Below are 144,179 nucleotides of genomic sequence, written 5' to 3'. Positions count from 1 at the left end.
AGCCTGCTGGCCTCCACTCCCGCTGCTGCCCTGAGGCTGAGGAGCCCTCCAGCCGTTCTCCTAACATGAGGCTGAGCCTTAGGAGCTCTTTGGTCCTGCTGACTTGAGCCCCCCTGAGTCCTGCTCCTGGCCTCCTTTCCTCTTCTTCTGCCCTTTTTTGCCCTCCTTGCTCCTCCTGACCTGGGCTGCCTGCTCATAGTGGAACTGGAGCTGCCGCACACAGCACAAGCCAAGCAGGGAAGGAACTGGTTACGTCTCCTATGCTGTAGTGAGGTGGGCATTGCATCTATTTCATTTGTCTTCAATATCCTGTGCTACCATTATAATACTGATTAACATAACTGTGCGGTCTAAGAAAGTTACCAATAATTACATACATTTATTTCTGCAGTGTGTGTGTATATATATATATATATATATATATATATACTGTATATATATATACTATGCAGTAAACACACACATAAACATTGACAGTAGTTTATTAGCATATTGTGTAATGGGCATTACAGATAGTGGTATAATGTGTAATGGACATTATGGTGTGTGGTATAATGTGAAATGGACATTATGGTGTGGTATAATGTGTAATGGACATTATGGTGCGGTATAATGTGTAATGGACATTACGGTGTGGTATAGGGGGACATTTACCAAAATGGATTTGTAGAAAAAAGGTGTACGAATTTGTATTTTCGGGATTTACAATCCCGAAAATACAACAATTTGCATTCCTAAAGATGGAACATTCGTATTTGTATTTACAAATACGAATGTCTACACCATCGATAGGATACGACAGAAATCACCATTCAAAAGAATGGTGGTTCCTGATTTACTAAGCAGCCGTATTGATAATACGGCTGCTAAGTGGTGTAAAACACCCACGCAAATACGACAGGAAAATACACCCTGCTTTCCCTGTCGTATTTGCTTTAGTCAGTTTTTGATCAGTCAGATCCGTGCAGGCTTCAGTGTAAAAAAATAGAAAAAATAAATATAAAAAAAAAAAAACAGCGTGGGGTCCCCCCCACAGCTGTAACCAGCACCAGGCTGACGGGGCCGGGGCCGGTAATAAAAAATCAGGGAACCCGACAAATAGGGGTTCCCCGATTTTTAACAACCAGCCCCAGGCTCCAGGTCAGGGGCTGGTTCCCAAAATACGGGGGACAAAATGACTAGGGCTCCCCCGTATTTCAAGAACCAGCCCCAGGCCAAACCAGCCAGCAGGGTAATGCCACAGTCGGGGGGAGACTTTTTATACAAGTCCCCCCGGCCAAAGCATTCAGCTCTACCGACCAGTCAGCCTGGCCAGGGGCCCTGGGGGAGTGGGGACCCCCCCCCCAATAAAGGGGTCCCCCCCCTCCAGGACTTACCTGACCAGGCTGAAGCCTGGTGCTGTCCTCGATGCCCCTGGGCGGTGGGCATCGAGCTGATAGTGGTGTAAAAAAAAGATTAAACTATTGTCTAATACTGGGGCACTATGAGTCCCAGCAAGCCTCCCCCGCAAGCTGGGACATGGAGAACCACAAGTCCCAGCCTGCGGGGCATTAAAGGGCCCGCTGGGTCTTGTAGTGCCACAGTATTAAAAATAGTACAATAAAACACACTGACACACACTTAAAATAAAACTTTAATACATACAAAGCCCACACATACTAATACTTACCTATCTTCTTTCCGTAGGTAGCCCTGGTCCTGTGTCTTCTTCTGGTCCTGTGTCGTCTTCTGCCCTATGTACGGCGCTGCCCCTGGTAGTACACGGACACCTCCTCTGCTTCCCTACATCCCAGCTGTATTTTGTACTGAGCATTGTGCTGCTGTTACCTGTGCTGTTGTAGTGTCTCCATCACTGTAATGTTCTGTGTTACCTGTATTGTACTAATGTGTGCCCTATGTACAGCGCTGCCCCTGGTAGTACACAGACACCTCCTTTGCTTCCCTACATCCCAGCTGTATTGTGTACTGAGCACTGTGCTGCTGTTACCTGTGCTGTTGTAGTGTCTCAGTCACTGTAATGTTCTGTGTCCCCTGTACTGTACTAATGTGTGCCCTATTTACGGCGCTGCCCCTGGTAGTACAAGGACACCGCCTCTGCTTCCCTACATCCCAGCTGTATTGTGTACTGAGCATTGTGCTGCTGTTACCTGTGCTGTTGTAGTGTCTCAGTCACTGTAATGTTCTGTGTTCCCTGTATTGTACTAATGTGTGCCCTATGTATGGCGCTGCCCCTGGTAGTACACGGACACCTCCTCTGCTTCCCTACATCCCAGCTGTATTGTGTAATGAGCACTGTGCTGCTGTCACCTGTGCTGTTGTAGTGTCTCAGTCACTGTAATGTTCTGTGCCCCCTGTAATGTACTAATGTGTGCCCTATGTACGGCGCTGCCCCTGGTAGTACACGGACACCTCCTCTGCTTCCCTACATCCCAGCTGTATTGTGTACTGAGCATTGTGCTGCTGTTACCTGTGCTGCTGTAGTGTCTCAGTCACTGTAATGTTCTGTGTCCCCTGCATTGTACTAATGTGTGCCCTATGTACGGCGCTGCACCTGGTAGTACACGGACACCTCCTCTGCTTCCCTACATCCCAGCTGTATTTTGTACTGAGCATTGTGCTGCTGTTACCTGTGCTGTTGTAGTGTCTCAGTCACTGTAATGTTCTGTGTCCCCTGTATTGTACTAATGTGTGCCCTATGTATGGCGCTGCCCCTGGTAGTACACGGACACCTCCTCTGCTTCCCTACATCCCAGCTGTAATGTGTACTGAGCATTGTGCTGCTGCTACCTGTGCTGTTGTAGTGTCTCAGTCACTGTAATGTTCTGTGTCCCCTGTATTGTACTAATGTGTGCCCTATGTACGGCACTGACCCTGGTAGTACAGACACCACCTCTGCTTCCCTACATCCCAGCTGTACTGTGTACTGAGCATTGTGCTGCTGTTACCTGTGCTGTTGTAGTGTCTCAGTCACTGTAATGTTCTGTGTCCCCTGTATTGTACTAATGTGTGCCCTATGTACAGCGCAGCCCCTGGTAGTACAAGGACACCTCCTCTGCTTCCCTACATCCCAGCTGTGTTGTGTACTGAGCATTGTGCTGCTGTTACCTGTGCTGCTGTAGTGTCTCAGTCACTGTAATGTTCTGTGTCCCCTGTATTGTACTAATGTGTGCCCTATGTACGGTGCTGCCCCTGGTAGTACACGGACACCTCCTCTGCTTCCCTACATCCCAGCTGTATTGTGTACTAAGCACTGTGCTGCTGTTACCTGTGCTGTTGTAGTGTCTCAGTCACTGTAATGTTCTGTGTCCCCCAAAGGCGTAACTACCATAGGTGCAAGGGGTGCAGCTGCTATGGGGCCCCGAGCTGAAGGGGGCCCATCTTTGCTGTCTAAGTGTATGTTTTACATACATTTATCACCAACAGTTGCTAAATAGGAGGCCCTTACACACTTTTGCTATGGGGCCCACGATTATCTAGGTACGCCTCTGGTGTCCCCTGTATTGTTCTTTGTGCCCTATGTACGGCACGGCCCCTGGTAGTACAGACACCTCCTCTGCTTCCCTACATCCCAGCTGTATTGTGTACTGACCATTGTGCTGCTGTTACCTGTGCTGTTGTAGTGTCTCAGTCACTGCAATGTTCTGTGTCCCCTGTATTGTACTAATGTGTGCCCTATGTACAGCACTGCCCCTGGTAGTACACGGACACCTCCTCTGCTTCCCTACATCCCAGCTGTATTGTGTACTGAGCATTGTGCTGCTGTTACCTGTGCTGTTGTAGTGTCTCAGTCACTGTAATGTTCTGTGTCCCCTGTATTGTACTAATGTGTGCCCTATGTACAGCACTGCCCCTGGTAGTACACGGACACCTCCTCTGCTTCCCTACATCCCAGCTGTATTGTGTACTGAGCATTGTGCTGCTGTTACCTGTGCTGTTGTAGTGTCTCAGTCACTGTAATGTTCTGTGTCCCCTGTATTGTACTAATGTGTGCCCTATGTACAGCGCTGGCCCTGGTAGTACACAGACACCTCCTCTGCTTCCCTACATCCCAGCTGTATTGTGTACTGAGCATTGTGCTGCTGTTACCTGTGCTGTTGTAGTGTCTCAGTCACTGTAATGTTCTGTATCCTCTGTATTGTACTAATGTGTGCCCTATGTACAGCACGGCCGCTAGTAGTGCACGGACACCTCCTCTGCTTCCCTACATCCCAGCTGTATTGTGTACTGAGCATTGTGCTGCTGTTACCTGTGCTGTTGTAGTGTCTCAGTCACTGTAATGTTCTGTGTCCCCTGTATTGTACTAATGTGTGCCCTATGTACGGCGCTGCCCCCGATAGTACACAGACACCTCCTCTGCTTCCCTACATCCCAGCTGTATTGTGTACTGAGCCATGTGCTGCTGTAACCTGTGCTGTTGTAGTGTCTCAGTCACTGTAATGTTCTGTGTCCTGTGTATTGTACTAATATGTGCCCTATGTACGGCGCTGCCCCTGGTAGTACACGGACACCTCCTCTGCTTCCCTACATCCCAGCTGTATTGTGTACTGAGCATTGTGCTGCTGTTACCTGTGCTGTTGTAGTGTCTCAGTCACTGTAATGTTCTGTGTCCCCTGTATTGTACTAATGTGTGCCCTATGTACGGCGCTGCCCCCGATAGTACACAGACACCTCCTCTGCTTCCCTACATCCCAGCTGTATTGTGTACTGAGCATTGTGCTGCTGTTACCTGTGCTGTTGTAGTGTCTCAGTCGCTGTAATGTTCTGTGTCCCCTGTATTGTACTAATGTGTGCCCTATGTACAGCGCTGCCCCTGGTAGTACACAGACACCTCCTCTGCTTCCCTACATCCCAGCTGTACTGTGTACTGAGCATTGTGCTGCTGTTACCTGTGCTGTTGTAGTGTCTCAGTCACTGTAATGTTCTGTGTCCTGTGTATTGTACTAATATGTGCCCTATGTACGGCGCTGCCCCTGGTAGTACACAGACACCTCCTCTGCTCCCCTACATCCCAGCTGTATTGTACTAATGTGTGCCCTATGTACTGCGCTGCCCCTGGTTGTACACGGACACCTCCTCTGCTCCCCTACATCCCAGCTGTATTGTGTACTGAGCATTGTGCTGCTGTTACCTGTGCTGTTGTAGATTCTCAGTCACTGTAATGTTCTGTGTCCCCTGTATTGTACTAATGTGTGCCCTATGTATGGCGCTGTCCCTGGTAGTACACAGACACCTCCTCTGCTTCCCTACATCCCAGCTGTATTGTGTACTGAGCATTGTGCTGCTGTTACCTGTGCTGTTGTAGTGTCTCAGTCGCTGTAATGTTCTGTGTCCCCTGTATTGTACTAATGTGTGCCCTATGTACAGCGCTGCCCCTGGTAGTACACGGACACCTCCTCTGCTTCCCTACATCCCAGCTGTACTGTGTACTGAGCATTGTGCTGCTGTTACCTGTGCTGTTGTAGTGTCTCAGTCACTGTAATGTTCTGTGTCCTGTGTATTGTTCTAATATGTGCCCTATGTACGGCGCTGCCCCTGGTAGTACACAGACACCTCCTCTGCTCCCCTACATCCCAGCTGTATTGTACTAATGTGTGCCCTATGTACTGCGCTGCCCCTGGTTGTACACGGACACCTCCTCTGCTCCCCTACATCCCAGCTGTATTGTGTACTGAGCATTGTGCTGCTGTTACCTGTGCTGTTGTAGATTCTCAGTCACTGTAATGTTCTGTGTCCCCTGTATTGTACTAATGTGTGCCCTATGTATGGCGCTGTCCCTGGTAGTACACAGACACCTCCTCTGCTTCCCTACATCCCAGCTGTATTGTGTACTGAGCATTGTGCTGCTGTTACCTGTGCTGTTGTAGTGTCTCAGTCACTGTAATGTTTAGTTCTGTTTCCACTGTATTGTTCTGTGTGCCCTATGTACGGCACGGCCCCTGGTAGTACACGGACACCTCCTCTGCTTCCCTACATCCCCGATGTATTGTGTACTGAGCATTTTGCTGCTGTTACCTGTGCTGTTGTAGTGTCTCAGTCACTGTAATGTTCTGTGTCCCCTGTATTGTACTAATGTGTGCCCTATGTACAGCGCTGCCCCTGGTAGTACAAGAACACAGCCTCTGCTTCCCTACATCCCGGCTGTATTGTACTAATGTGTGCCCTATGTACTGCGCTGCCCCTGGTAGTACACGGACACCTCCTATGCTCCCCTACATCCCAGCTGTACTGTGTACTGAGCATTGTGCTGCTGTTACCTGTGCTGTTGTAGTGTCTCAGTCACTGTAATGTTCTGTGTCCCCTGTATTGTACTAATGTGTGCCCTATGTATGGCGCTGCCCCTGGTAGTACACGGACACCTCCTCTGTTTCCCTACATCCCAGCTGTATTGTGTACTGAGCATTGTGCTGCTGTTAGCTGTGCTGTTGTAGATTCTCAGTCACTGTAATGTTCTGCGTCCCCTTTATTGTACTAATGTGTGCCCTATGTACAGCACTGTCCCTGGTAGTACACAGACACCTCCTCTGCTTCCCTACATCCCAGCTGTATTGTGTACTGAGCATTGTGCTGCTGTTACCTGTGCTGTTGTAGTGTCTCAGTCACTGTAATGTTCTGTGTCCCCTGTATTGTACTAATGTGTGCCCTATGTACAGCACTGTCCCTGGTAGTACACAGACACCTCCTCTGCTTCCCTACATCCCAGCTGTATTGTGTACTGAGCATTGTGCTGCTGTTACCTGTGCTGTTGTAGTGTCTCAGTCACTGTAATGTTCTGTGTCCCCTGTATTGTACTAATGTGTGCCCTATGTACAGCACTGTCCCTGGTAGTACACAGACACCTCCTCTGCTTCCCTACATCCCAGATGTATTGTGTACTGAGCATTGTGCTGCTGTTACCTGTGCTGTTGTAGTGTCTCAGTCACTGTAATGTTCTGTGTCCCCTGTATTGTACTAATGTGTGCCCTATGTACGGTGCTGCCCCTGGTAGTACAGACACCTGCTCTGCTTCCCTACATCCCAGCTGTATTGTGTACTGAGCATTATGCTGCTGTTACCTGTGCTGTTGTAGTGTCTAAGTCACTGTAATGTTCTGTGTCCCCTGTATTGTACTAATGTGTGCCCTATGTACAGTGCTGCCCCTGGTAATACACGGACACCTCCTCTGCTTCCCTACATCCCAGCTGTATTGTGTACTGAGCATTATGCTGCTGTTACCTGTGCTGTTGTAGTGTCTCAGTCACTGTAATGTTCTGTGTCCCCTGTATTGTACTAATGTGTGCCCTATGTACAGCGCTGCCCCTGGTAGTACACGGTCACCTCCTCTGCTTCCCTACATCCCAGCTGTATTGTGTACTGAGCATTATGCTGCTGTTACCTGTGCTGTTGTAGTGTCTCAGTCGCTGTAATGTTCTGTGTCCCCTGTATTGTACTAATGTGTGCCCTATGTACAGCACTGTCCCTGGTAGTACACGGACACCTCCTCTGCTTCCCTACATCCCAGCTGTATTGTGTACTGAGCATTATGCTGCTGTTACCTGTGCTGTTGTAGTGTCTCAGTCACTGTAATGTTCTGTGTCCCCTGTATTGTACTAATGTGTGTCCTATGTATGGCGCTGCCCCTGGTAGTACACAGACACCTCCTCTGCTTCCCTACATCCCATCTGTATTGTGTACTGAGCATTGTGTTGCTGTTACCTGTGCTGTTGTAGTGTATCAGTCACTGTAATGTTCTGTGTCCCCTGTATTGTACTAATGTGTGCCCTATGTACAGCGCTGCCCCTGGTACTACACAGACACCTCCTCTGCTTCCCTACATCCCAGCTGTATTGTGTACTGAGCATTGTGCTGCTGTTACCTGTGCTGTTGTAGTGTCTCAGCCACTGTAATGTTCTTTGTCCCCTGTATTGTACTAATGTGCGCCCTATGTACAGCGCTGCCCCTGGTAGTACACAGACACCTCCTCTGCTTCCCTACATCCCAGCTGTATTGTGTACTGAGCATTGTGCTGCTGTTACCTGTGCTGTTGTAGTGTCTCAGTCACTGTAATGTTCTGTGTCCCCTGTATTGTACTAATGTGTGCCCTATGTACGGCGCTGCCCCTGGTAGTACACAGACACCTCCTCTGCTCTCCTACATCCCAGCTGTATTGTGTACTGAGCATTGTGCTGCTGTTACCTGTGCTGTTGTAGTGTCTCAGTCACTGTAATGTTCTGTGTCCCCTGTATTGTACTAATGTGCGCCCTATGTACAGTGCTGCCCCTGGTAGTACACGGACACCTCCTCTGCTTCCCTACATCCTAGCTGTATTGTGTACTGAGAATTGTGCTGCTGTTACCTGTGCTGTTGTAGATTCTCAGTCACTGTAATGTTCTGCGTCCCCTTTATTGTACTAATGTGTGCCCTATGTACAGCACTGTCCCTGGTAGTACACAGACACCTCCTCTGCTTCCCTACATCCCAGCTGTATTGTGTACTGAGCATTGTGCTGCTGTTACCTGTGCTGTTGTAGTGTCTCAGTCACTGTAATGTTCTGTGTCCCCTGTATTGTACTAATGTGTGCCCTATGTACAGCACTGTCCCTGGTAGTACACAGACACCTCCTCTGCTTCCCTACATCCCAGCTGTATTGTGTACTGAGCATTGTGCTGCTGTTACCTGTGCTGTTGTAGTGTCTCAGTCACTGTAATGTTCTGTGTCCCCTGTATTGTACTAATGTGTGCCCTATGTACATCACTGTCCCTGGTAGTACACGGACACCTCCTCTGCTTCCCTACATCCCAGCTGTATTGTGTACTGAGCATTGTGCTGCTGTTACCCGTGCTGTTGTAGTGTCTCAGTCACTGTAATGTTCTGTGTCCCCTGTATTGTACTAATGTGTGCCCTATGTACGGTGCTGCCCCTGGTAGTACACAGACACCTCCTCTGCTTCCCTACATCCCAGCTGTATTGTGTACTGAGCATTGTGCTGCTGTTACCTGTGCTGTTGTAGTGTCTCAGTCACTGTAATGTTCTGTGTCCCCTGTATTGTACTAATGTGTGCCCTATGTACGGTGCTGCCCCTGGTAGTACACAGACACCTCCTCTGCTTCCCTACATCCCAGCTGTATTGTGTACTGAGCATTGTGCTGCTGTTACCTGTGCTGTTGTAGTGTCTCAGCCACTGTAATGTTCTGTGTCCCCTGTATTGTACTAATGTGCGCCCTATGTACAGCGCTGCCCCTGGTAGTACACAGACACCTCCTCTGCTTCCCTACATCCCAGCTGTATTGTGTACTGAGCATTGTGCTGCTGTTACCTGTGCTGTTGTAGTGTCTCAGCCACTGTAATGTTCTGTGTCCCCTGTATTGTACTAATGTGCGCCCTATGTACAGCGCTGCCCCTGGTAGTACACAGACACCTCCTCTGCTCTCCTACATCCCAGCTGTATTGTGTACTGAGCATTGTGCTGCTGTTACCTGTGCTGTTGTAGTGTCTCAGTCACTGTAATGTTCTGTGTCCCCTGTATTGTACTAATGTGCGCCCTATGTACAGTGCTGCCCCTGGTAGTACACGGACACCTCCTCTGCTTCCCTACATCCCAGCTGTATTGTGTACTGAGCATTGTGCTGCTGTTACCTGTGCTGTTGTAGATTCTCAGTCACTGTAATGTTCTGCGTCCCCTTTATTGTACTAATGTGTGCCCTATGTACAGCACTGTCCCTGGTAGTACACAGACACCTCCTCTGCTTCCCTACATCCCAGCTGTATTGTGTACTGAGCATTGTGCTGCTGTTACCTGTGCTGTTGTAGTGTCTCAGTCACTGTAATGTTCTGTGTCCCCTGTATTGTACTAATGTGTGCCCTATGTACAGCACTGTCCCTGGTAGTACACAGACACCTCCTCTGCTTCCCTACATCCCAGCTGTATTGTGTACTGAGCATTGTGCTGCTGTTACCTGTGCTGTTGTAGTGTCTCAGTCACTGTAATGTTCTGTGTCCCCTGTATTGTACTAATGTGTGCCCTATGTACAGCACTGTCCCTGGTAGTACACGGACACCTCCTCTGCTTCCCTACATCCCAGCTGTATTGTGTACTGAGCATTATGCTGCTGTTACCTGTGCTGTTGTAGTGTCTCAGTCACTGTAATGTTCTGTGTCCCCTGTATTGTACTAATGTGTGCCCTATGTACAGCGCTGCCCCTGGTAGTACACGGTCACCTCCTCTGCTTCCCTACATCCCAGCTGTATTGTGTACTGAGCATTATGCTGCTGTTACCTGTGCTGTTGTAGTGTCTCAGTCGCTGTAATGTTCTGTGTCCCCTGTATTGTACTAATGTGTGCCCTATGTACAGCACTGTCCCTGGTAGTACACGGACACCTCCTCTGCTTCCCTACATCCCAGCTGTATTGTGTACTGAGCATTATGCTGCTGTTTCCTGTGCTGTTGTAGTGTCTCAGTCACTGTAATGTCATCCTTGAAAAAGACCGTAAGTACAGCGCTGCCCCTTGTAGTACACGGACACCTCCTCTGCTTCCCTACATCCCAGCTGTATTGTGTACTGAGCATTGTGCTGCTGTTACCTGTGCTGTTGTAGTGTCTCAGTCACTGTAATATTCTGTGTCCCCTGTATTGTACTAATGTGTGTCCTATGTATGGCGCTGCCCCTGGTAGTACACAGACACCTCCTCTGCTTCCCTACATCCCATCTGTATTGTGTACTGAGCATTGTGTTGCTGTTACCTGTGCTGTTGTCGTGTATCAGTCACTGTAATGTTCTGTGTCCCCTGTATTGTACTAATGTGTGCCCTATGTACAGCGCTGCCCCTGGTAGTACACAGACACCTCCTCTGCTTCCCTACATCCCAGCTGTATTGTGTACTGAGCATTGTGCTGCTGTTACCTGTGCTGTTGTAGTGTCTCAGCCACTGTAATGTTCTGTGTCCCCTGTATTGTACTAATGTGCGCCCTATGTACAGCGCTGCCCCTGGTAGTACACAGACACCTCCTCTGCTTCCCTACATCCCAGCTGTATTGTGTACTGAGCATTGTGCTGCTGTTACCTGTGCTGTTGTAGTGTCTCAGTCACTGTAATGTTCTGTGTCCCCTGTATTGTACTAATGTGTGCCCTATGTACGGCGCTGCCCCTGGTAGTACACAGACACCTCCTCTGCTCTCCTACATCCCAGCTGTATTGTGTACTGAGCATTGTGCTGCTGTTACCTGTGCTGTTGTAGTGTCTCAGTCACTGTAATATTCTGTGTCCCCTGTATTGTACTAATGTGTGTCCTATGTATGGCGCTGCCCCTGGTAGTACACAGACACCTCCTCTGCTTCCCTACATCCCATCTGTATTGTGTACTGAGCATTGTGTTGCTGTTACCTGTGCTGTTGTAGTGTATCAGTCACTGTAATGTTCTGTGTCCCCTGTATTGTACTAATGTGTGCCCTATGTACAGCGCTGCCCCTGGTAGTACACAGACACCTCCTCTGCTTCCCTACATCCCAGCTGTATTGTGTACTGAGCATTGTGCTGCTGTTACCTGTGCTGTTGTAGTGTCTCAGCCACTGTAATGTTCTTTGTCCCCTGTATTGTACTAATGTGCGCCCTATGTACAGCGCTGCCCCTGGTAGTACACAGACACCTCCTCTGCTTCCCTACATCCCAGCTGTATTGTGTACTGAGCATTGTGCTGCTGTTACCTGTGCTGTTGTAGTGTCTCAGTCACTGTAATGTTCTGTGTCCCCTGTATTGTACTAATGTGCGCCCTATGTACAGTGCTGCCCCTGGTAGTACACGGACACCTCCTCTGCTTCCCTACATCCCAGCTGTATTGTGTACTGAGCATTGTGCTGCTGTTACCTGTGCTGTTGTAGATTCTCAGTCACTGTAATGTTCTGCGTCCCCTTTATTGTACTAATGTGTGCCCTATGTACAGCACTGTCCCTGGTAGTACACAGACACCTCCTCTGCTTCCCTACATCCCAGCTGTATTGTGTACTGAGCATTGTGCTGCTGTTACCTGTGCTGTTGTAGTGTCTCAGTCACTGTAATGTTCTGTGTCCCCTGTATTGTACTAATGTGTGCCCTATGTACAGCACTGTCCCTGGTAGTACACAGACACCTCCTCTGCTTCCCTACATCCCAGCTGTATTGTGTACTGAGCATTGTGCTGCTGTTACCTGTGCTGTTGTAGTGTCTCAGTCACTGTAATGTTCTGTGTCCCCTGTATTGTACTAATGTGTGCCCTATGTACATCACTGTCCCTGGTAGTACACGGACACCTCCTCTGCTTCCCTACATCCCAGCTGTATTGTGTACTGAGCATTGTGCTGCTGTTACCCGTGCTGTTGTAGTGTCTCAGTCACTGTAATGTTCTGTGTCCCCTGTATTGTACTAATGTGTGCCCTATGTACGGTGCTGCCCCTGGTAGTACACAGACACCTCCTCTGCTTCCCTACATCCCAGCTGTATTGTGTACTGAGCATTGTGCTGCTGTTACCTGTGCTGTTGTAGTGTCTCAGTCACTGTAATGTTCTGTGTCCCCTGTATTGTACTAATGTGTGCCCTATGTACGGTGCTGCCCCTGGTAGTACACAGACACCTCCTCTGCTTCCCTACATCCCAGCTGTATTGTGTACTGAGCATTGTGCTGCTGTTACCTGTGCTGTTGTAGTGTCTCAGCCACTGTAATGTTCTGTGTCCCCTGTATTGTACTAATGTGCGCCCTATGTACAGCGCTGCCCCTGGTAGTACACAGACACCTCCTCTGCTTCCCTACATCCCAGCTGTATTGTGTACTGAGCATTGTGCTGCTGTTACCTGTGCTGTTGTAGTGTCTCAGCCACTGTAATGTTCTGTGTCCCCTGTATTGTACTAATGTGCGCCCTATGTACAGCGCTGCCCCTGGTAGTACACAGACACCTCCTCTGCTCTCCTACATCCCAGCTGTATTGTGTACTGAGCATTGTGCTGCTGTTACCTGTGCTGTTGTAGTGTCTCAGTCACTGTAATGTTCTGTGTCCCCTGTATTGTACTAATGTGCGCCCTATGTACAGTGCTGCCCCTGGTAGTACACGGACACCTCCTCTGCTTCCCTACATCCCAGCTGTATTGTGTACTGAGCATTGTGCTGCTGTTACCTGTGCTGTTGTAGATTCTCAGTCACTGTAATGTTCTGCGTCCCCTTTATTGTACTAATGTGTGCCCTATGTACAGCACTGTCCCTGGTAGTACACAGACACCTCCTCTGCTTCCCTACATCCCAGCTGTATTGTGTACTGAGCATTGTGCTGCTGTTACCTGTGCTGTTGTAGTGTCTCAGTCACTGTAATGTTCTGTGTCCCCTGTATTGTACTAATGTGTGCCCTATGTACAGCACTGTCCCTGGTAGTACACAGACACCTCCTCTGCTTCCCTACATCCCAGCTGTATTGTGTACTGAGCATTGTGCTGCTGTTACCTGTGCTGTTGTAGTGTCTCAGTCACTGTAATGTTCTGTGTCCCCTGTATTGTACTAATGTGTGCCCTATGTACAGCACTGTCCCTGGTAGTACACGGACACCTCCTCTGCTTCCCTACATCCCAGCTGTATTGTGTACTGAGCATTATGCTGCTGTTACCTGTGCTGTTGTAGTGTCTCAGTCACTGTAATGTTCTGTGTCCCCTGTATTGTACTAATGTGTGCCCTATGTACAGCGCTGCCCCTGGTAGTACACGGTCACCTCCTCTGCTTCCCTACATCCCAGCTGTATTGTGTACTGAGCATTGTGCTGCTGTTACCTGTGCTGTTGTAGTGTCTCAGCCACTGTAATGTTCTGTGTCCCCTGTATTGTACTAATGTGCGCCCTATGTACAGCGCTGCCCCTGGTAGTACACAGACACCTCCTCTGCTCTCCTACATCCCAGCTGTATTGTGTACTGAGCATTGTGCTGCTGTTACCTGTGCTGTTGTAGTGTCTCAGTCACTGTAATGTTCTGTGTCCCCTGTATTGTACTAATGTGCGCCCTATGTACAGTGCTGCCCCTGGTAGTACACGGACACCTCCTCTGCTTCCCTACATCCCAGCTGTATTGTGTACTGAGCATTGTGCTGCTGTTACCTGTGCTGTTGTAGATTCTCAGTCACTGTAATGTTCTGCGTCCCCTTTATTGTACTAATGTGTGCCCTATGTACAGCACTGTCCCTGGTAGTACACAGACACCTCCTCTGCTTCCCTACATCCCAGCTGTATTGTGTACTGAGCATTGTGCTGCTGTTACCTGTGCTGTTGTAGTGTCTCAGTCACTGTAATGTTCTGTGTCCCCTGTATTGTACTAATGTGTGCCCTATGTACAGCACTGTCCCTGGTAGTACACAGACACCTCCTCTGCTTCCCTACATCCCAGCTGTATTGTGTACTGAGCATTGTGCTGCTGTTACCTGTGCTGTTGTAGTGTCTCAGTCACTGTAATGTTCTGTGTCCCCTGTATTGTACTAATGTGTGCCCTATGTACAGCACTGTCCCTGGTAGTACACGGACACCTCCTCTGCTTCCCTACATCCCAGCTGTATTGTGTACTGAGCATTATGCTGCTGTTACCTGTGCTGTTGTAGTGTCTCAGTCACTGTAATGTTCTGTGTCCCCTGTATTGTACTAATGTGTGCCCTATGTACAGCGCTGCCCCTGGTAGTACACGGTCACCTCCTCTGCTTCCCTACATCCCAGCTGTATTGTGTACTGAGCATTATGCTGCTGTTACCTGTGCTGTTGTAGTGTCTCAGTCGCTGTAATGTTCTGTGTCCCCTGTATTGTACTAATGTGTGCCCTATGTACAGCACTGTCCCTGGTAGTACACGGACACCTCCTCTGCTTCCCTACATCCCAGCTGTATTGTGTACTGAGCATTATGCTGCTGTTTCCTGTGCTGTTGTAGTGTCTCAGTCACTGTAATGTCATCCTTGAAAAAGACCGTAAGTACAGCGCTGCCCCTTGTAGTACACGGACACCTCCTCTGCTTCCCTACATCCCAGCTGTATTGTGTACTGAGCATTGTGCTGCTGTTACCTGTGCTGTTGTAGTGTCTCAGTCACTGTAATATTCTGTGTCCCCTGTATTGTACTAATGTGTGTCCTATGTATGGCGCTGCCCCTGGTAGTACACAGACACCTCCTCTGCTTCCCTACATCCCATCTGTATTGTGTACTGAGCATTGTGTTGCTGTTACCTGTGCTGTTGTAGTGTATCAGTCACTGTAATGTTCTGTGTCCCCTGTATTGTACTAATGTGTGCCCTATGTACAGCGCTGCCCCTGGTAGTACACAGACACCTCCTCTGCTTCCCTACATCCCAGCTGTATTGTGTACTGAGCATTGTGCTGCTGTTACCTGTGCTGTTGTAGTGTCTCAGCCACTGTAATGTTCTGTGTCCCCTGTATTGTACTAATGTGCGCCCTATGTACAGCGCTGCCCCTGGTAGTACACAGACACCTCCTCTGCTTCCCTACATCCCAGCTGTATTGTGTACTGAGCATTGTGCTGCTGTTACCTGTGCTGTTGTAGTGTCTCAGTCACTGTAATGTTCTGTGTCCCCTGTATTGTACTAATGTGTGCCCTATGTACGGCGCTGCCCCTGGTAGTACACAGACACCTCCTCTGCTCTCCTACATCCCAGCTGTATTGTGTACTGAGCATTGTGCTGCTGTTACCTGTGCTGTTGTAGTGTCTCAGTCACTGTAATGTTCTGTGTCCCCTGTATTGTACTAATGTGCGCCCTATGTACAGTGCTGCCCCTGGTAGTACACGGACACCTCCTCTGCTTCCCTACATCCCAGCTGTATTGTGTACTGAGCATTGTGCTGCTGTTACCTGTGCTGTTGTAGATTCTCAGTCACTGTAATGTTCTGCGTCCCCTTTATTGTACTAATGTGTGCCCTATGTACAGCACTGTCCCTGGTAGTACACAGACACCTCCTCTGCTTCCCTACATCCCAGCTGTATTGTGTACTGAGCATTGTGCTGCTGTTACCTGTGCTGTTGTAGTGTCTCAGTCACTGTAATGTTCTGTGTCCCCTGTATTGTACTAATGTGTGCCCTATGTACAGCACTGTCCCTGGTAGTACACAGACACCTCCTCTGCTTCCCTACATCCCAGCTGTATTGTGTACTGAGCATTGTGCTGCTGTACCTGTGCTGTTGTAGTGTCTCAGTCACTGTAATGTTCTGTGTCCCCTGTACTGTACTAATGTGTGCCCTATGTACGGCGCTGCCCCTGGTAGTACATAGACACCTCCTCTGCTTCCCTACTTCCCAGCTGTATTGTGTACTGAGCATTGTGCTGCTGTTACCTGTGCTGTTGTAGTGTCTCAGTCACTGTAATGTTCTGTGTCCCCTGTATTGTACTAATGTGTGCCCTATGTACATCACTGTCCCTGGTAGTACACGGACACCTCCTCTGCTTCCCTACATCCCAGCTGTATTGTGTACTGAGCATTGTGCTGCTGTTACCTGTGCTGTTGTAGTGTCTCAGTCACTGTAATGTTCTGTGTCCCCTGTATTGTACTAATGTGTGCCCTATGTACATCACTGTCCCTGGTAGTACACGGACACCTCCTCTGCTTCCCTACATCCCAGCTGTATTGTGTACTGAGCATTGTGCTGCTGTTACCCGTGCTGTTGTAGTGTCTCAGTCACTGTAATGTTCTGTGTCCCCTGTATTGTACTAATGTGTGCCCTATGTACGGTGCTGCCCCTGGTAGTACACAGACACCTCCTCTGCTTCCCTACATCCCAGCTGTATTGTGTACTGAGCATTGTGCTGCTGTTACCTGTGCTGTTGTAGTGTCTCAGTCACTGTAATGTTCTGTGTCCCCTGTATTGTACTAATGTGTGCCCTATGTACGGTGCTGCCCCTGGTAGTACACAGACACCTCCTCTGCTTCCCTACATCCCAGCTGTATTGTGTACTGAGCATTGTGCTGCTGTTACCTGTGCTGTTGTAGTGTCTCAGCCACTGTAATGTTCTGTGTCCCCTGTATTGTACTAATGTGCGCCCTATGTACAGCGCTGCCCCTGGTAGTACACAGACACCTCCTCTGCTTCCCTACATCCCAGCTGTATTGTGTACTGAGCATTGTGCTGCTGTTACCTGTGCTGTTGTAGTGTCTCAGCCACTGTAATGTTCTGTGTCCCCTGTATTGTACTAATGTGCGCCCTATGTACAGCGCTGCCCCTGGTAGTACACAGACACCTCCTCTGCTCTCCTACATCCCAGCTGTATTGTGTACTGAGCATTGTGCTGCTGTTACCTGTGCTGTTGTAGTGTCTCAGTCACTGTAATGTTCTGTGTCCCCTGTATTGTACTAATGTGCGCCCTATGTACAGTGCTGCCCCTGGTAGTACACGGACACCTCCTCTGCTTCCCTACATCCCAGCTGTATTGTGTACTGAGCATTGTGCTGCTGTTACCTGTGCTGTTGTAGTGTCTCAGTCACTGTAATGTTCTGTGTCCCCTGTATTGTACTAATGTGTGCCCTATGTACAGTGCTGCCCCTGGTAGTACACGGACACCTCCTCTGCTTCCCTACATCCCAGCTGTAATGTGTACTGAGCATTGTGCTGCTGTTACCTGTGCTGTTGTAGATTCTCAGTCACTGTAATGTTCTGCGTCCCCTTTATTGTACTAATGTGTGCCCTATGTACAGCACTGTCCCTGGTAGTACACAGACACCTCCTCTGCTTCCCTACATCCCAGCTGTATTGTGTACTGAGCATTGTGCTGCTGTTACCTGTGCTGTTGTAGTGTCTCAGTCACTGTAATGTTCTGTGTCCCCTGTATTGTACTAATGTGTGCCCTATGTACAGCACTGTCCCTGGTAGTACACAGACACCTCCTCTGCTTCCCTACATCCCAGCTGTATTGTGTACTGAGCATTGTGCTGCTGTTACCTGTGCTGTTGTAGTGTCTCAGTCACTGTAATGTTCTGTGTCCCCTGTATTGTACTAATGTGTGCCCTATGTACAGCACTGTCCCTGGTAGTACACGGACACCTCCTCTGCTTCCCTACATCCCAGCTGTATTGTGTACTGAGCATTGTGCTGCTGTTACCCGTGCTGTTGTAGTGTCTCAGTCACTGTAATGTTCTGTGTCCCCTGTATTGTACTAATGTGTGCCCTATGTACGGTGCTGCCCCTGGTAGTACACAGACACCTCCTCTGCTTCCCTACATCCCAGCTGTATTGTGTACTGAGCATTGTGCTGCTGTTACCTGTGCTGTTGTAGTGTCTCAGTCACTGTAATGTTCTGTGTCCCCTGTATTGTACTAATGTGTGCCCTATGTACGGTGCTGCCCCTGGTAGTACACAGACACCTGCTCTGCTTCCCTACATCCCAGCTGTATTGTGTACTGAGCATTATGCTGCTGTTACCTGTGCTGTTGTAGTGTCTCAGTCACTGTAATGTTCTGTGTCCCCTGTAATGTACTAATGTGTGCCCTATGTACGGTGCTGCCCCTGGTAGTACACGGTCACCTCCTCTGCTTCCCTACATCCCAGCTGTATTGTGTACTGAGCATTATGCTGCTGTTACCTGTGCTGTTGTAGTGTCTCAGTCGCTGTAATGTTCTGTGTCCCCTGTATTGTACTAATGTGTGCCCTATGTACAGCGCTGCACCTGGTAGTACACGGACACCTCCTCTGCTTCCCTACATCCCAGCTGTATTGTGTACTGAGCATTATGCTGCTGTTACCTGTGCTGTTGTAGTGTCTCAGTCACTGTAATGTCATCCTTGAAAAAGACCGTAAGTACAGCGCTGCCCCTGGTAGTACACGGACACCTCTTCTGCTTCCCTACATCCCAGCTGTATTGTGTACTGAGCATTGTGCTGCTGTTACCTGTGCTGTTGTAGTGTCTCAGTCACTGTAATGTTCTGTGTCCCCTGTATTGTACTAATGTGTGCCCTATGTACGGCGCTGCCACTGGTAGTACACGGACACCTACTCTGCTTCCCTACATCCCAGCTGTATTGTGTACTGTGAATTGTGCTGCTGTTACCTGTGCTGTTGTAGTGTCTCAGTCACTGTAATGTTCTGTGTCCCCTGTATTGTACTAATGTGTGCCCTATGTACGGCTCTGCACCTGGTAGTACACGGACACCTCCTCTGCTTCCCTACATCCCAGCTGTATTGTGTACTGAGCATTGTGCTGCTGTTACCTGTGCTGTTGTAGTGTCTCAGTCACTGTAATGTTCTGTGTCCCCTGTATTGTACTAATGTGTGCCCTATGTACAGCGCTGCCCCTGGTAGTACACGGACACCTCCTCTGCTTCCCTACATCCCAGCTGTATTGTGTACTGAGCATTGTGCTGCTGTTACCTGTGCTGTTGTAGTGTCTCAGCCACTGTAATGTTCTGTGTCCCCTGTATTGTTCTGTGTGCCCTATGAACGGCGCTGCCAACCACTTGGGCGCCTTATAAATAAAATGTAATAATCTTATAACCCACTGAAGAATGAAACACGGTTACTGTGTACATCCCATAACTTGATATGTGTGTTATTCTTGGCGCCCCCCCCCCCCATGACGGATCAGCAAGCGCGTTTCCCAGATCAGTGTAAGCCCTGATCCTCGTGTATTTCTCACCTTTCATCATGTAATTGTTCTGTAACATAATCCGCACAGATTACAGGGAGCAGGTAATCACAGCAGGGTACAATATGTGCTGTATAATTAACTGCGGAGTGTGAAATCAGACAAAAGAAGAATGTTCTGCGAACTTTAAAAGGACCCTGGATTTTTGTAACCTTTGATTTAATATCACAATTAAATTTATGTACATTTAGCGCAAAGTGCGGGGTACTGCGGCAGTCAGATTACTACATCATGCCAATTCGGGCATGTGTAAAGCTTCATGCGTATAGTTGCTCCGCCCACCTGCACTCTTGTATCCTCCGCTACGGTGCGTATGCTTTGTCTTGCGCAGTTTGTTACATCTTTCTTTCTCTCTTTAGCGCGTAGTTTGACAACTGGATTCAAGGGCTCAGCTCTGGCCTAAAAGATGGGATTCAATCCCCTGAACGGTGAGTTGTGATGTCATTGCTTAGAATTTCTGATGTCATCATCAGTGTTTATTAGGAAAACTTGTTAGTTATTTTGGTTATTAGAAGTCGTTGGGAACATGCTGTTTATAAATGCTAGTACTGTATCTTATATGGTCACGGAGCTCTCTTATAGTAACCTAGGACAGTCACACAAAATGATGGCTTCTGCAATCACTTTCACTTTGAGCTGTGACCGTCGTGTCCTCTAGTGGTTACCGGAGACAGACAGACAATCATAAGACAAAAGTAGATCTTCCTTCTATCTTGTCTCAGATGCGTAATTTCCTTGTGTGTGTAAGTAAGCAGAGTGACAGTGCCAGCTGGGGTGCAGCAGCAAAAGCAAACCGGACACTGGCATAAATTAAATGGGGAATGGATTCAAGTGATGCCACTGTGATAGAGCCTCTTTACAAGGCATTGCTGAGACCACACTTGGAATACTGTGTTCAGTTCTCAGCACCGCACCTTAGGAAGGACATAAATGAATTGGAACAGGTACAGAGAAGGGCGACTAAGCTACTAAAAGATCCCGAATCACTAGAATACAAAGATAAGTTATACCAGGCGGAATATGTTATCACTGGAGAAACGGAGGTTGAGAGGTGATATGATTAATATGTTCACATACAGGATTGGGAATAATATGGAACTGGGAGATGATTGGTCAGTAACAGGCCTATACTTAGGACACACGGGCATGTACTTAGGCTCGAGGAAAATAAATTTCCGTACTGAACTAAGAAGAGGATTCTTCACCATTAGAGCAGTAACATTCTGGAACTCATTGCCGGTGGGGTGGTTACAGCAACTACTGTTACTGAATTTACATCAAAACTAGATGCGTTCCTGGCCACTAAGGGAATCCTATAGATATGACTTACTCACGTCAGTAGTTACAAGTCAGATAGGTTGAACTCGATGGACTAAATTCTTTGTCAGCCTTAATTACTATGTTACTTTGTTACTATGTAAAACACGCAATAGGGTGAAATGTTGCACAGAAGTGGTCACCTGGGTGTGTGACATCTTCCATACTGGGGACACCAAGCACAGCAACGCTGTCCCCTGACACCACCAATCACTGTGCAGTCATCTGATGCACACAACGCATTTCACCTTCCTAGAGGTGAAATAAATAATTAAAATAACAAAATTGGTGTTGGGTGCGGGAGGAGAGGGAGCGGCTAATGTCTTTGTCTGTATGACGATGGATCAGTAAATAAGGTGACAAGATGTCCCATTGGTTATCTCGTGATTAGACTACTGTGATCTTCTCCTGTGTGACCTCCCTGACAAATGTATCTCTCCACTCCAACCGACTGTCAGTGCTGCAGCCCAGCTCACCTTCCTCCCCAAATGCACTACATCCACCTCCACCTCTTACACAGCCAGTACATCAGGACGACCAGCATCCGATGCAGATTGTGTCATGATTCCCAGACATATGATAGATGTCTGTTATTTCACATGACATATCGTAAGATGTGCAACTCCCAGCATCTTCTGATCATGTGTGGAGCCAATCAGATCACAGGATCCACCTCACGACCTGCGGGAACGCACATTGGATCATAATCGTAACTAAACACCTTAGGATGTGATCTAAAATACCCACAATGCATCAGACAAGCCGCCAAAATCATGCATTTGGCCCTGGAATCAATCTAGTGTATGGTCAGCTATACACCGGCTCCCCTTCCCTTTCAGGAACCAATTCAAGCCTCTCACACTCACTTACACAGCTCTCGCCGACTCCTCTCCCACTCACATCTCTTTACACTCCCGCCCGCCCTCTTCATTCCCCTAATGCTCGCGGTCTCTCCTGCCTACTGATTACTTCCTCCCACTCCTGCCTCCAAGACGTCTCACACTCACTTACACAGCTCTCGCCGACTCCTCTCCCACTCACATCTCTTTACACTCCCGCCCGCCCTCTTCATTCCCCTAATGCTCGCGGTCTCTCCTGCCTACTGATTACTTCCTCCCACTCCTGCCTCCAAGACGTCTCACACTCACTTACACAGCTCTCGCCGACTCCTCTCCCACTCACATCTCTTTACACTCCCGCCCGCCCTCTTCATTCCCCTAATGCTCGCGGTCTCTCCTGCCTACTGATTACTTCCTCCCACTCCTGCCTCCAAGACATCTCACACTCACTTACAAAGCTCTCGCCGACTCCTCTCCCACTCACATTTCTGACTATTGCCCTTTACACTCCCGCCCACCCTCTTCATTCCCCTAATACTTGCGGTCTCTCCTGCCTACTAATTACTTCCTCCCACTCCTGCCTCCAAGACGTCTCACACTCACTTACAAAGCTCTCGCCGCTTCCTCTCCCACTCACATCTCTGACTTTCACCCTTTACACTCCCGCCCGCCCTCTTCATTCCCCTAATGCTTGCGGTCTCTCCTGCCTACTGATTACTTCCTCCCACTCATGCTCTAAGACGTCTCACACTCACTTACAAAGCCCTCACCCTCTCCTCTCCCACTCACATCTCTGACCTAATCTCCCTTTATACTCCCACCCACTCTCTAGACTCCACAAATGCCTCTCCTGCCTACTGAAGACTTTCTCCCACCCCCACTTCCAAGACTTCTCACGTGCTGCATCCTACCACTGAAATTCACTCCCTCTCCTCTCTCAGATTTGCCACCTCTCTACAAGACTTTAAACAGGCTCTTAAGATCCCACTTCTTCCCCAAATGCAGACAACTCTCATCCCAACCATCTGTTACATGCTCACTGTCTACCCCATCTATGTCACCCCGGTCTATCTGCCCCTCCCTTGTAGAATGTAAGCTCTCACGAGCAGGGCCCTCTTTTTTTACCTCCATACTTCCTTCGATATCATCTAATCCCTGTTACACCCCCTATTGTAGTAATGTCTGCTGATCAGCTATTTCTATACCACAGTGTTTCCTTATTATACCTGGTGTATGTTTATACTGTATATGTCATTTACAGTCTCCTTAGCAATACAGAGAGTGCAGTCTATGGGTTACAATCTATTAGTGAGACAATAGATACAGTATAGGGAGAGCTACACTGACATGTGCGCACTGCTAGTGTACATGGCACTGATCCGCAGCAGCGACCACGTTATACAGGACGCCATAGTCTGCCTTGTATGTATCACACTACGGGTCAGAGATAGGTAAAGTAAAGGCATGTGTTCAGTGTGGGGGATGATGGATGGACAGGGGATGGACTGGCGCTGGTGGGTTACTCTGGGCATGGGTGACTTGTTATGTAATATGTCTTCTCTCTCCCCTGTGGTCCCTGCACAGTGCCCTGAGGCATTGCCAGCTGCAGTGTCAGGTCACCAGAGTTCCATTCAGATGGCATTAAAAGGGCAAGGCTGGCGTAATGTTTATCTGGATTTGGCTGATGCCAGTGTAGGACAGAAGTACAAAATATCCCGTCTCTGCCCGATCCCATGCCAGTATCATGTCTCTGCCCGATCCAATGCCAGTATCCCGTCTCTGCCCGATCCCATGCCAGTATCACGTCTCTGCCCGGTCCAATGCCAGTATCACATCTCCCCAGCGTTCTCCTACGCACAAGGCAAATATGGTGGTGGAGCGATTATCTAACAAATTACCACAGAATTATCAATTAGGTATCACATTAAAGTATAAATTTAATTAAAAAGCAACATCTAATAAACAATTTAATAAATTATATAGGATAACATATTCTCCTAGTGTTAGCCCCGCTTGTTCCTATTAGTGCTCCCTCCTGATAATCACACTTGGTCTCCCATTTTGTACTCCATATGGAAACTGGTATTGTGGGTATCCATAAACCTGACTGGAGGCCCAGGGTCTTGTTCATGAAGGTGTACGGATTAGGTTTCCCTGTCAGCAAACAGGTGGGTCTCCAACAACAGGTGCAACTAACGCGTTTCATTGCTCTCTGAGAGAACAACGAAACGCGTTAGTGCACCTGTTGTTGGACATTGGACTTCCCACTTTATATCCCATTTGGACCAGCTCCCCTAAACATTTCATCTTGGATCCCCAGAATTGGTTTACAATTACATCCTCGAACTGGACATTTCAATCCGGGACACCACCACCTGCTCCTTTATTGGAGACCCACCTGTTTGCTGACAGGGAAACCTAATCCGTACACCTTCATGAACAAGACCCTGGGCCACCAGTCAGGTTTATGGATACCCACAATACCAGTTTCCATATGGAGTACAAAATGGGAGACCAAGTTTGATTATCAGGAGGGAGCACTAATAGGAACAAGCGGGACTAACACTAAGTATAACCTCCCACTGTCCTTCTAACATCAAGTTTATTTGTGCATAATATATTTTACTTGTACTTCAACTAGGAGACTATTTTATCCTATATCATTTATTAAATTCTTTATTAGATGTTGCTTTTTAGTTAAACTTATACTTTAATGTGATACCTAATTGATCATGCTGTGGTGATTTCTTAGATAAGCGCTCCACCACCATCTTTGCCTCTTGTCTACATTTCATTTTTTGGGGTGACTGAGCCTCCCCTGGGTGTGAGCAGCTAGCTCAACATCCCATCCCATTAGCGCCTGTATAGTTCACTTTGGTGAATATTTTTTCCTGTTCTCCTAGGCACACCTGCGATTCCCCGGACACTCCCAGCGTTCTCCTAGGCACACCTGCGTTTCCCCGGACACTCCCAACGTTCTCCTAGGCACACTTGCATTTCCCCGGACACTCCCAGCATTCTCCTAGGCACACCTGCCTTTCCTGGACATTCCCAGCATTCTCCTAGGCACACCTGCTTTCCCCGGACACTCCCAGCGTTCTCCTAGGCACACCTGCGTTTCCCCGGACACTCCCAGCGTTCTCCTAGGCACACCTGTTTCCCCGGACACTCCCAGCGTTTTCCTAGGTACACCTGCATTTCCTGGACATTCCCAGCATTCTCCTAGGCACACCTGCTTTTCCCTTGACACTCCCAGCATTCTCCTAGGCACACCTGCTTTTACCTGGACACTCCCAGCGTTCTCCTAGGCACACCTGCTTTTACCTGGACACTCCCAGCGTTCTCCTAGGCACACCTGCGTTTCCCCGGACACTCCCAGCGTTCTCCTAGGCACACCTGTGTTTCCCGGGACACTCCCAGCGTTCTCCTAGGCACACCTGTGTTTCCCGGGACACTCCCAGCGTTCTCCTACGTACACCTGCGTTTCCCCGGACACTCCCAGCATTCTCCTAGGCACATCTGCGTTTCCCCAGACACTCCCAGCGGTCTCCTAGGCACACCTGCATTTCCCCGGACACTCCCAGCATTCTCCTAAGCACGCCTGCGTTTCCCGGACACTCCCAGCATTCTCCTAGGTACACCTGCGTTTCCCCGGACACTCCCAGCATTCTCCTAGGCACACCTGCGTTTCCCAGACACTCCCAGCATTCTCCTAGACACACCTGTGTTTCCCATACACTTCCAGCTTTCTCCTAGGCACATCTGCATTTCCCCGGACACTCCCAGCATTCTCCTAGGCACACCTACAATTCCCCAGACACTCCCAGCATTCTCCTAGACACACCTGTGTTTCCCATACACTTCCAGCTTTCTCCTAGGCACATCTGCGTTTCCCCGGACACTCCCAGCGTTCTCCTAGGCACACCTACAATTCCCCAGACACTCCCAGCATTCTCCTAGGCACACCTGCATTTCCCCGGACACTCCCAGCGTTCTCCTAGGCACATCAGCATTTCCCCGGACACTCCCAGCGTTCTCCTAGGCACATCAGCATTTCCCCAGACACTCCCAGCATTCTCCTAAGCACGCCTTCGTTTCCCGGACACTCCCAGCATTCTCCTAGGCACTCCTGCATTTCCTGGACACTCCCAGCGTTCTCCTAGGTACACCTGTTTTTCCCGGACACTCCCAGCATTCTCCTAGGCACACCTGCGTTTCCCTGGACACTCCCAGCGTTCTCCTAGGCACAACTGCATTTCCCCAGACACTCCCAGTATTCTCCTGGGCACACCTGTGTTTCCCCGACACTCCCAGCATTCTCCTAGGCACACCTGTGTTTCCCGGACACTCCCAGCATTCTCCAAGGCACGCATGCGTTTCACTCATTCTGGGCCAGATGTACTAAGCTTGAACGGTGATAAAATGGAGAGAAATAAAGTAGCCGCCTTAACGGCTCCTAACTGCTATGTCACCAACTGGGTTTAAAAAAGGACAGTTGGGGGCCAATTGGTTGGATGTTTATCACTCTCCTTTTTATCACTTTTCAACGCTTAGTACATCTCGCCCTTTGTCTGTGCGTGTATGTGTGTGCCTACACCCACTTGCTTTGTGTCCGCAGTTGCCATCACTAGTATTGGCACTTGCACCCACCACATGCTGAAACGGACACCTGAAATGAGTGTCAACGTCAGGGTACATTCCCAATCACAGCGTTCCCGTGCCTCTGTGTCACCACCAAGTCGCCAGACATTTACGTTCGGCTCCCTCGGCTTGCGTTGCGGGCTCGCGTGGAGATGTCATCGAGGGATGCATGCGGTTACCAAGTTTGTGGGACGCATGTGCAGTCTGTGGGAAATTGCTCCTAATACCGGAATCAGCCCCTGTAGCCAAGGACGAAGCTGGTATATGTCATACAGGTTTCCTAACCCTTTGAGTGCCAACATCTCTGTGAGACATCTGCAAAATATCGGTTAAAAATATCCAGCGTCGCTCACATTTGTTATATAAATTCAGATAAAAAATGTTACTTGTGTATTATCTGGGCGCCCGATTTTTTCATTGCATGCCACTACTTAAGGCATGCGATGCGATGCGATTTTTCATTGTAAAGACCCGATTTTTAATTGTATAGTCACCCATGGGTGATTTTATACCCCCACTATCCAACTACGCATGGAGTTGATTTTATATAGTGTGGTGAGCGCAGTGAGCCACCGAGCCCGAAGCGTGGCGAGCGCAGCGAGGGGACGCGGATTACTTTACATGTATTCTGTGTCCTCTCGCCACACTATATAAAATCAACTCCATGCATAGTTGGATAGTGGGGGTATGAAATCACCCATGGGTGACTATACAATTAAAAATCAGGTCTTTACAATGAAAAATTGCATCGCATGAATTGTATGTCACTATATTGCATGCAATGCCATGCGATGTAATGAAAAAATCGGGCGCCCAGATATTACACAAGTACCAAATGTTGTGTAAAAAGAGATTATATTTCCTATATAAGGTGACATTATGGTGAATACAGAGGTTTGCGTGGCAAGTTTCACACCAATTTTGACAAATTCACTTGGCTCAAAGGGTTAAGGAGGGGAATAAGATTTAGGGAGAGGTGTGGTCAGATTACAGGTACCGGAGACGGCATTTACAGTGCAGGTCGGAGCAGGTGAAGTAGCATAATTTCTCCCAGCGCAGGTCGCACCAGTATCCGGGTCTGGGACAGCGCAGGTCGGAGCAGTAACTGGGTCTGGGACAGCGCAGGTCGGAGCAGTAACCGGGTCTGGGACAGCGCAGGTCGGAGCACTCAGGGTAAGTAAGATGTCGCTTATCTAGACTTTAGTAAAGCTTTTGACACTGTCCCACATCGCAGACTGTTAAATAAACTTGAAAGCTTGGGATTGGATTCTAAGATAGTTGAATGGATAAGATCTTAGTTGCAGGACAGAAAACAGAGAGTTGTAGTAAACGGAGTACAGTCAAAGGAGGGAAAGGTTACAAGTGGAGTACCCCAGGGATCTGTACTTGGACCAGTGCTTTTTAATATATTTATTGGTGATATTGCAAATGGAATTGAGGGTAAAGGCCCCCATACACTATGAGATTTATCTGACCTGTAAAATTGCATCTGATTTCCCTTGAACTACCCTGGCGGGATGCAGTTAAAATCCCGGCGGTCGGGATCCCGGCGTTCAGAATCCCGACCGCTGAAATCCCGACACTTTCTCCCCCCGTGGGTGTCCACGACACCCCTGGAGGGACAATAAATTAGCGTGCCGAGCGTAGCGAGGCACTGGGCCCGCTGCGTGGTGAGCGCAGTGAGCCCGCAAGGGGGGGCGATCCACGTCCCCCCCCTTGTCGGGATCACGACTGCCGGGATTTCATACTGAATCCACCCCGGCACCACTTGATGTGCCATTTTTTACATCCAATTTGTGTCAGATAAAGCACATGTGACTAATCACATGATTTATCTGACGCAAATTGGATGTGCCATGAGATTTATCTGATGGGATGGCCCTAGGGAGTGGCCTGAGCAGTGCTATACCTTGCAGGTATTATGCTGCCTATACATATGTGAGATATTGCATGAAATCATTCGATTTCGGCCACATCTGGCCGATAAATCAAATGATTGCATTGCATTCAACACGATGCGCAGGCATGCCGTTGAATGTCGCATCGATAAATATTATGTGCAGCACATAATATCTATCGAATTGCATAAGCAATCGCATGTGGTTTTTAACCACATGCGATTGCTCAAATGCAATCAGCGTGGGGACTGGAGCGGGGACCGGAGATGGTGGTGGTGGCGACAGAGCGCTGGCGGGGACCGGAGCTGGCGGTGGCGGCGGACAGGAGCGCTGGTGGGGACCGGAGCTGGTGGTGGCGGCGGCGGTGGAGGATAGGAGCGCTAGTGGGGAGCTCTTCACACCGTCGTAAGGGGCTCTGCCCCCTTAACCTGATACAGCCTTTATTGCTTGAAATATGGTTTGGCCGGTGGGGAAATGGTGCGGGTGCTGGAGTGGTGGGTGTGATGTTTGAACAGGTGGTTGTGGGGGTGCTGCGTGATAAGGGGTATAGGTGCAGGTGTATGAGTATAAGTGGAGGTATAGCTGATACAATACTACATGGTATATGGGTATAAGCGGGGTATATATATGGTAGGTATAAGGGGTATATAGGCAGCTATTTGGATATAAGTGGGTTATATATGTAGCAACACACTAACCCTGACACACTAATGTTGACACACGGACAGACACACGGACAGATGTGGACACAGTGATGCCTACACACAGACAGATGCTGAAACATGGACACTAACACAGTAACTGTGTTAGTGAAATGTGGACACACTGATGCCGACATACAGATGCTAACATGGACACAATTATGCTGACACATGGACAGAAGCCGACACGCTGATGCCAACACACGGGCTCTCACACAGCCACAGGACACTGACACAGTAACCCCAAACATGCTGACACACTGATTTTGACACAGACAGATACAATACTAACATACCGACACACCAATGATGACACATAGACAGATGCAGACATACTGATGCCGACACACAGACATATGCAGATACATGGACACTGACACAGTAACCCTAACACATGATGACACATGGATGCCGACATGCATACATATGGTAACACACTAACACAATGATGCCGACACACAGACATCTGTATTACACATATATACATCAGTCACCCCATATAATATACTGATATCACCAACAACATATCACTGATCTGCTCGATTTGATTTTCGATTATGAGTTGCCGGGGTCCCTGCAGCGAAGTGGAAATACTGCGCAACCGCAGTGCGGCGGTGCGGGAAGCACTTCTGACTATTTCCACTTCGCTGCAGGGACCCCGGCAACTCATAATCAGCGCCGCAGGGACCTCCAGGCTCTCCCGAGTCCCTGACCACAGGTACCCTCGCGCCGCACGGACCCCTGCCAGCTCCGGGGGGGGGGGGGGTCTTGTCTTTTAATGGGGGGGGGGGGGACGAAATTGTCCCGGCGGGGGGGGGAGCAAAATTTCCTGTTACGCCACTGCTGGCGAGGGGGGTCTGGGCTTTACAGCCCGTGCACTGCTGTCATTCAGCAGCTGGGGAAAAGGGGGTCCGGGCTCTAAAGCCCGTGTAGACATTCAGCAGCAGGGGAGAGGGAGGGTCGCTGTACAACCCGTGCTGTCATCCAGATTGAAGCAGGGAGGGAAGAGTCTTGTCGCTGCCACCCTCTGCCCTCCCATCGCGTCTGCCCCTTCCTGTGACGCCGGCTGCTGTTACTACACTGGGGGTTGGACTGGAGGAGGTCCACAGTGCCGGAGAGGAGGTACCCGGAGTTCTATAGATATATCGGATCTGAAACATCGTGGGTGCTAAATAGCGCCCATGATGGCTCAGATTCCGATATATCTTATGTTCAGCAGGTCCGACCACCTGATCCATTCTGATGAGCACGGGAACGCGCATCAGATTGGATCAGATGTCACAAACATGCGATTTTGGGCCGATTTCATCCGATTTATCGGCCCAAAGTGCCGAAATCGAGTGAAATCGGCCTAAAATCGCATAGTGTATGGGGGCCTTAAAATGTGCCTTTTTGCAGATGACACAAAGGTATGCAACAGGGTACACACACCAGGAGGGTAAAACAAATGATTGAGGATCTAGGCAGATTATAGGAATGGTCAAGAGAATGGCAACTACAGTTTAATGCCAAAAAATGCAAAATCATGCACTTGGGTCTCAGAAATCCAAAGACTAAATATAGTATAAATGGCACTATAATGGAAACTACTGAGGAAGTATATCAGGGGTTATAACAAGGTACAGGTGGGAGACATTCTTCACAGGAAGAGGAGCAGCAGAACACGAGGACATGCACTGACACTGGGGGGAGGAAGGTAAAGGTGGGAGACATTAGTCACAGGAAGAGGAGCAGCAGAACACGAGGACATGCACTGACACTAGGGGAGGAAGGTACAGGTGGGAGACATTCTTCACAGGAAGAGGAGCAGCAGAACACGAGGACATGCACTGACACTAGAGGGAGGAAGGTACAGGTGGGAGACATTCTTCACAGGAAGAGGAGCAGCAGAACACGAGGACATGCACTGACACTAGGGGAGGAAGGTACAGGTGGGAGACATTAGTCACAGGAAGAGGAGCAGCAGAACACGAGGACATGCACTGACACTAGAGGGAGGAAGGTACAGGTGGGAGACATTCTTCACAGGAAGAGGAGCAGCAGAACACGAGGACATGCACTGACACTAGGGGGAGGAAGGTACAGGTGGGAGACATTCTTCACAGGAAGAGGAGCAGTAGAACACGGGGACATGCACTGACACTAGGGGAGGAAGGTACAGGTGGGAGACATTAGTCACAGGAAGAGGAGCAGCAGAACACGAGGACATGCACTGACACTAGAGGGAGGAAGGTACAGGTGGGAGACATTCTTCACAGGAAGAGGAGCAGCAGAACACGAGGACATGCACTGACACTAGGGGCAGGAAGGTACATGTGGGAGACATTCTTCACAGGAAGAGGAGCAGCAGAACACGAGTACATTCACTGACACTAGAGGCAGGAAGGTACAGGTGGGAGACATTAGTCACAGGAAGAGGAGCAGCAGAACACGAGGACATGCACTGACACTAGGGGCAGGAAGGTACAGGTGGGAGACATTCTTCACAGGAAGAGGAGCAGTAGAACACGAGGACATGCACTGACACTAGGGGCAGGAAGGTACAGGTGGGAGACATTCTTCACAGGAAGAGGAGCAGTAGAACACGAGGACATGCACTGACACTAGAGGGAGGAAGGTACAGGTGGGAGACATTCTTCACAGGAAGAGGAGCAGCAGAACACGAGGACATGCACTGACACTAGGGGGAGGAAGGTACAAGTGGGAGACATTAGTCACAGGAAGAGGAGCAGCAGAACACGAGGACACGCACTGACACTAGAGGGAGGAAGGTACAGGTGGGAGACATTCCTCACAGGAAGAGGAGCAGCAGAACACGAGGACATGCACTGACACTAGAGGGAGGAAGGTACAGGTGGGAGACATTAGTCACAGGAAGAGGAGCAGCAGAACACGAGGACATGCACTGACACTAGGGGGAGGAAGGTACAGGTGGGAGACATTCTTCACAGGAAGAGGAGCAACAGAACACGAGGACACGCACTGACACTAGGGGGAGGAAGGTACAGGTGGGAGACATTAGTCACAGGAAGAGGAGCAGCAGAACACGGGGACATGCACTGACACTAGGGGGAGGAAGGTACAGGTGGGAGACATTAGTCACAGGAGGAGGAGCAGCAGAACACGAGGACATGCACTGACACTAGAGGGAGGAAGGTACAGGTGGGAGACATTAGTCACAGGAAGAGGAGCAGCAGAACACGAGGACATGTACTGACACTAGAGGGAGGAAGGTACAGGTGGGAGACATTAGTCACAGGAAGAGGAGCAACAGAACACGAGGACACGCACTGACACTGGGGGGAGGAAGGTACAGGTGGGAGACATTCTTCACAGTTAGAGGAGCAGCAGAACACGAGGACACGCACTGACACTAGAGGGAGGAAGGTACAGGTGGGAGACATTAGTCACATGAAGAGGAGCAGCAGAACACGAGGACATGCACTGACACTAGGGGCAGGAAGGTACAGGTGGGAGACATTAGTCACAGGAAGAGGAGCAGCAGAACACGAGGACATGCACTGACACTAGGGGGAGGAAGGTACAGGTGGGAGACATTCTTCACAGGAAGAGGAGCAGCAGAACACGAGGACATGCACTGACACTAGGGTTACCACCTTTTTGTTCAGAGATTCCCGGACAGTGGCCCTCAGCTCCACCCCCAGTCCCGCCCTTTGACCCGCCTTATGTTGATTTTTTTTAACCTTTGCTTAAATTTCATTCTTGATTTTGCATACCATAATGCCAGTTACATGTTACATCACACACAGTAATGCCCAGTACATGTTATGCCACACACCATGATGCCCATTACATGATACGCCATACACCGCAATGCCCATTACACGTTATGCCAGGACTAAAAAAGTTTTTTTGTAAAGGAGGGATAATATGGACAGTGCGCGCCGAAGGACAACACGGACACCGTAATGCCGATTATACATCACACACCCATTCTTGATTTTGCATACCATAATGCCAATTACATGTTACATCACACACACAGTAATGCCCATTACATGTTATACCAAACACCATAACGCCCATTACACATTATACCAAAAACCCTAATGCCTAATACACGTTATCCCAAACACTGTAATGCCCATTGCACGTTACATCACACACCGTGATGCCCATTACATGTTACACCTCACATGATGCCCATTACATCACACTCACTGTAATACCCATTACACATTATGCGACACACTGTAAGGCCCACATACACACATGGGGTGACAGAGCTGCACACACAGGGTGACGGGGGGCACACACGGGGGGCACACACAGGGTGACAAATGAAGGGACAGAAAGAGAGAGGGATAGGTTCACATACTGCGTGACAGAGGGGCATAGCTTACAAAAATTCCCCAACATGTCACAGCCTGTGACCCACATACACTATTTTACCCACATACACCCTAAAATGGTCTTCACCCACATACACCCTAAAATGGTCTTCACCCACATACACCCTATTATGTCACAGCCTGTGACCCACATACACTATTTCACCCACATACACCCTATTATGTCACAGCCTGTGACCCACATACACTATTTCACCCACATACACCCCATTACTCCACTTTTTCCCATATATGCTCCATTGACCCAGCATACACCTACCCCCAGGACTCAGTAGAGTTGCCACTTCTGGTTAACACATCTGGGAGCCGGTCCGGCGAGATGAGTAGGCTTTGTAGGCGGCGGCAGGTTTTGATCTCCTTCCTTCCTGCCGCCTGCCCCCGGCGCAGGCTGCAAAGTCAAGCAGCCGTCACAGCCGCACTGAATATTAGTGCAGCGCCGTCGGCTCAGACGGCTGTCACTCGGAGCAGCAGCAGGGCCGCGGATCTGTTCTCATCCGGCAACTACCCCCCACACCACCGCAGCATTCTCCCCACGTTTCCCACGCTCCCCGCCAAAGTAAAAAAAACGAAAACAGCAGGATGCGGTGCAGACGGCAGCGGGCTCCAAGAACTCTCCGGTGCACCGCTGATAGTTCCGCCCCTGGCCCCCAGTGCCGGAGCTTGGTCCCCGGCGACCGCAGCGAGGAAGTGCGGCTGCCTGACCCTCCCTGCTCTGTTCCCGGACAATGTATAGTCCGGGAACGCCACCCGTCCGGAGTAATCCCGGACGAGTGGTAACCCTAACTGACACTGGGGGGCAGTAGCGCACGCAGGGGGGGTTTCTGAGTACCCAGAAACCCCCCAGGAGTCTAAAGAACCTAGGCTGAAAGCTGAGGGTCCCCTCTTTCCATGGGTACAAGAATTTTAAAAATCGGCCCTTGGGAACTGGAGATATCTGACTTCAAAGCAGTGGTCCCCATCCAAGCCTGTTAATTGCTATTCCCAGTCAGATATTTCAGGTTCTGACTGACTTAGAGTTTTTCTGAGGATATATTCCAAAAGCTGGGACTCTCCCCCTTTGATGGACACTACTAGTTTGTCTCTACTGTTCCCAGAACCAGAGATATCAGCCTTCCAGCAGCTGGTTACTGCTTCAGCTCCACACACATGTAGATTTATATTCTTGTTGGCAGATTGCTCTGCCCAGAGGCGTAGCTAGGGCGGAGCCGGTGGAGCACACGCTCCAGGCGCAGGGATGTCACCTGGCGCCGGAGCTGTGCTCTCTGCCGCCGGCTCTCCCGCCCTGCTCGCCTGCTCTGCCCGGCGTCAGACACCGAGTGCACTGTGCGACAGTGCTAGACTCCTGCTGGCGCCCATCCGCTGAACCCACCAACCCGCTAGCTTACTGCAGCCAGCCGGCACCACCCGCCCGCACGCCCACCCACACACTAGCTTACTCCTGTCGCCCGCAAGAGAGGTGCTACCCTTCCCATTCCTGACACCACTGCTGATTGTCGCCGCAGCCTGCTCCTGTCAAAATATGACAGGCAGCGGGCTCAGCGCGCCGCACATGTAGCGCAGCAGCGGCTCTAAATAGACAGCATCACGGATCACTCACTGACCATGATGCTGCCCTCACAGTGAGGAGACATGGCTGCAGTGACTGGAGAGGAGACAGGAGCCGAAAGCTGCTGCTCCTACAGACACTTGGAGGATAGAAGGATCTGGCTGCCGGGAGGAGGCACTGACTGCAGCAGAGGAGGTAACTAATACTAGGGAAGAGGCTGGCCGCTGCACATTTAATAAAAGGAAGTGTCATACAGTATGGGCACTCTGGGGCATTATATGTATTGGGCACTCTGGGGAATTATATGTATTGGGCACTAGAGATAGAGCTCCTGGCAAATGGCGTGCATGTGAGTTAAACGCTTGTGTGCCCCATTCCCGGCAATGGACATGTCCTGGCGAACAGCGCACCAAGTCGTCTCAGCATGCCAGCGCACCCGATGGTGGTGGCTCCATTGGAATATGTACTGGGCCCTACCCTGTGCATTATCTTTTTTGGGTACTACTCTGGGCATTATGGCCCTCATTCAGGTTGACTAGCAAAGGAGCGGTTTCATAAAAATGCACTAGTACTGTGGCATAAGGGTCATTACTGTGTGGTGTAATGTTTATAAGGGGTACTACTGTGCAAAGTAACATCAATAATGGGCTCTACTGTATGTTGTATATAACGAGCAAGGTCAGTCCCCTTGGCAACGAGCAAAGTCAGTCCCTTTAGCAACGAGCAAGGTGAGTCCCCTTGGCAACGAGCAAGGTCAGTTCCCTTGGCAACAAGCAAGGTCAGTCCCCTTGGCAACGAGCAAGGCCTTTTCGCCGCGCAAGAGCCCCATCTACTACATATGGGGGGGGCGCGAAACATGCCCTTGCCCCGGGCACCGTGGCACCTAGCTACACCACTGGCTCTGCCTCCTGAACTCTGATCCCCTTGTCCCCAATACCATTTGGTAGGTGGGATTCTCTAGTTTTTAATTCCTTTAACAGCTAAAAAAAAATCTATTTCCGGGAACTGGAGATCTCTGCAGTCAAGCAAGCTGTCCTCCCACCAGAAAATTATGAATAATAAGCCCACTCCACTATACACCCCTCCTCTGCGTATTAAACATTCTCTACCACCCTGAAAGTTATGTATCAGGGCCCCTTCATTCAGCCCAATGTTCCCTTCTTCCACCCCATCTCCCACCATCTGTGCAGTAAAGGGGCAATTAGTGGAAATTACTGATCCAGGCCCTACATGCAGAGCTGTTGATATAATACCCCCTACCACCTGGGGCACATCAAAGCTTCCCCCACCCCTACCACTGGAGGATCGGTAGGTGCCCCAATACATTGCTATGCCCAGGGGTCTACACTGCTGTTGATGCCTCTGTATATATATATGTGTGTGTGTGTGTGTGTATGTGTATACATACCTCCCAACTTTCGTCCGAAGGAAATAGGGACACCGCGCGAGCGTCCGAAAAGGGGGTGGGGCGTATGCAAATGAGGGTGCGGCTTATGCTAATTAGCCGCAACCTCATTTTCATACGAGAATAGATGCTGTGCGCATGCGCACAGCGTCTATTCTACTAGATTGGGGGGTCACCCAACTGCCACCCCCCGCAGCGGGACAATGCCTGCCGCGGGTGGGACGTCGGGACAGGACCCGAAAATCGGGACTGTCCCGATGGAATCGTGACAGTTGGGAGGTATATATATGTATATATATATATATATATATATGTATTGTTATTTATATACATTTGGTCTATCTATAATACTTTAACAGACCCGGCATATACTGGGTCACCTAAGTATCCATCTCCATGCTTTGCTCCGCCCCTCTGGAAACCCCCTTCTGAAAATCCTGCGTTTGCCCCTGGCCGGGGGAGGTTCAGGGGAAATGTGAGGAAGAATTACTTCACAGAAAGAGTAGTAGATAAGTGGAATAGCCTCCCATCAGAGGTGGTAGAGGCAAATACAGTAGAACAATGTATACATGCTTGGGATAGGCATAGTGATATCCTTACAAAAAAATAAGGATCAAATATGGTTTGAGGTAACATGTTTAAAAAAGGGGCAGACTAGATGGGCCAAGTGGTTCTTATCTGCCGTCAAATTCTATGTTTCTGTGTGTTAGTCAGACAGTGACTGCGCTCAGTGTATCACATGACATGCGGCAGCGGCAGCACACACCCATTATTGTGGGGGAGATGTACCAAGCCTTGCAGAGAGGTAAAGATGCTCAAGTCCTTCTATCACAGTCTGGCCGCCCGCTGCATCTGCGTCACGGGCATATTTACATGGGAAGACCCAGCATTTTCACAGGAACGGCCACATGGGTGCAGACCATCGCCGTGCTGCGAATGGGACGATGAACAAGCAGTGCCTGCTCGCATCAAACGGCTGCACGTGCGCATACATGTGTATGAGTCACACACCATCACTCCCCTGTGTGAACGGACAGGGGAATGTGGTGATTAGAATCACCCCCTATATCTCCCCGTTACGTCAAAGCTGATTGGTTGCCACGGGCAACTTCTCCACCGGCAGTCATACCAACTGCCGAGTCCCCCCGAGCTTGCAGTCCACAGAGCCACCGCATCGCTTCCAGAGCAGGACTGTACCATCACCAGATGGGAAGGGGGGGGGGGGGGCAGAATGACACGCGGGTCATGCTAAGTACAGCGCCGGTATGGGGGTACAGATGTGGGGTGACACCGAGCCATTGCTGTCACAAAGCACCGCAGCAGTGTTCACCTGGTAATTCTGTGCCTATACCCTTCCCCTCGGGCATAGTGGTATGTTCCATCTCCACGGCGACGCATCCTGACACCACCAGAGACATGGCCGCCTGCTAGGAGCTAGGATCTGTTGGCCCTCCTATTCCTTCCTGCCAGGTACAGGCCAGTCGCCTCCTCAGGTCCACCCACCTAATCCCCCTCTGCAGTCTGCTCCATTCGCCAAGATTTGGGCAAAGCTCCGCCCACTTGCAAACAACAAAACAGCCACTGATCACTGAATAGATGGCGTGTGTATGGGGGGAGGGGACTGAAGCTGATTGGTTGGTACTTTATCTCTCTCCAAGATTTGCTACATGTTCCCCTATGTGAGATAAGGGTGCACTGAATATGAATACTGAAGGCATTGCCAACCATATACGCAGCCTGGGTGCAATTCAGTAACATGAACCGCCGGGTCCCGGGAGCTGTGCATTGTGGGAGGAAGAGACCACAGAACCACGGGTGGCTGTAAACGGTTAATCCGGATTGGGTTGGATGTTTCCCACCGTCTCCCTCAGTAACTGGATACCCGGTGCCCGGCTGGCACAATAGCACCATTGTGGTTATAATCGCCGGCCTCCGTGTTTGTGCAATAACAGAGCGATCCCACAAATCATCTGCTCTGATCTTTCAGGGCTCTATGTATAAGCTCTGGAGAGAGATACAGTAGCCCCTAACTGTCATTACAGGCTGTGGTTAAAATATGATAGGAGCTGGTTATCTGGTACTTTACTCTCTCCACTTTACCTCTCTCCAAGCTATGTCACAAGACGGCAGATGTGTAACTCTGCCCAGAGGAGTTCAGGCAGCCGGTGATCCGCCGGACTTATGAGACACAATCGGGGATGCGGTCATTTGGTCTACAACAAGAAGGTCGATATGCAGAAAGGTCGACAGGGTCATTAGGTCGACATAAGCAATAGGTCGACATGGGCAAGGTCAACAGTCAAAAGGTCGACATCGGGATTTTCACTGTTATTTGAGCCGACATGTGCCGACAGTTGTTATTTCATGGCCTACCATCCACTAGGGCGTGGTGGGAGAATAAAATAGTGTGCCGAGTGTTGCACTATAACCTGTGTCCATGTCGACCTTTTGTCTGTCGACCTTGCCCATGTCGACCTAATGCTTGTGTCAACCTAATGATCCTGTCGACCTAATGGTGTCGACCCAATGCTTGTTGACCAACATCTTGTAGACCTAATGATCCATACCCCATTATAGCTCTTGGGCTGAACTTCTGGATCCCATGGGACACAATTAGAGCTGTTGCACGGGGATCACACGGGAGGTTTCATTTAAAAATAAATAAAAATAATCTGAATATAAAAAATGCCTAAGAGAGGTTTTAATGGAATAACGATGCTGGGATTATTATTAGAGAAAATAGATAAATAAAGCATTACTATACTCGGGAACTTGTAATCCTTCTGCATAGTGCTTTGCATGGGGAATATTTCGCCTTGAGAAGACGGGCGAGGTGCGCTAACTGCGGCGCAAGTGCCAAATATGGATTTACTTATTTTCATAAATAGGCCCCATAATCTCTAAATTCACACGTTGGTCAATTATTAAAGTCTTATTTTTTGCAGAAGTAAATAATAAAAATAATAATCGTATTAGTTTATTATTGATGTGTATATATAGTCAGCCTGAGGAACTGTATGGCGTTTTTTATATGGAAATCTTCTGTTTGTTGTACAGTAATTCAGCCACAAGGGGTCGCTGCTGCTCTTGTTATTTTGCTTATGAGTATACATAGAGCACATGGACTGTAGTCCAATCATAATTGGATAAATGAGATACAGGCACAAAACAATATATGTGCGTATCTACAGTATATATCTACAGTATGTATCCCCTTTACAATGTAAGCTCTCACAAGCAGGGCCCTTCGACCTCGGTTTCTGTCACCCTGATGCTTATCTTCGTGTTGTATTCCCTGGTGCAGCATTGTGTATCTACCATGTACTTGTCCTACATTGTCGTTATTTCCTTGTGCTGCTTATTAGTTCTGTACTGTTAGGCGCTGCAGAACCCTTGTGGCGCCATAAATATAATAATAATAAATCCGCCCACCTCCGTGCCTGTCCTAAGCCACCTCCCAGTCACTTTTCCAAGACCCTTCTGACACCGTTAGCCCCGGGTCCCACCAGCGCCTCTCTGCGTGACACAAGCACCATGTGATTGGTGGATTTTCATGTACGCACAGCGCTGCAGCACAGAGTCGCTCATCTACATGAACATCAGGGATGTTTTCGGCCCTTTTTGTGCAGCGCTTCGGTATATGTGCGCGCCATGTAAGTAGCTGGTAATTATTCTTGTTGTCATTTTACAGTGAAATCCTCTATACAGCAAAGTGCTGACGCAACGTGACAGGAAATGGAGCCTCAGCTGATCAAATATGTCAACACGCTGACCCTGGCGGAGATGAGACCGCGCGCCAATGTAGCCTCAAAGAGCGAGGAGGGAGGTGACTTCATACCGCGACTATTTACACTTTAATAACAATTTACCAATGCTGTAATATAATGGCACTATATATATATAGAGAGAGAGAGAGAGAGTAAAAAAAATATATATTTATATACTAGCTAAGCCCGCTTGAAGCAAATGCTTTGAAAGCTAGTCTGCTACCTTGTGATTGCCTTTGTGTTTCTGTATGTGTGATAAAGAGATGTAGTTTCACTCGCTGCCAGCAGATGGCAGTGTTCCATTACCCACAGACACGCTGCATGCTACACACGGGACTCTGGGAATAACCCCCTCGTAGCTTCATAAAGGACCTTTCTCATCTCCCATCCGCATCTCATCTCCAGGTCCAAAGACGTTCTCAGTGGAAGAAGCCGTTGAGACCATTGGATTCGGTCGTTTCCACATCATGCTCTTCTTAATTATGGGGAGCACTGGGGTAAGTGTGGAGGCGAATGATCACAGGTGAAGGAGTGGTGGCAGAGGGCAACAACATAGGCAGAGGGAAGGTTGTGAGCATTAGGGTTAGGCACTAGGGGAGGGTTAGGCTGTCGGGGGGAATGGTTAGACACTATGGGTGGAGGGTTAGACTGTCGGGGGAATGGTTAGACACTATGGGTGGAGGGTTAGGCTGTCGGGGGGAATGGTTAGACACTATGGGTGGAGGGTTAGGCTGTCGGGGGGAATGGTTAGACACTATGGGTGGAGGGTTAGGTTGTTGGGGGGATGGTTAGGCACTAAAGTTGGAGGGTGAGGGTTAGGCCGCCGGAAGGGTTGGTTAGGGTTAGGCTGTCGGGGGGATGGTTAGACACTATGGGGAAGATGTACTAATCTGCCTATAACGTTTTGCGAATAACGAGTCCCGCTTCTCCAGCATAACGTGGAGAAGCGGGCAAACGTTATAGGCAGATGTATTAACCCCCCCAAAGCCGATAAGGAGAGCCGTTATACCCAGCGTTAACGGCTCTCCTTATCGTCTCCCTCGCCGCCCCGCACATGCGCAGTCGCCGTCGCCCCCCCCCTGCCCGGCTTACTGGGCATGCGCGAGATCTTGCTAAAACCGCAAGATCTCCAGCGCAGCCCAAGCCAGACGCAGGGCTAGCGTTGTCCCCATAGTGGGGGATAGGACAACGCTAGCCCTGAGCTGGCGAAGCGGCCGGGGCGAATTAACGCCTTGAAGGCTGTTAATACATCGCCCCGGCCGCTAATCCCTGGGGGGGATTGCAGGGACAGCCCCGCCGAGCGTAACTCGGCGGGCTGTCACTAGCGCACGTTAGGTGCACTAGTAATACATTAGGACAGACGTAATCCCCCCCAGTTAACCAGCGTTAAGTGCATTTTTGCACTTAACGCTGGTTAATACATCTGCCCCCATGGGCCTTATTCGAGTTCACTCTTTCAGACAAAATCCTTTTTAGATGGACAAAACCATGTGCACTGCAGGGGGGGCAGATGTAACTTGTGCAGATCTAATTAGATTTGGGTGGGGTTTTACTTCAAAGTGAGATCTATATTGCAGTGTTAAAATAAAGCAGTCAGTATTTACCCTGCAAAGAATCACCAAAAAATCACCAAATCTATTTCCATCTGCACATGTTACATCTGCCCCTCTGCAGTGCACATGGTTTTGTCCATCTAAGAAGGATTTTGTCAGAAAGAGTGAACTCGAATAAGGCCCTATGGGTGGAGGGTGAGGGTTAGGATGTCGGGGGGGATGGTTAGACACTATGGGTGGAGAATTAGGCTGTCGGGGGAATGGTTAGACACTATGGGTGGAGGGTTAGTGTTAGACTGTCGGGGGATGGGTAGACACTATGGGTGGAGGGTTAGTGTTAGACTGTCGGGGGATGGTTAGACACTATGGGTGGAGGGTTAGGTTGTTGGGGGGATGGTTAGGCACTATGGGTGGAGGGTTAGGCTGTTAGTGGGGGATATTTAGACACTATTGGTGGAGGGTTAGGGTAAGGCTGTTGGGGGGATGGTTAGGCACTATGGGTGGAGGGTTAGTGTTAGACTGTCGGGGGAATGGGTAGACACTATGGGTGGAGGGTTAGTGTTAGACTGTCGGGGGATGGTTAGACACTATGGGTGGAGGGTTAGGTTGTTGGGGGGATGGTAAGGCACTATTGGTGGAGGGTTAAGGTAAGGCTGTTGGGGGGGATGGTTAGGCACTATGGGTGGAGGGTTAGTGTTAGACTGTCGGGGGGATGGTTAGGCACTATGGGTGGAGGGTTAGTGTTAGACTGTCGGGGGAATGGTTAGACACTATGGGTGGAGGGTTAGGCTGTTGGGGGGATGGTTAGACACTATGGGTGTAGTGTGAGGGTTACGCTGTCGGGGGGTTGGTTAGGGGCACTATAGTTGGAGGGCGAGGGTTAGGCTGTAGGAGGGGACGAGTTAGGGTTAGACTGTCGGGGGATGGTTAGGCACTATGGGTGGAGGGTGAGGGTTAGACTGTCGGGGGATGGTTAGGCACTATGGGTGGAGGGTTAGTGTTAGACTGTCGGGGGAATGGTTAGACACTATGGGTGGAGGGTTAGTGTTAGACTGTCGGGGGAATGGTTAGACACTATGGGTGGAGGGTTAGGGTAAGGCTGTCTGGGTGATGGTTAGGCTGTCGGGGGGATGGTTAGGCACTATGGGTGGAGGGTGAGGGTTAGGCTGTCTGGGTGATGGTTAGGCTGTAGGAGGGGACGAGTTAGGGTTAGGCTGTCGGGGGGATGGTTAGGCACTATGGGTGGAGTGTTAGGCACTATGGGTGGAGGGTTAGGCTGTCAGGGGGGGTGGTGGTTAGGGGCACTATAGTTGCAGGGTGAGGGTTAGGCTGCCGGAGGGGATGGTTATGGTTAGGCTGTCGGGGGGGATGAGTTAGGGTTAGGCTGTCGGGGGGATGGTTAGGCACTATGGGTGGAGTGTGAGGGTTAGGCCACCGGAGGGGTTGGATAGGGTTGGGCACTAGGAGTCTGGAGGCAATAACTAATGTGTCCCTATTTCATCGTCTTCTGCTGGGGTCACGTTGTGTCAGGATTCCTTATATCGGCACCACCTATAGGTACAGCACAGCGCTGCTACTATGTGTCTCTTCCCCAGATTGCCGAAGCCATGGAGATTATGCTGCTAGCTGTTGTGTCTTCCGCCATTCGATGTGAATGGCGCCTTCAAAGCTGGCAGGTGGCGCTGGTGACTACGGTGAGTCCACGGCTTTCATATGGCAAACAATTAAACCAGGTGGTCTTAGAATGGCACCAGCCCGACTCTAACCCAACTCTAACCTACACACGTCACCAGAAATGTTCTGGACCCGGTTGCCCAGTTGACTCTAATGATTCTTTACAAAGGGGGACATGGATCCGTTAATGCTTTATCCACTACAAAAGATATTGGGGACCTTTATGAGAACTGGTGCAGAAGACAGAGGTGGTGTAACCCACAGATACCGATCTGAAGTCTCTGCACCGGTAGCACTCACGGAGCAATGTCAGCAGCTGGCCGCATCTGGTCTTTGTCACGTGAATAATACATAGTCTTCTGCCTTCTACGTGTCTTGCAGATGGTGTTTTTCGGATACATGATCTTCAGCATAGTTCTCGGGCTCCTAGCAGACAGATATGGACGCCTGAAGGTGACTGATAGTCTACTACTGACCGCTTTATCTCCAGTGCCACACCCAACGCCATGAGATAAGGGCCAGAACTGCTGAGCGAGGCTTGGTCTGGTCCTCATCTCATGGTCTCCATTATACATCAAAGAAAACGCTAGACCCAGAGGCAGGAGGTCTTCAGGGCAGGAGGTCGGACTACTGCACCCAGTCCGAATTCCACCCAAGTGACCTGGTTCCACCACCCAAAACCTGTGGTCACCTCCAATCTGAATATCAACCGCTCCAGAGCACTTTGGCCCAATGCAGAGTTAGTTGCAAGTTGAGCAAAATGAATGCAAAAAGTAACCCTGCGTATAAATAGCGTATTTACCCCATATACAGAGTCAGTGATACCCGATGTCGCATGTGCGCCTGCACTAGGGTTGGCCATCGATGTTATAAACCATCAGGTACTATTAGATATTTTTTCCATTGATGGCAGCAATGTAAGCGGAATGCAGGGGCCATGGGGAAGTGACCCTGTGCCCTGGGTGGTGGCATCGCTCACACACCCCTAGTTACAGCCCTGGTTACACCCCATACACTGACGCTTTCATTAAACCAGTTGATTCGATAGTGAAGCACAAATTCACCATTAAGCATTAATAAAATGACAAAACCTCTGTAGCACAGCGCAAGCCGCTCCGGTGCGGTTTGCGCTGTGCTGCAGAGGTTTTGTCGTTTTATTAATTCTTAATACACTGTAATATATTCCTTTCCGTCCTGTCATTGCAGATTCTGATGATCTCCTTCCTGTGGGGGGCCTACTTCTCGCTCCTCACCTCCTTCGCCCCGTCCTACAGCTGGTTTGTGTTCCTGAGGTGCCTGGTGGGGTGCGGGGTCTCCGGACACGCTCAGGGGTAAATGCGACAATATTTGTGTCATCATACAAGAACAATGTACGGAACGCTTGTCCGGCTGCTGAATCAGGACTAATGGTGACATCACATTCTGAGGCGTTATATTATGTGAAGCGTAATAACGCAGCTTCTGCCACAGAATGTTCTCTGTATTGTATATCAGGCACTAGACACTTATATAGAGGTCACTGGGTTACAGGTGATACGTTGACAGTATGGTTGACATGCATTAGGTCAGCTTTTTGTGCCTGTCGACCTAGTGCATGTTCGAATGGTCGACACACACACATATGGTTGGGAATAGTGACGGGTTACGAGTGCAACAGTAGCATGTCGACTTATTGACCGTGTCTTTTGTATCTGTTGACCTTTTGCAGGTCAACCATATGGGGTCCGACCTGTTAACTATGCGCTAATTCTGGTCAACCCAATGATGCACACAAGGTCACTAGAATCCTCTCTGTATTGTACTGAATAACGGCCACTGGGATGCTCTCTGTTTTGTATACTGACCACTGGGATGCTCTCTGTGTTGTGTGGTGGTCACTGGGATGCTCTATGTGTTGTGTACTGGCCACTGGGATGCTCTCTGTGTTGTGCACTGGCCACTGGGATGCTCTCCGTGTTATATACTGGACACTGGGGTGCTCTCTGTTTTGTGTACTGATTCCAGGCATGCTCTCCGAGTTGTACACTACACACTGGGATGCTCTCTGTGTTGTACACTACCCACTGGGATGCTCTCTGTGTTGTACACTACCCACTGGGATGTTCTCTGTGTTGTACACTACCCACTGGGATGTCCTTTGTGTTGTACACTACCCACTGGGATGTCCTTTGTGTTGTACACTACCCACTGGGATGCTCTCTGTGTTGTACACTACCCACTGGGATGCTCTCTGTGTTGTACACTACCCACTGGGATGCTCTCTGTGTTGTACACTACCCACTGGGATGCTCTCTGTGTTGTACAGAGAGTAACTGAACCTGTACAAATTGCTTTTGGTTACGTAATACATTTGTACTGATACAATAGCTCAGATAATGGGGTCTGGGGACACGAACACGTTTATGTTGTATACTGCGGGATCGATGGCTGTTTTTCTGTATCATCCTCTGAATTAATTTAGGCAAATTCTATCTTTACTTTCAGACTAATTATAAAGACTGAATTTTTACCAAAGAAGCTCCGTGGATACATGCTCCCCCTATCCCAGGTAATCCCTGCAGACACGCAGAGGTGGACACACATGTAACACGTATGCCATCACAGGGATTAGGATCATGGAGTTACTGGCTCAAACCAAAACATTGTTTCACTAAGACTTTTTTGACGATTTAAAAAGTGATTTAACATTTTATTGTCTGGAAGTGAAACCGCGGCAGAAACGGATCCGTCGTCTCAGGAATATACCGCAGTCGCCATGTCAGCGAAGACATTGGGAAAGTGGCGCAGATCTGATACTGGGGAAGATGTATTAAGCCTTAACAAGAGATAAATGCCAGGGTGATAAGGAGAGATAAACGTCCAGCCAATCACCTGCTAACTGCCATGTTACAGGCTGTGTTTGAAAAAAGTCAGTAAGGAGCTGATTGGCTGGACGGTTATCTCTCCTTATCACCCTGGCATTTATCTCTTGTTTAGGATTAATACATCTGTCCCTATATATTTATTGTGGCGCTAATGTAACGAGAGGTCTAGATGGAGAACAGGAGATAATACCTTAGTTTTAATTACTTTTTATTTCTTTTATTTGTTGCCACTTTCTTTGTGTTTATGGAAACGACGATATTACCGTTTTCTCGTTCTTCTCTCTCTGCAGCTCTTCTGGTTGGCCGGTTCCCTGCTGATCATTGGGTTGGGATCCGTGGTTACGCCAACGTTAGGGTGGCGCTGGCTTGTCCGACTGGCATCCATCCCTGGCATCATTCTCGTTCTTGTATTCAAAGTAAGATTGTTTCTGTGCAGGGTAAATACTGGCTGCTTTATACTTACACTGCAATTTAACTTTCAGGGTGAACACCCCCCACCCAAACCTAAAGGGGTGTACACACAGAGCAAATTTGTGCTATTTTCTAAGCAATCTGACTAGATTGCTTAGAAAGTAAGCACAGATCTCTCCGTGTGTATGCTCCGAGAGATTAAATATCTCTTGCTAACTAAGGGCCTTATTCTGATCGGTGCGGCCCGATCAGAATATGCGGCCAGGACCGTGCAGGCGAATCCCCGCCTTCCATACGGATCGCCACCTCCGTCCGTACGCGGATATGTGGCGGTCCGCATGAAAGTGGACGGGGATACGCCTCCTCCATCTTGGGAGCAGCCCCTGCATTCGATGGTCGCCGACCATCGAATGCAGGGCCGCACGCTCCACCAGCTGCTGCCACCCAAGACCACACGGACACTTGTCCGTATGAAATCATGTATGGGGGCGGGCAGCTGACATCCGGCGATGTCAGATGCCCGCCCCCTACACATGCGTCACGGCTTCATTACCATGCATACGCCCCGCGTTTGCATGGGAACGCCCATGAAACGCGGGGCGTATGCATAGGGTAATGAGGCTAAGTAGCCCTTCACGCCCCTCTCCGCCCCCTGTGCGGCGTCTAAAGAATAGGTACGGCGAAACCGCCTGCACATGCGCAGAGTGACCTCTGCACATGCGCAGACGATAACCATCGGCGGGACGACCGCATGCGGTAAAATCCGCACCGATCAGAATAAGGGCCTAAGTCAGTGCATGCAGTCACAATCTAATCATATTGCTTAGCAAATGACTGAAAATCTCTCTGTGTGTACAGAATGAGAGCTACTGATCGCAATCTCTCATTCTGAACCACTACACAGACTTTTTTTTCTTAAGCAAAATTGCTTAGCACAAATCTCTGTGTGTGTATGTGCTCTCCATGGGAGATCTTGACACCAGAAAAATTGCTTAGTAAAATTGCTTAGCACAGATCTCTACGTGTGTATGCCCCTTAACTCTCTTTGCACATCTGCCCCACTAAAGAAGGAATTTACTTTTGCAAACCAACCAGAATCACCCCAATGTTTCCATATGCAATATACAGGCAGGGCAGTAGGGACCCTGGAAGGGGCCCGGGTACGCTTCAGGAGGCGTGGCCTAATATCCAGTTTCTGTACAAGATCCAGTAGTTGAGCTAAGTCTACAGCAGGGGTACTCCACATGCCGCCCTCCAGCTGTTGTGGGACTACACCACCCAGCATGCTCTGCCACAGTTTTGCTAGTAGGGCATGTTGGGGTTGGTTTCGAGGTGTATTTGGGAATTGCGCAGTGACAATGCAGTACAATCTCTCTCCGCAGTGCATTCCCGAATCCGCGCGATACAACGTGTCTGTGGGGAATAACCAGGCAGCGATGGACACCTTGGAATGGATTGCCAAAGTAAACCGCTCAAAGATCCCGGAGGGGACCATAAAGGAACCAATGGCGGTAGGTAATATCCCAAATATCACAGGGACTAACCGCTAGGCCTCGTGTATTATCTTGTAGCGGCAATTACATGTTCGAGGATGGCTCAGATTTCCATCGCTCTCACACGCCCTCGGGCTTACCTGTGCCCACCTTGTGTCTACTATTAGCTGTGTACCAGCTAGAAGGTGGTGCCCCTCCCCAATCGCTGGCATCTGTTGGCACATGTGTAGTAGCACAGCTAGGGGTGTAATACGATCACATTACCTGGGATGGGTGTGTATATATATAGTATATACTACACAAATACCTCACACAACTCCTGCGCTCATTTCTTTCATTATGTAACATACAGCAGCAGAGCTGTAACTCACTACGACCCTGGTTCAGATTTGGAGTCAAAGCAAAACTGCAAGAGGCTGGTCGTTGCCATGCTGCACTGCAGGGGGCCAGATGCAACATGTGTAGAGACACCTGGGTAATGCCATGCTGCACTGCAGGGGGGCAGAAGTAATGTGCTGAGAGACCTGGGTAACGCCATGCTGCACTGCAGTGGGGCAGAAGTAACATGTCATTATGGTGGATACAGATTATATTCCCTATATAAGGTGACATTACCGGTCATTATGGTGAGTACAGATTATATTCCCTATATAAAGTGACATTACCGGTCATTATGGTGGATACATATTATATTCCCTATATAAAGTGACATTACCGGTCATTATGGTGGATACAGATTATATTCCCTATATAAAGTGACATTACCGGTCATTATGGTGGATACAGATTATATTCCCTATATATGGTGACATTACCGGTCATTATGGTGGATGCAGATTATATTCCTTATATAAAGTGACATTACCGGTCATTATGGTGGATACAGATTATATTCCTTATATAAAGTGACATTACCGGTCATTATGGTGGGTACAGATTATATTCCCTATATAAAGAGACATTACCAGTCATTATGATGGATACAGATTATATTCCCTATATAAAGTGACATTACCGGTCATTATGGTGGATACAGATTATATTCCCTATATAAAGTGACATTACCGGTCATTATGGTGGATACAGATTATATTCCCTATATAAAGTGACATTACCGGTCATTATGGTGGATACAGGTTATATTCCCTATATAAAGTGACATTACCGGTCATTATGGTGGATACAGGTTATATTCCCTATATAAAGTGACATTACCGGTCATTATGGTGGATACAGGTTATATTCCCTATATAAAGTGACATTACCGGTCATTATGGTGGATACAGATTATATTCCCTATATAAAGTGACATTACCGGTCATTATGCTGGATACAGGTTATAGTCCCTCTATAAAATGACATTACCGGTCATTATGGTGGATACAGATTATAGTCCCTATATAAAGTGACATTACCGGTCATTATGATGGATACAGATTATAGTCCCTATATAAAGTGACATTACCGGTCATTATGGTGGATACAGATTATATTCCCTATATAAAGTGACATTGCCGGTCATTATGATGGATACAGATTATATTCCCTATATAAGGTGACATTACCGGTCATTATGGTGAATACAGATTATGTTACCTATATAAAGTGACATTACCGGTCATTATGGTGGATACTGATTATATTCCCTATATAAAGTGACATTACCGGTCATTATGGTGGATACAGATTATATTCCCTATATAAAGTGACATTACCGGTCATTATGGTGGATACAGATTATATTCCCTATATAAAGTGACATTACCGGTCATTATGGTGGATACAGATTATATTCCCTATATAAAGTGACATTACCGGTCATTATGATGGATACAGATTATATTCCCTATATAAAGTGACATTACCGGTCATTATGGTGGATACAGATTATATTCCCTATATAAGGTGACATTACCGGTCATTATGGTGGATACAGATTATATTCCCTATATAAAGTGACATTACTGGTCATTATGGTGGATACAGATTATATTCCCTATATAAGGTGACATTACCGGTCATTATGGTGAATACAGATTATATTCCTTATATAAAGTGACATTACCGGTCATTATGGTGGATACAGATTATATTCCCTATATAAAGTGACATTACCGGTCATTATGGTGAATACAGATTATATTCCTTATATAAAGTGACATTACCGGTCATTATGGTGGATACAGATTATATTCCTTATATAAGGTGACATTACCGGTCATTATGATGGATACAGATTATATTCCCTATACAAAGTGACATTACCGGTCATTATGATGGATACAGATTATATTCCCTATACAAGGTGACATTACCGGTCATTATGATGGATACAGATTATATTCCCTATACAAAGTGACATTACCGGTCATTATGATGGATACAGATTATATTCCCTATATAAAGTGACATTACCGGTCATTATGATGGATACAGATTATATTCCCTATATAAAGTGACATTACCGGTCATTATGATGGATACAGATTATATTCCCTATATAAGGTGACATTACCGGTCATTATGATGGATACAGATTATATTCCCTATATAAAGTGACATTACCGGTCATTATGGTGGATACAGATTATATTACCTATATAAGGTGACATTACCAGTCATTATGATAAATAACAATGTTTGCTTGACAATTTTTACACCTATTTTGACAAATTCACTTGGCACTCACAGGATTAACAATCATCATTATCATCTTCTCATCATTGTAGGAAAGTACAGGCAGCTTCTGTGATCTCCTAGACCGGAAATATTTACGGACATCACTGCAAATATGGGTCATCTGGTAATATGTGAACATGCATATCACACATATAACATACATGCGTGCATATCACACATATAACATACATGCGTGCATATCACACATATAACATAAATGCGTGCATATCACACAAATAACATACATGCGTGCATATCACACATATAACATACATGCGTGCATATCACACATATAACATACATGCGTGCATATCACACATATAACATACATACGTGCATATCACACATATAACATACATGCGTGCATAATCACACATTTAACATACATACGTGCATATCACACATATAACATACATACGTGCATATCACACATACGTGCATATCACACACATACGTGCATATCACACATATAACATACATACGTGCATATCACACATATACATACGTGCATATCACACATATACATACGTGCATATCATACATATAACATACATACGTGCATATCACACATATACATACATATATAACATACATACATGCATATCACACATTTAACATACATATGTGCATATCACACATTTAACATACATATATATATATATAGGTACTCTTTACTTAGAAGGGCGCCCACGATTTTGATCGTGGGCATCGTTAGTAAAAAATCTCGGGCATCTCGGGGATTGAATGCACTAAAAAATCGGGTGCGATCAACCGACGAGATGCCCGAGATTTCCCATAGGGAACAATGTTAAATGTCTCAATTGACCCAATTTTCCTGTTCAATGCCTCAATTGACCCGATTTTTCCATAGGAAACAATGTTAAATGGGCCACAGAGGCCAAATAGGCACCCTGAAGTGTATAATGGCCACCCGAATTGTTAACGCCACCCCACGATCAACGTCAACCCGATGCGTGGCGAGCGCAGCGAGCCCGCGAGGGGCGGCGGTACGCGTCCTACGACCTTTTCATACCCCCACTATCCACGTCGGCGTGGAGTTGAGAATAGAAAGTGTGGCGAGCGCAGCGAGCCACCGAGCCCGAAGCGTGGCGAGCGCAGCGAGCCCCGCGAGGGTACGCGGACAGCTGTGAAGCCCGCGAGGGGACGCGGATACCTGTGAAGGTATCCGCGTCCCCTCGCGGGGCTCGCTGCGCTCGCCACGCTTCGGGCTCGGTGGCTCGCTGCGCTCGCCACACTTTCTATTCTCAACTCCACGCCGACGTGGATAGTGGGGGTATGAAAAGGTCGTAGGACGCGTACCGCCGCCCCTCGCGGGCTCGCTGCGCTCGCCACGCTTCGGGTTGACGTTGATCGTGGGGTGGCGTTAACAATTCGGGTGGCCATTATTCACTTCAGGGTGCCTATTTGGCCTCTGTGGCCCATTTAACATTGTTTCCTATGGAAAAATTGGGTCAATTGAGGCATTGAACAGGAAAATCGGGTCAATTGAGACATTTAACATTGTTCCCTATGGGAAATCTCGGGCATCTCGTCGGTTGATCGCACCCGATTTTTTAGTGCATTCAATCCCCGAGATGCCCGAGATGGGCGCCCTTCTAAGTAAAGAGTACCTATATATATATAACATACATAAGTGCATATAACACATTTAACATACATATGTGCATATCACACATTTAACATACATACGTGCATATCACACATTTAACATACATAAGTGCATATCACACATATAACATACATACATACGTGCATATCACACATATAACATACATACATGCATATCACACATATAACATACATACATGCATATCACACATATAACATACATACATGCAGTATAGATGGTTCTGCCCAGATTGAAGGCCTCTGTGTTGCCACCTGGTAATTTTCCTAGACCTATTTTAGTGCTATGCTTACCATTATGGTGTATTATCGCCTGACTGCATTGGGTTCCGCCCACAATATGGCGGCCTCCGCTGGGCAGTCTGTAATCAATCGCGCTTGCTGACGCTCATGACTCCAGCCTGATATATGCAGACAATAAATAAAGGGATAACAAATATGTTAAAAAATGAATCCACTGTATAAGGGAAATTGGCGATCAATGAATTATTCTGTATAGAATGCCACATACAGTCTGCCCACTAGATGGCGCCAGGGCACTGTGAGACTTCTGTGTGTTATTGATTTACAATCGGTTATTGGTAATCCCAGAGTTCTGCAAGGTCACTGTAATACATGACACTGTGTGCTATCCCTCGCTCCATTCTAGAATACGTGGCTGTTTAGTGGTACATCAGCCACGTATTGTCAGATGAGCAACAGTGACATACTGTACAAGACTAATGTCCCCCCATGCATCAGCGGCAGATTGCAGCAATTTCCTGATGCCGTGAATATTAAAAAATCCAGATTCCCGATTCCCCCAACTACAAAGCGGTTTATGTTAAAAAATTTCCGGAGCCAATTGGTTGGTGAATAATTACTACTTTAGCTCTCTCCCAACTTTGATAACCATATATTTTTTTTGTCTCCCTGTACTGTTCCTTTGTACGGTGATGCGAAGCACTTGTGGCGCCTTATAAATAAAATAGACATTATATATATAAACATACCTGGAAATGATACGGTATTAGTGATGCGTCATGGTAACAGAAACGCCTCCTTCTCCAGGTTGGGCATCGCCTTCGCTTACTACGGCGTGATCCTGGCCAGCTCGGAGCTCCTGGAGCGGAACCTGCTGTGTGGAGCGGGGCCGGGGCAGGTGGAGGCGGACGTGGAGCAGGACAGCAACGGCCCCTGTTTCTGTAACATGCTCAGCCCCTCCGATTACCAGACCATGATTATCAGCACGGTGGGGGAGATCGCCCGTGAGTATTTGCCATCATCACTGCGCAGTGTAGAGTCTGCTGCCAGCAGAGAGCACAGACAGTGGGGTGCCCTACTAAGGGGGGATGTATCAAGCAGTGAAAGCGTGGAGATGTCTCCCATAGTAACGAATTAGGTAGCATTAACAGTCTACAGGTAAACTAATGAATGTACCAGAGTTCTATTTCCTGGGTGTGAACTCTGAAAGCACAGGGAGACCCCAACTGGTACCATTCTCCCCGAGAACATTCTAATGGTCAGGTTGTCATTAAGAACACCTCAGCTATGGTTCCATGTAGGAGACCACTGGAGTGCAAGCTCACTGGGCCATGATACCTGATCGCCGATTCCTCTGTTGTTCTCTATTAACGTAGTGAATCCGTTCAACATTCTGGGGATTAACCTGATTGGCCGGCGTTGGACTCTTGGGTTGACCATGACCACCACCGGAGTCTTCTTCTTGCTCCTGATCATCTGCATGTCGAGGTAGGTGTCCCGGAACCCCCTGGTGGCAGATATTGGGCTTCTCTGTCCCACTAAATGACTTAATGCTGAATCTATGACCAGAATGATCATTAATCTCTTGGTTTAGCGAGATCGTTGTCATGAAACAGACGATACCAATGTCCGATAACATAACGACATGTAAAAGATCAACACATGAAAAGGTTGACGAGTTTTTCACATTTTTGTTGACACCGAGCACGTGGAACCCTAATTAGTGTAACACGTTCCCACTCGCTCGCCATGCTTCCGGCTAGCGCTGCGCTTAGCACTCTCCCACCCAACATGGGAACAGGACAGTATGTAAATTGTACAACATTTTTTTAATTTGGCCGGTACTTGTTTCCTAGCACGGCGCCACCGATTTTAATTGCATGCAATCGGGTTGCAAAAATCGGGCCAATCGCATCGCATGCAACCAAATCGCATGTGATGCGATCGACCCGATTTTTTACATTGGAACCAATGTTAAATGGTCCCCGAGACCCGATTTTACATTGGCCCCAATGTTAAATGCCGCCCAGACCCCATTTTTCATTGTATGCCCCCCCCCCCCCATTGTTAACGCCACATGAACCCGAAGCGTGGCGAGCGGCGGCGGTACGCGTCCTCCGACCTTTTAATACCCCCACTATCGACGTCAGCTTGTAGTTGATTTTATGTAGTGTGGTGAGCGCAGTGAGCCCCCGAGCCCGAAGCGCGGCGAGCGGACGCGCATTACTTCACAGGTATTACGGGGGAAATTTACTAAAGGAAATTTGTAAAAAATAGGTGTAAAAATAGGTGTATTTGTATCCAGAAATACACTTATTTTTTACATTAATATCCCGAAAATACAGCAATTCATATTCGTATTGATAGCACATCAATATGAATATGAATTGCCGTATTTTCGGGATAATAAATGTCAAAAATAAGTGTATTTCTGGATACAAATACACCTATTTTTACACCTATTTTTTTACAAATTTCCTTTAGTAAATTTCCCCCTACGTGTCCCCTCGCTGCGCTCGCCACACTATATAAAATCAACTCCACGCCGACATGGATAGTGGGGGTATGAAAAGGTCCGTTTGGCGTTCATCGTGGGGTGGCATTAACAATGGGGGGGGGGGGGGGGGCATTTGACATACAAATTATCCATCAGGGTGGGTATACAATCAAGAATTGGGTATGGGGAGCCATTTAACATTGGTTCCTATGTAAAATCGGGTCCATCGCATTGGTCGCATTGTATGCCATTATAATGGCATACAATGGACCCAATTTTACATAGGAATTTAACATTACATACAATGCAAAATCGGGTCGGGAAACCTTAAAAAAGCCCGAAATCGGGTCGGTCGGGTCCCATTGCATACCTCAAGTTAAGGTATGCGATGGGACCCGATGGGCGCCGTGCTAGGAAACAAGTACCATTTGGCCTTTTCCACGTCAACTGTTCTGTCAATGTTGACCTTGTGCGCGTCGACCGAACGGGTGTCTGTCAGTCTTCTATATACCCTTTCTCAGGGGACTAAACGTTACTTTGCTCCTACAGCACCGGCCTCATCGCCGTTCTCTTCTGTCTTCGAGCTCTGGTATCGGCAAACTTCAATACCATCTACATCTACACAGCAGAGGTAAGTACCCCCCCCCCCCTGCCGCACAGCGCGGCTGTCACTGGGTAAGTGCCCCCCTGCCGCACAGCGCGGCTGTCACTGGGTAAGTGCCCCCCTACCGCACAGCGCGGCTGTCACTGGGTAAGTGCCCCCCTGCCGCACAGTGCTAGTTACTGAGTAAGTGCCCCCCTGCCACACGGTGCTAGTTACTGAGTAAGTGCCCCCTATGCCGCACAGCTTTTACTTTGAAAGTGACCCCCCCCCCTGCCGCATGGTGCTAGTTACTGAGTAAGAGACCCCCCCCCCTTTCCACATGGTGCTAGTTACTAAGTGCCCCCCCCCGCCGCATGGCGCTAGTTACTAAGTGCTAGTTTCTGAGTAAGTGCCCCCCCCGCCGCATGGTGCTAGTTACTAAGTAAGTGCCCCCCCGCCGCATGGTGCTAGTTTCTGAGTAAGTGCCCCAGCCGCATGGTGCTAGTTACTAAGTACCCCCCACCGCATGGTGCTAGTTACTAAGTGCCCCCCGCCACTTGGTGCTATTTAGTAACTAGCACCATGCGGCAGGGGGCACTTAGTAACTAGCACCATAACTAGCACCATGCGGCTGGGGGGGGACTTACTCAGAAACTAGCACCATGCGGCTGGGGCACTTACTCAGAAACTAGCACCATGCGGCGGGGGGGCACTTACTCAGAAACTAGCACCATGTGGCGGGGGGGGGGGGGGGTTGGGGGCAATTATCTCGGAAACTAGCACCATGTGGCAGGGGCACTTAGTAACTAGCACCATGCAGCGGGGGGGGGGGGGGGGGCACTTACTCGGAAACTAGCACCATGCGGCAGGGGCACTTAGTAACTAGCACCATGCGGCAGGGGCCACTTCGTAAGTGCCCCTGCCGCATGGTGCTAGTTTCTGAGTAAGTGCCCCCCCCCCTTGCTGCATGGTGCTAGTTTCTGAGTAAGTGCCCCCCCCCCCCCCGCCGCATGGTGCTAGTTTCTGAGTAAGTGACCCCCCCCCCCCCCGCCGCATGGTGCTAGTTTCTGAGTAAGTGACCCCCCCCAGCCGCATGGTGCTATTTACTAAGTGTCCCCCACCGCACGGTGCTAGTTACTAAATAGCACCAAGTGGCGGGGGGCACTTAGTAACTAGCACCATGCGGCTGGGGGGGGGCACTTACGCAGAAACTAGCACCATGCGGTAGGGGGGGGGCACTTGGTAACGCACCATGCGGCAGGGGGGGCACTTACTTAGTAACTAGCACCATGCGGCAGGGGGGCACTTACTAGCATGGTGCTAGTTACTAAGTAAGTGCCCCCCTGCCGCATGGTGCTAGTTTCTGAGTAAGTGCCCCCCCCGCCGCATGGTGCTAGTTTCTGAGTAAGTGCCCCCCCCCATGGTGCTAGTTTCTGAGTAAGTGCCCCCCCCCCCTGCCGCATGGTGCTAGTTAGTAACTAGCACCATGCGGCGGGGCCCACTTAGTAACTAGCACCATGCCGCCCCCCCCCCCTGCCGCATGGTGCTAGTTTCTGAGTAAGTGCCCCCCCGCCGCATGGTGCTAGTTTCTGAGTAAGTGACCCCCCCCCCCCCCCCCGCCGCATGGTGCTAGTTTCTGAGTAAGTGACCCCCCCCCAGCCGCATGGTGCTATTTACTAAGTGTCCCCCACCGCACGGTGCTAGTTACTAAATAGCACCAAGTGGCGGGGGGCACTTAGTAACTAGCACTATGCGGTTGGGGGGGGGGCACTTACTCAGAAACTAGCACCATGCAGTAGGGGGGGGGCACTTGGTAACGCACCATGCGGCAGGGGGGGCACTTACTTAGTAACTAGCACCATGCGGCAGGGGGGCACTTACTTAGTAACTAGCACCATGCTAGTAAGTGCCGCCCCCCCTGCCGCCTGGTGCTAGTTACTGAGTAAGTGCCCTCCGCCACATGGTGCTAGTTTCTGAGTAAGTCCCCCCCATGGTGCGTTACCAAGTGCCCCCCCCCCCCCTACCGCATGGTGCTAGTTTCTGAGTAAGTGCCCCCCGCCGCATGGTGCTAGTTTCTGAGTAAGTGCCCCCCGCCGCATGGTGCTAGTTTCTGAGTAAGTGCCCCCCCCCATGGTGCTAGTTTCTGAGTAAGTGCCCCCCCCTGCCGCATGGTGCTAGTAAGTAACTAGCACCATGCGGCGGGGCCCACTTAGTAACTAGCACCATGCCCCCCCCCCTGCCGCATGGTGCTAGTTACTGAGTAAGTGCCCCCCCCCCCGCCACATGGTGCTAGTTTCTGAGTAAGTCGTCCCCCCCGCATGGTGCTAGTTACTAAGTGCCCCCCACCGCATGGTGCTAGTTACTAACTAGCCGCATGGTGCTAGTTACTAAGTGCCCCTGCCGCATGGTGCTAGTTTCTGAGTAAGTGCCCCCGCCGCATGGTGCTAGTTTCTGAGTAAGTGCCCCCCCCCCGCAGGGTGCTAGTTTCTGAGTAAGTGCCCCCCCTGCCACATGGTGCTAGTTACTGAGTAAGGGCCCCCGCCGCCGCATGGTGCTAGTTACTAACTAGCACCATGCGGTGGGGGGCACTTAGTACCCCCCCCCCCCCCGCCGCATGGTGCTAGTTACTAAGTGCCCCCCACCGCATGGTGCTAGTTAGTAACTAGCACCATGCGGCGGCGGGGGGGCACTTACTCAGTAACTAGCACCATGCGGTGGGGGGGGGGGGCACTTACTCAGAAACTGCCTCATGGTGCTAGTTTCTGAGTAAGTGCCCCCCCCCCCTGCCGCATGGTGCTAGTTTCTGAGTAAGTGCCCCACACCGCATGGTGCTAGTTTCTGAGTAAGTGCACCCCCCCCAGCCGCATGGTGCTAGTTACTAAGTTCCCCCCGCCGCATGGTGCTAGTTAGTAACTAGCACCATGCGGCTGGGGGGGGGGGGCACTTACTCAGAAACTAGCACCAGGCGGCAGGGGCACTTAGTAACTAGCACCATGCAGCGGGGGCACTTAGTAACTAGCACCATGCGGCTGGGGGGGGCACTTACTCAGTAACTAGCACCATGGAGCATGGTGCTAGTTACTGAGTAAGTGCCCCCCCCCCCCCGCTGCATGGTGCTAGTTACTAAGTGGCCCCGCCACATGGTGCTAGTTATTAACTAGCACCATGTGGCAGGGGGGCACTTACTCAGTAACTAGCACCATGTAGCAGGGGGGGGGCACTTACTCAGTAACTAGCACCATGCGGCAGGGGCACTTACTGAGTAAGTGCCCCCCCTGCTGCATGGTGCTAGTTACTGAGTAAGTGCCCCCCCCTGCCGCATGGTGCTAGTTACTGAGTAAGTGTCCCCCTCAGTTACTGAGTAAGTGCCCCCCCCCCCTTGCAGCATAGTGCGGCTGTCACACTGGTGAATTCAGTGTGGAGTGGCACAGGTACTGGGTGAGGGCACACGTGCGCAGTATAAGCAGTAGTATGCGTATGGACACATCATGGCAGCTACATCACACTACATGAAATAATTTCTAAGGATACAGATGTACTTATTTTCCAGCCTTCACTTGCTGACCACACATGGACCCGTGTGTATGTAATGTGGGCACGCAAGAAATGCACCTGTTACTGTCTCCCCACAGGTCTACCCCACCGTAATGCGAGCCATTGGAATGGGCACAAGCGGGTCCCTGTGCCGCATTGGTGCTATGGCGGCCCCATTTATAGCACAGGTAAGAGACTGTCACCGTATAGATACCATGAAGTCCTTCACTCCAACCAGCGTTCCTTCCCTGTGATATGGGACCATCCGCTTCCCCAACTACTGTCCCAGTATCTGCTGAGCAGGACTCGCTCGCCTTGCCCCCTTCTAATGACATTGTATGGGCAGGGAGGGCCCTGCTGGTGAGACCTTACATGTCACAGCTGTGTTGTGGCCCCTGTGACGGAGCACCGCATGCAGTGTCGTGGGCCATGTGCCAGAGCACCGCGTGCCGTGGCCCCTGTGCCGTGGCCCCTGTGCCGGAGCCCTGCGTGCCGTGGCCCCTGTGCCGGAGCCCTGCGTGCCGTGGCCCCTGTGCCGGAGCCCTGCGTGCCGTGGCCCCTGTGCCGGAGCCCTGCGTGCCGTGGCCCCTGTGCCGGAGCCCTGCGTGCCGTGGCCCCTGTGCCGGAGCACCTCATGCAGTGTCGTGGCCCCTATGACGGAGCACCTCATGCAGTCATTGGTTCCCGTGTGAGTGGAGAACGAGGTATAACGTCACCTCATCTTGCAGGTCCTGCTCAGTGCCTCCATCACTGGTGCCCTCTGCCTGTTTGCCGGCGTCTGTTTCATCTGTGCCGTCTCTGCGTTCACCCTGCCCATAGAGACCAAAGGCCGAGCGCTGCAGGTAAGATCAGACCTTTCTGTTCCCTGTGGCCCTGACTCTTGCCAGGAGCCCTTACTCGGGGTGATGACACGTTCCCGGGTGACCGGGCCAATTACTGAATATATTCCCTGTTTCTGCTCATATTATCATCTCCATAACACTGGGAAAATAGGATTTTAATACCTACCGGTAAATCCTTTTCACTGAATTCAGATGGGGTACTGAGGTCTTATAACCTTGGGGATTAGAAGGTATCCGACAGGAGACAGGCACATAACATTTTCTTCAACCAGGGTGTGCTGGCTCCTCCCCTCTACATCCCCTTACTAGCCAGTTAAGAAACTGTGCCCGAAGGAAGGATAACGTATGTGAGGTAGGAATTAGCATTAAGATAACGTGGTGAGATTTGCACCAGCACACCACAACACACACAACAACTCTCTCAACTAAACGTAGTTAACCCCGTCATTGTGTTACTTAGACATAAATGATATTAAGATTTTTGTGGAGCAATTAGTCACCAAAACTCAGCTGCTCCTAAACAGGTCAACGGACCTATAACTTTACAGAATGCCAGAAATTGCAATTAGCAAGTAGGCAATAACAGGATTACAACCTGTGCAACAGAGCCCCGCACTGAGGCGGGCGCTCAGTACCCCATCTGAATTCAGTGAAAAGGATTTACCGGTAGGTATTAAAATCCTATTTTCACTTTCATTCAGGATGGGGTACTGAGGTCTTATAACCTTGGGGAGGTCCCAAAGCTTCCAGAAAGGGCGGGAACGTGCGGAGCCTGTTGCAACACCGCCTGCCCAAACTGGGTATCATCCCTGGCCACAGTGTCAAATTTGTAAAATTTGACGAAAGTGTGTTGACCAGACCAGGTGGCAGCTCTACATAGCTGCAATGCTGACACACCCCGAGCAGCCGCCCAGGATGCTCCTACGGCTCTAGTGGAGTGGGCTCTCACTGATGCCGGCATAGTCAGATGGGCTGCCACATATGCTTGCTGTATGGTAGAACGAATCCATCTAGCAATCGATTGTTTCGATGCTGGGCATCCCTTCTTTTGTGCGTCATACAACACAAAAAGACACTCCGTCTTACGGATCCTTGATGTTCTTCTCACGTAGGTCTGCAGGATTCTAGCCACATCAAGTAACTCAGGAATATCCTTATGACCTGAGCAAGAAGGAACCACAATCGGCTGGTTCATATGGAACGCCGAGACCACTTTTGGCAGGAACTGTTGTCTTGTCCGAAGTTCTGCCCTGTCTTGATGGAAAATCAAGTATGGGCTCTTACAAGAGAGAGCACCAAGCTCAGAAACTCTTCTGGCCGAGGCCAGAGCCAGTAGCGTCACCGTCTTCCAGGTGAGGTATTTTAAGTCAATGGAGTCCACTGATTAAAACCAGGCTGACTGGAGAAACTCCAGGACCACATCTAGGTCCCAAGGCGCCGTTGGCACCACAAATGGAGGCTGTATTCTCAAGACTCCTTGCAGAAAGGTCTGGACTTCAGGATAGACCGCTAATTTTTTCTGAAAAAAGACAGAAAGGGCCGATATTTGAACTTTTAGAGACCCCAGCCGGAGTCCCTTATCCAGGCCCACCTGCAAGAAACGCAGGAAACGGTCTAATTTAAAATCTGCTGGCGGAAAACTCATGTGCTCGCACCAAGACACATATCTACGCCAGATCTTATGGTAGTGCGAGGCCGTCACTGCCTTCCTGGCCCGGGTCATGGTGTTTATGACCGAGGAATGAAATCCCTTCAGAGCTAGGATGTTCCGCTCAACCTCCAAGCCGCTAAACGAAGACGCCCTAAGTCCTGGTAGACGAAGGGGCCTTGTATTAGAAGATCTCTTCTTAGAGGCAGCCGCCACGGTTCTTCGATCAGCATGTTTTGCAGACTTGCGTACCATGCTCTCCTGGGCCAATCCGGTGCTATTAGGATTGCCTGCACCCTCTGATGTCTGATCCTTTGTAACACTCTCCCCAAGAGGGGGAGGGGCGGGAATAGGTATACTAGGTCGTATGACCAGTCCGCGGTCAGAGCATCTGTTGCCTCTGCTTGAGGATCTCTTGTCCTTGAGCAATACCTTTCCACCTTGTGGTTGGTCCTTGAGGCCATTAAGTCTATCTGTGGAAGTCCCCGCAGATCTACAATGCTTTCGAACACCTGAGGATGCAGACTCCATTCCCCGGGGTGGAGGTCGTGACGACTCAGGAAGTCCGCCTCCCAGTTGTCCACCCCGGGTATGAAGATGGCAGATATCGCCACAGCATGTGTCTCTGCCCAGGTCAGAATCTTGAAGACTTCTCTCATGCACGCTCTGCTCTTCGTGCCGCCTTGGCAGTTTATGTAAGCAACAGTCGTTGCGTTGTCCGACTGGACTTGTATCGCCTGATGCTCCAGGAGGAAGTGAGCCTCCAGAAGTGCATAGTGTACAGCCCTCAGTTCCAAGATGTTTATGTGGAGCTGAGTTTCCATGTATGACCACCGGCCCTGGAATCGCATCCCTTGTGCAACTACCCCCCAGCCGTGGAGGCTGGCATCTGTGGTCAGCAAGATCCAGTTCTGGATCCCGAATCGTCTCCCTGCCAGGAGATTTGGCGTATGTAGCCACCACTGCAGGGACTGTCTTGCCTTCACAGACAAGCGAATCAACCTGTGCATGTGCATGTGGATGTGTGAGCTCGACCACTTGCTCAATAGGTCCCACTGGAAAATTCTTGAGTGGAGTCTCCCGAACTGCAGCGCCTCGAATGAGGCCACCATAGTTCCCATCAGTCTGATGCAGAGGTAGACCGAGACTCTTTCTGGGGCTAGCACCTCCCTCAACAGCTGCTGTATTGCTGCAATCTTCTCCCCTGGGAGAAACACCCTTGTCTCCACTGTGTCCAAAATCATCCTCAAGAACTGGAGACGTTGGGACGGAATCAGTGAAGATTTTGGTATATTCAGGATCCATCCGTGCTGAGACAGGAGATGTCTTGTTGTCTCTATGGCCCCCAGCAGCTTGGACACTGACTCTGCTTTCAGCAACAAGTCGTCCAAGTATGGGATGATGTTTATCCCTTGAGCCCTTAGTAAGAACATCATCTACGCCATCACTTTGGTGAAGACTCGTGGGGCCGTTGAAAGTCCAAACGGTAGGGCTTGGAACTGGAATTGTTCCTCCAGGATTGCAAATCTCAGGAAAGCCTGGTGTGGGGCCCACACCGGTATGTGGAGGTACGCGTCCTTCACATCGATGGACGCTAGATATTCTCCCTCCTCCAGACCTGCAATCACTGCCCTCAGGGATTCCATTTGGAATTTGAACACCCTCAAGTAGGGGTTCAGGGACTTTAGGTTTAAGATGGGTCGAACCGACCCATCTGGTTTTGGAACCACAAATAGGTTTGAAAAGTAACCCTTGTTCCTTTCTGCAGCTGGCACTGGTATGATGACCTGTGCTAGGATCAGCTTTTGTACAGCTTGTCTGAGGATTCTGCGATCCTTTGCTGATGCAGGGAGTCCCGACCTGAAATATCTCTGGGGGGGTGGTCTTTCAAACTCCAGCCTGTAACCGTGTGAAATAATGGCCCTGACCCAAGGGTCAAGGGCGGATGCATCCCACACGTGACTGAAGAACCTCAGTCTTGCCCCCACCGCGGGAATATCCAGAGGTGGGAGTGGCCCGTCATGTGGCGGGCTTAGTGGTAGCTGCACTTGTGCTACGGTCTCTTGTAGCAGCAGCCTCTGCCTTCCTAGGCTTACCTCTGGCGCCTCTATTGGCGGTGGAGCCTCCTCTGGCCTTGGACCTGAATCTAGAGGTCCGAAAGGACTGCTGTGAACTCCCTGTTAAAGGGCGTCTTACCGGGGTGGAGGCTGACGGGAGGAATGTACTTACCAGCCGTAGCTTTTGATATCAGATCATCCAGTTCACTCCCAAAGAGTCTATCCCCTGTGAAGGGGAGACTCTCTACGCTGCGTTTGGAGTCTGCGCCAGCGACCCACTGCCGCAACCACAGGGCCCTGCGGGCCGACACAGCCATGGCCGAGTTGGGGGCATTAATTGCACCTAACTCCTTTTGTGCTTCGCACATCATCTTTGATGTGGCGTAGCTTTTCAGCTACCGTAGGCACATCCATGTCACCCAACAGGCCTTCTTGTATCTGGCCTGCCCATGTGAAGATGGCTTTCGCCATCCAGCAACTAGCAAGCACTGGGCGTTGGGATGCCCCACTGGCTGTATACATAGCCTTTACTGTGCCATCTAGTTTCCTATCAACCGCGTCCTTTAAGGTAGATGTACCTGGGAGCACCACCTTTTTTGAGAGGCGGGACACCTAAGCGTCCACTATAGGGGGCTCCTCCCACACCTTCCTGCCCGTGGGGTCAAAGGGGAAGGTAGATTTAAAACGCTTGGACAATGTAAAAAGTTTCTCTGGATTTTTCCAGGCAGCTTTGAACACCTCTTCTAAATCAGACTGTTCAGGGAAGACTATGTCCTGCCTTCTGTGTGACACAAAGAATGGGTCACCCTCAACCGGTGAGTCTAGAGATAAATCTAGTACTTCTCTAACAGCAAGGACCAGGTTTTCAGTACCTTAAATGCTAGCCTGTGAATCTACAATATCATCTGCGTCACCATCGTCCATATCGGAGTCAGGTGCCACGGCATCAAGCGCCCTTTTGCGGGACACCCCCGGTATGGGTGTAAGAATATCCACCCTTGCTGACAGGACCTTTAAATCCTGTTGGACTTGCTTAGTCTGTAAATTATTTGTCGCCAGCTGTGATGAGACAGTCTCTAACATGGCTTTCATACCAGTAGCCCATGAAGGTTCCTGGGAGTCAGCCTGCGAGCTACTGCGCTGTGGAGACATGCTACTGAGCTGTGGTGACATACATTGCTCACATGCAACTTGTAATGTGGAGCTAGGAGCAAACTTGTTGCTGCAAATCATGCAAGTTATTTTTCTCACCATGTTGGAGAAAATAATACCCCCTTAAAACACTGCAGTCACGCTGAACACACACACAGTGAATGTACAGTAGTATATATGTATCTAAAACACTATGTGCAGTTTCACATATATCTATGACAGTGTAAAATTGCTTAACTAGCAGTGGGGGACTCAGAGGAATATGGGGGACACCAGCACCCTGTAACCTGGACTACCGATTAGATAGACCGGCGTTTATGCACAGACACCAATATTATCAATACTGTGTGCTGCTATCAGTGGCTTAAAGCACACAAGAAGCGCTATCCAGCGCTATACTTGCTGTCTCTGCTGACTGATCTCTCTCCCTTCAAGGCTGCGCTGAGGAGTGATCTCTGCTCTGCTGTAATGGCGCCCACAGCATGAGAAGAAGCAGGAAGCAGTGTACAGGCATGCTCAGGTCCCGCTCTGAGCTAAGCCCCGCCCCTTGTAATGGCATCCGGGCTATACTAATATTTATACTGGCGGTATATGCCCTGGTGGTCCAGTGGGGCAATGCCTGGCATCCAGTCTGTCGGCGTGGCTGCAGTGTTAAAACAGCTGCGCGCGATCCCTGTGCAGGGCCATCGCGCCGCCATTATGCCGCACAAAAAACCGGCGTCCCCACTGAGGGGACCCGGTTATCACTCACCACCGACTGAGCCAGGGGTGTGCGGCAGCTGAGGGTGTGCTCGCTGCAGCGCAATGCCCGCGGTAACAGCACCCTCTCAGGTCGGTGGACCTGCAGCAGGGATCAGCTCGGTTCCTTGAAAGGCCTGCAGCAGTCCCTTCCCCCGGCTTCCCTCGTCGCAGGGAAGCTGTTAAGCCCAAACAGCAACCCGAAAAAAAAAAAAACTAAAAGAAATTGAAGAAAAACTCTGGAGCTCCAGAAGTGTGCATCCTCTCCTGAGGGCACATTTTCTAAAACTGGCTAGTAGGGGGATATAGAGGGGAGGAGCCAGCACACCCTGGTTGAAGAAAATGTTATGTGCCTGTCTCCTGTCGGATACCCTCTAATCCCCAAGGTTATAAGACCTCAGTACCCCATCCTGAATGAAAGTGAAATAGGAATTTGTGACAGGACCTCAGATGCAGGGCCAAGCTGGCCACCAGGGGGCAGTGTTGTTATGGTTAGGAATAGTTCTATGTTTTCTGGGTGTTGGGTGACTGTGGAGGGTGTGGTACAGGGGTCCGACAGTCGGGATCCTGACAGTCATCAGCCCGAAATCAGACAGCATGGTGAGCGCAACTAAGCCCCTTGCGGGATCCCTACGCTCGCCACCTATTCTATTCTCCCTCTATGGGGGTCATGGACCCCCACGAGGGAAAATAGCAGGTGGCCGTCGGGAACCGGGCTGTCTGTGTTTTGACAGTCGGGATCCTGTCCTGACTTTGGGTAAATGCCTGTCGGGACCCTGTCCAGCACCCGACTGTGGATACCACTGATCTGGTATTTTGTTATACAGTACTATTGCAGTCTATTTACCTCTCATCGCTCATATGAGCTGTGCCCAGGGTCAGAGCTGGGATCAGGAGTCTGTCACACAGAGGAGAGTGATAAAACAGCCAGCCAATCAGCTCCAGACTGGGTTTGAAAAGAAGCTGATTGGTTGGTTCTTTATTACTCTTTGAAGCTTCATACACCTGGCCCTGAACCCAGGTTGCCCTGCAGCTGGGCCTGAGCGTAGACCGTGTACAGCGGTACTAAATCCTACACATACCCAACTCCGCTACATAACCCCGAATTCCCTGCCATCACCCATCTAATGACTCCTCTCTTGTTTCCCCAGCAAGTCAAGTGAAGGCGCCGGAGAAGAGAAGGTTTTTATTACAACTGTTAGTTTTTACTTTGTTAGTTATACAGAGGACTGTACTGACAGCGTAATAAAAAGGCAAGAAAATAAAAAAGTTACCAATATTTCATTTCAAGAACGTTCTTTTGTAATAGACAATGAATTCTCCTTTTCTAACAGGTTGCGGTAACATTACAGTAAAACAATGGTATAAACAGCAAACAGGTAAGAAAATAAACCGGTCACTGACTATTTCACTGAGCCAAATGGAAAGTCTTAAGGCGATGTGCCGGAGAATAAGTACATTTACAGGGGAATCGCACAACGTATGGCGGCGGAATACGGAAACAGAGCGTGTTCCGAGCTGGTCATTATCGGGGCAATAGTCAGCCAATACAATGAGCTGTAAGAGACCATCCTGGTCTCACCAGCAGGCCACATTTCCCAGGACCAGTAAGGATATCCAGAAAACATGTTCTGTTGATAAGGCCAGGTGCGAGAACCAGTGTTGCAAGGTCCACAGATCGTTATATGAAACCATATGAAACCATACAGGTCAGACGGCTTCTGCAGAGTCTTCCGGCCACAGTCCGTCTTCTAGACACTTCCAGTGAATACTGACACCACCGTGCAGGCTCACGGCCTATTACATGGTTAGGAGTGAGGATACACACCGCATTGGTAAAGTAAAAGGCACTATGACCTCACATACAGTCACACCTGTTATGGGGGTAGCACAGTATACTCTGTGCAAGCTACAAGCACAGATGCCTGAACTCCAGCCCCCAGCTATGTCCAAAACACCCCCCCAATGGAAAAACATTCATACAGAGCCATAAACATGCCAAAACAACCTTGTTTTAGGCCAAACTAATTGCCCCATGGAAATGTTTTACACCACAGGAAGAAGCCAGTGCTCCTGCTAACACTTTAATCACACATGCCCCTAACTGGAGGTGCTAATAAAGGAACGCGTATCCTTTCCCTGCTACAGTTAACACTAATGTGCAGAATCCTTAGAAGTTTCGCTGATGCCTTGAGGATGAAATACAGCATGTTATGTCCCCGCTGGTTTGTGACACAGAGGATTAATTACATTTGTTTGTAAACAGCAACCTGCTGGCTGCATGCCAAGAACTATTGTATCCAATGACCGTCGTGACATGAAACCATTGTAACTGCCGCTGCAAATGGGCAGTGGCTTACATAGCGTGTATAAGTGCTGTATTTCAGCCATAAGGAAGCATGATCCTTTCATTAAAAAAATTATATACAAATTTGTCAATTGAGATCGCAAATTGCTAAATCTTTGCTTGTGACCCCTTTAAATGCTTTGGACTATGAAACCTGAGACACACGACTCCCAACACACGTAAACTCTGCAGCCTGCGCGCCTTGGTTTACATAGTCATAATACTGAATTCCATCGCTGCTACAGCTCAGATTGGAAAGGGTTAATGGGGGCTACCCACCTAGCGACTTAGGGGCTTTTTCTCAGCAATCTCACTAGATCACTTAGAAATGCCCTTCCATCGCTCCATGTGCAAGGGCCATAGCGATGCGCAGCGCCGCAATTAATATCCAGCATGCATAGTATCATCGCGGCCCGGACAGATCGCTCAGCACATCTTCCTGTGCGTAGGCCCCTTAAGGTTATTTGTCAGGAGGGTCTTGGGCCAGTAACATCATTACAAGGTTATGCAGAGATTTAGAGAACAGAAATAAACTGATACTGTCCACAGTAATGACACAATCCAATGAAGGACAAGGTTCCTAAGCGCAGCTACACAAATTACAGGTAATTAGGGACTGACCACGTGGACCCTGCCCTGGAGATGTATATAGACCACAGGTTCTCAAAGTTGGTCCCCTGGACCCCACACAGTGCATGTTTTGCAGGTCTCCTCAAGTGAAATTAGCTCCACCTGTGGATCTTGTAAAATGCGTCAGTAATGAGTGCACCTGTTGGGTGACCTGGAAAATGTGAACTGTGTGGGGTCCTGAGGACCGAGTTTGAGAACCACTGGTATAGACCAACCAGAACTACACACCAACCGGAACACAAGTTGTTTTCTTAAAGGAACAAAATCTGGCTTCAAGGCGCCAATCACAGACCTGCAGTAACACTGGATTACCTCCACAGGGGGGAATACTTTGGAGTTTGTTTAGTGTGTTGGTCTACGCGACCCCACAAGAGTTTATTAACCTATTGCATAACGTTAAATAATGGAAAGATTGGATTAACAAAATAGAACAAAACCAAAACACACAAAACCTCTATTTAAAAGAAATCCGACTGCTTCTGTGTGAATCAGAAACAGGTCGTCGGGTGTAAGTCTCCCGGGACAGTCCTCAGCGTCTCCAATCCAGCGCGCTCCTACCTTCCATGCGAACAGAAGTCGATGAACCATAATGTTATAATACAAGGAGCGGGGCTGCCACTCACTCTCGCCAATCAGAAAACACGAAATAAAACAAGTTAAAAATTAAATTTGTACAAGGTCAGCATTGAAAAAGTCGATGCGTCATGGTCGCTGCTTGTATTTAAAAACCTAAACAAAAACAGAATGTCAAATGCACAGAAGTCGATAATTGATAAATTAACATATTAACATTTTAAACAGAAAATTTTTTCGCCCAATTTTTTTTTTTTTTTGATCAGTAGGCAAAATAATCCCAGCGCTGGGAACAGCCTGAGAACACACTTGGTGGATGTAATGACTAGTGGGCGATTCTACGCTGCATGGTTGAGAGAACGCTGGAAGCGCCCAGTTGTTGTCAGAAGTGACCAAATCCAACCGAGAACAGATATATAATCTAGAACAACCTTGAAATACAGCTGTCGGGAGATCAGGTTCCGTCTCACCACCATTAGCACAAGTGGAAAAGAGAATTGGTAGATGGTCCTAGAGTAAGTAGAGCCGTCTGTACAAGTATCCTATGGCGTGGCAATCCACGCCGCCTTCAATAACACCAGGCGCAGCTGTAACTGGTGACGCAATCAGAGGTTGCAGCCGAACGTTCCGGTTATGCGCCATGATTAAGCGGTACCCTGGGAGTGTGCCGAGTCTCAGGCTCACAGCCATCCCAGAAGCGTCCTGTCCAGCAACAAACGTGTTCTATATACACGGGAGGCGCAGTATAAACCAGCTCATTTGAAAAATAAACGCTCGTCCCCTTTGAAGCGTTTTTTTCGAGGTGTCACAAACTCGTCCTCAGAGTCCTCGCTCACTCCAAACTCATCTTTATATGTACATTTGGGGAACTTCTTGTCGCGGTAGATGTTCAGGAGCAGTTCTTCAAAGTAAGCTTCCAGTTTGATACCCGCAATCGCAACGTCAGATTCCGGCTGCAGGAGAAGAAAACAGAAAGGACCAGATTAAGGAACCGAAATGTTAGCGTACACGAGGTGTGAGGCGCCGTCTGCCTGAGGGTGGTCTTACCTCGTTGAACTCCGAACAGTTCCTGAAGATCAGCCGGATATCGCTGATGAATTCTTCTGGGAGCGTGTAGTGCGGGGTTCCGTTCAGCTGGAGCTTTCTCTTTATGTGCGACAAATCCATGGGCTTCTTTATTATTCTGTAATAGTCAGGAACCTGGGAGAACAGAAGGAGCCGCAGTGATTATAGGAAATCTCATTTCAACGCTTATTAATAGGCAGGAGAATTGTGCGTTCTATTACATTATACTGTTAGACTCTGTAACCCCAAGCCCGCCCTAACACGGCCACACAGAGGCCCGCCGTTAGCTCCAGCTGGCCCACCACCAACCCCAGCCCACCCACACCGGCACCCGCCGCCAGCCCACCCACACAGAGGCCCGCCGCTAGCTCCAGCCGGCCCACCACCATCCCCAGCTCACCCCGGGGCCCGCCGCCAGCCCACCCTAACACACCCACACAGAGGCCCGCCGCTGGCTCCAGCCGGCCCACCACCAACCCCAGCCCACCCCGGGGCCCGCCGCCAGCCCCAGCAGACCCACCCACACAGAGGCCTGCTGCGAGCTCCAGCCGGCCCACCACCAACCCCAGCCCACCACCAGCCCACCCACCCACACCGGGGCCCGCCGCTAGCTCCAGCCGGCCCACCACCAACCCCAGCCCACCCACAGCAGGGCCCGCCGCCAGCCCACCCACACCGGGGCCCGCCGCTAGCTCCAGCCGGCCCACCGCCAACCCCAGCCCACCCACACAGAGGCCCGCCGCCAGCTCTAGACACGCATGACAGAGCCTGCCTATTACCACGTCCGTCCCATCGCTCTGTAACATAAGCTGCAGTAATAGAACATGGCCGCTGCCGGGCGAGTACTTACAGTAAGCGGGACAGGTTCTTGGAAGGCCAGGCTCATCTCATGACAGAACAGGTACAATAGAAGTCTCTCACACTTCTGCAGACAAACAAAGCAGATATAAGCAAGACATTCACCCACGTGTGACCGCACACCTTTACCTTCTATACGGACTTACTCTCTGATCCAGGGGTGTCATCATGGTCGTGCCACCCAGCTTCCTCTTCTCCGCCACTGATGGGTCATCACAGTCATACTCCACTTCTGGTTTGGAAAGATCTCGACAGAAGGTGCAAATCCACTCACCACTATAAGGAAAGTGAACGAGTGAGAACTACACCGCTACTACGCCACCCGGGGCCAGAGCGCCACCCAAGTCTTTACAAAACCAATAAAAACAAAAGTCTAAGGGTGAGATTGTGGGGGCACCTGGGCGATGGTCGGGTACCGGTCACCTGCGCAATTGGAAGCAAAATGAACGCAGCCAAGAAATTCACCATATCAGTGATGTTCCCGGTATTCGCGCTGCTGACAAGTCGGCAGCCAGCGATCGCCCTAAAGTACAGAGTGGAGCAACCACCGCCAGGACGAAGGCCTGCTACGATCAGACACGGGACTGGCCAACCAGATAGAACTGCCCTGCGCACTGATCCTCACCTGGGGAAGCTCATCAGTGTAGGCACATGGCAGGAGAGGTGGAACACCTTAGGACACTTCTCGCAGCAGAGCAGCTCGCCCCCGTTCTGACACACCGCGCACCAGTCTTCATTGGGGTCGTCCTCTTTCCCGCCACCTCCATCTTTTCCATGGCCCTGGGAGAGCCAGTTATTTGACCCCGAGTAGGACCCATCCTGCATGACATGGCGGTCACCGGTGCTGTCCGGAGTGTCCCTGCGTGGTGCGCTGTCCAGTTTGGAAGTGCGGTTGCCGTTCCGATCCAGCAGCATGGAGGTCAGAATGCTTCCCGAGTAATCGGTCTACAGCGGAGAAGATAAAGATCCCATTGTCATCTCCACTCCAATCATTTATCCACCCCCCACCCCCCACCGGAATATTTGCCTATGGCAATAATTCCTAAACTCTGTCCTCAAGTCACCTTAACAGTCCAGGTTTTAAGGCTCTCCAGGGTTGTGCACAGATGGTTTAAATCAAAGTGATTGTGGTTCTAACTAAGTCACATGTGATCAAGCCAGGGATATCCTTAAGAACTGAAAGGTTGGCGTGCTTTGGGGGCGGAGCTTGGGAACCACCAGATTACAGGAATAGCGACGCAGTCTACCACTCGCCGCCTTGGTTCCACTTTCCATAACCCCAGGAGATTATAGATGGCAGCGGGTCACACACTGTATATACATCGTCCCAGCGCCTAAGATCGTGTCTGTTATAACCATAGCAACATTACTACAGTGACCACAACATATCCGTATAATGGCGTTCTTACGTTGCGCGGCCGCTGCTGCTGCGTGCGCCGGTTTCCTTGCTTCACAACCACAACAGGATATTCAAACGACTCGCTCTCTGAGCCATTCTCTGGTTTGATCCGGATTGGCTCCAATCTGACAACCGGAACTTTGTGCGTGGAATCCGCACCTCCGCTGGGCTTACTGGAAGATCCAGAACTGAAGAGGAGGGGAGATTATTATTATTACTATCCATGGAATCATCTCCAGTATCCCTGTTCTGCGTGGTTTACTATGGATATACAACAACACAGCCCGTCCTCATTAACAGATCACTCATCTCCTGATATACTCTGTGCTGCTGGGAACCCTGCTCCTCCCACTACATAACTCTCAGTCTGTGGCTTCCTGCTGCCCCCATTCCCCTCCTCACATCATGTCACTGCCCCTGTCACATGCAGCCCTGTCCTCATTAACAGATCACTCATCTCCTGATATACTCTGTGCTGCTGGGAACCCTGCTCCTCCCACTATATAACGCTCAGTCTCTGGCTTCCTGCTGCCCCCATTCCCCTCCTCACATCATGTCACTGCTCCTGTCACATGCAGCCCTGTCCTCACTGACACATCCCTCATCTCCTGATATACTCTGTGCTGCTGGGGACCCTGCTCCTCCCACTATATAACTCTCAGTCTGTGGCTTCCTGCTGCCACCATTCCCCCCCTCACATCATGTCACTGCTGCTGTCACATGCAGCTCTGCCCTCACTGACACATCACTCATCTAATGATATACTCTGTGCTGCTGGGGACCCTGCTCCTCCCACTATATAACTCTCAGTCTGTGGCTTCCTGCTGCCTCCATTCCCCTCCTCACATCATGTCACTGCCCCTGTCACATGCAGCCCTGTCCTCACTGACACACTCATCTCCTGATATACTCTGTGCTGCTGGGGACCCTGCTCCTCCCACTATATAACTCTGTCAGTGGCTCCCTGCTGCCTCCATTCCCCTCCTCACATCATGTCACTGCCCCTGTCACATGCAGCCCTGTCCTCACTGACACATCACTCATCTCCTGATATACTCTGTGCTGCTGGGAACCTTGCTCCTCCCACTATATAACGCTCAGTCTGTGGCTTCCTGCACCATGTCACTGGAAGCCTACATACATAACCAGACACTGTACATTGGGGGTCAGGGACTCTCACATCTCTAGTCCATCTTCCTTGTACACACAAGAGGTTACCTTTCCCGGCTGCCGACGCTGGATGCACTTGAGGTCCGGATAGGATGATGGACACCAGCCATGGACCCTGTATTAGTAGAAATGATCCTAGTGAGACGCAGATCCTGGCAGGGACCATTTATTACCCAGCACAATGAGCCATGGTGCTGGGACAGAACGATGACACATAGACACAGCTACTACGTAACAGAGGACGTGTATGATCTGTGGCACGTTACTGGGATACATTAACCAGTAACTGCACTCACAGACGCATCACTGCCTGCTGTACTACAGCACCAGCAGCTGAGTGTAAGCTCACTGGCCTACAAGGACATAGCTATATAATATTGTGCTACCCCAGCCCAGGCTGATCTCACAGTGACAATCAGCCCTTCTGTACCTAATGGAGACGGCACAGAGGAGTTGGGAGACTGAACAGTTCTGTGGGACGTTATCCTCTGCTGCTGCTGCTGGTGATTCTCCATGAGGACGTCTTTCCGCATCATCTTGTCCATCATGGCGTGATCCGTGCTATCGATCTGGAACAGAAACCAGTCACATGGATTTAAACGGGACGTGATGGGATTAAACAAAAACTACGCATTTTAGTGTAGGTCAGACTATGATCTACACCGGCAGCCATCCCTACGCCATCCTCCTCTCCAATTTATCCCCACCCCCTACTATACCATCCTCCTCCCCTCCCAATACACCACAATCACCCCCCCCTCAGACTTATGCCCTACACACAATGCCTCCTTCCCCCTCAGCCTTATCCCTTACCCATTACTACACCACCTTTCCCTCTGACTTATCCCCACCCCTTACACCACCATCCTCCCCTCCAACTTATCCCCTCGCAATACACCACAATCCCTCCCCTCCAATACTTTCCTTCCCCCTACTACACCACCTCCCCTTAGACATATCCCTTGCCCCTACTACACCACCCTCCCCTCAGACTTACCCCCTTCACACAACGCCTCCTTCCCCCTCAGCCTTATCCCTTACCCATTACTACACCACCTTCTCCTCAGATGTATCCCTTACCCACTACTACACCACCTTTCCTCAGATGTATCCCTTACCCACTACTACACCACCTTCTCCTCAGATGTATCCCTTACCCACTACTACACCACCTTTCCTCAGATGTATCCCTTACCCACTACTACACCACCTTCTCCTCAGATGTATCCCTTACCCACTACTACACCACCTTTCCTCAGATGTATCCCTTACCCATTACTACACCACCTTCTCCTCAGATGTATCCCTTACCCATTACTACACCACCTTTCCTCAGATGTATCCCTTACCCACTACTGCACCACCTTCTCCTCAGATGTATCCCTTACCCATTACTACACCACCTTCTCCTCAGATGTATCCCTTACCCACTACTACACCACCCTCCCCTTTGACTTTTCCGCTCCTGCTACTACACCACCTTCCCCTCAGATGTATCCCTCCCCCTACCTGCAAGACATAATGCAGCTTCTCCTGACAATGGAATTAGTCGGATTATGTTTATGAATATTTACAAATTTTTATTTGACATTTTTCCGAAGTTCAGATTTGATTTCTATAATGATGTAAATGGGACATATGGAGTCAGGCTGCCTGGCACTGTCTAGACCCATATAACAGAGCGCACATGGTAGTTGTGTCAGCAAACGAAAGACTTACATCAGGCAGGGGTGGGAGGTTGAAGGAGTTGGCTGCTGATGATACCAAGTCAATAACGGGAGAAGGCAGACCTTTGCCATCACTGCCTGCCACGCTAGTAATGGTGGGACTGGACGGAGTGGCGGTGGCAGCGCTATGGGCCAGGGATTGGTTTCCTGGGCCTTGCCACTACGAAACAAAAAATGTGAGAAAAAAAAAATATATAAAAATGTGTGCATAAAAATAGCACCGTAACATGAAACACTGCCAGTGCCACTGTAACCTGAAACCATGCCAGTGCCACCACTGCAGAGCTGCCTATAGCGCCCAAAGGACTCCGGGGAAGATTTATTGCCCAGTGAAGCGATAATGTGTCTTCATCACCGATAAGTCAGCTCTTAAAACCCAGCCCGTAATTGGCTGGTGATAAAGTACTAGCCGCGTTATGACTTCACCGGGCGTAATAATAATCTACAAAAACAGAGTGCAGGTGTTATTCCCGAGTGGCGCCCTAATAAGAAGAGTACGTCCCTGTAAATAAAGGGGCGATCCTCTTCTCCGTAAATGTGAGATATTATATAATACCGCCACGCTCCTTCTGATCGGACGTACTCTTCTTATTAGGGCGCCACTCGGGAATAACAACTGCACTCTGTTTTTGTATCTTGTTCACATTTGATATTTTAGGGATATCAATTTGGTGTAATTTCCCTTAGGCTGCCCAGGCGCACAGAAGGTTTAGTCTCACTCTACTTTGTTCAGTGTAATAATAATCTGCCCCTTAGTGGGCAGTGCTTTACTTCTTACAGCTGTAGGCCCCTCCCCCTAGGTGACGTCATGTCCTGACTACAGGTGCTCGGTCCAATCCAGCCCTGCGTGTTAGAGAGGATGCTGGAGCTGCTGCCTCCACGGGTTTAGCACTAAGGCTGACCACCCCCATACCTGTTTCATGGCGTGCTGTGCCATGTATGCCATTCTGACAGGGTTGGGCCCCATGGGTCTCCTGGGAACGTTCTGCATATGAAGCTCCGCTGCAGATTGCGCGTTGTGCGGGTAGCGCATCGGCTGGCCGGCCACCAGCATACCGTTGGCTCTGGGGTTCATGTTCTGAACATTGACGAATCTCTGCGCCTGCTGGAGGAAGGGGTCATTGTACATTACGGAAGAGTCTCCCTGGACATGATTACATCGTATCCAATAATATCAGGGAGCAGCGGAACCGCGTGACGGACTGCCCCGAGGAAAGGTCGCATCGGAGGGGGCTGCGGACCGCACATCGGAGGGCAGGGTCACACAAGGGGCATTTCTGGATAGCTCACCTGATTGCCAACTTGAGGTGGATGCTGCAGCGGCCCTTGGACTCTGGGATTATTCATGCCCATGGGCTGCGGGGGCACATTGGCATTTGGTCGCTGCTGCTGCTGCGCCTGCTGCCGCTGGGCGAGGAGCTGCTGGTGCATGTGTTGCATTCGGAGCTGAGCGAGGCTGATCTGGGTGGGGAATTTGGACAGCTGGTTACCGGGTGGGTTCCCCTGAGAATTCTGGACCTCCACAGGAGTCGTTTGCTGAGCAGGGTCGCCCTCTTCAATCACCAGAGAACCTGTGCCAGGAGCGGGGGAGCAGAAACACCTGTTAGTACAGTCTATGGACGGGCGCAGGGGTAGGTACAGGCGGTACAGTACTGCAGGAACTGGATGCGACCCACCCCTCACTACGGAGCAGTCATAGATCTCTACCCAAAGCTTGGAAGTTTAGAAAGTTAAAGGGGAAAACATGGAAGACCAATAGATGTGGCCCAGAGGAAATTGTCATCAGAAGCCGGATCCCTGCGATGCGGACCCCGTTCATCTTCCAACACTCAGAACAGACAGGACTAAGGGGAAAATATAGCAATGCTTGGAGAGAAATACAGTACCAATCAAAAGAAGTTTCCCAAAAGAGTTTAAAGCCGATTGGTTGGTACTTTCTCTCCAAGCTTTGATACATTGCCCCCTAAACCCCCAATATCTGCATAATAAGTTGTGTGTGGTCAGCTTACATTAAACGTTACAACATCACTAACACCCAGCGGACGAGAGGACATGTCGTACAGCCGCGTGTACGGAGAGGATAGTGTTACCTAGGTTGAAGATATTCTGGGCCCAGGAGTTTGCATCACACAGAAACTGGACGTTATTGGTTACGGGTGCGACATCCCAGCGAGCGCGCAGCAGGTGCCGGAGGCGGTAAGTAATCTGAGACAGGAAGGGGGGAGAAAAACCCCAAACATTTACTATAGCATATAAGCATTGTGACACCCCACACAAGAACCCTCATACACGGTAACAGACGCCGCAGCACCACATGGTCAGAGGGGAAATGGGGTTTACTGGCCAATCAGAGGCAGAATCGTCCCTCTCCGGATTATCAGAGGAACCACTGCAATTATTCTATGACGACACAATTCCTAAAACTTCATAAAAAGGTATTTATAAAACGTCATCTAAAAAAGTGAGGTATGTTGGTAAATATTATACGGGAACTTGCTGCTTCAAAATAAATTGTACAATCCCCTCCCCCAAGAAAAAAAATAAATTATGTACCAATTCTGCTCAAAATAATAGAATTTATATTTTTGATCTAAACCAATCATTGTGTAGAGAGGCCGCCAGCTGAAGTTTCTATTGTCACCTAATCTGCATTTGGCCGGAATCAGATACAATGAGCACACAGTAACGATATACAGCGTACCAGTGCTGGGGGAATAGATATTGCTGCACCCCATAAATATAACAACCAGGCACAATCAACCAATATAACCTACAAAGTGATGGAAATTTCTGGAGTGCGGTTTATAAATGGAACGTTTTCTAGGCCAGAGAGAGAGAACAGAACGGTGACCTAGAAACGAAAGCGGCCATTGGATGCGCTCCCTGCGGTGTGGAACAGTGACGGAGGACGATGCAGAGTCTGCGCTGACATACGACAGAAAGCTTCATTTCTGAATGATTGTAAACGGCCAACAGAGGACACTGGCTCTCAGGCCGCTCCGAGTGATGTTACTGCACCTTCTGAGATCTGTCAGAACCCATTCTACACCAATGCGGCATCAGACGACCTCTATACTACAGCCGGTCTAACACTGCAACATAATTGTGCAAACTACACAACTGGTGTAATTATTATGGCTGAGTGTGGTACTGACGGCAGATTCGTACTGTGTGGTACTGTGGGCACCTTCGTGCACAACCCAGCGGCTGCGACATTTGTATATTATTGCCGGCGTGATGCCAATTGCACGCGAATCAGGACCTGTTAGATTAATTTGCTTCATTTGATCGCTGCCTTACCCTGACCCCATGGAAAGCTGGTGGTTACACATACAGTACCACAAGAAACCAGCAGGGGGCACAGTAAATCCATTCTATAAAAGTACAACTCTCAGTTGAGTTCCGCAGTGGATAAGGAAGCAGAGGATTCTGGGACATACCAGGCGCTTGCTGTACAGTAATGCGGTGCTGCTGCCGCTGGAGACGGCCCACTTTGAGAAATACACCACGTGCTCCAGCTGCTTGGAGAAGCCATCAACCTCACTCTGTTGCTTCAGGAGTTTCATTCGTCGATCCTTGGCAAGAGCCTATCAGAGAGACAGAGAGAGAGAGAACCTGTCATTACCGCCATATTGTCCAGCGCCGGCTAAACCTCACACTACGTGCACCAACACCCCCCGTATGACAGCAGCAGCCTCTATCTGGTTACTCACTGACTACCATAGGCCGAGGCTTTGCCGGGAGACGGGACTGGGCTGCAGGGTTCAGACTCCCAGCATTCCCATCCAACTAGTGGACGAAACCTTGAACTACACTCACTGATATTTCCTCTCCTACATAATCCAGCCCTGACACTGGTAAGGACAACCACAGAGTATTGGAGGAGAAAGCACAGACTCCAGAGTACGTCAGGTAAGAGGAGGAAGCCATAATCATATAGAGGAGGAAGGGAACACGTACAGATAATGACGGGGATAGATTAATACCCCTTTCACACCAGAAAATGCAGGGACCCACCTGGGAATATGGCCCAGGGTTCATTCCGGGGCATTCCCGGGTTGTCCCCTTTCTCCCCATTTTCTGGTGTGGGAAGTTGGTGGGATGGTGGCGGAGGCGGGCAGAAGGTAGAGGTTACTCACCCCGGGTTGCTGGTCCTCGGTGCAGGCCGGGGATCCACACAGGCGGCAGGCGAGGATGACAGGTGAGACGGCAGGCGCAGATGACGCGGCTCTCCGGCTGCAGTGAGGGCGCCGGAGAGCTGTGTCATCTTCATCCGGCGCCTGTCCTGTCATCTGCGCCTGCTGCCTATGTGGATCCCTGGTCTGACAGCACGCACCGAGGACCGGCAACTCAGGTGAGTACCCCTACCCCTTTCACACCAGCCAGGCCCAACCCAGGAATTTAGGCAGGTGTGAAAGAGGTATTGGTGGCCAGAAGGGACCGTGACTCTGGCCTATTCCTCCACGCACAAGGCCTTCGTGTCCATTACAGAAAGAAGTTATTAGGCGATGGAAACAGAACTGTAAGAATTATACAGGAAGAGCTTCCGATAAGGCGGCTTCTCTCTACCTACATGTATACAGGACCACCACCCAGCGGGCGACACCATGACGTCTCCCTGGGATGCAGTGTAAATCCCGGCGGTCGGGATCCCGGCGTTCAGAATCCCGACGCTAGAACCCCGATCGCTGAAATCCCGACACTTTCTCCCTCTGTGGGTATCCACGACACCCCCGGAGGGAGAATAAACTAGTGTGCCGAGCGTAGCGAGGCGGCGAGCCCCCCCCTCTTGTCGGGATTTTGGCGATCGGGATTCTGAACGCCGGGATCCCATACTGAATCCGTCTCCCTTACCTCCAGTTGGTGAAGCATGGCCTTCCCTTTCTTATTGATCTCCACCATCAGAGTGAAAATGGCCACTTTGATGTCTTGCTCCACCTGCTTTTGGTTCTGGTTGACTTCAAGAATTCTGATAGAAGGGAAAAATAATTGAAATAAAAGCTGCTCTGAAATACAATCTGGCGAGAAGGAACGAGCTGTCAATGATGAAATATAATTGCAATGATAGGAAACGGGCCGCATGGCTACACACAGGCCAGCGTCCGCCGCCATAAAGTAAATGAATACATTAGTTGTGGTAGACAGGGGACTGCAATGCAGCAGCGGGTAATGTAATTACTAGGGGAACACCATCTGCATACAGATCTCACCTGCAGCCTTATAATGAGCACCTCTGGGAAGACGGGCGCAGCCCGCGGCTCTAGTACAATCTGGTGCCAACAGTATCTACTGGAAGTATTATACATCTGTAACCATGTTCACCAGGTAATATAGGAGCTCTGGGAATGTGTGTACACAGATGTAGTTTCACCGTCTCACCCTGTGTGACCTACACACCCGCTGGTAGGTGGGACCGAAAGGGCTGTATCCAGTCCCTGACATTGGTCCCAACAGCATAGCGCACTAGGAGATCCCCCATGGACTTAGGGGCAGATGTACTAAGCCTGGTGAAGTGATAAAGTGCAAGGTGATAATGTAGCAGCCAATAAGATCCTAACTTCAGGTTAAAGGCTGTGTTTAAAAAAAAAAATGACATTTAGGAGCTAATTGGATGCTGTGTTATCACTACCGACTTGAAGGCTGAGGAAGATTTGGGGGAAGACACGACTCTTGGACAGCTTGTTGGACTTACCGGTTTTGAATTTGGTCTCCTGTAAATTTGATGTATTTGTTCTTTTCCATTAACTTTGATATGAGGGTGTCGATGATGACCTTCTGACTCTGAAAGGCTTCTTCAATGAACTGGTACCTAAATAATAAAGGAATCTGGTGAGAGTTTAACACAACTACACCCCCATCGGTGCCATCGCTGTCCCAGATGTATTCATTTCCTCTGTGCTACTGAGAAGTTACATCAGTATAAATGGCCACATTCATTGATTCAAGTAAATGCATGTCCCTAGGGCACCACACAGCCAGGGCCCCCACTCCTAGTGCCGCCGGCGAGCCCCACAGCCAGGGCCCCCACTCCTAGTGCCGCCAACGCGCCCCACAGCCAGGGCCCCCACTCCTAGTGCCGCCGGCGCGCCCCACAGCCAGGGCCCCCACTCCTAGTGCCGCCAACGCGCCCCACAGCCAGGGCCCCCACTCCTAGTGCCGCCGGCGCGCCCCACAGCCAGGGCCCCCACTCCTAGTGCCGCCGGCGCGCCCCACAGCCAGGGCCCCCACTCCTAGTGCCGCCGGCGCGCCCCACAGCCAGGGCCCCCACTCCTAGTGCCGCCAGCGCGCCCCACAGCCAGGGCCCCCACTCCTAGTGCCGCCGGCGCGCCCCACAGCCAGGGCCCCCACTCCTAGTGCCGCCGGCGCGCCCCACAGCCAAGCACCGGTTTCTAGCCCCTAATATTGAAGTAGTACTACCATAGGGGCCGTTCCGGGGCCTTACCTGTGCTCTTTATGTTCCTGCAGCTGACAATCCCTACAGGTGAGCTTGTCGCAGGTTTCACAGTACAGTTTCAGTTGCTCTTTCTTGTGGAACGGACAGAAGACTGGACGCTGGCTGTTCGCTCCGACCGCTGGGGAGGGAAATGAAGAGCGTCAAGGCAAAGAGAGAGCGCATTCATATTACATCACACAGTGGGAACATCCACAATGATACTATTCGCAACATTTCTAAAGAGGGGCTCAACCATGAGCAGGAGGCAATGCAATGTCTGGGCACTGACCACAGTCATGTGTAGAATACGAGATCGCAGCATGAACCAGCAGCAGTTCCAGCCACAGATCATACACACAGAAAGTGGCTGGAGTCCAAACTGGAACCACACAGCTGTACTAACATCTCTTTCCTCCGTACAGGATACATTAGGTAAACGCACGGGAATAATTTCCAGATCAGTAGCTTTAGAACAATACAACAATCTATAGATCATGTCTACGAGCGAACCATTCTCTATGAACGAATGACAAAACTCTGCTGGGAATGGAAGCTGGACAATTGGTGCGAGTATTATTCCTAGAGGCTGCAGACTGCGCTGAGACCCGGGGCTGTAGATGTTGGAATCATGGTCTGGGGTGCGTGTGAGGTCTTACACCTTATCCCATCGCATGATCTCTATAACCTGCGGCCATCTTCTGACCACTCCACAATTCGGGAAACAACGACCCTGCCACCCTGCTTGTCATCTTGTCACCAACATAAAGCAAATCCCTCCACATAATCTTTCCCGTATACCGCCATGGCGACATCCTTCGCTGCCAGGTTACAATATGTCCCTTACCGTGTGGCACCTCCTCCTTCTGCCGCACTGTATGGTCCTTGGTAAATTTCACCCTCTGGTGGGCCTGCACGCAGTTCTTACACAACCATTCCACGCACTCCACACAGAAGCCCCGCGCCTCCGCATTGTCCTCGCAGCTGGTGCACGCTTGCTAAGAGGAAATACAATAAAGAAACGGATTAAATCACAACCTAATGCCCAGTAACAGCACTGACATCCTACTCCCACCACCACTGCTGAGACGCGGTCAGTACCACCAGTCCCCTGAGCGCTAGGACAACACGTGGAGTACGTGCAGATACAGGATTATACACCGATTATTATTCCTATTCCCAGTAACAGCACTGACATCCTACTCCCACCACCACTGCTGAGACGCGGTCAGTACCACCAGTCCCCTGAGCGCTAGGACAACACGTGGAGTACGTGCAGATACAGGATTATACACAGATTATTACTCCTATTCCCAGTAACAGCACTGACATCCTACTCCCACCACCACTGCCGAGACGTGGTCAGTACCACCAGTCCCCTGAGCGCTAGGACAACACGTGGAGTACATGCAGATACCGGATTATACACCGATTATTATTCCTATTCCCAGTAACAGCACTGATATCCTACTCCCACCACCACTGCTGAGACGCGGTCAGTACCACCAGTCCCCTGAGCGCTAGGACAACACGTGGAGTACGTGCAGATACAGGATTATACACCGATTATTCCTATGCCCAGTAACAGCACTGACATCCTTCTCCCACCACCACTGCTGAGACGTGGTCAGTACCACCAGTCACCTGAGCGCTAGGACAACACGTGGAGTACGTGCAGATACAGGATTATACACTGATTATTATTCCTATTCCCAGTAACAGCACCGACATCCTACTCCCACCACCACTGCTGAGACGTGGTCAGTACCACCAGTCCCCTGAGCGCTAGGACAACACGTGGAGTACGTGCAGATACAGGATTATACACCGATTATTATTCCTATTCCCAGTAACAGCACTGACATCCTACTCCCACCACCACTGCTGAGACGTGGTCAGTACCACCAGTCCCCTGAGCGCTAGGACAACACGTGGAGTACGTGCAGATACAGGATTATACACCGATTATTATTCCTATTCCCAGTAACAGCACTGACATCCTACTCCCACCACCACTGCTGAGACGTGGTCAGTACCACCAGTCCCCTGAGCGCTAGGACAACACGTGGAGTACGTGCAGATACAGGATTATACACCGATTATTATTCCTATTCCCAGTAACAGCACTGACATCCTACTCCCACCACCACTGCTGAGACGCGGTCAGTACCACCAGTCCCCTGAGCGCTAGGACAACACGTGGAGTACGTGCAGATACAGGATTATACACCGATTATTATTCCTATTCCCAGTAACAGCACTGACATCCTACTCCCACCACCACTGCTGAGACGTGGTCAGTACCACCAGTCCCCTGAGCGCTACGACAACACGCAGGGTACGTGCAGATACAGGATTATACACCGATTATTATTCCTATTCCCAGTAACAGCACTGACATCCTACTCCCACCACCACTGCTGAGACGCGGTCAGTACCACCAGTCCCCTGAGCGCTAGGACAACACGTGGAGTACGTGCAGATACAGGATTATACACCGATTATTATTCCTATTCCCAGTAACAGCACTGACATCCTACTCCCACCACCACTGCTGAGACGTGGTCAGTACCACCAGTCCCCTGAGCGCTAGGACAACACGTGGAATACGTGCAGATACCGGATTATACACCGATTATTATTCCTATTCCCAGTAACAGCACTGACATTCTACTCCCACCACCACTGCTGAGACGTGGTCAGTACCACCAGTCCCCTGAGCGCTAGGACAACACGTGGAGTACGTGCAGATACAGGATTATACACCGATTATTATTCCTATTCCCAGTAACAGCACTGACATCCTACTCCCACCACCACTGCTGAGACGTGGTCAGTACCACCAGTCCCCTGAGCGCTAGGACAACACGTGGAGTACGTGCAGATACAGGATTATACACCGATTATTCCTATGCCCAGTAACAGCACTGACATCCTACTCCCACCACCACTGCTGAGACGCGGTCAGTACCACCAGTCCCCTGAGCGCTAGGACAACACGTGGAGTACGTGCAGATACAGGATTATACACCGATTATTATTCCTATTCCCAGTAACAGCACTGATATCCTACTCCCACCACCACTGCTGAGACGCGGTCAGTACCACCAGTCCCCTGAGCGCTAGGACAATACGTGGAGTACGTGCAGATACCGGATTATACACCGATTATTATTCCTATTCCCAGTAACAGCACTGACATCCTACTCCCACCACCACTGCCGAGACGTGATCAGTACCACCAGTCCCCTGAGCGCTAGGACAACACGTGGAGTACGTGCAGATACAGGATTATACACAGATTATTATTCCTATTCCCAGTAACAGCACTGACATCCTACTCCCACCACCACTGCTGAGATGTGGTCAGTACCACCAGTCACCTGAGCGCTAGGACAACACGTGGAGTACGTGCAGATACCGGATTATACACCGATTATTATTCCTATTCCCAGTAACAGCACCGACATCCTACTCCCACCACCACTGCTGAGACGTGGTCAGTACCACCAGTCCCCTGAGCGCTAGGACAACACGTGGAGTACATGCAGATACCGGATTATACACAGATTATTATTCCTATTCCCAGTAACAGCACTGACATCCTACTCCCACCACCACTGCTGAGACGTGATCAGTACCACCAGTCCCCTGAGCGCTAGGACAACACGTGGAGTACGTGCAGATACAGGATTATACACAGATTATTACTCCTATTCCCAGTAACAGCACTGACATCCTACTCCCACCACCACTGCTGAGACGTGGTCAGTACCACCAGTCACCTGAGCGCTAGGACAACACGTGGAGTACGTGCAGATACCGGATTATACACAGATTATTACTCCTATTCCCAGTAACAGCACCGACATCCTACTCCCACCACCACTGCTGAGACGTGGTCAGTACCACCAGTCCCCTGAGCGCTAGGACAACACGTGGAGTACATGCAGATACCGGATTATACACCGATTATTATTCCTATTCCCAGTAACAGCACTGACATCCTACTCCCACCACCACTGCTGAGACGTGGTCAGTACCACCAGTCCCCTGAGCGCTAGGACAATACGTGGAGTACGTGCAGATACCGGATTATACACCGATTATTATTCCTATTCCCAGTAACAGCACTGATATCCTACTCCCACCACCACTGCTGAGACGTGGTCAGTACCACCAGTCCCCTGAGCGCTAGGACAACACGTGGAGTACGTGCAGATACAGGATTATACACCGATTATTATTCCTATTCCCAGTAACAGCACTGACATCCTACTCCCACCACCACTGCTGAGACGTGGTCAGTACCACCAGTCACCTGAGCGCTAGGACAACACGTGGAGTACGCGCAGATACAGGATTATACACCGATTATTATTCCTATTCCCAGTAACAGCACTGACATCCTACTCCCACCACCACTGCTGAGACGTGGTCAGTACCACCAGTCCCCTGAGCGCTAGCACAACACGTGGAGTACGTGCAGATACAGGATTATACACAGATTATTCCTCCTATTCCCAGGAGCAGCAATTGCTAAGCATCTAGCACATTATGAAGGCGTGGATCACACCCAGCTAGTGCCAAGACGGTATTTAATGTAACACCAGGTAATTACTCGCAGATAACAGATTCCTCCAGAGAATAACAGAAGTTTATCTACAACAGGATCCCGTGTAATGTTTCTTCTTCCTATCCCGCACAGTACGCTGCTGGAGAGGACCATACTAAATCCTTACTCATCTGGACTGCCGGGTGCGTTATTATCCTGTGATAGAATGCAGACACCACGAGAGAACAGCGGGCGGTAGTCACAGCGCTCGTTACTGTGAAGGCGTCAGCGACAGAGCGCGGCACTCACCTGACTCGGCTTCTCTACGGTGCTGCTGGGGACTTCTGTGGTGTCGCGGACAAAGTAGTTCTCGATAATATCCCTCTCCGCACACTCCTGGCTGCACACCGGACACCGGATGATCCCAACTGCAAACACAGACACGGCGTGGGTCAGATTAATCCGCATCTATCACTGCAGTTATTACAGTCAGGGCAACTACAAGTCACAGAAACACCAAAACCCACAATAATACAATTCCAATAAAAATAAAACAAGATGCATCTGAATCCACTTTAATTTATCAATACACTAATTTAACATTGAAGGCTTAGAAAGATTTCAATGCAGCAATAACGTAAGTCTCCCGCTGCCATGTCCGTCTCTCCTGCCGCTCTATACTGCACACGGCAAAGACACTGGCTGCTGCCGCTATATACTGCACACGGCGGAGACACTGGCTGCTGCCGCTCTATACTGCACACGGCGGAGACACTAGCTGCTGCCGCTCTATACTGCACACGGCGGAGACACTGGCTGCTGCCGCTCTATACTGCACACGGCGGAGACACTGGCTGCTGCCGCTCTATACTGCACACGGCGGAGACACTAGCTGCTGCCGCTCTATACTGCACACGGCAGAGACACTGGCTGCTGCCGCTCTATACTGCACACGGCGGAGACACTGGCTGCTGCCGCTCTATACTGCACACGGCGGAGACACTGGCTGCTGCCGCTCTATACTGCACACGGCGGAGACACTGGCTGCTGCCACTCTATACTGCACACGGCGGAGACACTGGCTGCTGCCGCTCTATACTGCACACGGAGGAGACACTGGCTGCTGCCGCTCTATACTGCACACGGCGGAGACACTGGCTGCTGCCGCTCTATACTGCACACGGCGGAGACACTGGCTGCTGCTGCTCTATACTGCACACGGCGGAGACACTGGCTGCTGCCGCTCTAATACGGCACACGGCGGAGACACTGGCTGCTGCCGCTCTACACGGCGGTGACACTGGCCGCTGCCGCTCTATACTGCACATGGCGGAGACACTGGCCGCTGCCGCTCTATACTGCATGCGGCGGAGACCCTGGCCGCTGCCGCTCTATACTGCACACGGCGGAGACCCTGGCTGCTGCCGCTCTATACGGCACGTGGCAGACTCTGGCTGCTGCCGCTCTATACGGCACGTGGCAGACTCTGGCTGCTGCCGCTCTATACTGCACGTGGTGGAGACACTGGCTGCTGCCGCTCTATAGTGCACATGGCGGTACAATGCTCCACATCGCTTACTCTCAGATACACTCCTGTAGTAATCCTGAGTACACAGGATCTAGCAGACCAAGGCAACATTCAAGCAGAATCATTTGATCTGAAGATTTGCCATCCAAACCCCATTTTCTGATAAGAGAAGGGCAGCGCCCGCACCCTGCAGGCGGAAGTCCTGGCCATGACAGATTAGCAGGGGTAGGCCACAGACAGCACCGAAGGAAAATGCAGTGTGACTTCTGTTTGACCTTAGCAGACCCAACGTGGCATCTTCTGCTCAGTAATAACTGCTGTAAGCTTCACCAATATACGTGTATTTCATTAATAGCGCTTCACGCATTTCAGGGGGGATTCAGTGAATTGGTGCATGCATTTATGCTCAGTTGCTGTGTATGCTGCAATTCCTTCCTCACACATTACTTCCTCACAGCACTGAGGTCATGGGTTCTATCCCCACCATGTGTTATATATACGGGGCAGTACGGATGGTGTAATGGTTACATTACTGCCTCACAGCGCTGAGGTCATGGGTTCTATCCCCACCATGTGTTATATATACGGGGCAGTACGGATGGTGTAATGGTTACATTACTGCCTCATAGCACTGAGGTCATGGGTTCTATCCCCACCATGTGTTATATATACGGGGCAGTACAGATAGTGTAATGGTTAGCATTACTGCCTCACAGCACTGAGGTCATGGGTTCTATCCCCAGCATGTGTTATATATACGGGGCAGCACGGATGGTGTAATGGTTAGCATTACTGCCTCACAGCACTGAGGTCATGGGTTCTATCCCCACCATGTGTTATATATACGGGGCCGTACGGATGGTGTAATGGTTAGCATTACTGCCTCACAGCGCTGAGATCATGGGTTCTATCCCCACCATGTGTTATATATACGGGGCAGTACGGATGGTGTAATGGTTATATTACTGCCTCACAGCGCTGAGGTCATGGGTTCTATCCCCACCATGTGTTATATATACGGGGCAGTACAGATGGTGTAATGGTTAGCATTACTGCCTCACAGCACTGAGGTCATGGGTTCTATCCCCACCATGTGTTATATATACGGGGCAGTACGGATGGTGTAATGGTTAGCATTACTGCCTCACAGCGCTGAGATCATGGGTTCTATCCCCACCATGTGTTATATATACGGGGCAGTACGGATGGTGTAATGGTTAGCATTACTGCCTCACAGCGCTGAGGTCATGGGTTCTATCCCCACCATGTGTTATATATACGGGGCAGTACGGATGGTGTAATGGTTACATTACTGCCTCACAGCGCTGAGGTCATGGGTTCTATCCCCACCATGTGTTATATATACGGGGCAGTACGGATGGTGTAATGGTTACATTACTGCCTCACAGCGCTGAGGTCATGGGTTCTATCCCCACCATGTGTTATATATACGGGGCAGTACGGACGGTGTAATGGTTACATTACTGCCTCACAGCACTGAGGTCATGGGTTCTATCCCCACCATGTGTTACATATACAGGGCAGTACGGACGGTGTAATGGTTACATTACTACCTCACAGCACTGAGGTCATGGGTTCTATCCCCACGATGTGTTATATATACGGGGCAGTACGGACGGTGTAATGGTTAGCATTACTGCCTCACAGCACTGATGTCATGGGTTCTATCCCCACCATGTGTTACATATACAGGGCAGTACAGACGGTGTAATGGTTAGCATTACTGCCTCACAGCGCTGAGGTCATGGGTTCTATCCCCACCATGTGTTACATATACAGGGCAGTAAGGACGGTGTAGTTGTTACATTACTGCCTCACAGCACTGAGGTCATGTGTTCTATCCCCACCATGTGTTATATATACGGGGCCGTACGGATGGTGTAATGGTTAGCATTACTGCCTCACAGCGCTGAGATCATGGGTTCTATCCCCACCATGTGTTATATATACGGGGCAGTACGGATGGTGTAATGGTTACATTACTGCCTCACAGCACTGAGGTCATGGGTTCTATTCCCACCATGTGTTATATATACGGGGCAGTACGGATGGTGTAATGGTTAGCATTACTGCCTCACAGCGCTGAGATCATGGGTTCTATCCCCACCATGTGTTACATATACAGGGCAGTACAGACGGTGTAATGGTTAGCATTACTGCCTCACAGCGCTGAGGTCATGGGTTCTATCCCCACCATGTGTTACATATACAGGGCAGTAAGGACGGTGTAATTGTTACATTACTGCCTCACAGCACTGAGGTCATGGGTTCTATCCCCACCATGTGTTATATATACGGGGCCGTACGGATGGTGTAATGGTTAGCATTACTGCCTCACAGCGCTGAGATCATGGGTTCTATCCCCACCATGTGTTATATATACGGGGCAGTACGGATGGTGTAATGGTTACATTACTGCCTAACAGCACTGAGGTCATGGGTTCTATCCCCACCATGTGTTATATATACAGGGCAGTACAGACGGTGTAACGGTTAGCATTACTGCCTCACAGCACTGAGGTCATGGGTTCTATCCCCACCATGTGTTATATATATGGGGCAGTACGGATGGTGTAATGGTTACATTACTGCCTCACAGCGCTGAGGTCATGGGTTCTATCCCCACCATGTGTTTTAAATATACGGGGCAGTACAGATGGTGTAATGGTTAGCATTACTGCCTCACAGCGCTGAGGTCATGGGTTCTATCCCCACCATGTGTTATATATACGGGGCAGTACGGATGGTGTAATGGTTAGCATCACTGCCTCACAGTACTGAGGTCATGGGTTCTATCCCCACCATGTGTTATGTATACGGGGCAGCACGGACGGTGTAATGGTTAGCATTACTGCCTCACAGCACTGAGGTCATGGGTTCTATCCCCACCATGTGTTATATATACGGGGCAGTACGGATGGTGTAATGGTTAGCATCACTGCCTCACAGCACTGAGGTCATGGGTTCTATCCCCACCATGTGTTATATATACGGGGCAGCACGGACGGTGTAATGGTTAGCATTACTGCCTCACAGCACTGAGGTCATGGGTTCTATCCCCACCATGTGTTATATATATTCGGGGCATGGACTTACAATATAGATTGTAAGCTCTACTGGGGCAGGGACTGATGTGAATGTTCAAATATTCTCTTTACAGCGCTGCGGAATATGTGTGCGCTATATAATAACTGGCAATAATAGTCTCTGTACAGCGCTGTGGAATAGGTGTGTGCTATATAATAACTGGTAATAATAGTCTGTACAGCGCTGGGGAATATGTGTGTGCTATATAATAACTGGTAATAATAGTCTCTGTACAGCGCTGTGGAATATGTGTGCGCTATATAATAACTGGTAATAATATTCTCTTTACAGCGCTGCGGAATATGTGTGCGCTATATAATAACTGGTAATAATAGTCTCTGTACAGCGCTGCGGAATATGTGTGTGCTATATAATAACTGGTAATAATATTCTATGTACAGCGCTGCGGAATATGTGTGCGCTATATAATAACTGGTAATAATAGTCTCTGTACAGCGCTGCGGAATATGTGTGCGCTATATAATAACTGGTAATAATATTCTCTGTACAGCGCTGTGGAATATGTGTGCGCTATATAATAACTGGTAATAATAATCTCTGTACAGTGCTGCGGAATATGTGTGCGCTATATAATAACTGGTAATAATATTCTCTGTACAGCGCTGTGGAATATGTGTGCGCTATATAATAACTGGTAATAATAATCTCTGTACAGTGCTGCGGAATATGTGTGCGCTATATAATAACTGGTAATAATAGTCTCTGTACAGCGCTGCGGAATATGTGTGCACTATATAATAACTGGTAATAATATTCTCTGTACAGCGCTGCGGAATATGTGTGCGCTATATAAATAACTGGTATTAATAGTCTCTGTACAGAGCTGTGGAATATGTGTGCGCTATATAATAACTGGTAATAATAGTCTCTGTACAGCGCTGTGGAATATGTGTGCGCTATATAAATAACTGGTATTAATAGTCTCTGTACAGCGCTGCGGAATATGTGTGCGCTATATATAAATAACTGGTAATAATAATCTCTGTACAGCGCTGCGGAATATGTGTGCGCTATATAATAACTGGTAATAATATTCTCTGTACAGCGCTGCGGAATATGTGTGCGCTATATAATAACTGGTAATAATAGTCTCTGTACAGCGCTGTGGAATATGTATGCGCTATATAATAACTGGTAAAAATAGTCTCTGTACAGCGCTGTGGAATATGTGTGCGCTATATAATAACTGGTAATAATATTCTCTGTACAGCGCTGCGGAATATGTGTGCGCTATATAATAACTGGTAATAATAGTCTCTGTACAGCGCTGTGGAATATGTATGCGCTATATAATAACTGGTAATAATAGTCTCTGTACAGCGCTGTGGAATATGTGTGCGCTATATAATAACTGGTAATAATATTCTCTGTACAGCGCTGTGGAATATGTGTGTGCTATATAATAACTGGTAATAATATTCTTTGTACAGCGCTGCGGAATATGTGTGTGCTATATAATAACTGGTAATAATAGTCTCTGTACAGCGCTGTGGAATATGTGTGTGCTATATAATAACTGGTAATAATAGTCTCTGTACAGCGCTGCGGAATATGTGTGCGCTATATAATAACTGGTAATAATAGTCTCTGTACAGCGCTGCGGAATATGTATGCGCTATATAATAACTGGTAATAATAGTCTCTGTACAGCGCTGCGGAATATGTGTGCACTATATAAATAACTGGCAATAATAATCTCTGTACAGCGCTGCGGAATATGTGTGCACCATATAAATAACTGGCAATAATAATCTCTGTACAGCGCTGCGGAATATGTGTGCACCATATAAATAACTGGTAATAATAGTCTCTGTACAGCGCTGCAGAATACGTGTGCGCTATACAATAACTGGTAATATTCTCTGTACAGCACTGCGGAATATGTGTGCGCTATATAAATAACAAACGGCAGTGTTGTAGGAACTCTAGACTCAACTAATCAATAATTAATCAGCAGGAGGCATAAGCAGTGAGCAGGTCTCAGACAGAACTAGTTGCCTGTATAAGGACATTGACATTGATTGTATTCCAGGCAGCCATACTGGGAATGAACAGCAATATAGTTCTGTGGTTGGGTTCAGTCCACCAGCACCAGGGGGGGGTCTAGCGAGAAGACCGACCCTCCAGGTGTCTGGGAGGAGCCTTTGCACCCTGTACAGCAGGGAGAACACTGCCCCACTGCCTCCAGAAATTTGCACATGTGCTGGTATACCCTTTGCTGTATTGCATACTCTCTATATATAAAGGTGCTGTATTTCCAAGGATATCTGTATGCTGGGATATTATTGGTTGCTGATCTGATTGTATCCTAGGACTACCAGAGAGACAACAAACATTTAGTCATTCCCCTGCAGGTGCGCTCACTGCCTGCTATCACAGCGGACTGGCCCCAGTCACCATCCAGTAGCTGTGTCATCACACATACCCAGAGGAGACATCAGTTACCGACCATGTAACTGGTCACCCCTGTGTACCCCACCCAGGTTCCCCCATTCCGTACCGCTGTCAGAATAAGCAGTAATCAATAATAACCCCTGGGAGAACATCTCCAAGTCTCAAGGGGTTTTTTTTTTGTATTTATCGACTTTTGAGAATACAAAACAATAAAAACAAAAATACTAAAACAATAAATACCCCTTTCACACTGCAGCTCTTAACCGGTATATTAGCCTTTTAAACCGGTTAGAGCTGCAGTGTGAAAGCGCCAGTCTGGTTTTACCGGTTACAAATAACCGGTATTTGCAAACGGGTAAAAAGCACGGTTCAGAGCCGTTTTTTTTATGCAGTGTAAACAGCTCTGAACCGGTATATAGGACTCAGGCAGTAGCTATGAGAGTGCAGTGCATATGTAATGAGCCGCTCATTACATATGCGCATATTTAATGAGTGGCTAGTTCATATACAATACACTCGTTGCATATGCGCATATGTAATGAGTGGCTCATTACATATGCAATACGCTGTCTTATAGCTAGTCTGTCCTGCTTTTACACTGCAAACCTGCTTGAGACCCGGGAATTTATGTGCAGTGCGAAAGGGGCTTAAAACGGTAATATACCGTTTCAAAATACCGGGTCTCAAACGTTTAGGCGATGTGAAAGCAGCATAAGAAGTGGTGCATTATTCAAATACTGTACGCATAAAATAAGTTTACAACAGGTTAATCATCAGGAGTCAGACAGATAGGAAAAACTGCATAGGTGGATACTGGACGTGGGCGGCCCATCCGGGACAATCACACAGCAAAAATATATTAAGAGCAATGATCTTGTATATACAGAGCAGACGTCTGCCATAGGCCCCACATTTTGCTATACTTGCCTAGACAACCACGTTCAGAATACATATATTGTTCATGGGATAAAGCAACATTAACAAGTGCAACCCACATGGTAGGGGACGGAGGGTCTGGGCCCATCCAGGTCCTGGCAATACAAACACGGGCTAGAGTAGGGTTAATGTTGTATATCCTATGATGGGTAGGGAGAAGGTCCTCCAAATCCAAATACGAGGAGTAGAAAGTGGCACCTGCACACCTGTGTCTCGGATATTAGCTAGGAAAACACCTGCGGGCAATGCCACAGCAAATGTCAGAAACCAGCCGCAGAGCCCTGTACATCCGCCAGCTTCTCCTGCCAACACCCTGATCTACCGCAAGGGATTTATGTAAATGGGTAATTCACATCACACCGCGCAGTCGGACAGGAAATCCGTTTACTTGAGTTTTAAAAATGGCTCCTTATAATAAATGGTTCTTCAGAGCCAACATTCATAGCGCTAATGTGAGTGAGACACGGCGGACAGGGGGGGGGGGGGGGGTTCAATTTAACGGGGAAAGAATAAAGCCTTTTCACTATTCAACCTGGATTTTGTCCCCGTTCGGTGTCCGAGTGTCAGCCCACCGCACCAGTGATAGGTTTGTGGGCCTATGTGTTACCACCGCCATGAGTACGCAATGGGGGTTTGTTTCCAGAGCTTGCGGCGATCTCTAACAAATTCCCAAATGAGTGCTGCCAATGGGCTCACTTCAGGGCTAATTGGATCACCCTAGGGATCAGTCAGCCCGCAGGAAATTACCGCGGCTAATTGATTTCCTGCACAATGGGCAAACTAAGGGCCGCTCGGCACCTGACATCACATACAATAAGGATTAGGATTAGTAATCCATTAGACAGGCATGTGTGATAATCCGGTAACTAGGACGCTATTCTCGGGCAGGCTGGAAGAAATAATGTAAGACTTCCCCCGGATTATTCACCATCCTGATGCAAGTACATTATCCCAGGGGTGGTCGCCGTTCTTAGACTTCTCCACAAATACACTGTACAGAGGTTTCGGCAAGTCGTGGTTAGGCTATGTAGCACAGAAACCAGTTGAGCTGTGTGGCCACAGCAGCACAGGAGTGAGTCAGGAATGCTGATGCCGGCACTCCTCAGCAATCCCATTGTTAAACCACTGCATGAGCTGTTCTGTCAATGGAGTCACTCGGGTGTGACCGTCAAAGAATAGTCTCAGCACATTGTCATGGATTCCACATTCCAAACCGCCCGGGGACTCGGCTGGCCTCAGGGTCACAATAGCCAATGTCGCAAAAAAAATTGTTTACATTTTTGACAGTTTTACCATTATATACTGGCAGCGCAAACCACAAATGTGGATGTGGCAGCCATCTTTAAATTGTGGCGCATAGCTATGGTCTACACACAAATGTCAGGACTGGGAGGAGACAAAGCAATGTAAGTTCAGTCTTCTACAGACGTAGAACTGAACCAAACATACGTAGTTCCTAGGAGGCCAAGAGATATTTCAGCTGAAAAGTAGTAACATTTTCAAAAACCGCTGGACCCAAGGCTGAGGCAGTGTCCCCCATTGTTCTGCACGGTCCTCAGTGTGTACTGTATCCGTATATAGCCTTTCTAAGGTGCCGTGAACCTCGTCTGCTGCCTTATACATAAAGGATATGCACCTAACGCAGGGCTCCCATAACCAGTGCTTCCGGCTCCTCTCCATGACTAAGCGGTTACGTGCAGTGAGGCCAGTGGTGGAACCCCCAGACAGCCAGACTCGAGGTCAAATGCAAATCTAACACCAGGCAGTATATTGCGTAACCAATCCTAGACCATATGCCAATCAACAGGTGGATGGAACTACGTCCGTGCCTCTCCCACTGATTCCCACATATAAATGGATGCGAACAATTCCTAGAACAGTCACTGGAACAACCTCAGTTTCACCTTCAGACGCACAGTCCTACAAAATTCCTACTAGATAAGATGCTGAGGGGCGGAATACATGAAAATAACTGCAATCAAGTCCATGGGCAATTGGCGTAATTTACCCACGGTGTCATCCCAGGTGGAAGGGACAAAAGCTACATTATAGGAGAATTCTGCCAGTCACCCCAGAGTTAAGGCAAAATCATGGGCCTTATCCAGGGATGATCGCATCAGCAAACATTGTGGGATCTCGCACCGGAGGCAACGGGGAAATATCCTTAAAGGATAATAACACACACACACTACATCTAGTGTTCTACATGTCAGTACGTTGCTGGGGGAACATCTGCCAGCCTCATGGAGTGCTTCATTATAGAGACAACTCTATATGACGGAGGTACAGCTCCAACAAGTTGCTGCTAGGGTACCTGGGGCGCCTACCGAAGCATTTCACTTCCTCCTACACCAGGGATGGGCAACAAGCGGCCCTCCAGATGTTAATGAACTGCACATCCCAGCATTCCTTGCACCAGTTTCACCTTGGCCAAATAGCAAAACTAAGGGAAGGCATGCTGGGAAGTGTAGTTCATCAACATCTAGAGGGCCGCTTGTTGCCCACCCCTATCCTACACGAATATATGCCACCTCCTCGCCTGTACCATCGGCGATACTGACATTAGGCAGGGCAATAGACCACAGACCGTTATACACCACCCTCTTCCAGTGTCACACATGCAGACTGGGTGTACTTTCTCCCCCCCCCCCCTGTAGGTACCCTATTATAGATTTAAAATTTCTGATATAGTGCTGCAAATTCCATTGTGCTTTACAATTGGAAACCACAGTGATGGATGGAGGAGAGCGCAATGAACACCGGCGGTAATGATGATACTTTGTAACAAAGCCCCACCCCAGGAAACCACCTTTGTTTTGATCAGTTACTCTTTCGTTTTTTTGGTGAATGACATCAGAAACATCACCCGAAACAAGGAGATGGACATCCACAGAGGGGAACGGAAAGGGCGGAAACACGTGTCCTTCCCTTATTCTTTAATTATTTACTGATTATTGGTCTTAATTAGGGAGAGAAACCTGTGGGAACTGGGAGGGTTGGGTGACTAGAACCCGGAATGCATTTTAAGGCGGAGCTAAATAAGCCCCGCCCACCTTCCGGTGCAGCATATAAATCTAAATACATTTGCCGAAACACCAATTGGAATTTCCATTCAGATTACCGAATTTCCAAAACCAAGAGCCATTAAATGCTGAAGCCAATCATGCAGCGTCCACACATAGATGGTGCCAGCAGGAGTTACACAGCAATTTGCATTGTTTTCTGCCAGGCTCTGCATTGGCACGGCTGTCATTCCAATTCTGCAAAACAAGGGTTGAGGCCAATCTCGGTCACGTTCCCATTAATGCTCAGGACTGTCGGCTCTGCAGAACCGCCTCAAACTGGTTCCAGCCGGATGAGACTGAAAAAATCCAGACTTCACGTCACACGGCTTATACAGGTCAAACCATTCAGAGAGAGAGAGGGAGGGGGAGGGGACTGAAACCTAATGCCACGAATCAGGCCCTCAGCAGTGTGGATGGAGCTGCAGCTCACTGCCTGCTGGAGGGATTAATCACACTGTTATTCCCCATTCTGCAGAGCTGGAGAGAGAAGGCTCTGCAGATCACACCCTGCAGCACATGCAGAGCCTCATGTGTCAGGAAGCCAAGAATAAAATGCATCACTGCAAATGACAGATAATCCCGCACACGCCCAAAGTATAATATACATCCTGCAACAGACACATTCATCACAACACAGTGAGCAGGGACACATTAAAGGGGAAGCAGCACTTTTCAGAAAGCAAGATTACAATTAAAAAATCATATTATTTATACACACACACACACACACACACACACACACACACACACACGTATCCCTTATCCAAAATGTACGGGACCAGAAAAATATTGGATAACGAATTATTCCGTATTTCAGAATATTTTTATAGGTCAATGAAAAAACACACACACACACACACACACACACACACACACACACACACCCCCCCTGACGAAGTAGTAATAAACTTCAAAACGTTGATCCACATCTGCTGATTTACGTAATTATTGCCCAAGTGCCGCCTCCATGTATTCTATATATCTACATATATACATATCTATACACACACCTATACTGTAACTCCATGTTTAAGAGAAAAAGATAAGATTTAACAAAAACATCTAAAACCATTGAAATATCCTTTTAGACAACCAGAACGGCTTTGATTGCAGTCTTCCCAGACAACTTGGTGAAGTTGTCAGCCCCGCCCCTTCTGGAATGGAATCTTGGCCAGTCACAATACGGGGGGGAATAAACACACAATCGGTGTGGCGAAGTTGGAAAATCAATGCCTGAGTTGGGAGGACAAGAGGCCAGATGGACCTGGATTACTTGGTTGGACTAATTACTCCCAATGTCTGCATGAGTGAAGGATAAGTGTGTGATGTAGGTATAAGTTGAATGTTTATACTATGGTGTCGAGTAGGCGCAATGATCCTTTGCTGCTTTAACCACTCCCAGCAGGGGATAGACAAGCGGCTGCCCTCCCCCATACACCCGGCCTTTCCTAATGCATCCTATAACAGCAACCACCACTGTCAGCCGGCCTGGAGGGACAATGACTGACTCATGTGGGAAGAATGTCACTCTGTGGGATATGGTGATGAGCCATAGCTCCCGATAGTCCCGATGCCTGACGCTGTCATTTACAGAGATAATTACAGAGCAGACACATGCTAGCCATGTGACATAGCCAGCTACAGGTTATTATTTATAGGTCCCAGATGATGGCAGGTTTATACCATACCACAGACCGATATCAGGGGAGAACCGGAATAATACTTGGGTCTGCAGCGGAGATCACCAACGAACTTTGTATTCATAATTAGAATGCCTTTGACATCACAAAGAGCGAGTGACATCACCAAAGTAATTTTTCCTTCAATAATCATGAGAATAAAGGCTGAGATCACTAAATGACATCACCAATGTACTAGGTGATCAATATTCGGGAGAATTAAGCATCTTAGGTCAAAAAGCCAGTGACATCACAAATGTAAATTCTGATTAATATTCATAATAATGAAGCCTCGGAGTTCACGGACCGGATTCAGTACTAAATCCTGGCGGTCGAAATACTGATGCCAAAATCCCGACGAGGGGGGCGTGTGGATTGCCCCCCCCCCCCCCCCCCCCCCTGCGGGCCGGGTGCCTCGCTATGCTCGGCACACTCTTTTTCTCCCTCTATGGGTGTCGTGGACACCCATAGAGGGAGAAATTGTCGGGATTCCGACCGCCGGGATTTTTACCTAATCCGCACGGACCCAGTGATTGAGCATAAAGCCCAATAGACCACTAAGAGCCCATTAAATTTACAATTTTACTTCCTGCCCAAATATGGGGTGCAGCTTGTACGGCTTTCTGCATATGGGTTCAGCCGGAAAACTTTATGTAGGCAACCCAAGCGCATTGTTTCCAAGTAAAGAGGTCAGCAGTAACATGGAGGCGGCAGTCACGGGATTCACGGAGCTGGCAGTAACCACTGACCACATGCAGGAAACGGTCACTACCCCAGCAGCTGAAGGAAAGGATTTAGCAGCAGCACATGCAGCGTTATATAACCGGGTCAGTGATTGCGTTCCAGTTAGCAGCACTGGATAAGTAACACCGGGCCCTACAAAGCATATCACTTGGTCACATGTCGCTACACAGTAACATTCCGCAAATAAACTATTCACTACTTTCCAAGCTGCAGCTTACTATGTACCGATACAGGAATACACAGCGATGTCACACTTCCCCACATTACAATTCGGTTATATTTCAGTTGGCCAACTACAAAATAAAAACCACAATCCAACTTACACAACATAAATAAAACAGTTATTACTCCATATAAAATGAGCGCGCACAATTTTTTAGCAGTGGTAATGGTGCCAAGTCTGTGTGTAGCGATCCCCACCAACTACAGTTCCATTATTTGCCTTCTATTCCGCAGATTCCCTTAGAACACCCAATATTCTGAGACTAGAGAGACCTCACACGTGTGCAAGGTGTGGCCTACTAGCAAGGGACTTGTCAGGTCACTGGAAATAGTTCTGACATCAATGGTGGCGCGTACAAGTTACAAAGCAAAGCATAACACTACCAATCATATGTAAACATATAGATACAATATTATACAGAGTGAGCGAGAATGTTCTCTTTTTGCCACAAATAAGTCGGCCATGTAGGTGTAAGGCTTCATTCTGGCTGCATGTAAATAATCCATAACTCTCCCAGTAATAAGCCTGCGAGAGGCTCCGATGTGCCAGAATTAAGATGAATCTAGCAGGATGCTCTGAGCCGATCTGACAGATTATATAATGGATGACTAAGCTCTAATAAGGGAACAAGGTTTGGAGTCCTTATATGAATACTATATCCCTTATATGAATTCTAGATCCCTTCTATGAATACTAGATCCCTTATATGAAATACTAGATCACAGACCAATAGCAAGCACTTCAGCGGGAGTGTGCACCGTTACCGACACCAAGTGTACACCTGTGGTAGGGCATGCTGGGACGTGTAGTTTCACAACAGCTGGAGAGCCACAGGCCTGCTATATAGAGTAGAAAAGATCCAGGCCAGGTTCCAGCTGAAGGTTTGGGACTTGCGCTGATCATTAATTGATATATTGCCCCCTCTGCCCGACCTGCATTCTATGGAGCCCTTCCCTAGGCAGATGTGTTACCACGGGGTGACCAGAACAGATGGGGGAGCAGGTGTCGGCTAATCCGACCCTCCCTCGTTATACACCTGAGTACAAGCACAGATTACGGGGAACTAGCCAAGTACCTTTCACAGCTTCCATACAGTGGCGGTAGACTAACCACAAAAGTGCCTTTGATGTAAGATTAATGCCTGCGAGTATAAAATAAATCCACCTTGCAATGACTCTGGGTACAGAACACGACACCTGAAATGCTGGCGATTGCTAATCCAGGTGACAATGTGACTGACGCAGTCACCAGAAAAGGACCATGATTCACGAGGACAGTATACAGACTGGCCAAGTATACAAGGAGCGTAGCGGGAGATGATGTACCTGAATGTACAATACTAGCTGCAAGGGTTTAACCGACAGACTTTACACACTCCACAATATAGGCAACTCTTATTTTTATACACTGGATACTGTATTAATATCCAACACTGTAGTATAGGCTGTATCATACATTTATATAATATAAATAATGCCCCTTTCCCACTGCAGCTCTTAAACGGTAAATTGACGCTTTTCCCCCACAATTTACCGTTTAAGGCTGCAGTGGGAAAGCACTAGAGTTGAAATACCGGTTAAAGTTAACCGGTATTTCAACCCATTTAAAAAGCAGAGTCCTACACGTTTAAATACCGTTTTTAAGGCAGTGGGAATGCCTCTTAAACGGTATTTTAAAATCCCACACTAATTCCCCCTCCCCTGGTACCTTTCCTGGAAGGGTACCTGCACCGCACCCACCCCCTCCCCTGGCACTTACCTGCGTGGGGGATCCGGGCAGCGGGGTCCGGCATGGGCACAGCACTTCAGGTCCCTCCCTGTGGCTGGATGTAGGGCAGTGGGGATGCAGCGGGGTGGGGTCCATTTGGGATCCGGGCAGTCCCTGGGGCTGATGGTAACTAGTAGTTCCCACTATGCGCATGTGTAATGAACGTCGTGCATATAAATGAACCGCTCATTACATATGTGTATAAAAGTAATGAAAGACCGGCACTCTTTTTTAAACGGTTCACTGCGATGTGAATAGCACTTAAACGGTAATCTAGTGCAATGTGAATGCTAATACCGTTTTAAATACCGTTTAAAAATACCGGTACTTTAACCGGCTCTGCAGTGGGAAAGCAGCATAAGTGGTCAGGAAAAGGTTACACATCCCATAATAAATACACAAACATAATAGAACCAGTGCTGCACTTTCTAAGCTCACATCCTTTCACCTCATGGTAAGGCTCCGGTCTCTTCCTCCTGGTAGCTGCTCTCTGTCCCACTGCACTGATTGAGGACTCCGTTCCACACACACAAAACAAACTTGGTAGAAGAAGCTGCTACCGCTGGTCACATGGAGCTGGTCACATGGGTTTTGAAGGTCTGTACATGTAGCTCAGTTTTGGCTGTTCACAAAAAGCTGCATATTGGACTCTAGCTAGATCATTTGTCCTTCATATCGATTGGTGTGTATGCACAATATCATTGTCCTGGGCATTGGAATATCAAGGGGAATTGTTCAGCAGGAGTTATTCAAAGTATATAATTAGCAAAAACAGCAAATAGCTGATCGCATCAGGCCACAGAGGAACCAAGGACAGAGTTTAGGAGAAGCACAGAAAGAGGACTCATAACATAAGTGTCCTGCATGTGCAGATGGATGGGGGAAACATGCATCACGGTGTGCGGACCACCGGAAGTCTCCTGTCCCGAGCCACGGGAAGTACAACAGCGGCAAGGCAGGAATAAGACCACCGGAAGTCTCCTGTCCCGAGCCACGGGAAGTACAACAACGGCAAGGCAGGAATAAGACCACCGGAGGTCTCCTGTCCCGAGCCACGGGAAGTACAACGGCGGCAAGGCAGGAATAAGACCACCGGAGGTCTTCTGTCCCGAACCACGGGAAGTACAATGGCAGCAAGGCAGGAATAAGACCACCGGAGGTCTTCTGTCCTGAGCCACGGTAAGTACACCGGCGGCAAGGCAGGAATAAGACCACTGGAGGTCTTCTGTCCCGAGCCACGGGAAGTACAATGGCGGCAAGGCAGGAATAGGACCATCGGAGGTCTTCTGTCCCGGAGCCACGGGAAGTACAACGGCGGCAAGGCAGGAATAAGACCACCGGAGGTCTTCTGTCCCGAGCCACGGGAAGTACAATGGCAGCAAGGCAGGAATAAGACCACCGGAGGTCTTCTGTCCTGAGCCACGGTAAGTACACCGGCGGCAAGGCAGGAATAAGACCACTGGAGGTCTTCTGTCCCGAGCCACGGTAAGTACAATGGCGGCAAGGCAGGAATAGGACCACCGGAGGTCTTCTGTCCCGAACCACGGTAAGTACAATGGCGGCAAGGCAGGAGTAAGTCCCAGCAAGAGCCGGTGGATACAATGACTGAGCAGAAATACCAGTGACGATAATGTTGGCACAGATAAAGGACCTGCAATGCCAAATGAATCTGAAACAGTCCTATGAGTAAGGTAGCTGGGAGCTGGATCACACAGGGAAGGGAGTAATCAGCAACAGTACAGTCCCTATCCTCTCATTAGTGATCCCATAGATGACGTTAATGATAGATACACTAGCAAGATAATTAGAGCAAGGCAGTGACTGCGGCTGAAGAAGACTATCAGTCTGTGTTCTCGTCCGGCTCTGGGTGCAAGTAGTCGTCAGTGTAACATATGGCTTTGGGGCTGGTGTGGAAGGCAGGTGCACCATGACATTAGCACTGGAGAAGCCGCCTAACCCCATGCATTCTGCTCCGGCTGAATAGATCCCACACAGTTTACTCCAGAGCTGCAAACAACTGAATGAGCATGGCGTTTGCTGCATTGTCGCTGCTGCCGGTTCCGTTTGCTCTGCTGCAATGCACAGACTCATATAATCACTGCTAGTAAAGACACAAGTAAGAAAGCGCCAAACGCATTGGATATGAAAGTACTACAGTAATGATCGGATGCCCGTAAGGACTCCGGTGTTACCAATTATTGCCTCAACATTTACTAATATCTCCAAGATAACCTCCACTAATTATCTACTGCGCTCATCCTGTCATCGATAAATTGTTCCCATTCGAACGCCGCTCAAAACAGGAACACACACACACACACACACACACACACACAGGGGGGGCAAATCAGTGGTTGGAGACAGCTGCCTGTTGCTGGCGTTCTCCTGGCTACAACCAGCAGATTTTCCTTTGCAACCCACAGAGGTGCAAAATGAAGACTGCAGTGTCGCGCCAAGTCGATGTTAACTTAATTCAAATGCTAATTTGCCAGAAACATGCACAATCCTATCACCCCCATCGGCCCTGGAATTAATTCATTCTACCCCATTCAAAACCCCCCCCCCATTACTCCTGTCCTGTTATCTGTGCCTGGTGTAATTGGGAATTCCTGTGTGCCAGTCAGTGACCAGCATGGCATGGCCCAGTAATAGCTACAAGGTATCAGCTATTCTGCCACATGGTACAAAGCCAGGCTGGATATTTCTCTAAGCTGCGACCAGTCTGTATGTTAAGGGAATGGAACCATTAATGAAACGTGCACTATTCACCCACAGCCTATCCCCCCTATTAGGATACAGCATTCTACCAATCTCTGCTGTCATCTGATTACTACCAGTCCTTACACATCACCAGTAGAATACGCTGCACCTTTATTAATATTATCGTTTATTTATATGGTGCCACAAAGGTTCCGCAGCACCTAACAATACACCAATGCGCAAAAACAAAGAATTACAGTACAAGACAGTTTAGGACAAGTACATGGTAAATATGGAGTTACATCAGGGGACAGGACACTGCAGCAAGCATCAGGGTGGCAGAGGTTTATATATACACTAAGAAAGGAACATGAGGAGAGAGGGCCCTGCTCGTGAGAGCTTACATTTTAAAGGGGAGGGTTAGACAGACAGGGGTGGGGCAGAAGTGACCATATACAGAAGGTTAGGATGAGAGATGGTCAGGTTTTATGCAGGAGGGTGGGAAGAGGTCAGCTTAGTCTGATCAATTAAGTCTAAGAAAGCGCTGGGTCATCCAAGAGTAGACAGCAGAGAGACAGTTGGAGATATGAGTGAGGATCGAGGGAGAGAGATCAGGAGAGGAGAGGTAGATTTCATTATTATCAGCATAGATGTGATAGTAGAAGTTGGGCGAGGAAATAAGCTCACCCAGAGAGGACGTATAAAGATAGAGAAGAGGGGCAAGAATAAAATGTTGGGGGACACCTACTAGCAATGGAAGAGCAGGAGAGGTAGAGGCATTAGAGGTACAGCTGGGCATTTCCTAAACTGACAGTGCAAATACAATTATTTATTTTATGTGTGTAAATACAAGCATTAACAGAATTGACCTTACAGTCAGGAACAAAAACAGGAATGTCTTACTATCCATAGAGGTAGGAGGGCCCTGCTCACAAGCATACACTCTATAGGGAAATAAGCAATGGCGCTATCTATTGCACAATGGTTCTGCCAAACTGAAGACCAGTAAGGAGACAACTGCAATAATCAATGCGGGACAGGAGGGCTTGGATTAGAGTTTTTGCTGTGCCTTGTTCAGGATACTGTAGGTTTTATAGATTCATGCAGCATGATTTAGCAACAGAATGAAGTGTGGGTAACATCGAGCCAAGGGTGACACTTAAGCTGGGTACACAGAACGATTTGAAGCCCAATGTGGGCGTTCCCGATCAATTGGAACGACCAATCGATCAAATCGTTCCGTGAATCGTTAATGATGGTCTCTCGTTCCTGCATGCAGGAAGATCATAGACAAATTGTTTGCCAAGTGTATCCAATCGTTCCGTGTGTACACATGACAAACTATTTGATACACTTTTGAACGATGTTGGAACTCGGACATCGTTCCGTGTGTACGGACCGTTAGACAGTGAGCCTGTGAGGTGGGATTGGTTGTCGAGTTACAACAGATTGGTAACTAATATTACATTTTGGAGAGATTAAGTTTGAGGTAAAGAGAAGGCAACCAAGATGAGACAGCAGAAAGCTATCAGACAAGGACCAAAAACAGATGTAAATTTGAGTGTCAAGACAGATAACGAGCAGATTAGTTGTCCAAGAGACGTGTGTGACTGGATGATCTCGCTTTGCCCAAGTGATCACACCAACAAGAACAGAGGGTGGTTAGTCATCCCTGGGCTAACTTCACCGCCAGCTGAGATTCACTCACCGCCAGTAACCCCTTGTTACTAGCTCCTCCCACTGTGCAGAAACCTACTTCCAGGATTCTGCAGGTGGACCATATTACTTTCTGTATCTGAACAAGGAATACGGAGGCAGCTGAATTTCAGGACATCTTTAAACTCAAGACTACCGGGATTTGAAACGCACCTAGATTCTGATCCTGGCAGAGCCGCACAAGGCTTCACAGCAGTCATTCAACCACGAGGGACGTTGGCATCGGGACCGGTCCGGCCACACTGTGGCACAGAGTGAGAGAAACACAAGGCCCCAAGACTGAGCCTTGCAGCCTCCAACTGATAGAGGAACCGGAGAGAGAGGTGGATCCAGAGAAACAAGCACGGAAAGATTGGATTAATAAGTAGTCTGAAAACCAGGATATGGCTGTGTCCTGAGGGGGTGTAGTATCTGAGAAGAGTTATCAATGTCAAACGTGGAAAAGATCAAGAAATAATAGTCCATCATAAACGATCAGACCAAAACGTTCTCCCTTGTACCATATAAGACCAGATCCGAAGCATCACATCACCCAAGAACAGGGTAAGCCGGACTGTCCAAGTGGATCACAGGTTCTCTGCGCTGTTCCAGCACAAGGTGTCGCCACTGAGACACTAATCCGACAAACCCTGCCACCTATGACCAAACCCTCCGCCATATCTCCCGGCAGACACAATCTCTTCTGCACCTACTCCAACCAATACAAGGCCCTACGGTAGGTAGCTTACGTACAATGGAAGCTTTGAGCTGGACGAATATTAATATTCTTTCAATGCTCTGATTGGAATGTGAGGATATATGTAATAGGGTTGGCGTTTACCGGACGATACCGGACCCATTACAGGTAAGAAAAACACTTTTTTATTGTATATAATATTTTACGATTTTGGATCTTTAGGCTGCTAGTGCCACCTGCTTGGAAAGGACTATGGGTCTCAGGGGTGAGGAAGAGGAGAGCGGCTTTCCCCTGATGGACCTCTTACCAGTTTTGGTACAAGAGATAGAAGCAGGTTTGGGGGATATATTGGCAATGTATTTATTCTGATTTATGCTACTTGCGAGGAGCGGCTGTATGTTTGTATGTGTTGTGTTACTATAGACACCTGTGTTCCCATTCACCACAATGCAAATTGTTTCTGCTTACAAAGTGCATAGTTTTACATACACAGGAGGCTTAAATCATATTGGGGCAGATGTATTAAGCCTTAACAAGAGATAAATGTAAGTGTGATAAGGAGAGATAAACGTCCAGCCAATCAGCTCCTTACTGACTTTTTTCAAACACAGCCTGTAACATGGCAGTTAGCAGGTGATTGGCTGGACGTTTATCTCTTGTTAAGGCTTAATACATCTGCCCCTTAAGGTGCCCACACACTAGAATGATTTTTTACCAATAATCGGCCGATTTTGGTCCGATGCACGCTCCCGTGGATCTTTTGCTAAATCTTCTGATCTTACGTGCTGCATGAAAGATCAGAAGAGTTAACAAGAGATCCATAGGAACGAACATGGGATCTTAAGAACAATCTTTGGTAAAGATGTGCGCTTGCCTGAAATCTTTTGTCCAGGACATGCAAAAGATTTGAAGGCTAATTTATGCGCACATTTTATGATGGCAGATCTTTCTAGTGTGTGGGCACCTTAAGTGCTTTACTTCAGTCTCCTCTGCTGTAATCACTGAAGTATACTTGTAGAGGATTCAAGGCCACACTAGTGCAACATCACACACTTCTCTTAAGGTGCCCATACACTAGAAAGATCTGCAATCTTAAGATGTGCGCATAAATCTTTTGTCCGTCCTGGACAAAAGATTTCAGGCAAGCGCACGTCTTTACCAAAGATTTTTCTTAAGATCCCGTGTGCGTTCCTATGGATCTTTTGTTAACTCTTCTGATCTTTCGTGCAGCACGTAAGATCAGAAGATTTAGCAAAAGATCCACAGGAGCGCGCATCGGACCGATATCGGCCGATTTGACGGATTATCGGTGAACATCGGACGATATACCGGCCGATTTATCAGAAAATCGGCAAACAAATCGTTCTAGTGTCTGGGCACCTTTAGTGTCTTCATTTCCAAATCAACAGGGCAGGTAGACCACCGCAGCTCAGATGGGGGAAAAGCAGGGGGTCAGACCACCGCAGCTCAGATGGGGAAATGCAGGGGGTCAGACCACCGCAGCTCAGATGGGGAAATGCAGGGGGTCAGACCACCGCAGCTCAGATGGGGGAAAAGCAGGGGGTCAGATCACCACAGCTCAGATGGGGGAAAGCAGGGGTCAGATCACCACAGCTCAGATGGGGGAAAGCAGGGGTCAGACCACCACAGCTCAGATGGGGGGAAAAGCAGGGGGTCAAACCACTGCAGCTCAGATGGGGGGAAATGCAGGGGGTCAGACCACCGCAGCTCAGATGGGGAAATGCAGGGGGTCAGACCACCACAGCTCAGATGGGGGGAAATGCAGGGGGTCAGACCACCGCAGCTCAGATGGGGAAATGCAGGGGGTCAGACCACCGCAGCTCAGATGGGGAAATGCAGGGGGTCAGACCACCACAGCTCAGATGGGGGAAAAGCAGGGGGTCAGACCACCACAGCTCAGATGGGGGAAAAGCAGGGGGTCAAACCACTGCAGCTCAGATGGGGGGAAATGCAGGGGGTCAGACCACCGCAGCTCAGATGGGGGAAAAGCAGGGGGTCAGACCACCACAGCTCAGATGGGGGAAAAGCAGGGGGTCAGACCACCACAGCTCAGATGGGGGAAAAGCAGGGGGTCAGACCACCACAGCTCAGATGGGGGAAAAGCAGGGGGTCAGACCACCACAGCTCAGATGGGGGGGAAAGCAGGGGGGTCAGACCACCACAGCTCAGATGGGGGAAATGCAGGGGGTCAGACCACCACAGCTCGGGGTGACTGCAGAACACTTCACGCCTGGCCATCTCTCAGTAATGCTGGCTCCTATCATTAACAGCAGAAGGAGGCCCAGCATCTGCTGCCACCTGTGCTACAGAATGGAGGAGGTTAATTCACCTCTGTCCAATAAGGACCTCACTACGTTACCCTCAGAGAAGGGACTATGGGTCTGTAGCTGGACTACACTGGATTCGGCTTCTGTGAATTTGCCGGTAGAATATCGTCAGACAGGGTCGGGTTCCAGATTTGGGGAAATTCTCAACACATTTGCTTACACCTGTTCGTAAACATGCGGGAGAATCTGTCCAAGCTCCAGCTGAGCCCTCCCTGCACCTGCCCCACAGTCAGAACCCGCACACTAAGCTGGCAGACGTCCTGATGCCACATGATGCCGCTAAGGTGTACAGCCAGCATCACTTGCCACACAGTCACAGCCCGCACACTGGAAGCTGGCAGACGTCCTGATGCCGCTCAGGTGTACAGCCAGCATCACCTGCCACACAGTCAGAGCCCGCACACTGGAAGCTGGCAGACGTCCTGATGCCGCTCAGGTGTACAGCCAGCATCACCTGCCAGTAAATGGCACAGTCCCAACCACACATTAGATAATGACTGTTGGCATAACAGCACACTGTACAAACGATTAACACGTGACAGGTGACTTCAGTCGCTCCCTGTGTGTTCTGTCCCTGTTTAGGCTTCTATATCAGAGGTAGGTAACCTGTCAGACTATACATCCCAGGATGACCTGCCACAGTCTGGCTGATATGTGTAGTTCCACAAGCCGTCTACCTCCGGTCTGTTATAGCTGCTAGATCTTACTATGCCCCAATCATCTCTCTCAGAGGAATGATAGCGGAGATCTGCAGCAGCACCCTCCTGTGTTCAGTAACTCTACCCTCAGGACACACCTCAGTTATGTATCCTGGGGCTACAGACACAAGGAGACTAACTGATCGCTCCCACCTATTACTTACAGAACTGACAAGTGTTGTGTAGTTATAGGCCCGCATACATGCCGCCCGGGTGCCTCTGCAGTGACTGGCATGCCATCTAGCTCACCAAGGGCCTTACACGGGCCAGGACCAGGGAGGTGACAACACTAAGGACAGATCACATCATATGTGATGAACTGAAAGGCGACAAGTGACACTTTACAATTGGAAACAGTAATAGGACAAGACAGGGTAATGACAGACCAGGGCCAGAGGGCCCTGCTCGCAGGCTTCCAGTCTATATAATAACGTGCTATGAGTGATAGTGTTCCCGTTAGCACAATGCAGTGTACTCGCCACGACCTGCTACATCAGTGCCATAACCACTCGTGCGCCGCAGTGTCTCGCGGTTGGGGAAAGTTTCGATTGCGGACCAACGCTGGGGGAATAATTCTATTCACAGCAAGGGGAAGACAGTGGTCAGCCCAGCATCTCCGTATGTTCTGGGAAAGACCCCAATAGTTACTGCAACAGGGCTGCACTGTCTCCCCGGTGCCCTGTGTGCGAGCACACGCCTTCTGCGCTTGCAGCGTCACTGTCTGCACCTCAGTGCCCCACCCGCATCATAGCCAGAACACTAAATACGAGGTTGGATTGAAAAGTAACGCCTCCATGGCGATAACCTCCTTGTACTGCAGGCGCTGTAACCCTCTTCCCAAAGATCGAAGAGCACCTTAAAAGGTCAACACTTCAACTCTGAAAACGAGGTGAAAGCTGCCGTTCGGTCCTAGGGTTGACAACAACCAACTTTCCCCGACTCATCAAGCATTGGCGCACAAGCGTGGAAAGGGATGGGGACTACGGTGAAGAGTGTACAGTGCATTACATAGAGGATAAACTGAGTTATGTACAAAACAAAGTGTTCACAAACAATATACTTACAGTATATCCATGGAGACCTTACTGTCCAATCCAGCCTCGTAGTTATCACTATATCATGTAGGTTCATTGGCCGATTCCGTAACCCCCTTTATTTCCGTAATACATGTTATTTCTACTTGCAACTATGCGCAGTCATGAATGTCATGGTAACATCTTATATGGTCCCTTTATGTAATCATAATCCATAGCTGGGCTGGAACCAGCATGTAACCAGACAACCTGTTGTGCAGCCACTGGCCTCGCTGGAAATAACGCACATATCATTACCACGTTCCCCCCGTTGTCTATATTGCGACACCTGCTTATCACACACCACCACCGGGGCCGAGAACTATTCCGATTCTCCTCCCTCACCACCGCCTATGGAACATTCACTTCTACCTCGGATCTGTAAGCGATATAGCCCTTGCTGTGGAACCGCTCCTATAGGGTCCCCACCACATCTACCACCTGTTGGGACCCTCCAAGACTAAGCGCTCAGATATTTCTCGCTGTTCCCTCTGATCACATAACTGGCCGCCAATACCACACACATGTCTTTCCCTGACCACTCATGTACACACCTGACTCAGAACTACAAACAGTTAAGGTGCCCATACACGTTACAATTATTGTATACAATATCGCATCTCATAGCATATCGGTTTTGCAATGAGATCAGATGAGATGAGATCTAGTACAAAAAGTATGTGCAGCACATACTTTTTGTACTAGATCTCATCTCATCTGATCTCATCGCAAAACCGATATGCTATGAGATGCGATATTGTATACAATATTGTATACAATAATTGTAACGTGTATGGGCACCTTTACAGTGAACGTTTAAAGGATCAATAATCCCGACATCGCTATGTACTATACAGACACCAGCCTGTGGCGAATTATTATAACAGTGAGACATCGGCACAAAACAAAGGCTCCCTTCATATAAGATGTACGGATACCTTCAGCGGACAGCTGGTGCCCACTATTCAGTGGCATGCTGCCGACCCCCATTACTCTTCTAACATCATTATTGACGCTGTGACATGAAGCCGTGTCCTCACAGACATGACTAGGCAGTCCCAGGTGATCAGTACATACACTGCCTGAAATACTCTGTCCTGCTGCAGGCCTCTCCAACCACTTTACAAGAGGAGATGAAAACAGCGGTCAGCCCTTATCCCAGCCGCTAACACCAGGACAGGCCAAGGCCTATATACACCGACATATACAGACAGTGATGTACACAGCCGGCCGCTAACTCCAGGACAGGCTGTGGCCTATGTACCGTCACATACAGTGATGTACACAGCTGGCCACTAACTCCAGGACAGGCTGTGGCCTATATACTGACACATACAGGCAGTGATGGACACAGTCGGCCGCTAATTCCAGGACAGGCCGTGGCCTATATACGACATATACAGACAGCGATTGACACAGCCAGCCGCAGACACCAGGACAGGCCGCTGCCTATATACCATTATATACAGACAGTGATGGAAACCGGACCGCTAACACCAGGACAGGCCGCTGCCTATATACCATTATATACAGACAGTGATGGAAACCGGACCGCTAACACCAGGACAGGCCGTGGCCTATATACCATTATATACAGACAGTGATGGAAACAGGACCGCTAACACCAGGATAGGCCGCGGCCTATATACCGACAGTGATGGAAACAGCAGACAGCTAACACCAGGACAAGCTGCCGACCTATATACAGACAGTGATGGACACAGCCGGCCGCAGACACCAGGACAGGCCGCTGCCTATATACAGACAGTGATGGAAACAGCAGACCGCTAACACCAGGAAAGGCCGCGGCCTATATACAGACAGTGATGGAAACCGCAGACCGCTAACACCAGGACAGGCCGCGGCCTATATACCATCACATACAGACAGTGATGGAAACCGGACCGCTAACACCAGGACAGGCCGTGGCCTATATACCATTATATACAGACAGTGATGGAAACCGGACCGCTAACACCAGGATAGGCCGCGGCCTATATACCGACAGTGATGGAAACAGCAGACAGCTAACACCAGGACAAGCTGCCGACCTATATACAGACAGTGATGGAAACAGCCAGCCGCTAACACCAGGACAGGCTGCGGCCTATATACTGTCACATACAGACAGTCCAACAAAATATGCCAACGGTAGATCAGGTGCAAAACAATAAATTAAAAATAATATCTATCAATCAATATTCCACAGCATTAATTAGTTGAAGTGCTGCTCCAAATAAACTAGAACCAACACAAACAAAAGTAAAAAAAGAGAGAGTGCACTTAATAAATCTATAAATATTTTAATATGAAGACACACTTTAAGACAATTCATTTAAAAAACAAAACAATATAGCATAATATACCGTCACATACAGACTGATGGAAACATCCATCCGTTGCTGCGGCTAAATGCAGCCACCCCTGGTAACAGTCATATCCATGACTAGAGGTACACCATATATGGACAGTAGTCGGACGCCTGACCATTACAACAGGGACTGTATACATGTACTGTGATACGGAGTTGGTCCTTCTGATGCAGCTATAACAGCTTCCACTCTTATTGGAGTGTCTCTGGGGTTCGCAACCTCTGTTCCCACTCATCCCAAAGGGGCTGGTTAGGGTAGATGCCAGGTCTCTGTGCGGGCCGTCATGTTATTTCACACCTGACTCATCAGATCATGCCTGTATAGTTCTTGCTTTGTGCACAGTTATGTTGGAATAGAGAAGGGCCTTCCCAAAACTGGTGCCACAAGCTGGAAGCACAGCATTGTGCATGTCTTGTATGCTGGAGCATTGAGACAGCCCATCACTGGAGATAAGGGGTCTAGCCGAAATCCCCCCACACCATTACCTCTCCAAACATCACAGTAATGCATAATGCAGTCAGACAGGTAACGTTCTCACGGCATACGCCAAGCCCAGACGCACCATGTGACTGCCATACAGAGAAGGGTGATTCCTCACTCCCGTTACACCAGTCCATCCCACGCTGGGCACTGGTGATGTGAGGTTGGCAGGCAGCTGCTAGCCATGGAACACCCATTCCATTACACTCCTGCCACACAGTCTCTGTGATTATATTAATGCCAGCTATGGAATCAGCAGAGCGTTGGGGACTTACACACCATGCGCCTCAGCAGTCATTGACCCTGCTCTGTGATGTAACGTGGTCTCCGCTTTGTGGTGGAGTTCTTGCTGTACTACCTACATGCTGCCGTGATTATCCAGCAGGCATGAAATGTCAGGACCCGTCTTATTGCCAGGGCGGCACCCTGCCACAGGGCCACGCAGAGGCGGCACCCTGCCACAGGGCCACGCTTGTAGTCATGGAGCTCTTCAGAACAATACATTTTGTATCGTAAATGGTTACACATGGAGATGGCATGGTTGGTGCTGGATGTTCTACACGTGTGCCTACGGGTCTCTCAGAAACACCTGACCTCAATAATAACCGGGTGCAGCCTTATAGTGTATAGCTACACAAAACTGATCACAAATATATACAGATACTAAAGATAACAGAAATAGCTGCGAACCAAGAGGAACGGAGGTGGAAGTCATGGATGAAGCCAGTCCTTAATGAGATGCATGGGAGAGGGGAGGGGCTTATATCAACCACGTGCGAGCAAAATAAACGTAACGCTATACAGTAATAACGGTCGGACAGCAGAGACCTGCGCAGTGCGGGATATTGCGTCACGCGGGGTATTACTGTTAGACCCCAATAACCCCTGTACACATTCGCTATACACCTGTGCAGCACACACACTGCTAAGTATCAGGGTGAGAGCATATATTGGGGTTCAATATACATTGGAGCCACAAGAGAGCGACGACTGACAGGATATATTGGGGGACAGTAACCATCCCTGGTGACCGTGTAGTAGATACATGGGCGCTATTTGGGGAGTGGTATCATACATGCGACGTGCTGATACCGCTGCGCCCCCATGCATTGCTGGTGCCCACGCGCAGTGAGAGGTGTGATTTGAGCCATACAATATGAACTACATAAGGTAGATATCGCATGCGATTCCCTACACAGGGTGCGATGTGATCCAGAAAGTTCAACCCGCATGTGACAATTGCACTGTGTGTGGGCACATTGAGGAGGTGCCACTGTCATTACCAGCACTGCTAGCTTTGAGGTGGCATGGTGGAGGGGGGGGGGGGGTACAGTGCATGGTTGGGTGGGAGGAGGGGGGTCCCAGCACTCACGCTGCACAGTGTATGCGGGGGCCCAGCACTCACGCTGCACAGTGTATGCGGGGGCCCAGCACTCACGCTGCACAGTGTATGCGGGGGCCCAGCACTCACGCTGCACAGTGTATGCGGGGGCCCAGCACTCACGCTGCACAGTGTATGCGGGGGGGGGGGGGGGGCGGCTCACAGCACTCACCCTACACAGTGTATGGGGTTGTCACAGAACTCACTCTACACAGTGTATGGGGGGGGGGGTGTCACAGCACTCCCCCTACACTGTGTATGGGGGGGGGGGGGGGTGTCACAGCACTCCCCCTACACAGTGTATGGGGGGGGGGGGTGTCACAGCACTCCCCCTACACAGTGTATGGGGGGGGGTGTCACAGCACTCCCCCTACACAGTGTATGGGGGGGGGGGGTGTCACAGCACTCCCCCTACACAGTGTATGGGGGGGGGGGTGTCACAGCACTCCCCCTACACAGTGTATGGGGGGGGGGGGTGTCACAGCACTCCCCCTACACAGTGTATGGGGGGGGGGTCACAGCACTCCCCCTACACAGTGTATGGGGGTGTCACAGCACTCCCCCTACACAGTGTATGGGGGTGTCACAGCACTCCCCCTACACAGTGGATTGGGGGGGTGGTCACAGCACTCCCCCTACACAGTGGATTGGGGGGGTGGTCACAGCACTCCCCCTACACAGTGGATTGGGGGGGTGGTCACAGCACTCCCCCTACACAGTGGATTGGGGGGGTGGTCACAGCACTCCCCCTACACAGTGGATTGGGGGGGTGGTCACAGCACTCCCCCTACACAGTGGATTGGGGGGGTGGTCACAGCACTCCCCCTACACAGTGTATGGGGGGGGGGGGTCACAGCACTCCCCCTACACAGTGTATGGGGGGGGGGGGGTCACAGCACTCCCCCTACACAGTGTATGGGGGGGGGGGGTCACAGCACTCCCCCTACACAGTGTATGGGGGGGGGGGTCACAGCACTCCCCCTACACAGTGTATGGGGGGGGGGGTCACAGCACTCCCCCTACACAGTGTATGGGGGGGGGGGTCACAGCACTCCCCCTACACAGTGTATGGGGGGGGGTCACAGCACTCCCCCCACACAGTGTATGGGGGGGGGGGTCACAGCACTCCCCCCACACAGTGTATGGGGGGGGGGGTCACAGCACTCCCCCCACACAGTGTATGGGGGGGGGGGGTCACAGCACTCCCCCTACACAGTGTATGGGGGGTCACAGCACTCCCCCTACACAGTGTATGGGGGGTCACAGCACTCCCCCTACACAGTGTATGGGGGGTCACAGCACTCCCCCTACACAGTGTATGGGGGGTCACAGCACTCCCCCTACACAGTGTATGGGGGGTCACAGCACTCCCCCTACACAGTGTATGGGGGGTCACAGCACTCCCCCTACACAGTGTATGGGGGGTCACAGCACTCCCCCTACACAGTGTATGGGGGGTCACAGCACTCCCCCTACACAGTGTATGGGGGGTCACAGCACTCCCCCTACACAGTGTATGGGGGGTCACAGCACTCCCCCTACACAGTGTATGGGGGGTCACAGCACTCCCCCTACACAGTGTATGGGGGGTCACAGCACTCCCCCTACACAGTGTATGGGGGGTCACAGCACTCCCCCTACACAGTGTATGGGGGGGAGGGGTCACAGCACTCCCCCTACACAGTGTATGGGGGGGGGGGTCACAGCACTCCCCCTACACAGTGTATGGGGGGGGGTCACAGCACTCCCCCTACACAGTGTATGGGGGGGGGGGTCACAGCACTCCCCCTACACAGTGTATGGGGGGGGGGGTCACAGCACTCCCCCTACACAGTGTATGGGGGGGGGGGTCACAGCACTCCCCCTACACAGTGTATGGGGGGGGGGGTCACAGCACTCCCCCTACACAGTGTATGGGGGGGGGGGGGTCACAGCACTCCCCCTACACAGTGTGGGGGGGGGGGGTCACAGCACTCCCCCTACACAGTGTATGGGGGGGGGTCACAGCACTCCCCCTACACAGTGTATGGGGGGGGGTCACAGCACTCCCCCTACACAGTGTATGGGGGGGGGGTCACAGCACTCACCCTACACAGTGTATGGGGGGGGGGGGGTCACAGCACTCCCCCTACAGTGTATGGGGGGGGGGGTCACAGCACTCACCCTACACAGTGTATGGGGGGGGGGGTCACAGCACTCACCCTACAGTGTATGGGGGGGGGGTCACAGCACTCACCCTACAGTGTATGGGGGGGGGGGTCACAGCACTCACCCTACAGTGTATGGGGGGGGGTCACAGCACTCACCCTACACAGTGTATGGGGGGGGGGTCACAGCACTCACCCTACACAGTGTATGGGGGGGGGGTCACAGCACTCACCCTACACAGTGTATGGGGGGGGGGTCACAGCACTCACCCTACACAGTGTATAGGGGGGGGGGTCACAGCACTCACCCTACACAGTGTATAGGGGGGGGGGGTCACAGCACTCACCCTACAGTGTATGGGGGGGTGTCACAGCACTCACCCTACAGTGTATGGGGGGGTGTCACAGCACTCACCCTACAGTGTATGGGGGGGGTGTCACAGCACTCACCCTACAGTGTATGGGGGGGTGTCACAGCACTCACCCTACAGTGTATGGGGGGGTGTCACAGCACTCACCCTACAGTGTATGGGGGGGTGTCACAGCACTCACCCTACAGTGTATGGGGGGGTGTCACAGCACTCACCCTACAGTGTATGGGGGGGTGTCACAGCACTCACCCTACAGTGTATGGGGGGGTGTCACAGCACTCACCCTACAGTGTATGGGGGGGGGGGGGGGTCACAGCACTCACCCTGCACAGTGTGTATGGGGGGGTCACAGTACACAGTTGGGGGAAGAGGGTAGATGGGGGGGGGGGGGGGGTTCAGAGCACTCACCCTGCACAGTGTGTATGGGGGTCACAGTACACAGTTGGGGGAGGAGGGTAGATGGGGGGGGGGGGGTCAGAGCACTCACCCTGCACAGTGGCCCCGGTGGCGGTGGTTGCTGCGGCGGCGGTGGGCGGGGGTCCGGCCGCCGGCATGCTGAGGTACCGGATCGGGGTGGGCAGGCACCGCAGGCACAGGGAGTGCAGGCAGGGCAGCAGGCGGGGGCTCCGGCTCTGGATGTTCAGCCGACACACGCCGCACGTCTCCAGCAGGTTGAGCGCGGCCCTCTCCCCGCTCCTCTCCTCAGGGCCCGGCCGGCTCTCCGCCTCATTCTCCGCGCTGGACGAGGAGAGCGGGGGCATAGGCTGAGAGCGGGCCGGAGCCTCCCTGTCCGGTGCGGCCCCCTCCATTCTCAGTCTCCCCGGCTTGTCACCGCTCCGGCGGCCTCACAGGCGTAGCTCACTCCGGACATCCGACAAGCTCGGGCGCCGGATGCAGACTGAGCGCCCGGGCTGGCCCCGCCTCCTAGCGGGCCCAACCACTGGTGCCCCGGCTCGGTCTGGTGGGGGGGTGGCGGTGGTCGCGAGGAGGCGGTGTGGGCGCGCACAGCTTCACTCTCCCCTCAGCAGGATCCCCCCGCGTCAGCGCGCAGTGTGGTATCACCCAGACCTTCGCCCTAGCGAGCGGGATCCACACAGCCACGCCCACCGACGCTCATCCAATGGCGCGGCTGGGCGGAATAATTCATGAGCTGGGCGGGGACAGCTACTGAATATTAAGCGGCGGGATGCAGATGAGGAGGATGTTGCCGAGTCTTTGTTGTGCTGCTGCTGCTGGACCTGTGCTGAGAACAAAGACCCCCAGAGGAGGGAAAGTAAACACAAATCTCTGCAAATGAGGATAAACAAGGAATAGAGTGTCAGCCCTGAGGTCAAGGAAATCCCCATCACACAACTTATTAGTGCATTTAGGGCCCAGTGGTCCAGGCAGTGTTGCAGCCGTGCAGCACAGGATAATGCACTTTATCTGCTGCATTTATTTACCTCAGTCGCAGACATTTGTTCCCGTATTCCCTATAAGTGCCATATAGCGCCCATTACACATCTCATAGCCAGGCGCTGCACAGAAGCGGAACATACTGACAACTTCTGTGGAAAGTACCCACTGGGGCCATTCACATGCGATTTGGTCACTTTTTATGCGATTGCGGTGATAAATACCATGAAAAGCTTCCAAATCCCATGTGTTTGATATCAGATGCGACGTGCGGCCCTGCGCGTGAAATTATTACAAAGGATACATTTAAGATCGATGTTGAACAATTTCAATTGATTTGAAACGATAAATATCGATGTTGTGTTTCAGGGTCTAATGCGCTTTGTTACTAATTTATTTTTCTTAAATTGTGATTCAGACCCTGAACCACAACATCTATGACGATCGATTTAAATTGGTTTAAATAAATCGATGTTTAGTAACTTTACACCCCTAGGGGCGAAATGTAATGGGAGGCGTTTTTTTTTTTTTTGTGATTTTTCCCGCAAAATATGCCGTTTTCGGGCATTTCCCGAAAATCGCATATTTTATAGGGTGCGATTTGAGGGAAAAATCGCATTTTTTAAAGGTGCGGTTTTTAGTTAGACTAAAAATCGCATCCAGATGTTTTCCCATTAAAAAGGATAGAAGTCGCATATTTAATGGGTTGCGATTTTTAGTAAAGCTTACTAAAAATCGCAAAAAAAATAGACCAGGTTCTGCCTGGCGATTTTATCAGAAACATGCACAGATCATTGAGATCTGTGCATGGTTCTGTTGTAAAAAAATAGTTAAAACAAAAAAAAAAAAAAAAAACGGCGTGCGGTCCCCCACCTAAGCATAACCAGCCCCGGGCTCAAAAAGCCGGTGCTGGTATCATAAAATCAAAGGAACAATCAAGTTGGGGTTCCCTGGATTTTATAAAACCAGCACCAGGCTCAAGGTCCGGCGCTGGTTCCCAAAATACGGGGGACAAAATGACAAAATGACTAGGGGTCCCCCGTATTTTAAGAACCAGCACCGGACACAACCAGCCAGCAGGGTAATGCCACAGCCGGGGGAAACTTATTATATAAGCTCCCACGGCCAAAGCATTAACCCCCTGGCTGGTCAGCATGGGCAGAAATGAAGGGGTCCCCCCCCTCCAGGACTTACCAGCCCATGCTGATAGTCCGGGGCTGTCCCCGATGCCCCTGGGCGGTGGGCATCGGGCTGATGGAATGTGTAAAAAAAAGAATAAAAACTATTGTTTTCTACTGGCGAACTATGAGTCCCAGCAAGCCTACCCCGCATGCTGGGACTTGGAGAACCACAAGTCCCAGCATGCGGGGCATTAAAGGGCCCGCTGGCACTTGTAGTTCTACAGTACAAAAAATAGTTAATAGATAGAAAGGAGAAAGTCGGCTCCTGATTGGCCAGAAATCATTCTAACTAGAGACGCCGAGGAAGAAACATCTCTTCTCTAGATGCGCAGAGATGTTTCTTCCTCGGCGTCTGTATTCAGAATGATTTCTGGCCAATCAGGAGCCGACTTTCTCGGCTCCTGATTGGCCAGAAATCATTCTAAATACAGACGCCGAGGAGGAAACATCTCTGCGCCTGTCAAAGTCCTGCGAGCCGGGTACCAGATGGGAGCAGCGCTGTCACCGGAGAGGATGCCGAGGTCGTCGCCGGGGACCAGGTGAGTAGGATTTCCTTCCTTAGGTACCCCTGGGGACTACCTCGGATCCTGGACCCCGGATTCTTCAGCCCAGGAGCCCCGGAACCCCAGGACCAAGGCCCCGGAACCGGACTCTTCTGCCCTGGAGCCCCGGAGCCCGGACCCAGGATCCAGGGACCGACCTACGGGCTCAAGGTAGGTAAGTATCAGTGTGTGTGTGTTGTGTGTGTATTAAACTTTTATTTTTCAGTGTGTCAGTGTGTTTTCTTTAACTATTTTTTGTATTGTAGAACTACAAGTGCCAGCGGCCCTTTAATGCCCCGCATGCTGGGACTTGTGGTTCTCCAAGTCCCAGCATGCGGGGTAGGCTTGCTGGGACTCATAGTTCGCCAGTAGAAAACAATAGTTTTTATTCTTTTTTTTACACAATCCATCAGCCCGATGCCCACCGCCCAGGGGCATCGGGGACAGCCCCGGACTATCAGCATGGGCTGGTAAGTCCTGGAGGGGGGGGGACCCCTTCATTGGGGGGGTCCCCACTTCCCCAGGACCCCTGCCCATGCTGACCAGCCAGGGGGTTAATGCTTTGGCCGCGGGAGCTTATATAATAAGTTTCCCCCGGCTGTGGCATTACCCTGCTGGCTGGTTGTGTCCGGTGCTGTTTCATAAAATACGGGGGACCCCTAGTCATTTTGTCCCCCGTATTTTGGGAACCAGCGCCGGACCTTGAGCCTGGTGCTGGTTTTATAAAATCCAGGGAACCCCAACTTGATTGTTCCTTTGATTTTATGATACTAGCACCGGCTTTTTGAGCCCGGGGCTGGTTATGCTTAGGGGGGGGACCGCACGCCGTTTTTTTTATTATTTTTTTTTTTAAACCAAAATCGCATATTTGAAAATGCGCACATTTTCAGGACTAAAAATCGCCCGAAATCGCGGCAAATCGCATTTTTTGCCGCAAATTCACATCACATTTACATATGCGAATTCGCGGCAAAAAATGCGATTTTTAAAGGTGCGATTTTTTTTTGTCTAAAAAAATCCCACCCTATTACATTTCGCCCCTAGTGTCTATGCCGGTTTTACTGATATTAGAGATTGTATTAAAATGCACCTAACAATATCAGTGGGTTTGAGGCCTTGATTTGTTTATCACACCCTCCCCACCTCAAGTAGGAGTCTGATGATATAACAGGCACGTAGATGGGTCTGAGGTCATATAAGGGTAATGTGGAGGGGTCTGATGGCATATAAGGGGCATCTAGAGGGGTCATATAGTATATAAAGGGCATGTTGAGGGGTCTTATGGCATAAAAGTTTTAAAGTGGAGAATGATAAACAACCAGCCAATCAGCTCCTACCTGTCATTTTTAAAACCCAGCCTGTAACATGGCAGTTAGGAGCTGATTGGCTGGTTGTTTATCACTCTCCATTTTATCACTTGTGGAAGCTTGATACATCTGGCCCTATCTGAGGAGCGTGTGTGTGTGTGTGTGTGTGTGTGTGTGTATGTGTGTGTGTGTGTGTGTGTGTGTGTGTGTGTGTGTGTGTGTGATCATCTGTTCTTCCACTAGATCCAAAACATCCACAGTATACTTTATCTTGTGAAGGGGATCATTGCCCCTATTATCTACATAGGCACTCAGTTCTGTGTCAGACTAGGGAGGTTATTCTGGTTCACTCGCAAAGGCAAATTCACTCTCTAATGGACAAAACCATGCTGCACTGCAGGTGGGGCTGATGTAACGTGCAGAGAGAGTTAGATTTGGGTGGGGTGTCTTTAAACTGATATCTATATTGCAGTGTAAAAATAAAGCAGCCAGTAAAGCAGCCTTTGCGAGTGAACCCAAAAAACCCCGAGAGTCGGATTAAGCACGAGGCGACAGGGGCGGTCACCCCGGGGCCCCCACACATGAGGCCCCCACACCGGCTCCTGACGCCCCGTGCTCGGGTAGCGCAGGCGGGCTGGGGGTTTCTGCAGCGGGCTGGGCAGTCAGTGCCGGGGTCCCTGCCGCAGATGGGCAGTCAGCGGCGGGGTCCCTGCGGAGGATGGGAAATAGAAGCCAATACCGCTACTGGGGGTGGCGGGGTCTGTGGGGGCCCCGACAATTTTGTTGTCCAGGGCCCCCACAGACCTTAATCCGCCCCTGATAACCCCCTTAGGTGTGTGCATGGTGTTCTATGATCAGTCCTAAAGGAAGTGAATACTTTATCGCATTCTTACCCGTAGCAGAATGTTTCCCCTGCAGAAAACGTAGGAGCCGTACTGGAAGGTGTGAGCCACCAATGGGCCGCAGCTATGTGTCACACAAGGGACAATGACAAGTATTCACAATGTCAATCTACTTCTAACATTATATATAGAGATCTGTAGGGGCGGCACTCCAAGCAAGACGGCTGTAAATGTACAGGAAACCCAATAATGCCGTGCCCTCCAAATTGACAGTAAAAACTGTCACAATGTAGAAACCTGTGCGGCGGCGGTACTCGCAAATAAATGGACACCAGGCATAGTTATAGCCAACGTTTCATCTGATTTTATAGGGTGTGATGCCATTTACTCTACTATACACTTATATGAGATGCAATGAGATAGAGGCACACCCCCCCCCCCGCCACTATCAACGCCACGCCACCCCTGAAGCGTGGCGTGCACAGCGAGCCCCGTGAGGGGTGGCGGAACGCGTCCTCCTGACCTTTTCATACCCGCACTATCCACGTCGGCGTGTTCATTTTATATAGTGTGGCGAGCACAGCGAGCCCCGCAGAATACATGTAACGTAATCCGTGTCCGCTCGCCGCGCTTCGGGGTGGTGTAGATAGTGTGTGGGGGGGGGGGGGGGGTGCCTCAATCTCATTGCATCTCATATAAGTGTATAGTAAAGTAAATGGCATCGCACCCTATAAAATCGCATGCGACCGCATGTGATTTTGCATCGCACCACCCGGGGCAAAAAAAGAGCAGTGATTAAATTACATAGGAAAATCTCATCACATTGCATGCGATCACATAGCACGCATGCAATGCGATTTGCCTACGGTGCCGTACGTATGCTAATTGGGTGCCGTGATAATACACAAGTACCAAATTGTTTTACACTAGCACCTTGATAAAGGAGCCACCCGGCTCTGAAACCTTGGCTATAACTATTCCTGGTGTCCATTTATTTGCGAGTGCCGCCGCCGCCGCACAGATTTATATATATATATCATGTTGCGGCAGTGCCAGATTAAGCCTTCGGGGGGCCCGGGGTACTTTAGATAGGGGGGCCCCCTTGCACTTGTCATTACTGGCCACAAACTGCATGGGAGAGTATTACACTCTCAAAACACAGAGTAAAGGCAGAATAAACTTGGTCAATGGGTAACTGCAGGGGATATATATACAAGTGGATGGATTCTGAAAATTGTTTGCAGCAGTAGAATTTGTATAAAGTAATAGATTAGAGGTGTAAATTTTTAGAAAAATCCCAAAGTGTGACTTTTGCAGAGTCCAAAGTGTGCCAAATTGTGCCATACATGGCACAATAACACATACACATACATACTTACCACATGAAAAGCCTGTGTTTGTCCCTCTGCACCTTACTCTGTAGGAGACCTCACAGTCCTAGTGCTGCCTCTGATTAAAAACCCTCACATGACTAAGCTGCTGCTGCTGTTCTCCATGGGCCTGAGAAGCATGTAATGAGCTCCACCAATCACAGTTCAGCACAAACCTCTCAGCCTCTGCCCTCTGGTGCAAAGTGTCATGGGACTTAGTCAACTCCCAGTAATGCACAGCACACTTGTGCAATCAGTGTGCCTTGGCTCCCGATGCTCAGCACCATTAATCATTGTCACATTGGCAGATAGGTGAAGCTGCAGCACTACCCCACTACCATGCACAAAACCTTAAGCTAAAAAAAAAAAAAAAAAAAAAAATTTTTTTTTGAAAAATACATGCCAACACAGGGGGCCCCTAGCTAGAGGGGGGCCCAGGGGCACTGACCCCTTGTGCCTCCATTATAATCCGGCCCTGCGTTGCGGCCCGGCACTCACTCCAAACTGTTAACTGCCCTGGTCCTGATGTAAGGTACATGAAAGAAGAAAGACTATCACTCCGGGGTCTTTGCAACGGGTGTATTCAAAAACATCGAAAACCAACAACTTTTCGGGGCTGCGCCCCTTTGTCAAGGTGTAGGTGAGACCTGCACCTTGACAAAGGGGCGCAGCCCCGAAACGTTGGTGGTTTTCCATGTTTTTGAATACACCCGTTGCAAAGACCCTGGAGTGCTAGTCTTTCGTCTTTCTTCTTTCATGTATATATATATATATATATATATATATATATATATATATGCAGAAAGAGAGAGAATGGCGCAACCAAGTCAGTGATCATAGAAAATTTTACTGGACAAATAAATAACTGACATACATGGTAAAAAGCAGCAAACAGCTTGCCCAACAAGTAGGATCCTTCAGAGGCCACCAGGAATTGGCGGAAGCCGGGACTCAGTTTCCCACCGTCGGTGCCTCTTTGCTCGGACCAGGAGAGACCTGTTCAGGTCTGTGCACGATGCCGTGAAGGTAGCCACGCCTCTAAGCGTTTTATAGACGATATAATCATTGTACATTCACGCTAAGGAAGCGACATGAGAGATTCGCTCATGTCGCTTCCTTAGTGGCCTCTGAAGGATCCTACTTGTTGGGCAAGCTGTTTGCTGCTTTTTACCATGTATGTCAGTTATTTATTTGTCCAGTAAAATTTTCTATGATCACTGACTTGGTTGCGCCATTCTCTCTCTTTCTGCATATGTGATTGGGACACCTGTGAGCCGTGGTCTGGCTCATTGGGAGAAAAGGCTGCAGACATACCTCTAAAAAGGAGAAGCACATTTCATTCTCCCTGTGACTGTGCGCGGTTGGAGCTCCAAATACTCTCTCTATATATATATATATATATATATATATATATATATACAGTGGTCGAAGTGGAAATTTTGAAGTGGGGGTATGGAAATTTTGAAGTGGGGGTATGGAAAAGTAAAGAGTGAATATAGTGCGCACCTTCGGACACCCCCCTGTCCATCAACGTCCCCTGCCAGACTGCCCCGTTGTACAGGGGTATTACAAAAGCACAATATGTGCTGCTGAGTGATCAGAGAGCATCCTGAGGGGGAAAAAAAACTTTTTTTTTTATCTTCAGATTAAAGTGGGGGTATGCCATACCCCCGTATACCGCCCCACTTCGACCACTGTATATATATATATATATATATATATATATATATATATATATATATATATATATATACAGACATTGTAGGCGCTCTGCACACACTAAATTAACTGATAATAAATAGTGGAGATTTGGTTCATGAATTGATCAATGCATTTAAGCCTGCAGCCCCCATCACGGGACCCTACTTTTCTGCAGGTCCTAACACTATCGCTGAAAATGGCTACAATACACATAGCTATCACATCAATGTTTGATTCCAGGCATGCTATCTGGTCTGAAGCTCACAGCAGACTTTGCTTTTATAGGTGAGCAGCAGGAGAATGTGACCACAATAAGACTAATTTAAAAAACTAATCTAATAAACAATATATACACTTAACATCGGCACTCACCTTTCCTAGTTTTGGGGTGCCCTCTGGCTTGGGACCACATTGTAAGACTTGACAAAAGTTGTTTAATACAACTGAAACGTTGTCCTAATTTCATGGCTCCGTGAGTTTTCTTCATTATTGCCTTACTGAGTGCCGCACCAGCTCCTTCTATATATATATATATATATATATATATATATATATATATATAGATACAGAAGTACCAACACACTCGCCATTCCTAGGAATGGGGTGCAAACAGCACCCACATCCCAGGGTGGGGTGCGGTGGCCTGTGACCACACACTAGTAAATACAAACACAGGGGGCCCAGCACTCACTACAACAAACTAACTCACCTTAACATTCAAATAATCAATAAATAAATAATGGGGTTTTAGTTCATGAATTGATCAATGCATTTAAGCTTGCAGCCCATTCCTAGGAATGGCGAGTGTGTTGGTACTTCTGTATCTATATATTTGGGTTGATTTTTAATTAACCTCTGTTACTGTGATCATAGCTTTCTCATGCACCCTTGATTAGCTCATTTACCTGAAACCTGTGACAGCTGCCCCTTTAATACTAATTCAGGTGCTGTGTTTGGGACGGTCTCACCTTATAAAAGCCATGTTACTTGGCAGTTGAGCATTAACCCAGAGAAAAAACACATGTTCATTTTAGCTATGATGTGTAAGCAGGTGCCAGGTTCCCAAGAAAACCAGTTAGTGTAGGACTTGCAGTGAAATGGGGTCCCTTGGCGATGGGCTGCAAGCTTAAATGCATTGATCAATTCATGAACTAAAACCCCATTATTTATTTATTGATTATTTGAATGTTAAGGTGAGTTAGTTTGTTGTAGTGAGTGCTGGGCCCCCTGTGTTTATTTATATATATATATATATATATATATATATATATATATATATATATATATATATATATACAGTGGTCGAAGTGGAAATTTTGAAGTGGGGGTATGGAAATTTTGAAGTGGGGGTATGGAAAAGTAAAGAGTGAATATAGTGCGCACCTTCGGACACCCCCCTGTCCATCAACGTCCCCTGCCAGACTGCCCCGTTGTACAGGGGTATTACAAAAGCACAATATGCGCTGCTGAGTGATCAGAGAGCATCCTGAGGGGGATTAAAGTGGCGGTATGGCATACCCCCGTATACCGCCCCACTTCGACCACTGTATATATATATATATATATATATATATACAGATGGTGGGTGCATTAGCTAGGGTTACCACCTAGTCCCTTTAATTCCGGACACATGTTAATTACACAGGTTCTGTGGCAGTTTAAAATCAGGTGAAGTGGAGTCTTGAAGTCAGCCAGCCACAGAACCTGTGTAATTAATATGTGTCTGGAATTAAAGGGACTAGGTGGTAACCCTAGTATTAGCGCAGGAGTGTTCAAGTGTCCGAAAGTCCAGTGATCCACCTGCACTTTAGCAGGGGAAATGATGACACAAAAGTCTGTGGTAAGACTGCAGCTTCCTTCTCACATGCGAGGAATCCCGGGTCCAAGGGATTAGGTGAATCTGGATAGAACAGGAGAAAAATTGGAAGAAGAACTTCCTAGTGTATTAAAACAGTATTTATTGAGCATAAACGGAGATACAGACTCCAGGGTATATAACAGTGATGCTCGTACCTAAAAATACAACACTGATTACAATCAATCAGGCAAACAGCTCACTCGTTTGGTCGACCTCCGTGTCCTGGGGAACTCCGAGACGACAGGCGCTGGATTGCGCTGTCCCATGTTATCCTATAGGGAAAACGTTCCTTTGCCTGGCAGTATCTCTGGTTCCCAGGGGGCTAGAGATACGGGGCTGGGCTCGTTGGAAAGCCCCAGCCCTCAGCTACAAAATGGGCAAATGGGTGGTCCTGTGCACCCCCGGACCACCCCCTAGATTCGCCTATGTGTGTGCAGTGCAGGGAGTTGCTCTGCCTCTCCATACTGCCGCCCACGGTCAGACAGGCGCTGCGGGCGGCGTGCAGGAGGCAGTGACAGTGAGGGCTGAGGCAGCTTTAGCAGAGCAGGGAGGGAGACAGCGCCTTTTCAGCATGGCGCCTCCCTGCATTGCAGGAGCTGCTGAGTGGGTAGCGCCGGCCCTGCACACCATCTGTCAATCAATCAGAGGGGCCGGGCACTATGGCTTAAAGCGATACACATCGTACCACTAATACTGTTATACTTTAATATAGAAACGAGCTAACGGACAAAAAGGAAAACTATAAAAATATATATATATTATTAAAAATTAGGTGCAGTGGTACGATGTGTATCGCTTTAAGCCATAGTGCCCGGCCCCTCTGATTGATTGACAGATGGTGTGTATTTAATGCTGGTCTGAGCGGGTAGTAGTGGCCTACCTCGCTCCACCAGCTGTGCTTTCCCGACGGTCGCCCCTGCCACCGGACCTTCCCGCTTCTGCAGCGCAATCCAGCGCCTGTCCTCTCGGAGTTGCCCCGGACATGGAGGTTGACCATACGAGTGAGCTGTTTTGCCTGATTGATTGTAATCAAGCCGTGCGGTAACCAGTCCACAGTGTTGTATTTTTAGGTACGAGCATCACTGTTATATACCCTGGAGTCTGTATCTCCGTTTATGCTCAATAAATACTCTTTTAACCCCTTCCCGACATTTGATGTACATGTACGTCATGGCTTTAAACTGTCACCGCGTCTATAGACGCGGTGACAGTTTGGAGATGTCTGCTGTCCCTGACAGCAGACATCCCCCCTCGTCGCCCAGGGGGGGCAGGGATGCCCCCCCCCGGTCGGCGATCGCTGCGATTGGCTGTTCAAAAGTGAACAGCCAATTGCAGCGTTTTCTGTGTTACCGGCGGCTAAGCCGCTCGGTAACACAGAGATCGGTGGTGATCGTGCTGTTAAGTACAGCACCGATCACCACCGAGCGGCAGCCCGTCCTCCCACCCGCCCGGCAGCCTAACCTCCCACCCACCCGGCAGCCTAACCTCCCACCCAGCCAGCAGCCAGCAGCCGCAGCGCCAGCCCCCCTCCCACCCCCCCACCAGCCGCAGCACAGTATGAAATTACTTTTAGTGAAATAAAATGAACTATATATATATATATATATATATATATATAATATATATATATATATATATATATGTGTATATATATATATATACACATATATATATATATATATATGTGTGTATATATATATATATATACACATATATATATACACACACACACATACATATATATATATATATATATATATATACAGTGATCGGTGCTGTTAAGTACAGCACCGATCGCCAGCCCCCCCCCCCCCCTCCCACCCGGCAGCCCCCCCTCCCACCCACCCGGCTGCCGCAGCACCAGCACCCCTCCCACCCCCCCACCAGCCGCAGCGCCAGCACCCCTCCCACCCCCCCCCCACCAGCCGCAGCGCCAGCCCCCCTCCCAAAGCTGGTGAGCAAAATGGGGTCACATGTGGGGGGGTTCCACTGTATTGGTGCTTCGGGGGTCTTGCTAATGCGACATAGCACCCACCATTCATTCCACCACCAAATATCACTCCTTCCCTTCTGAGTCCTGCCATGCACCCAACTGGTATTTTTTGGTCACATATGAGGCATTGCCGTACTCGGGAGAAATTGGGGCACAGATTTTGGGGTGCTTTGTCTCCTTCATTCCTTGCGAAAATGAAAAATTTTGAGCCAGAACTGCATTTTTGTGTAAAAAAATACATTTTTTTACACAAAAATGCAGATCTGGCTCAAAATTTTTCATTTTCGCAAGGAATGAAGGAGACAAAGCACCCCAAAATCTGTGCCCCAATTTCTCCCGAGTACGGCAATGCCTCACATGTGACCAAAAAATACCAGTTGGGTGCATGGCAGGACTCAGAAGGGAAGGAGTGATATTTGGTGGTGGAATGAATGGTGGGTGCTATGTCGCATTAGCAAGACCCCCGAAGCACCAATACAGTGGAACCCCCCCACATGTGACCCCATTTTGCAAACTACACCCTTCAGGGAATTCATCAGGGGGTATAGTGTACATTTCAAACCCCCAGGGGTTTCACCAATTTTGATACAACTGAGCTGTGAAAATGAAAAATTAAATTTTTTCATTTTCACAGCCCAGTTGTATCAAAATTGGTCAAACCCCTGGGGGTTTGAAATGTACACTATACCCCTAAATGAATTACCTGAAGGGTGTAGTTTGCAAAATGGGGTCACTTGTGGGGGGGTTCCTAAATTTTAGCATCTTATGGTGCCTAGAAACCTACATGGTGCCTAAAAAATAATCTCGTAAAAAGGAGGCTCCAAAATCAAGTAGGTGCTCCTTCTATTATGAAGCCTGTGGTTTGGTCAACGTGCACACTAGGGCCACATATAGGATATTTTTGAAAACAAAAGAATTGGGGGAATCAATTTTTAGTCACATTTCTCTAGTAAAATCTACTGGGTTCCTTAGAAAAATGTATTAAAATTGCAAATCTGCAAAAAAAATGAAATTTTGAAATTTCACCTACACTTTGTTTTAATTCCTGTGAAACACCTAAAGGGTTAACAAACTTCCAAAATGCTGTTTTGAATACTGTGAGGGGTGCAGTTTTTGAAATGGCATCATTTATGGGGGTGTCTCACATACAAGTCCCTCAAAGTCACATCAGAACTGAACTGGTCCCTAAAAAAATCAGTGTTTGAAATTTTCTTGAAAATTTGCTATTCATATTGTAAGCCTCCTAGTGTCCAAAAAAATTACAAGGAAGTTGAAATAATGATGGAAACATAAAGTAGACATATGGTCTATGTTAGTTATTAACTATTTTGAGTGGTATGATTATTTGTCTCACAAGCAGAAAATTTAACATTTTGCAAATTGCTAAATTTTCCATTTTTTTACGACATTTTGGTATTTTTCACAAAAAAACACAGACTGTATCGACCCAAATTTACCACTAATTTGAAGTACAATGTGTCACGAGAAAACAATCTCAAAATCACTGGGATAAGTAAAAGCAAAAAAAAGTTATACCCACTTAAGTAATACATGTCAGATTTGAAAAAAATGGCTGTCAGGAAGGCAAAAACTGGCTCTGTCAGGAAGGGGTTAATACACTAGGAAGCTCTACTACCCATTTTTCTCCTGTTCTATCCATATATATATATATATATATATATATATATATATATACACACAGTATATATGTCTTCACTCTGAGGTGAAAGGTTTTCCTTTCAACACACAACTTTGTAGAAAGATTTTGTGTGTTGCTGGTTTTCCATCTTTTCAGGAAAGTTTCACAACAATGTGTGTGTACATACAGAGATGCCAGTGAACAGCCGGTGTGTAGTGATGCGTCATTGCGTCCTCTGCAGATGCACAGACACCGCTAGTAATATTGTGTCACATGAACAAGACAAACAGTATTATCATTATGTTGTGTAATCTATATAATAAGTTGAAGAGTCTGTGTGTGTGCGTGTGTGTGTGTGTGTGCGTGTCCGTCGCATTGCGGACACACCGTGGCACTCAGAGACACCAAATTTGTCAACAAGGTACCTCTATACCTGGTGGTGTGCACCTCGAAGCCGTTTTTGGGAAATTTCACTCAGAAATTTAAAAAACAACAAGATTCAATTTGCCTTGAATCAGGATCTGTAAAAAAAGATTGACGATCTGGGAAAAAGATGATGACGGAACAACACCACACCTGAGTTCATTGCTGTCATTTAGTATTAAGGCAAACACATTCTAGCATTATGGTGAAGACTTTCAACAATTGGAAATAATTGGGAAAATACATAGACCACACATCACACACACACGTACACATTTATACACACATCACACACAGTGCACCATATACGCACACACAGCACACCACACACACATATACTGTATACATAGCACACCACACACATTTACACACATTGGACAGATACACACAACACACACATACATGACACACCACAAGCAGTACAACACACACCATACACTACAACACACCCAAAAACAGTACAACACACACAAACACATTGCACACACATATTTATATGTAGCGCACCTCACACACTTACACATTGGACAGATACAACACAACACGCCACACCACAGTACACATACATAACACACCACAAGCAGTACAACACACACCCATATACACTACAACACAACCAAAAACAGTACAACACACACAAATACACACACACACTTATACCCCTTTTACACCAAAAAACCCGTATCCAAGCCAAGTCGGATCCGGGATTTGCACCGTTTACACTGTGGTGCCTACCTGCAGTGTAGACGGAGGTGGCGCTTGAAGATGACATAATCTCCAAGCGCTGGGATTGCGATCACCCCTGCCAGGACCGCGGATCATTGCCCTGGGGCAAGCCCAGCACCAAGGTAAGCTGCTGGGCTGCCCCCAGCCCCCGTGCACCCCCCGTCTGCGAGGTAAATGGATGCCGCACACAGACATCCATTCGCCTCCTCCCTGCAGACAGCAGAGGAGGCTGTGTGTGTGACCCCCATCCAACCTCCATACTGACCACGGGATGCTGCGGTCTGGAGGTTGGGCTTCCCCTATTGATGTAAACAGGAGCCGGGTCAGATGAATGTGACAGGTAGCAGGTTGGATGAATGTGACATGTAGTGTGACATAGAGGTGCATGTCCCTGCGTCACTCCACCATCTCTGTCCCTGCGTCACCCCGCATGGCATAATAATTAAGGGGCAAGTGGTCTACTACTGTTTTGCATAATGTGTACAAGGGGCATACAGCATGGTACACTACACTCAAGGACATGCCCCCTTTTTCTGGAGTGTGCACATAACTTCAGCCTTTAATTTCCCATACCTTACCATACCCTTACTTGAAAATTTCCACTTCGACCATGGCACACACATATTTATACGTAGCGCACCTCACACACTTACACATTGGACAGATACAACACAACACACCACACCACAGTACACACACCCACATACACTACAACACACACAAAAACAGTACAACGCACACAAACACACAAAAAAAATGCATCATAGGTGCTAAATCTCAGGAGTGGATGTGGAATTCATCAACACACACAAGCTATGAAGTCAGGAGGGGTGCGTTTCAAACAACATCACCCCTGATTTCATTGCTGGCATTGAGTATCAATGCAAACACATTCTAACATTATGGTGGAGGTTTTAATAAATTACAATCTTGAGCCATAAACGCAGCATAAAACAACATTTTACAGCAATTTTGGAAAAAACAAAACCAAGGTTGTCCCGGGCAACGCCGGGCAGGTCAGCTAGTAGTGTAATATACGAATGTTCCGCATCGTCTGTGTAACCCCCATCTTCTGTATAACCCCCTTGTAGAAGATAACAGCAGGATTGCTAATGATATACGGTGAATTAGTAAAGTAAGTTTTGGTGAATATTATTCTGTGGTTTGTACAATGATCAGTTATTGGACAAGAAGGAACTCGCCCCTCTGTTGTTCCCTTAATGCAGTCTGTAATAATACCCATGGTGGACAGATATAGTTAATAAGTGAATAATCATAATGCGAATATATATACAAATATACAATCAACACAATAAAAACTAATAATAATACTTGTTGGCCTAGAATCTTCCCCGGGATATAGATCTGCAGCAAGGATTAATCTTCATCCGTTATATAGACACAGATAAATGTAGCAATAATTGTATTGACATAACTCCCACGGTGATCTATCGGTGATTTATCTGGTGCGGCATTCTTTGCAGCTGAGTGGATGGGGACTTCCGGCGGTGAGTATCACTAATCCCCCTTTTACACCAGCATGAATAACCCGGGTTTTTGCATGTGACCCGGGACCCATTCACTGCAATGCAAAAGCCGGCGCTGGGAGATGCTGTCATCTCCCAGTGTCTGCTCAGGACCCATCTCCAGTGACGTCACCCACCTAGCATTATGGCAGGTGGGGACACCGTTATAAAAGGGTTCACAACCCGGGTCACAACGGGTTGAGCCTGGTACAAAATCCCAGTTGCGACCCGGCTTGTAGGTGTAAAAGGGGTTTAACCTAACCCTTCCCTAGTATCTAGTCCTCCCACAGCCTAACCTGCCCTCTAGTATCTAACCCTAACATCCCCTCCCATAGTCTAACCTGCATCCTAGTGTCTAACCCTAACCTCCCCTCCCACAGCCTAACCTGCCCCCTAGTATCTAACCCTAACCTCCCCTCCCACAGCCTAACCTGCCCTCTAGTATCTAACCCTAACATCCCCTCCCATAGTCTAACCTGCATCCTAGTGTCTAACCCTAACCTCCCCTCCCACAGCCTAACCTGCCCCCTAGTATCTAACCCTAACCTCCCCTCCCATAGTCTAACCTGCATCCTAGTGTCTAACCCTAACCTCCTCTCCCACAGCCTAACCTGCCCCCTAGTATCTAACCCTAACCTCCCCTCCCACAGCCTAACCTGCCCTCTAGTATCTAACCCTAACCTTCCCTCCCATAGTCTAACCTGCATCCTAGTGTCTAACCCTAACCTCCCCTCCCACAGCCTAACCTGCCCCCTAGTATCTACCCCTAACCTACCCTCCCACAGCCTAACCTGCCCTCTAGTATGTAACCTTAACCTCCCCTCCCACAGCCTAACTTGCCCTCTAGTGTCTAACCCTAACCTCCCCTCCCATAGTCTAACCTGCCCTCTAGTATCAAACCCTAACCTTCCCTCCCACAGCCTAATGTGCCCCCTAGTATCTAACCCTAACCTTCCCTCCCACAGCCTAACGTGCCCCCTAGTATCTAACCCTAACCTTCCCTCCCACAGCCTAACGTGCCCCCTAGTATCTAACCCTAACCTTCCCTCCCACAGCCTAACGTGCACCCTAGTATCTAACCCTAACCTTCCCTCTCATAGTCTAACCTGCCCTCTAGTATCTAACCCTAACCGTCCCTCCCATAGCCTAACCTGCCCCCTAGTACCTAACCCTTATCTCCCCTCCCATAGCCCAAATGCCTACTTGTATCTAACCCTAACCTCCTCTCCCATAGCCTAACCTGCCCCCGAGTATCTAACCCTAACCTCCCCTCCCACAGCCTAACCTGCCCTCTAGTATCTAACCCTAACCTTCCCTCCCATAGTCTAACCTGCCCCCTAGTATCTAACCCTAACCTCCCCTCCCACAGCCTAACCTGCCCTCTAGTATCTAACCCTAACCTCCCCTCCCACAGCCTAACCTGCCCTCTAGTATCTAACTCTAACCTCCCCTCCCACAGCCTAACCTGCCCTCTAGTATCTAACCCTAACCTTCCCTCCCATAGTCTAACCTGCCCTCTAGTATCTAACTCTAGGGCTAATATTTGTCACAAGCCAATGAACCTACCAGTATATTTTTACATTACAGGAGGAACCTGGAGTGCCCAGAGGAAACCCACTCAAGTATGGGGACCCTTTTGTATAAAGAGCTGGTTTGCTAAAACCAGCCCAAAATATAGAACGTATTCATAATATTCTATATATATTTTTATATGAATCAGAGTACAAAACGATTCAGCACAGAATTCCATCATCTCTTGTCTGACTGTGATCATTATTATTTACGTCTGTCTCTATATGGGTTATCTATAGAACACAGAGAGAACGTAATGAGGCTGAATTGGGACAAAATCATAACAACAAGAATCATTATGTCAAAACAATAACCCCATAGGGACATTTGTTATGTACATGAGGGAGTATATCATGACACCATTAAAAAGATGAAGAACGCTAATTGAAGACAAGTTAAAAACTAACCAAAACTTATGTCTTTCCCGAACAAAATACATTGTGAAACATAACAGTGATATCATCGCTGGTGGCTGAGCGCGCCTGAACGCAGCAACACTCGAATTGTTCCTTTGGGCTCCGCCTAGTGGTTGCTGGCGTGCATTACACTAGAATTCCCCCCCATAGAGGTGAGGAGCACATCAAGGCACCTAGCCTCCGTTACACTCCAGCTGGTGCTGGTGCTACTGCTAGCGTGACACCAGGGATACTTAATATTTGCGGCTCTTCCCCCAGAAGATATTTTTGAAATAAATTGCCCCCTTGTACCCCTTTCCCATTGCAACTAAAACCAGGGTCGCGGTGAGAAAGCACCATGTTGAAACACCTGGGCCCACCAACCCATACCAGGTAATAGGAAGGGATAAACCAGGGTCGCCCTGTGTATTATATCGACCCAGTTTTAATGTAAAAGGGTCAAAAGCAGGATCAAAATCCCTGGTCCAACACGGATTTGTTATGTGTGAAAGCGGTATTAGCGGGGTTAGAGTGGGGGTGGATGAGGGGGAGCGGTAGAACCTCCAAATTTGCCCGGCACAGTCATTCTAACAGAAAAGCATTATAGTTTGCAGGGGGTTGCCAAAAACCCTTCCACTAGCCCTGGATCTGCCTAATAGGGAAAGCGGAAGGGGGTAATTAGGTGGCAGAGGGTCCCACCACCTCTCATGGACCACTTTAAGCCCTGGGTATTAATAACTGCAACAAAAGATATCTGCAGAGGAGCAGACCAGGTTTTTTCAACTGCAAAGATCTGCTTGTTAATATGGAAGCGTTCCCAGATGACAGGTATGATCTGGGTTATCACATATGGATGAGATGGTGGAAGTATCTTCACCTGAAGCGATATATCTGCCTTCCTCCTCTCAACATAGCAGTCTCCTCACTAGAGGCCCAACAATGAGGAGCACTGTGCTCTGTTCCCTCATTGTACCCGGTTATAGGTCTTATAGATAGATAAAGTCATCCACTGGCTCGGACACAAAGACTTGTTAGGAGGCCTTATGACTGCTGTAGGGCGAAGGAACAATGAAAAGGTCAGTGTCCAGAGCAGGTCTCCATGGTCTCTCCTCTGCCCTGAGGCCTCATAGTCAGATGCATTTTATAAACCCTCAAACTATCTGTACACTGCTGACACTCAAACTCTTACTTAACACGTGTTAAAGTCGAGTTGCATACACGCCATTTTAGGATAGTATGGCCGCCATTTTGGTTCGCAGAGTTGCGCAAATAAAGTTTCCATACCCGAGTCTGTGTGACAAAGTGGACCAGAAGCGCAGCCATACTATTACACATAAATTCATAAGAACATACTGACACTAAATAAAATATAGTTAAAGGTTTAGAACGCCACACATAGCTTAGTTAGCATTGCATACATCCGTCTGTATAATGTTTAGTACCGTTCCGTTCCGTTTCTTATGCGCAGTATTCCGGTCATTGCGAATAAATCGCAATCCATACGGCCCGATAGTTATGGACAAAATCCATATTCCCAAGACAGTTTCTGTTAAAAAGTGTATAACAAAGGAATCTATTAAAACTGGTTCTCACTGCTATTTACAACCCCTGACGACGATACCAACAGAACAAAGGACTCCAAAGTTCACCTTCCCCCTGCACCTTTGCCCCAATCACAGAGGACTTGACATACGAACCCTGACCAATAGGAATGGCCTTTGACCTCCCCCTTCTGACCCTATAAGATAGGTGACCCAGGGCGGCCTCGGTCTCTTCGGCACATCTTCCTTTCCCTGACCATTGACCGGACTATGTTCAAACCTGAACATAGTGAGCTCCGACCGGACTGCGCTGCGCTATTTCCCCTGAAGGTAAACATTCGTATTCCCCTTTTATGTAATGTGGCTGATTATGATTGTATCCTGTATCTGTATTTTCTTCCCCTAGTAGAGCCTGTTTATTATACTCATTGTTAGACTATTGTATCACTTGTTATACCTGTATTCCTGTAACCCCCTTTTGTCCGTTAGGGACTTAAATACATCTTTTTACGGAGTTCCTATCTCCTTACTTCTATACTGTGGTTGTGTCTGTTTATTCGCATATAGCGATAAGGTATATTACGGACACTGTCCTTAAAGGTATATTCGCAGATTAGAGTCAGAGTACTGCGAAAGGATCTCTTATTAAGGTATTGGTTCTTTGGTGTGCAATACACAATAAAGGTACGCTACGCTGCGCTACGTTTTGTTCGCACGTAGCTAGGTATAAAGGGTACGCTGGTTACGGACATAATATGTAACCTGCGCTTTTCACTTATTGTTTCTTTGGTCATATTTAATCGCCATTAACACACAGCTAAGACCAAACTCCATGTTTTCACCCTCTCAGATCCATCTACCTTACTCCCTCTCACCTGTCCTCAGGACTCAGCGCCCCACTGCTGCCACCCTCTACTGTGTGTGGCACATTGTGAACATGGGTTTGGGTGTTGAGGAGGGCTTAAATTATAGTTTTGAACCAGGCCAACCACCCACACATTACGCCACTACGTGTTGATGTGGTTCTGTGATGACCTGCCCCCTTTTTTGCCTGGAATATGCATTTGGGCAACAACAAATGAGCGCTACATGTACATTTGGATATGTTATTTTATACTATTTGAGGGTCTCCCCACCTTTTCCAAATTAGACCTGAGCAGCATTGTGGATGTCAGGACACTGTGGTCATGCACTTTTATACCTGGCATATGGACTCTTATTTTTTCAAGCACTGTACACTTGATCTATATATAGTAATGGGGAGGGGGGGGGGGGGAGGTTGTATTACAACCATCAGACCAGTTTTAAAAAGGCCCAGCGCTATGGGAGGTGCAGAAAGCAGCACGGGGCTATCAGGTGACAATGACCCCATAGAACTCTGCATGTAAGGTGAGGTGTTATCTTTACGATAGGATGAAGTTTAGATCAGGTCTTGTTCTTAGAACTAGCGCTAATAATAGCCAATCAATTATGGGTAACAGAAGATATCAGTATAGATTTTACGGACAAATATTTACTCTAAGAATAAATGGAACTAAGGTAAGTGTCACGGACCCACCGGTCGCCTGCTCCGATACGTCAATCTGAGCAGCTCCGGCCGTGACTGGGGTTCACTCAGGACACTCGGGTCCTTTCCTTGAGGTACACTGCCACCAGCCAAAACATGATTTTAGCGCCTGAAACTGCGCAAGGGGCGGCTTGGCTCGCCCCTGACCACACAATACACGATAACAATGGTAACGTTTTCCAGCCTTTCTCTTCTGAGGCTAATGAGTCTTAGGAACACAGAACCAGAACTGGGAATATGTATTATTTATTCCTAGAAATACTACAGAGCTTTAAACAAAATGGTTACAAGACATTACAATGATTTTAAAAGTACACACAACGATTTTTAAATGCAATTTCAGAAATAAAATAAAAAGGGAAAAAAGACAGAACCGTATCTTACAATCCTGAAGTGGGGGGGTTCTCCACAAGAAATCTCTCGTCGCCTACAGCCTGTTTGCTAGACCCCCAGGTAGTGACACTGACTATAGGGAGAAGGGTCTTAGTTATACCTTGCAGACTCCCTCATCCCTCCCACCCTTGGGATTTTTAACCATTCCCTTGCTGAGCCTAGTGAAGGTCCCTAGATATAGGATCTTTCCCATAAAGAATTTCTCCCTGCTTTGAAGTAGATTTTATACATTCCTCAAGTGATAAGAGGTCATTTAGTGCAGGGCCAGAGCCACTTTGGCCGGTTGGCTGGACACTATTGCTCTCCCCCCCAATCTGGTTTATGAGGGGGTCTCAGATCTTATCTTACATCCTAACTCCAGAGGAGTCCACAGATGGCTACACTCCCTGGGTCACCAATAGTCCACACACATAATACATGACATGTTCTGATCTCCCACATAATAATCACAGGGGCATGATTTTACCAAACATACCAGACATACATTGATTGCACAGATAATCATAACAGGAGGCATACGTTAATTTGATCGATCACCTGATCTGATCGTTACACCTCCCCCTTTTAAAATGGCGCACAGAGGCGGTGACCCACGTCACCGTCTCATCAGTGCGCTATTAACTACATCACCTGGACAGGTAGCAGTGGTCTCTGTGCTGAGACAGACTGCCACTGATTCTGCGGGATCTGTACTAACACTTCCCTATACTTGGCACCACCTGACCCATAGTCTGTGAGCACACTGATATAGTGGAAGCTGTGTCCCCCTTTTCCATCCTGGCTGGCATTGACACAGCCCACCACAGCTGTGCGTCGAACTCCTGGGCATGGATTCTCCCCTGCAGCTGGCAGTTTGGCCTTACTCACTGAGATCAGTACCAGACCATTCCGCCACACCCCAAATGGCCACCCCCCTGGGACTCGTAACTCGGCACGTTTAACTATACCACAGGTGTGCGGCATTCTCCCAGCACTATATACAGACTTAAAAATGTCTTCCCAGCACCTCTCCTGAGCTGACTGACCCCCCCTCCCCTTCACTGGGGGGAAGGTCCACTCACTCAACACCTCACACCTCATCCTTTTGTGAGGAGATTCGCTCTCTGGGTCTGTGTGTGTGAATTGTGAAGGGGGGCACGTTTCTGCAAGGGGGAATACCAGCAGGTCATTGTCACCTGTCTCTGAAACATCCCAGCTCAGCTTTTCCGAGGTTAATGGAGCTGAGTTTACCTGTGCTTCGCGGGCCCTCCCACCCTTCTGGTTACACACAGCAGCTTCCCTACTAGCCACTGGCTCTATTCCTGAAACAACCCTCTCACTGTACTCAGGGGTATCTTTCCCACTTCCCAGGTATAGGGCAGCCTGTGCATCTTCCACAACACATGGGGCCCATCCTGCTGGCTTACAATTGCCTGCTAGCAGCTAGAAGGTCGCTCTGCAGTGTAGACTTGCTGGGTCCAGCAGAAGTGTCTGACCCTGGCACGGCATCGTTTGTACTGTCCAGTGCTGACTGAGCCCCTGGGGTAGGATTGTCCATGGACTGGTTTCCTCCAGCAGCTAGAGTCCGATCGGCATCCACTAGTGCCTGAATCATACGTTTTCTACTCTGGCCAGACCAAGGGATATTCCTCTGAACACACACGACCGCCAGGTCATCTCTCCTCATCTGCTGGTAATCAGCCATCCTGAGTCTCACACTTCAAATAAAATGATAGGAAAGAAAAACAAGAGAAGGAAGGGAACAGAAATTGCATCCACTGTGTGACTTTTAAAACTATAGTAAAGCTCTGAGTTCTGATTCTGGTGATGTGGGTATTTCTCACAAAATTCTACCCACACTCACTTAAGTTCTTAAAGAGAAAAATGAATTCTCCATCCCACCGCTGCCACCAAATGTCACGGACCCACCGGTCGCCTGCTCCGATACGTCAATCTGAGCAGCTCCGGCCGTGACTGGGGTTCACTCAGGACACTCGGGTCCTTTCCTTGAGGTACACTGCCACCAGCCAAAACCTGATTTTAGCGCCTGAAACTGCGCAAGGGGCGGCTTGGCTCGCCCCTGACCACACAATACAAGATAACAATGGTAACGTTTTCCAGCCTTCCTCTTCTGAGGCTAATGAGTCTTAGGAACACAGAACCAGAACTGGGAATATGTATTATTTATTCCTAGAAATACTACAGAGCTTTAAACAAAATGGTTACAAGACATTACAATGATTTTAAAAGTACACACAACGATTTTTAAATGCAATTTCAGAAATAAAATAAAAAGGGAAAAAAGACAGAACCGTATCTTACAATCCTGACAGTAAGGTTTATGCAGAATTAGGTTTCATGTCATTAAACATTCAATAGAATCATTTTACTATTGGCCCTTTTTTTGCTTTAAGTACCCCACGATTTTATAACATTTTCATTAAATATTATTAAAGAAAAAAATGATGTTGGATGTGTATTTAGTATTATCTGTATTTAGTAGATGTGAATAAGATAAAAGGTGATTTTGCAATCTCATACATTCCTACAATTATTTTTGGTACTGCTTTCCTAGCACGGCGCCCATCGTATTAATCGTGTACATTTTTATATGGCATACAATCTGTGCGATACATGCGATTTCGGTTTTTAAATCGCATGTATCGTATGAAAAACAGTAGTATAGTAAGCTACGATTCGTGCGATGCGATGACTGCGATGTATGCGTTTAAATCGCATGCATCGCACTCATCGTATACTTTATTCATGTGTGATGTACGCGATGCGTGCGATGATTGTATGTCGAGTCAATTGTATGGATTGTATGTAGTTTTATATGTACAATGAATGCGATGGGTGCGATGCAAAATACTAAAGTGCAGATACTATGGTGTATGTATGCCCCCTATACGATTAAAAATTGTATAATCACCCTAAAGAGTTCTTTTAAGCACCCAAATGGGTGCTTATGATGTTAAATGCAGCCCCACGCCAACCCCCCACTATAAACGTGAACCCGAAGCATGGTGAGCGCAGCGAGCCCGCGAGGGGCGGCGGTACGCGTCCTACGACCTTTTCATACCCCCACTATCCACGCCTGTGTGGAGTTGAGAATAGAAAGTGTGGCGAGCACATCGAGCCACCGAGCCCAAAGCGTGGCGAGCCCCGCGAGGCGACGCGGATACCTTCACAGGTATCTGCTTCCCCTCGCGGGCTTCACAGGTATCCGCGTCCGCTCGCCACGCTGCGCTCGCCACACTTTCTATTCTCAACTCCACGCCAACGTGGATAGTGGGGGTATGAAAAAGTCGTGGGACGCGTACCGCCGCCGCTCGCCACGCTTCGGGTTCACGTTTATAGTGGGGGGGGGGTGTTAATAAACCAATCGGAGATGTTTCTATGCAGAAAAAGGGTAATTGGACCTATTAGAGATGGGCCTGTGAGCGCCAAATGTATGAAATCGCCTAAATCGCGTCCATCGCGTACATTGTATGTATGTTTAAGAGTATACAATGCATGCGATTTACAATGCCCAAGATAAAAAAATACTTTCATCGCATCATCGCATGCATCTTATGACATTAAAACAGTACGACCGATGCGATGCATGTGATAAAAATGGATACGATGAAAAAAATCACTGTAGTCGCATTAATCGCAAGCATCATATGCATCTTATGGTGCAGAAACACATAAGATGCATGCGATGCTTGCGATTAATGCGATGCTTATCGTGGGCGCCGTGCTAGGAAAGCAGTACCTTATTTTTTAATTTCATGATATTATGTTTTACAGTTATTTGGAACAGCCATGGGAACCAGGTTTGCACTTGGTTTCGCAAACTTATATATGGGAAGCTGTGAATTAACAAATATATCTGGAGCGACCGGTATAATGAAAACCTGGTCCTCTATGACTGCTTCACAGATGACATCTTTATTAGTTGTTAACTATTTAATCACCAATAAGCACTTCTGCTTCCCGGAAGGTGTCTGTCCTCCCCGAGCTCCCCTTAGGACACCTGCATTATGGTTTTTTAGGTGTACTATCTCAGTCAACCTCCCAACCCGCCACTATCCTTGTTCACACACCTTTGTTTTTTGATACTATTCATTTTTTAGGCTTTATATTCTTGCTACAACATGATTTGGTCATTTCATCTAATTATACCAAACCAGTTGATGCTAGTAATTATCTCCATTTTTCCAGTGATGTGAACTCTCAAATGGAGACGTTGATAGGACATTTTGGAAGGAGAGGATACCCAGATAACATACCTAAGGAAGCAAGAATCTATGCAAACTCCACTTCAAGATCAAGCCTCTTGCAGTATAGTCTGGAGAAAT

General features: G+C 49.0%; 2 protein-coding genes across 4 annotated transcripts; one reads left to right on the top strand and one right to left on the bottom strand.

The window, feature by feature from the left end:
• Window positions 1-37,557: 37,557 nt before the first annotated feature.
• On the top strand, window positions 37,558-66,970 carry SVOPL (SVOP like). Its single transcript, XM_083180846.1, has 16 exons — window positions 37,558-37,790; window positions 40,012-40,146; window positions 40,493-40,584; window positions 43,236-43,334; window positions 43,696-43,767; window positions 44,521-44,645; window positions 45,799-45,862; window positions 46,469-46,594; window positions 47,972-48,100; window positions 50,812-50,885; window positions 53,459-53,655; window positions 54,028-54,139; window positions 55,698-55,779; window positions 59,364-59,453; window positions 59,994-60,107; window positions 66,854-66,970. The coding sequence occupies exons 2-16, from the start codon at window positions 40,056-40,058 to the stop codon at window positions 66,863-66,865; spliced, it is 1,479 nt and encodes a 492-aa protein (XP_083036972.1). The 5' UTR covers window positions 37,558-37,790; window positions 40,012-40,055; the 3' UTR covers window positions 66,866-66,970.
• On the bottom strand, window positions 66,874-118,927 carry TRIM24 (tripartite motif containing 24). Of its 3 annotated transcripts, none has more exons than XM_083180843.1 (19): window positions 118,371-118,925; window positions 86,766-86,884; window positions 82,749-82,899; window positions 81,914-82,043; window positions 81,164-81,280; window positions 80,326-80,440; window positions 78,912-79,058; window positions 77,562-77,676; window positions 76,762-77,042; window positions 76,385-76,576; window positions 75,464-75,631; window positions 74,175-74,313; window positions 73,793-73,859; window positions 72,585-72,762; window positions 71,801-72,120; window positions 71,322-71,451; window positions 71,168-71,242; window positions 70,300-70,452; window positions 66,874-70,205 (listed from the first exon to the last, which is right to left on the bottom strand). In XM_083180843.1, exons 1-19 carry the CDS (start codon window positions 118,690-118,692, stop codon window positions 70,008-70,010), a joined length of 3,117 nt encoding a protein of 1,038 aa, XP_083036969.1. In that variant the 5' UTR covers window positions 118,693-118,925; the 3' UTR covers window positions 66,874-70,007. The 3 variants fall into 3 exon arrangements, with proteins under 3 accessions (XP_083036969.1, XP_083036970.1, XP_083036971.1); XM_083180844.1 differs by having other exon boundaries at window positions 76,385-76,573; XM_083180845.1 differs by lacking the exon at window positions 75,464-75,631 and having other exon boundaries at window positions 118,371-118,927.
• Window positions 118,928-144,179: the final 25,252 nt, after the last annotated feature.

The sequence above is a fragment of the Crinia signifera genome, chromosome 4 (genome assembly GCF_055691185.1).
Source record: "Crinia signifera chromosome 4, ASM5569118v1, whole genome shotgun sequence".
NCBI classification, from domain to species: Eukaryota; Metazoa; Chordata; class Amphibia; order Anura; family Myobatrachidae; genus Crinia; species Crinia signifera.
This window is presented reverse-complemented; position numbering and strand designations above follow the sequence as displayed.

Excerpts from the sequence above, each read along its gene's own strand:
- TRIM24 (XM_083180843.1), bottom strand. The coding sequence starts at position 118,692 with ATGGAGGGGGCCGCACCGGACAGGGAGGCTCCGGCCCGCTCTCAGCCT. Across the intron at positions 72,121-72,584 it reads AGCAGCAGCGGCCGCGCAAC|ACCGATTACTCGGGAAGCAT; the intron begins GTAAGAACGCCA and ends TCTCCGCTGTAG. Across the intron at positions 70,453-71,167 it reads AAGAACCTGTCCCGCTTACT|GTTCCTGACTATTACAGAAT; the intron begins GTAAGTACTCGC and ends CTGTTCTCCCAG.
- SVOPL (XM_083180846.1), top strand. The coding sequence starts at position 40,056 with ATGGAGCCTCAGCTGATCAAATATGTCAACACGCTGACCCTGGCGGAG. Across the intron at positions 46,595-47,971 it reads TTCTCGTTCTTGTATTCAAA|TGCATTCCCGAATCCGCGCG; the intron begins GTAAGATTGTTT and ends CTCTCTCCGCAG. Across the intron at positions 55,780-59,363 it reads TCTACATCTACACAGCAGAG|GTCTACCCCACCGTAATGCG; the intron begins GTAAGTACCCCC and ends GTCTCCCCACAG.